Below are 144,179 nucleotides of genomic sequence, written 5' to 3'. Positions count from 1 at the left end.
AGTGACAAAGCCAGGAAACATGTTAATAAAACTGTTTCTGCATTCCACAGAGACCATCGCATGGGCTGTATCTATAGCAACACTCTGCATTTTGATATTCATGGAATTTATAGAAATTATGGAGTGCACTTTACAGATGACGGCAGAAGAGTGTTTCTAAGTAACTTGAAACCCTGCATCCTGTCTTATGTATAGCAGCCATTTACACACAACCAACTTGACAGTGCCATCCTAGTACTCGAAATATTGTAAAGTATTTTTCCAAAGATTTTTTTTCCTTTAGGTTTTGGGGAATCTCTGTGATGACATCACGGACCCCGAGGACACGTTGTGAAAATGGAAAACAAAAGCAGACATTCAATGGCCACCAACGCATTCCAAAATAATATGTAAAAAAATCCATTCTGAACATTACACTACACATATGTTTAAACTCATATTTCTGTACTACGTTTCTTCAAAAACCATCTTTCAGACTTATTTTCTGTTTTTGCAGTTATTCAGGACATTGCGATGACGTAGTTAACCGCGACGACTGTGCCTTGTCCATAAAGACTAAAATATATACATACACACAATACAGTAATTTACACACTTGGGGTTTCCTACAGTATTCTCTAAAGTCATGTTTTTCTTGAGAGTTTCTATAAAAATAATCTCTAAAATCTAAATTATCTTTTTGTGGTCACTCCAGAGATCATGAAGGCGTCGGTAATCGCAATACATCGCGAGAACAGAAAATAAAAACTGAAATTCAATAGCCACCACCACATGAAAAAATGATAACTATATAATTAATTCAAACCATCACAATAGATAATTCATCATATAAATAACTCTATAAAACATTTATCAGAATCTCAATATCTCTATAATAATGCGTATCAATGATTCACTGATTTTTAAAAATATTTTCACCACTATTGGCGACGATGTAGATAGTCCGATATACCCTTAATGATACATGGGGGGGCCGTGCAGGCAGTAGCGGTGTCATCATGAATATCGCAAGCGATTCAAAAAATATATTTTGGACACATAACATGTGTCACTAACATCCCCATTTCTCAACCATGGGAGCAGAGTATCTCTACCCTGACTCCTTATGTGGGCTTTCACACAAATTTTCAGTCTCGGGAACCATTCCCGATAGATAAAATGGCAGACGCACCTTTCTGTTCATGTTGTGTCCAGCCAATCAGAGCATTCCAATTGGTGCTTGCATTCATGAGTAATCTTGAAAACGTCGCAAAATATCCAAAGCTAGACATATCTCTACAACTTTCTGCTTACATTTCTCAAAAACTACTGAACAGATTAAAACCAAATAGGTTCCTTGAACCAACATCTACCTCCCTGCCAAATTTGGTGTAAGTCCGTTCAGTGATTCGAGCTGTAGGTGTGGCTAAAGTTTCCTATGGGAATTACCATTAGAAACACACCCTTATTTGGAGCCCCAAATACTCAGTTCGGACTTCATGGATTACCCCCAAACATTCCATGCCAACCTGAACTTACCTTGACACTTTTTTGGGGAAAATCTGATGAAGATTGGTCAAATAACGGCAAAGTTATAAACAAGTCCCAACATTTTTTTCCTATGGAATTTTTTTCCCATATAACTAGGATATATAACTACATATGTATATATATATATATTACCTGGGGGGTGGAGCCTGCTATCCAGCCACAGGATCAGGAAGGACTTTTAAATCGTAACAGACACCTGAGCCCTGAACATACCCCTGGTGCTGGGGAAGGCTACATAGATGCCGAAATGCATTCGCCAAACAACGAGGGTCATTCTGATGAAATAAAGATGTCTCCATCAGTTTCCCCGCTTGTGGCCTCATTTCTTCGTTTGAAGGATTGGATTTGCATATATATATATTCACTGAAAAAACCATAGGTTTCACACCAGTTATAGTTACCTGGAAATTTTACTGACATAAAACCATTGAAATTCCCACGTTATAGTTAGTTGGACTCACTATAACTTGCACACCTGCAATGCACTGCTAATGACGTCACATATTACATCACTCATGAAATGGTCAGTGACATCACTCATGACATCACTGATGACACCATCCAGTGAATGTGTGTCTTTCTGAAAAATAAATATGGTTTATATATGTATATGTAAAGGTCGTTGGAAGAATAAATGTTTAAATAAGTGTTTAAATGGATGTTTTTAAAAAAAAAAAAGTTGATTGGTTAACTGGCTTATTAAATGTATCTTAGTGAATACATATATTAGCGAGTAATGTTTAAATATTTAAATATATGTATCAGTGTTTCACTTTGTGTATAAGTGGCTGCATGGGTTGGTGAGTAGATACATGTGTGTGTATAGGGGTTATTAGATGTTTTTTTAGTATCAGTATGAGTGTCTGTATGGTTTGGTGGGGGTATTACTTAGCACATAGATGCATCAATGTTTGTATGTGTTTTGAAGACAGCATATGTGCAGGACTGTATGGGTGGATGAGTGTGTATATGTGTGTGTTATTGAGTGAATGACTGTGTCACTAGTGTCTTTATCAGTAACGACATATGTTTTAATCTAGTATATGTGAGTATTGATGTATATAAGTGAGTATATGTGAGAGTGAGAGATTGTAAGAGTTCCTGTTTAATTAAGTATGTGTTTCTATAAGTGATTGTTTAAGAGAGTAGGTATGTGTAAGTTCCCTTAGAAGTAAGGTGGTAGTGTGTGTATAGTTGTATATGCAAATAAATGGATGTTCAATAGTTTATTTGCATGTGTGAGTATGTGTGTGAATAACTTTTGGATGACTATCGGTGTGTAACAGGATGTATAGGTGTATCACTACATATGATGAGTGAGTATATGTATGAGTGACTATATAGAACTGTTTGTGAATGAGTGGATGTGTATATAGATGGTGGAATTACTGAATTGTTTGTTGTAACTGGTATGGGTATCTCCACTTTTTTGAAAATGTTAAATACTATTTTTGAATATGTGTTTCAAGGCTTATATTACACTGAAAGGAGGTCTGTCACTCTGTCACAAGGATGGTGTCATCAGTGATGTCATGAGTGATGTCACTGACCATGTCATGAGTGATGTAATATGTGACGTCATCAGCAGTGCATTGCAGGCGCGCAAGTTATAGTGAGTCCAACTAACTATAACGTGGGAATTTCAATGGTTTTATGTCAGTAAAATTTCCAGGTAACTATAACTGGTGTGAAACCTATGGTTTTTTCAGTGAATTTAATAGGTTTTTTAAATGCTAATTCCTAACTATAACTGGTGTGAAACCTATGGTTTTTTCAGTGAATTTAATAGGTTTTTAAATGCTAATTCCTAACTATAACTGGTGTGAAACCGATGTTTTTTTCAGTGAATTTCATAGGTTTTTTAAATGCTAATTCCTTTCTATATCGAGTTTCTAACCTTTTTTTTTCAATTTGCTGTTTTGTGTAAGTATTCATTTTTGATTTTTTTTTATATAATTTTTTTTTTTTGCGCTCTGGGTGCGCGCTCCGGTAAGCTCTCCGGTAAGCTCATCGGTAAGCTCTCCGGAAAGCGCGAAAAGAAATATGAATGAAAAGTTAATAATAATGCAAAACATTTCGTATCATACAAATAAAATCAGTTTTTTTATAAGGAAAATGATTATGCATTTCGTAAAAGTTTGATGACGTCACTTCGGCGCGCAACGTAAGCTCCCTCGGAAGCGCCTACGTTCGCCCCACGTATGCGCCCCGGAAGCTCCCACATTCGCACGGCGTGGGCGCATCCGGAAGGGCTCCGGAGCACGCAGCGTAAGCGCCTCGGGTCATTGTGACCTTAAAATAACACTTTTCATTGGTTGCTAACAGTTTTTTTTTACAAAGAATGAAATCCCCACCCATTTCCTTCACTTCTTCTTTCACTTTTGTGACTGCAAGACCTGCCTTTTTGCTCCTTGGTTTTAGAATGGCTGCCAGACAATCCAGCAGTGAGGATGACCCAGAATTCATTAATGAAGATCCTCCTCAACGAAAAGTTAAGGAACATTTTATTTGGAAATTTTTTGAAATCCCACCCAGACAAAAAAAGGTAAATGCTCCAAAAGTGCAGTGCAGGATCTGCAAAGAAGAGCTGTCATGAGGTAACCCTTTGAAAAAGTACTCTTTTGGGAACTTCACAATGATCCGGCATGTGCAGAGGAAGCACCCCCAAAATTTTGCCCGGGAAAGTGTCAGGGCTCTGGCACAAGAGGTTCCCAGTGATGGGGCCTCTACATCCACGGGAGGAGCAACTTCACTGGGAGGGGGCAATCACAGGAGCAGGTGCCAAACATTCAACCTGCATTTAACCATGGTGTCCTCAGATGCAGATACTGCAATCAACTCCTCACCTATGGGGAGCAAAGTGTCCAGCTCATGGTTCGAGCATTGGGGAACCATCACTGCCCTTCCCACCCCTATTTTTTTTTGTTTTTTTTGCTCCTGTTGAGCAATTTCCATTCCCTGTTTTTGTTCCTGTTTAGATAAAAGAAGAAACACAAAAGTTCTTTTCAGAACTACCTCCAATTCCCTATCAAAGAGCTATATTCTTAAAAAAATGAAAAAGAGTAAGTGAAATAGAGTGCATTGATAATGGAAAGGAGAATGAGTAAGAAAGAACAGAAAGGTATGAGAGGAAAAAGGAAGTGAAGTAGGAGGACTGAAAGAAGGTGAGTGTTAGGAAGGAAAGTAAGGAGAAGAAGAGTGAATATGGGGAATGTTGATATTCAATGAAAATGTTGAAAAGGAACAGGAGTGTTGAAGGATAAGAAAAGATGCATTGCTGGAGTTGAAGGTAGAAGGCCTCATTTATGAAGCCATGCGTCACTTTAACGCCACCAAAGCATCACTTTTTGTGACACAACAGTCCAATAAAAAATGCACCTTATTTATTCATATTTACAAAGTGGCGTTTCTAGGTAAATACATCACTTTGTAAACCCCTGTGCCACATTATTCCTACGTCAGGTGTAATGTATGCAAAAGGGACGTATTGATGCAAGAAAGGGTCGTAGAGGTGACACAGTGAATAAACTGGAGGCCTCATTTCTGAAAAGTGACGCATCGCTACGTGAAAACAGAGATGCGTCACTTTTCTGTGCGCACTTCTTACAACATTCCAGATGTGTCGTATGACGAATCATGTTGCAAGGAGTTACAGATATGTCAGTATTTCTGACGTAACTGTAAACACAAAAGTGACGCATTGCTGGAGTGCGTCACAAAAGTGACGCAACTCCATTAATGCGTCCTTTCACATGGGGAAAGCACCATGTGAAAGGTCTTGCGTCAGTCTTACACCTGCTGTGAGGCAGGCGCAAGATTTTGACGCAACAGCATCCTAAAAGTGACGCAGTGAAATCTCATATATTTCACTGCGTCGCTATTACCAAGCTTGTTGCGGGGGAACGCCCCCTCTGCATACATTATACCTGACGCAGGTATAATGTGGCGCAGGGTTTTAAAAAGTGACCCATCTACCTAGATGCGTCACTTTTTAAATATAGCGTAACAAGGCGCATTTTTTTACACCGCTGGTGCGATGCGTCACTTTTCTGTGCGCACTCCTTACAACATTCCAGATGTGTCATATTTAATGTATGACGAATCATGTCGCAAGGAGTTACAGATACGTCAGTATTTCTGACGTATCTGTAAACACAAAAGTGACGCATTGCTGGAGTGCATCACAAAACTGACGCAACTCCAGTAATGCGTCCTTTCACATGGGGAAAGCACCATGTGAAAGGTCTTGCGTCAGTCTTACACCTGCTGTGAGGCAGGCGCAAGATTTTGACGCAACAGCATCCTAAAAGTGACGCAGTGAAATCTCATAGATTTCACTGCGTCGCTATTACCAAGCTTTTTGCGGGGGAACGCCCACTCTGCATACATTATGCCTGACGCAGGTATAATGTGGCGCAGGGTTTTAAAAAGTGACCCATCTACCTAGATGCGTCACTTTTTAAATATAGCGCAATGAGGCGCATTTTTTTACACCGCTGGTGCGTCACAAAAAGTGACGCACAGGCGGCACAAAACTGTCAGCGCAAGGCCTTCATAAATATGGTCCTGGATTTTCCCCTTACTTCGCTCCCCGGTGAGCTTCCCGGTGCGCGTACCGGGCGCTCCCCCCCGTGCAAATAAAAAAAAAATCTTTTTTTTAAATGCCCCGTGGGACCCTATTTTAGCCCCCACATTAAACCTAGGGGGTTAGGAGGGGGTCTACCCTGCCCCCTTATGGTCAATTCCCCCCTTTGTTTTTGCCACCTCTTGTGTCTTGATTTTACCGAGACACAAGATGGCGGCCGCTCCAGACTGTTTAGAATGTTTACAGACAACCAAGAGCCAATCAGCTTTCTGCGCGCAAGTCACGTGGCGCGCCCGGTGCGCTCCCCGGTGCGCGTACCGGGGAGCGCCTATAGATATATATATTTTTTTGAACCTAAATTACTCAAAATCCACTGGAGCACATATCTTGAGACATAGAAAAGGCACATCGGGCTACCAGTCCCTACAATTTTGCCAAGTTTGGTGTAAATCCATTCAGCCGTTCGAGCTAAAAGTGAAATCGACTGCCCTATGGAAATTAACATGGGGAAAACGTGTTTTGGGACCCCCCTTTTATCTCGAACCCGGCTTGACGAATCGCCCCAAACTTTCAGGGAAGGACCGGGGCGCCGCAAGGCCATTTTGAGGAAATTTTCAGGCAGACTCGTCAACCGGCGCCAAAGTTATTCCAAATAGAATTTTGAGATTTAACATTGAAAAAACTATAACTACCTACTGGCGACCGCCAGTAGGTAATATATATATATATATATATATATATATATATATATATATATATATATATATATATATATATATATATTTATATATATATATATATATATATATATATATATATATATTCACTGAAAAAACCATAGGTTATAGACCATATATAGTTAGGAATTAGCATTTACAAAACCATATTTTACTCACACAAAACCATTGAAATTTCATATATAGTTAGTTGCCCTAACTATATATCGCGCACCCGCAATCCACTGCTGATGATGTCACATATTACATCATTCATGACATGGTCAGTGACATCACTGATGACATCACTGATGACATCTCAAATGACATCACTGATGACATAACTGATGACAACACCCAGTGACTGTATGTTTCTGTAAAGTTAAAATATGTCTTACATATTGAAGAATGAGTGGATGTATAAGTGTTTCGATGAAGGATTTAGTAGGTGCATGACTGACTGTATGAGAGAATGATTAAATGTGTGTCACTGAGTGCATGGGTTAGTGACTAAACTGTCTTATTTTGTGCATCATTATATATGTTGTTCTGTAAACTGCTGCATGTGTTGATCAGTAGCTATAAGAGTAACTATATGGGTTATTGATTGTTTGCCCAAGTATTTGTATGGGAGACTGAGTATGTGTGTGAGTTGATGGAAGGTGTATGACTCTGTGCATAGATGTGTGAGCAGTTGATTCACTATATGTATGGGTTCAAAAGTGCATGTGGAAACAGCTGCATGGGCAGTTGACTGTGTGCATGAGTGTATTGCTGAGTGAATGGATATCTCAGTGCTACATGTCAAAGTAAGTACATATGTAAAACACAGTACATGTCAGAGTAGACATATATAAATAACTGTGCAGAAAAGCCAGTGAATGTGTGAGTGGCTGCATGGATCATTGAAAACTTGTATCAGTGATTGTATAAGAGAGTAAAAATATGTTAGAATATGTTTGAATTAGTATGGTGTGTATAACTGTATAGTTGAGGAAATGGAGGTGTGATTGATTCTTTGCATGACTGAGTAGGTGCATGAGTAACTCCATGGATGAGTGACAATCTGTGAGTGTCTGTTTACACTAAGTGTATCTAAGGTTATATTAGAGTCTGTAGAGGTTCATCGTATTAACACATGAATGATGTCATCAGTGATGTCATCAGTGATGTCATTTGAGATGTCATCAGTGATGTCATCAGTGATGTCACTGACCATGTCATGAATGATGTAATATGTGACATCATCAGCAGTGGATTGCGGGTGCGCGATATATAGTTAGGGCAACTAACTATATATGAAATTTCAATGGTTTTGTGTGAGTAAAATATGGTTTTGTAAATGCTAATTCCTAACTATATATGGTCTATAACCTATGGTTTTTTCAGTGAATTTTCAAGGTTTTGTAAATGCAAATTCCTAACTATATATGGTCTATAACCTATGGTTTTTTCAGTGAATTTCATTGGTTTTTTAAAAGCTAATATCTATAGCTGTAAAATATATTCTTTATTACGTGACGTATCACATAGCCCATGAGACGCCTCATGACACATCGCATAACCGTGACGTATCGTCTCTGCAACGCAAACCAAACCTGTAACGTAAGCGCGCCGGAGCACGCTTACAGATATATATATATTTTTTTTAACCTTAATTAGAGAAAATCCACACATGCACATATCTTGAGGCCTTGCAAAGGCACATCAAACAAACAGTCCCTACAATTTTGCCAAGTTTGGTGGAAATCTACTCCTTTAAATTTTATTTTACTGTTTCTCTTGATTTTCCCCTTGTTACGCTTACCGGAACGCTACCCGGTATGCAAACAAATGCTCCAAAAACACAAGATGTCAAACTCCCGTTACGCTGCCGGTTAGCTGCCCGTTTTTTTTGCCCCGCGGGGAACTTTAATAGCCCCCTCATCAATTCTAGGGGTTCAGGAGGGGTCTACCTTGCCCCCTTTCCTTCATTTCCCCCTTCGTTTTTCACCACCTCTTGTCTCTCGATCCTACAGAGAGACAAGATGGCAGCCGCTCCGGACTGTTTACAATGTTGACAGCCAATCAGCTACTCAGGAGGGGTCTACCATACCCCTTTCCTTCATTTACACCTTTTTTTTTCCACCTCTTGTCTCTCGATCCCACCGAGAGACAAGATGGCGGCCGCTCCGGACTGTTTACAATGTTAACAGCCAATCAGCTTCTCCTCAGACTCCCGTTACGCTGCCGGTTAGCTGCCCAGTTAGCTGCCCGGTTCGCGTACCGGGACGGGCCTCTACGGCGAAAAATCGCATTTTTTTTTTTTTTTGCCCCGCGGGGCACTTTAATATCCCCCTCATCAATCCTAGGGGGTCAGGAGGGGTCTACCTTGCCCCCTTTCCTTCATTTCCCCCTTCGTTTTTCACCACCTCTTGTCTCTCGATCCTACAAAGAGACAAGATGGCAGCCGCTCCGGACTGTTTACAATGTTGACAGCCAATCAGCTACTCCTCAGACTCCCGTTACGCTGCCGGTTAGCTGCCCGGTTAGCTGCCCGGTTAGCTGCCCGGTTCGCGTACCAAGACGCGTCTCTACGGCGAAAAAATCGGATTTTTTTTTTTTGCCCCGTGTGGCTCTATAATATCCCCCTCATCAATCCTAGGGGGTCAGAAGGGGTCTACCTTGCCCCCTTTCCTTCATTTCCCCCTTTGTTTTGGCCTCCTCTTGTCGAGAGACAAGATGGCGGCCGCTCCGGACTGTTTAGAATGTTGACAGACACCGGAGAGCCAATCAGCTTCGCTTCGCAAAGCTCCGTTACGCGAAAAGTACGCGAACCGGAGCGCTGCCCGGAGCGCTGTTACAGATATATATCTTTTTTTGAACGTTAATTTCTCAAAATCCACTGGAGCACATATATTGAGACCTAGCAAAGGCACATCGGGCTAACAGTCCCTACAATTTTGCCAAGTTTCGTGCAAATCCATTCAGCCGTTCGAGCTAAAAGTGAGGCCAACCGCCCTATGGAAATTAACATGGGAAAAACGCGTTTATATATATATATATATATATATATATATATATATATATATATATATATCAGGTTTCGGGGGTGTTATAGTAAACTGGACATTTCACTCATACAAAGCTACAAAGCCATAGGAAAAAACAAAGATATATATATATATTTGTTTTTACAAATGCCGCTAGTTAAAAATGCACTAATTTTCTCCTCAATATTTATTGTTTTGACACTTGTCTTAACTTTATTGCTATATATATACTTTATGTGGTTTAATGAATAGTAATTGGCCAAGCTTGATATCTTGATGGTCCAAGTCTCATTCAACATTCTGTAGAATATTTGTAAGCAGTGTTTTTGGAAAGTCTCCCTTTCATTTTTTCACTTCATTCACTTTAGATGTGTGTTTATTTTTTGCCTACTTTTTGTGTTTACTATAAATTTGCAATACACTCTGGGGCACATCATGTGACCAAGCTCCTTCGTGGAGTGAAACACGTCATGGATTGGCACTAAGTCCCTATATTCTTTGTGAATAAATGTTCACTCTGCTCTTCACTTGAAAATTGCTTATCGTGTCCTGATTGCTGCGAGTGTGTGGAGCCGATTCTGAGGTCTTCACCTGATTTTCTCTCGCCGTGTGCTGGCGAACAGGAACATTGTACAATATATATATATATATATATATATATATATATATATATATATATATATATATATATATATATATATATCACCTCGGATCCCCTGGGCTCACGTAGTCACCACAGAAGTCACAGCAACACAACAGCTGAGTTAAGTTTAAAGTTTCTTTATTACACAAACACCACGTGCATTAAGCAACAGGACGGCCTACGGGTTTCGACTATACTTAGTCTTCAACTGGACCATAGAGTCCCTTGTGTCTAGACAATTTATGTTGTGCTCTGTGTTAAGTACCCTTGTTAGTTTCCATACCCTTTAAAAACAACTAGACTACCAATTCTGAGTGAGAGATCACGGCATATTGCGGTCGCCATTTTTTACACCTTGAGTCTATTCACCTCATAGTATTCAGTAAAGTACTGAAGTAAAAGTAAATTTACAAAAGTGTGATATATACAATGTAAAGTACTCAATTAAAGTTCTGCTTTCCATTCACATTGACATTTTACATAGACCAAGGTGTAATTCTAATACAATATCAAAGTGCATTTTAGGAGTTCTTTTTCCAAAAGTTCTTTTTTAGAGTTCATTTTGGGGAGTTCATTTCAAGCAGATAAGCGGTTCTCTCAGGCAAAAAATTTTGTAAAGTACAATCGTTGCAAAAGTTGCTACGGGACTGCAAGAGTTCATTCTAGGTTAAATCTATTAAAATTACAATGATCGATCAATCTCATATGTGCAAAAGAACAGAAAAGGCTTTCTATTGATATTTAGTTATCTTTTCTCTTTCTGATTTTCTTCTGTTTGTTATATTGTCTTTTTACATTCAAAGTTTATATTCTAAAGTAGATTATATATATTCACAGAAAAAAACATAGGTTTCAGGGGTGTTTTAGTATGCTGGACATTTCACTCATACAAAGCCATTGAAATTCCTCTGTTATAGTTAGTTCTGCTAACTATAACTTGCGCACCAGCAATGCACTGATGATGATGTCACATATTACATCATTCATGACGTGGTCAGTAACATCACTGATGACATCACCTATGACATTTTAAATGACATCACTGATGACATTGTGGGTGCCCCACTCCCGCAAAAACTTTTTATATTCTAAAATGATATGTATGTGTCTTTAATATACATATTAGGGCAAGAGATTATCTAAGAGATTCATAAAAATAATATATGTGTACTTATAATAAACGTATATTATTTTTAAATATATTTTTGCTATGCTGCGTTGGGTGGGTCCTTCGTGAGCCCAGATTGAGCAGATCTCATATGACTTAAAAAAAAGATTTAATTGGTTCAAAACATTTGTCACTGTAACTATTGAATGACCCCACCCCACCCATTTTAATCATTCTTGTTGGAGCATCTTTAGAGAGACATGTCTTTTCCTACAAGAACCCTTTTTGCTTGTTTTTTTGGGTGTTTTTCAAAAAATATCAAACAAAATGGCATCTGGACAGCAACTGCAGCAGGAGGGAGTATCTTCTGAAGATGAATTTTTGCAGGAGGCACCACGTCCTCAGAGGCCAAAATCTGTTGTGTGGAAATTCTTCACTTTTCCACCTGGAGAGAAGAAAGTAAACGCGAGAAAGGTGACGTGCAAAATGTGTGACCAAGCCAAGAGGCAGTGGCACTGCTTCTATGTACAAGCTTCTCTGGACCACACATCCTCTCATTCTTGCTCTGGCGGAAAGGAGGCGAGCTGCTTTGAACCCCTCACCTGCTGTGGCAAGTGCGTCTGGAGCATCCTCAGGAACACCTGCAATGGACATTAGGCCAGAATTCACCTTTCTCGAGCAACACTGCCAGAAGTGTAAGAAACTTATATACTTCGGTGAGCAGTCGGTAGATGCAGTTTGTGCTGCGCAACGCAAACATCATTTTTAATTTTGTTTTTTGGTTTTAGAATGATAAGTAATTCTAAAAGTTTCCTGTTTTATTCGTTCTTTTTTTTGTTCATTTTCTAAAAAAACACCCAAAAAAATAAAGCATAGTTAAAAAAAATAGAAAAAATACAAAAGAAAAAATAAGAAAAAAAGTTATTTTCAGAAATGCTTTATCTAGTTTAAGAAAGAACTATAATTGCATGGTAATGTGTGAAAGTTTGGTTGAATATTTGTATACAACATGATTGACTGAAAGAATGCTATAGTAGTGTATGGTGAATTCATAGGGGAAGATTTATGAGGAAGTGCTGCAGCGTGACACTGCAAGCTCTTTAGCTGCACTGCGCTGTGGCACTTCCGAAGCACAGGGATGTGACATATGTACATGAATATGTTGCAACTCTGTGCTTCCTTTTGCAGTGCTGCACAAACTGCAGCCATGCAGTGACTCAGGTACCCTTGCACCATGGTGCAAGGATGTCTGCGTTGTGCGGTGATTGTTTTTGTGCAGGAAGGGACACCTTTCTGCACAAAGACAATCAGTAAAGGCAATTTCCTCTTTCAATGTATGCTGTGGAATGCAGCACGCATTGAAAGAGGATCAAATGAGGAGAAATGAAAACAATTATCCTCGTTGCAGATTGCTACACCAACTCTAGTATGGTGCAGCATTCACACACATCTCCATATTTATGATTTCTCATAAATCTGGAGATGAGTGTCTTGTTCTATGGGTGTTGTGTGGGAACACCCACAGCAACACCTATGGAACACACCTTCAAAGTAAAGGTCTGTGTATGAAGGGGTTGTATTTACAAGGAGAGGAAATACCATGCAGTGTGGCTTTTCCTCTCCTTGTAAATATGAAGGAGTGCCTGGGGCCATCACTAGGTTACAAAAAGTGACATACAGGTGGTGCAGGGTGCTTGTAAATCCGCCCCATAAGTGCTTAGGTATTGGCAGAATTGCATGAGACTGACAGGAGGTATCCTACGCTGCATGGGTACTACTTCAGTATTTAATGGAGTGGACCAGTAGTATGTATCTGCTTAGCCATTTGTATGGATTATGCACAGAATTTTTTATGGGTACTTGTGTTGGTGCCTAGGTCACTTTATAAGAATACCACTAGTAACTAAAATGATGACAGTGCTGCAAAGAGAGTGAATACTTAATTTATAAGTGCTTATGTATTGGTGGAGTGATAGGATGAGTAGATAGTGGTAGATAAGTGATTAAAGAAGAGGGTGGGACAGACTGGACGATTCCTACACTGCATGAGTACTAACTGGGTATTTAGAAGAGTGTTTCCACAGTATGTAGCTAGTTAGAGGTCTGCTTGGATAGTGCACAACATTTTATAGCTGTTCTTGTGTTAGTAGCTAGGCCTTTCCATAAGTTCATGACTAGTAACTAGAATAATTACAGTATTACAAACAGAGTGTATAGTGAAATTATAAGTGCTTAGGTATTGGTGGAGCAATAGGATAAGTAGATAGTGCTGGATGGGTGATTGGAGAAATTCAACGGATAGACAGGAGGATTCCTACACTGCATAGGTACTAACTGGGTATTTAGAACAGTGTATCAATAGTTTGTAGCTGGTTAGAGGTGTGCATGCATAGTGTACATAATATTGTACCTGCACTTGTGTTAGTCACTACGCCATTCAATACGTATATGACTAATAATTGGAGTAATTTCAGTGTTGCAAAGAAAGTGTGTGCTGAATTTATAAGTGCTTAGGTATTGATGGAGTGAAAAGGATACATAGATAGTGCTGGATGGGTGAATGGAGAAGTGCATGGGACAGACAGACGGATTCCTAGACTGCATAGGTACTAACTGGGTATTTAGAAGAGCGTATCAATAGTATGTAGCTGGTTAGAGGTCTGCATGCATAGTGCACAGAATATTGTAGCTGTACTAGTATTGGTGTGTCTATGGTTTCGAGAATGGTAGTCTGTATTTTAGGGTGTGAGGAGCTGTATCAGATGATCATGTGGATGATGTCTGATAACTTGGTAGCAACCCCACTGTTATGGGGTGTCTCCCCAGGCACAGGTTGGCGTGCTGTAAACAACAGCTTACTTATCAATAAACAATTATTTTTCAAACTTTCTTGTTGTATTGTTTCTTTCTTTAATGTGTTAGTTCCAAACATCTGTTTCATTACATTTAACAATGGTACTTCATGTCCCAAAATGCTTTGTTTATATCTCAAATATTTATAAATCCTCACTTCTCCCTATGCATTTTGGCAAGATGCCTTCTTCAGGGGAGTGTATCCACCACCTGATTGATGTTGGGTTAGTAAACCTGTAGTGTAACTTGTCCGCTATCTCACATATTTTAAATAATGAGCATATGTTGAGGCGTGGCGTTCGTGTTATACGGCTATTTCAGCATAGTGTTAGACCTTGTGTGCCGGTTTCACGTTAAATATGCACAAATTAAGCTAAAGGCTTTATCATCTTAAAGGAGTAGTGTTATACGGTCAAGCTAGTTAAAAAGTGAAGTGCGTGCTAGATTTAAATGCATTAAACACTTATGGCGCGTTAAGCAACATAATCTTTCAGAAATTTAAGGTCGTGTTTAAACACGAATTCAGTACGTGCTTATCGCTTGCCAAGCCCTAGTCGGCTTTATTTTGCCGAGGAACGACGCTTACCGCTGTTGCTAGCGTGAGGTGCTTTCATGCTTGATGGTTCTCGTGCGAGTGCCAGAGCTAGTCAGGGACGTTAATAGAATGTACGTACGCCTCTACGTCTGATCATGTGATCGGAACAGGGGGTGAGTGTTAGTACTACGCACTGTCAATAAGGATTAAAAAAATAACGCTAGTTGCAGTTAAAGGATGTTACATAGATAAATCACATGATGTTCCTTCAAAGATAACAAATAAGTCCATAAGATATGATGAAAAAGAGCGACATAATCAAATTTTTAGGGCAACCCAACTAAAATATGATTAAGAAATAAAAATATTCTGATGCTTATGAAGTTCATTGCTAGCAGTCCGATGGGTACCAATGTTCAGAGAAAGGTCATAAAAAATATATGATCAAAAAAACGGTCCCGATTAAAGATAACATTGGAATTCCAGTCTCTCATTCATTCCATTGGGTTTAAGAGTGTTCAAATAGTAAATCCAGTGATTCTCTCTCATGAGTAAAGTGTTCCTGTTGTCTTTTCCTTTACTCTTTTCTAGTATGCATGATTTCAGTTGGCTAACATGGTGTTGAGACTCAATAAAATGGGATGCCACTGTGGATTTTATGGCTTTAGTCCTTATATTGCTTTTGTGTTCGTTCATGCGTATTTTTAGTTTTCTTTGCGACTGGCCTATATAGGCTTTCCCACATGGACATTTTAACATGTAGATAATATTAGACGTGTTGCATGTAGTGTTGACTTTTAGATGCACTCTATACCCTTTCATAGGGTGGGTGATATATCCTCCTCAAATAATATTATGGCAATTGTTGCAATTCCAACATGGGGTAGTGCCATTGTATAATTTTTTATCAACTGTTTTACGGTGATGCCGTATGATTTCTCCAATGTTCTTGGCTCTTGTATATGCAAACAAAGGTTCTTGCTCAAAGATAATATTGAAATCTTGTTCTATTTTCAATAGAATCTAGTGTTTCTTTATTATTTTCTTGTAGTGTTGGCTCATGGTGGAGTATTTGCTGACGCATGTAACTCTTTCATCCTGAATCTTGGGTTGTGCGTTAAACAATTCACTTTTGATTTTATTCTTTGTTCGATTGGATGCTAGTTCAAGTACTTCCTCTGGATATATTTTCTGTTTAAACTGTTGTATCATATAGTTGGTCTGTTCTTTTTCTTTGTCGGGGTCTGAGATGATCCTTTTGATTCTCAGCAGCTGTAAGTATGGTAGGTGTTGTTTTATTGGGCACCAATGAAAACCATCATATCTCAAGGTGTTGTTTCTATGTGTGGGCTTTCTTTAAAGGTTTGTTGCGAAGGCTGTTGGAGTTTTATGAATCTGTACATCCAGAAAGTTAATGAACTGTTCAGGTATTTCAAAAGTAAACTGTATTTTCTCATCTATAGCGTTCAATTTAGTTATTTGTGTTGTTAAGGTGTCTGTTGGTCCTCTTTATATGATAAAGATATCATCAATGTAGCAAAGATATAATTGTATATGTTCCTTCCATGGTGGTGTATAAAGAATGTGCTCTTCCTCGTAATTATTCATGAATATTTTGTATATGTTGGTGTTGCGCAATTTCCCATGGATAGACCACTCTTTTGCAAATACCAGTTGTTGTCCCACTTAAAATAGCTATGCAATAGTGTCAATTCCAATAGTTCCATTAGGAACACCTTCATGTCGTCTTCATATTCAATATGCAGTAGAGCCTTTTCTACCGCTTCTATACCTTGCGGAATGCACGTATATAAGGATTTTACATTGATTGTCCATAGTACTGTGGGTTCTTCAATGTTTAATGTGATGTTTTCAAGTTTCTTGAAAAAATCTGTGGTATCCTTAAGGAAAGATCTCATTTTTGTTACACATGACTGTAAATAGAGGTCCAGTAACTTTACCACTAGTTCATGTAGGCTTCCTCTCGTAGATACGATGGGGCGGCATGGAGGTTTTTTAGGATCCTTATGGATTTTTGGCACCATGTAGAAACTGGGGCTTTTAGGATTATTTTGAATCAAGTACCTTTTAATCTTCTCATTGATGACGCCATTGTCTAGTTCCTTCTGTATGATGTTGAATAAAGTTGCTTGAATTCCTGCTGTTGGATTGAATTTGAGTTTCATATAGATATTTTCATCCTGTAAGTGACTATGTATTTGTTCCAAATAGTATGCAGTATTTAATAACACTAGTGCTCCACCCTTATCAGCTTTCTGGCAAATTACTGCTCGGTTGTTTGATATTGAGCGTAAAATTCCAAATTCTTTTGCTGACATATATGTGTTTTTAATTTTCTTCTGAAAATTTAGTTTTGACAAATCTTGTTTCACCATCTGTTCAAACAAATCAAGGGTCTTATGGCTCACCGGAGTCATGTATGTGCTAGTTGGTCTCAATCCTTTTAAGAGGTCTTCTCCCTCTATGTTATGTTCAGTTACCACGTTTTAAAAAAAATGGCGTAGTCTCAGTTTTCTCATAAGTTTAACAAAACTGATGTTTATTTCCAGCGAGTTCGCATGGGCTGTCGGTAGTTGACTTTGGTGCAGTTCTCGATGAGTCGGTAGTTTCATTGTCTGATGAAGAAGTATCTGTATTTGGGGTATAAGGCCTACCGTGCCTCTTTTTTGCGTAGATGTCAGCCCACATGTATAATTCCCCTAATTTATAATTGATGGTGTCTCTTCTGTATTTTCACATTTTCCTTTTGTTCACCTCACGGGTGTGTTTCTGTAGTTGATTGTTAATGTCTTCCAATATCTTGGTTAGTTCCTCTGTGGTCATTGCTTTCTCGAGGTCCATTTTTACTAATCTGATTTCTTTCCTGAGTTCCTCCAGTATATTGGATAGTTCTTCTATTATTATTGAAATGAGGTCTAAGGAGCAATTATTCAATATTGCGTACCATCTTTCAGTGAATTTTTGTGTGTTTTAACATAAAGATGGCTTCAAGGATATTCTCAGACCTCTAGGAATTCTTTGCGCCTTGTCATCGTGCTGGCGTGCAGACGTTGGTTTATTTCTTTCCTGGACAAATAAAGTAATTATCTGATGTGCTGTTCTTTGGTGAGAGTGGTGGTATATTCAGTGGATTCCTCCTGTATTAGTGTGTATATTCACGTAATTTACTCATTTGCGAAAGCAAAGGTTTCCACCCTGTAATCCATTAGGTTGGTAATTTCTTCCTATTGTATTTTTAAGGATGCGTGCTACACTCGTGGAGCAGGGTCAATATGTACACTATGGTTAATTTGATTGTACACTGCTTGCCGTTTGTCTTTGGGGTAATCAAAGATACAGTGCACCTGGGAATCACTCCCTGCCCAGGAGTGTAATATTCTGATAACTTGGTATCAACCCCACTGTTATCGGGTGTCTCCCCGGGCACAGGTTGGCGTGCTGTAAATAACAGCTATATTATCAATAAACAGTTATTTTTCAAATGTTCTTGTTGTTTTGTTTCTTACTTTAATGTGTTAGTTTCATACATCTGTTTTGTTGCATTTACCAATGGTACTTCATGTCCCAAAATGCTTTGTTTATATCGCAAATATTTATAAATCCTCACTTCTCCCTATGGATTTCGGCAAAATGCCTTCGTCAGGGGATTGTCTGTGGAAGATGAAGGAATGATATGCATTTTAAACACTGGGCTTGCCTCCCGAATAAGTGTATCCACCACGTGATTAATGTTGGGTTAGTAAACAGTAGTGTACCGTGTCCACTATCTCACTTATTTTAAATAATGGGCATCGGTTGAGGCGTGGCGCTCGTGTTAAACGGCTATTCCAGCATGGTGTTAGACCTTGTGTGCCGCTTTCACGTTAAATGTGCACGGATAAAGCTAAATGCTTTAGCATCTTAAAGGTGTAGTGTTATATGGCCAAGCTAGTTAAAAAGTGAAGTACGCGCTTGATCTACATGCATTAAAAACCTATGGCGCATTAAGCAACATAATCTTTTATAAATTTCAGGTCGTGTTTTAACACAAATTCAGTACTCGCTTATCGCTTGCCAAGCCCTAGTCAGCTTTATTTTGCAGAGGAACAACGCTTACCGCTGTTGCGAGCATGAGGTGTTTCCATGCTTGATGGTTCTCATGCAAGTGCCAGAGCTAGTCAGGGATGTTAAGAGAATGTACGTACGTCTCTACGTCTGATCCTGTGATCGGAACAGGGGGTGAGTGTTAGTACTACGCGCTGTCAATAAAGATTAAAAAACGAACGCTGGTTGCAGGTAAAGGATGTTACATAGATAAATCACATGATGTTCTTTCAAAAGTTAACAAATAAGTCCATAAGATATGATGAAAAAGAGAGACATAATCAAATTTTCAGAGCAACCCAACTAAAAAATGATTAAGAAATAAAAATATTCTGATGCTAATGAAGTTCATTGCTAGCAGTCTGATGGGTACCAATGTTCAAAGAAAGGTCATAAAAAATATATGATCAAAAAAAGGTCTCGATTAAAAATAACATTGGAATTTCAGTCTCTCATTCATTCCATTCAAATAGTAAGTCCAGTGATTGTCTCTCAAGAGTAAAATGTTCCTGTTGTCTTTTCCTTCACTCTTTTCTACTACTTCTAGTAGGCATGCTTTCAGGTGGCTAACATGGTGTTGAGCCTCAATAAAATGGGATGATCCTGTGCATTTTACGGCTTTAGTCCTAATATTGCTTCTGTGTTCGTTCATGCGTATTTTTAGTTTTCTTTCTGACTGGCCTATACAGGCTTTCCCACATGGACATTTTAACATGTAGATAATATTGGACATGTCGCATGTAGCGTTGACTTTTAGATGCACTTTATACCCTTTCATCGGGTGGGTGATATATCCTCCTCGAATAATATTATGGCAATTGTTGCAATTCCAACATGGGGCTCTGCCACTGTATAGTTTTTATCAACTGTTTTAGGTGGATGCCATATTATTTCTCCTATGGCACTACCCCATGTTGGAATTGCAACAATTGCCATAATATTATTCGAGGAGGATTTCAGCGTATCTTGCCCCGTGACCACCATACCTGTATGTTTGTCAATGTGACTTATTCATAATAAACATACTTATTATTGCAAACATCAACATAAACAATGGACTACACATTACTTTAAAGTGAAAGGCTATCAGCCATATTAATTTGGGTATGTTGCATATTATAATGGTTCTTACACAAAAGAAAAGAAATAAAGGGGTGTTAATACACACACTATCCCTAAATACATTTCTAGCTATTATAGTTCCATTCCATTCACAGCTCATTTGAAATGTCATGAGTGATGTCATGAGTGATGTAACTGACCATGTCATGAATGATGTAATGTCTGAGGGCATTAGCAGTACATTGAGGGGGTGTAAGCTATAGTTAGCTCAGGTAACTGTAGCTGCTGAATTTCACTGGTTGTGTATGAGTGAAATCTGAGTCTAACTATACCGTCTCTGTAATCTTTGTTTTTTCAGCAAATTTCTAGGTTTTTTAACGTTAAGTAAGATGCATATCACAATGGATGGTGGGGTGTTGGAAGCAGGGCCTGGCATTGTGCTGCCCCCACCCAAGCTTGCTGCTCCTGCCTTTCCTCCTCTTAGCCATCCATTGTCCAAGTCCATTCCCCTGCTACCTTCTTACAGCCCTCTGTGGCCGTTGGTCTGCCACTGGCCTTCACACCTTCTCTGAACAGTTATCTTGCTGCGCCATCCACCTCTTCCCTATCCTCATTTGTCTGAATACATGAATTAGCCTCCTCCCTCATGCCATGCATGGTCTGATGTGCTGCAATGCCCTCCATTTAGCATGATGTAACAGTCCACTCCTCCTGCCCTCCATTGCCCAATGCTATGCCCCATCATTGACTTCCTGCTTAGCCTCTGTGCTTAGCTTGCTGCCCCTATTCTCCTTCCCCCTGCCCTCTGATTCTGTGTGTATGCCCCTGCTCCATCCTTTATGCCCACCTGTTCCATGGACCTGCCACTCCTATTTACTCTGAGTGTTCTGTTGAGCTGCCACTCCCCTCCCACCTTCCTAACATTGTCAGATGACTGTAACCTATCCCTGCCATCTCCACCCGCCTGTCCACATTCCATGCCCATATCCCCTTCCTCTAATCCCCCATGGTCCATTTTACTGTTACATCCTTCTGCCCGACCTGGTCTGTTGTGCTGCAACTGATTCTCCTGCCTGCTCTGCATGGTCTGTTATGAGGCCTCTTCCCCTGAACTTTATTGTCTGTGCCCAGGTCCTGACCCTCCCTTCTATCCTCCATGGTCCTTTGTGCATGCCCCTGCACCCTCCTTCTTGCCCATCATAGCCAGAGTGCTGCCACTAACCCTGCCGCTTGCCATGCATGGTCTTCTGTGCTGCCACAGCCCCTCCTACCTTCCCTGTGTGGTCTGCTGGCTGCCCCTGACCCCCTCCCACCTTTTCTCCATGGTATGTGTGTATGCTATTATAGTCTCACTGTTGTTCTCCATGGTGTGTCTTGCTTCTAGGGCCCACCCTGCCTGACCTCCATGGTCATCTTGCTGCTCCTGCCCTGCCCCCTTGCCCCCAGCCCTTTGTTTCCATGTGAAGACCCCTTTTCACTCCCTCCTGGCTTTTCTAATCCATTGTAATGCCCCATTTCCAGCCCTCATGCCCTTTATGGCCCGTTATGCTGCTGCTTTCTCTCCTGCCTGTCCAGGATACTCTCGCGCCAGGATACTCTCAAGTAACGGAGCGCGCTACAAAATAGTTTATACATACATACATTATGGTCAGCTAGCTACCATTGCCTCTTTCTACTCTGTTCTCTGTTGTCCATGTGCAGGGTCCTGTCCCCTCCCTATTGCTTTCAATGGATTGCTGTGCTGCACTCCCTTCCCGCATGCCCTGTGTGGTGTATTGTGCTGCTGCAAACCCTGATGCCTGCCCTGTAGGGTCAGTTTGGTGCACCTCTCCATGTCCCTCCTGTCCTCTGTTATCTGAGTCCATGTCCCTACCCCAAATCCTCCTGCCTTCCATGATCCAATGTACCATACTTGCTAACATATTGAACTTGGTAAGAGGGAGATTTAAAAAAAAAACTGGGGTATTGATTTTCCCCTTTGACTTCATTGAAAAAGAAGAACTTGTAGACAGGAGACAGATCAAATAAAGCCAAAGGCATGTATGGTTCTGCTACCACTGCCTCTTCCTTCTGCCCCTAATGGTCTATTATATTGCCACAGCCTCTCTTGCCAGTCCAGTAATGTAGGTTTGTTGCCCCTGCCCCATTTCCACTGCTCTCCATAGTCTGTTGTGCTGCCACTGCCCTTCCTGCCTGCCCAGTGTGGTCAATTTGTTGCCTCTGCACCCTCCTATCTGCCTTCAATTTTCAGAGTCCGTGCCTCTGGCCTCTGCCTCTCAACAGTATCCTAATAAACAACTAGATTGCTAACATTCTATATTTAATACAAAAGTGTGGAATGCCTGGCGCCATCTTGATGTAATCAAAACTGTAATACCTAGAGCATTTACTTAGGAAATTACATATATGAGAGGGTCTTATGTGCACTAAAATTATGGTTAGTGCTCTAAAAAACTAAAATGAGGACATATTTTCTGAGTTTTCAAATAGCGACAAAGCACTTTTAAATTATTTGTTATTTTTATGTTTTTGTAACCAGTTGACCACTTGATTAAATGTTGCACTTAGGGGAGAGGATGTGGTGTTACTTCCAGAGCTGCAGACTTTGCAACTGGGGAACCAGGTTGGAGTTTCTGCTTCAGCTCGACATTCTGTGATTATGGTCAAATCACTTAATCTCCCTAGGTCTAAAACCAAAATGAATTTGTTCTTGTGTGATGTAACCAATGCTCATGTAAAGCACTCCAACACCTGACAAGTCTACACTATATAAAACTGCCAAAACACAAAAAATACAACGTGATTTTGCACACTTGTCATTGGGCTACATGTGGGCTACATCTGGGTGATATTTGTGCTACATTTGGGCTCTTTTGTCTATGGTGGCCATCTTATGGAGATTTATGTATTATGAAGTTCCCTAATTTCCTCATTTACTGCAGTCTCCTCAGTAGGAAATGCTTTCAGTTTTTTACTTTGATTCCATCAAGAAAGTATTCAGATATGTCACACATTTGCCAGAAATTCTGAATGTTAGCACTCTAGTTGCTCATTAGATCACTGTAGTAAAGCTACTGCTCACCACGGACGTCTGCTGCTGGTATTAAAAGTGCATGTTTCAGTCTGCATGTCAGAATTATTTAATGAATTAGAAGAGGATTTGAGAAGTCACTCAAAATGTGCCCTAATTTTTCTTTCTTCAACACTAATCATAATTTCTATGGCAAAATCAACCCCCTCATTGTGTTCCTTTTTAAATTAAATGTTTTAAGTGTTACCAGTTTATTCCAATCAAGATGGCTTCAGGTGTGCCATACTTTTGTCATATGTAAGACAGTAAGCGCTCTAGTTGTTCTTAAGAACACTCTGGGACATTCTGTCATTGAGCTATAGTGGGCTACATCTGGATGATATTTGAGCTACATTTGGGCTCTTTTGTCTCTGGTGGCCATCTTGGGAGACTTATATGTTAAGAGGTTTAGCAATTTCATCATTACTGTAGTCTCCTCAGTAGGAAATACTTTACGTTTTTTAGTTTGGTTTCATCAAGAAGGCATTCAGATGTGTCACACATTTACCATGAATTCTGAATGTTAGCACTCTAGTTGCTCATTAGCCCAACGTAGTAAAGCTACTGTTCACCAGGGAAGCCTGCTGCTGGTATTCAAAGTGCATGTTTCAGTCTGCATGTCAGAATTATTGAATGAAATAGAAGAGAATTTGAGAAGTCACTCAAAATGTGCCCTAATTTTTCTTTCTGCAGCACTAATCATACTTTCTATGGCAAAATGAACCCCCTCATTTTGTTCCTTTTTAAATTAAATGTTTTAAGAATTACCACTTTATTCCAATCAAGATGTCTTCAGGTTATACGTTTGTCATAAGTAGGACTGTTAGCGCTCTAGTTGTTCTTTAAAACACTCTTGGAAGCTGCAGTAGAACACAAAGGAATCAACTGACAGTCTCTGCCCTTTTTGGATGTACATGTTTTACTGAGAATATCAGACTTTATTCTCACATGACTGAGAAAGATAATGTGAATTTACCGAAGATATGCTCTCAGTTTACCTTATAGATCACCTTCAAAACCTCTGTGGGAAAAGCATGATATCCCAGCAAAAGGTTTTTTCACATGGTAAAATCACCTTTCCACAATTCCTAAAATGAGTATGGTACCATCAATAAATGATTTATAATGTAGGTAAAGTCTTAAAACCTTCTATTAACTGCAATGCTTTTTAATGAGGTGCTATCATGTATATTGGTCCCAAGATGGCTGGCAACACTTCATTGATGAAGTGCTGACAGCCAATCAGATCTCACGATGAGATGTGTTGTTAGGCTCCGCCCAGATATATATATTTCTTTTTCCATTAATATTTTAAAAAACTACTGGATGGTTTTACACCCTTTAACAAAAAGGGCTCGTTCTAGGCCAACGGCTAGCTTTCTGCCAAATTTGGTGTAATTCCATTCAGCAGTGCGGGCTGTAGCCGTGTCTAAAGTTTCCTATGAAAATTTGCATGGAGAAAACATGTTTTAGGACCCCCTTTTTTCTCATTCCCCGCTTACTGAATCACTCTGAAACTTTCAAGATATGAGCAAACCAAATGGGGCCATAGGTTTTGAAAATTTCGTGAATATTCGTCAATTGGAGCCAAAGTTATTGGGAATAGAATGTTGCAATTTTTCTATGGTAACTAGGTTCTAACTATACCTACTTACTGGCGACCGCCAGTAGGTACTATATCTTTGTATCCTGCTCAGGCTTGGGATGGTTATTTTTGAAAAGCACTCGACCAACACCGGGGTGTTCCAAGCCTCACACTTTTATTCACGGATAAGGACAGTATCCACCTGCTGCTTTCACAGTTCACGCCACATACACCGACACGTTTCGAGGTAATCCTCTTCCTCAGGGCTGATGGCATGGAAATGCACCTGCTGTCACTTCGTGCATCTAAAAGCACAACATGGCCCGCCCTCTGACCGGCTGCCACGTCTGCATTCAGCAAAGCATTATGGATGATGTAGTGCCGGTTTGTATAAATGTGCAGTTCTCTGCTGAACGGAGCCCCCAAATGAGCCCCGACAGATCGACATTTTCCGCAATTCCTTGTTGCTGGTCCCCAAATAGATGCTGGCAAATGTCAACCCCTGGGGCCCCCAGGTTCTCTGGGTGGTGCTTCTCGACGGCACTACTGTCGCCTATGTATCCTGCTCGGGCTTGGGATTGTGTTATTTGAAAAGCACTCGACCAACACCAGAGTGTTCCAAGCATCACACTTTTATTCACGGATAAGGACAGTATACACCTACTGCTTTCACAGTTCACGAAGCATACACAAATGCGTTTCGAGGTAATCTTCTTCCTCATGGCTGGTAACGTGAAAATACAGCTCCGGTCACTTCCTGCACCTAAAAGCAGAACGTGGCCCACCCCCTGACCGGCTGCCACGTGTGCATGCAGCAAAGCATTATGGATGATGTAGTGCCGGTTTGTATAAACATGCAGTTCTCTGCTGAACGAAGCCCCCAAATGAGCCCCGGCTGATCGACATTGTCCACAATTCCTCGTTGCTGGTCCCCAAATAGAAGCTGGCAAATGTCAACCCCTGGAGCCCCCATATATTTTCGGGGTGGTACTTCTCGGTGACACGAATGCCGCCTATGTATGCTGCTCAGGCTTGGGATCATTTAATTTGAAAAGCACTCGACCAACACCAGAGTGTTCCAAGCATCACATTTTATTCACAGAGCCTTCCTGGAGCACTCGAGGGCCCGCTACCCCCGGGGCTACAAAAAAATGATTGGGGGCTGTGAGGTGTCCAAAGCCCCGGGGAGCACCACTCCCTGGGGCATTATGTATTGTGGTTGTGGGGGGGCCAGCTCCTGCAGTGTCCAGGGGGGCCCATCCCGCCCTCCCATAGCAAGGAAATCTGTTCTCTCTTTTAATATCTAAATGACATTTATTTTCTACATGTAGAACTACATGTTAGTAGCTCCCTATGTGGAAAAGCAATGGTGGCTGCCAAACGCTTAGTAGTTGTGCACCATAAGCGGCTGGATCCATCACCCTACAGGAGGAACAGTTCTATGATATGCGAGGCCCTGGGCTAAAAGTGTTTGCACGAGGACCCTTTTATATATTTAAGGGAATGCGCGAAGCCACTCTAATTTAGTGAAGTGAGCCCTTGAAAAGTATTTAGAGACACCGCAGGAGGCCCATTGTACAGGATTTTAGCGCCCCTATAATTTTAACTGTCAGGCCACAAGCAATTCTCACACCTCCAGCCTGATAGGTGTAAGAATTGCTTGTGGGCTGAGAGCGCTAAAATTCTGTACAATGGACCTCCCGCAGTGTCTCTGAATGGGTCTCCTTGCAATTGAGACTAGGGGAAGCGTCTCCCTCCCCTAGGCCTCCAGACACCATCTCTGAGAGGCCCAGGGTGGCGGGGGGTTCCCTGGACCCTAATTGCATGGAGACAGGGAAACAACAGGGCACACGATCGGTTTGGGGCCCCATGCTGGTGGGCTGCGCGCTAGGCCCTGGGAAACTGCCCACGCTGCCCATGCCATCGATGGTCCTGCCCTATAGATTATGAGTCGTACATGCAGCACGTGCACACCAGGGGATGCACTGCCGGGGCAAAAATAAAATGGTTGTTGCCGGGGGCTGCAAGGGGTCCAAAGCCCCGAGACCATCACTCCCGGGGCTTTATTTATTGTGGGAGGGCCGGTTCCTGCAGTGTTATGGGGTGTCTATCCCGCCCTCCCATAGCAAGGAAAACTTTTCTCTTTCAAAATGTAAATGAGATTGCTACTCTACTTGGCGAGCTGCATGTTAGTAGGTCTCCATGTGGAAAAGCAATGCCGACTCTTAAACGCATAGAAGTTGTGCACCAAAGGCACTGAAGTCGTGCACCCTACAGATTATGAGTCGTGCATCCAGCGCATGCACACCAGGGGGCCGCATTGAGCTGGGTGCGCAACTTTTAATTTTACCATAAAAGAATAGCTCCTATCAGTAATTTTTAATATCCCCCGGATCCTATAAAAAATGGTGGGGACCGTGGGGGGAGCCACAATGCCCCCATGGTCCCGCCGGCTTCCCGCATTCTTCGGGAGCAAGCATTGCTATTCCCCTTGGGGAGATGCAATCTTGCATGTGCAAAAACAATCTGGTTTGGATTTTGAAAGTGAGAACAGATTTCACAGTTGTGTCTTTCAAAATGCAAACTAAGTTTGCTATGGGAGGGCGGAAGGCGCGAGACTCACGCCCTCTCATAGCAAACAGCAGATTCCCGGGGAGGCACCCTGGGATACTGCAGGAGCCGGCCCTGGGGCGTGGCGGTTTCTAGGGCCTTCGTGGGCTCTAGGCATAGGGTCACGCAGTCTGCGTTGCACAATACACTAAATCCCGGGGGTGGTGGTTCCCAGGGTTTGAGGGTGGTCATTGAGGTCCCCACACTTTTAATTTTGAAGGGGGAGCGATGGAGCCCCCCACAAACATTTGTTTCATTGCCTCAAGTGGTGGCTCTCAATCTTGTATAGGAAACAGCAATGTTGAGAAAATCTTCAGGTAAGATAACAAAGGATTTGGAAGTCCATTTTCAGTGTTTTTTTTGTACTTTGCAGGTGTTAAAGCAACGACAATTTTAACTCTGTCTTTGTAAATATGCCGCTAAATTTTGTAATGTCAACAATCTCATCTTCCATTTAAATAGGCACAAAGTATTTATTGAAGTTCATTGTGAATCGTGAAACAACACTGTCTAATTGTGTTCGATAAAGAATTGAATGAGCTGTGTACTTGTTTTGCTTGTAATGTGCATAGGGGTAGATTTACAAGTTCATTGTGTTACTATTGCATAGCTTTTAAGATGGGAAAAGTGTCTCAAAAGTGGTGCAAGGGTGTTATAAAATCTGGTTTGGATTTTGAAATTGAGAGTAGAGTGCATCAGTAGGGTGAGTGCAGGTTAGTTTAGCGGTCACAATAACTATTCTAACACCAGGGGGGTGCATCTGTACGGAATGCGCTGGATAGTGTATCACAAAAAAAAATATATTCCAACCCCAATGTGGTGTATCTGTATTGTATGTGCTGGATAGTGTATGAGTAACAATTACTATTGCAAATCCAGGGGGTTGCATCTGTGGGGTATATGTAGGATAGTGTATGAGTAATATTTACTATGAAAAAGAAAGGAGTTCAAGGAGAATGAGACACCCACTTTCACGGTGAACGTGGAAGAAGAGAAAGTGACGAGAGATGATTTGTGATATGTTTAGGCTTGAGAGCCTGGATAATCATTAAATGGGGTCTGGCAGTGAAGTGCGTACTTAATCTGAAGAAGTCTTTCGGGGTCTTGCGAAAGCAAGTCATCTTTAATAATTGCCTCTCGCTGCGTGTAATTGCAAGGTTATCTGATTTGCTCGTATGTTAAAAACAAAAACTTTCTACACTTATTTTTGATTGGTTGTGAAGCATTGTAAGAAGACGTATTAGCGACCAATCCCTTTCCCTGCTCAGATCTTGAAAAACATTTGATTGGCTGTTGTGTGGTTAAGTCTACCTTCCTGATCCTAATGTTGTTTTTTTCTATGTAACGTTACGATACACTCACCATGTACCTAGCCCATTTTGTGACGCACTTTATTTTACTATGCGTTTCAAAAACTAGTTGTGGTATGGTGTTTTTAACTTAAACTGTGTACTGTGCTTATGAGTTTGTTGACTGTAAAGGTTTTTAAAATAATACTATATTTTCTATTCTATCATATTTGTGCTGACTTATCTCCTCCAGCGTGGAATATTATGTTCTTTTATTAAATGTGTAATTCTTCAAACCATCCTTGAAAGAAAAATGCTTATGTTTTCACATATTTTAATGAGTCTTTTATATTCATCATATGGGTGAAATGCAAATAGTTTTTTTCATTCGTTGGTATCACGCATTGGACCACATTTATTTTATTTTATCATAAGCAATCACTCCTTATGTTAACATTATATAAGTGTTGCACCATCATCATTTTATAAATGTTTGGGCTTTCTTTACTTTCAGATAAAGTAGAATAGAAGTGATACGACAAACACTCCCTTACTACTTCATCTTTCTTTTATATGTACATTTCATGTCAATATTACTTTTAACAATCATTTTTAATAATGGAAAAAATTATTAACATTTGTATCCACAATTATATTACTTTTTTTCCAAAAAAGTGCTTGCGAAGATAATCCTCCTGTTATTCACAAGTGAAAATTGGGAAAAGCACTACTCAATATAACTACTTGTAGCCCATTTTCACTCTAGAAGATAAATAGTATTCTTTTTTATTCCAAAGGATTTTGTTGTTTCGTCGACCGTTTATTTATAGTAAATTTTTCAATCATTAAGAAATACTTGCATATTAAAAAAATATTATTTATTAATGTATGAAATTCTCGGTTGTAAGCCATGCAACTCCAGTTGAAGGATCATAAAGTTATATATAAATAAAAATATACATTAACAAAATGATCCCTCTGTGGAAATGAAAGATAAATTGAAGATTATGACATTGCTCCTAATCATTACTTTGCACGTAGTAATGGTTCTATATAAGTATGGGCGAAATTTGCGAATTCGCGGTCTGCGAATTCACGCGAAATCAAACTCGCAATCTGCAAAGTCCGCGAATTCGTGCGAATTTGCGGATTTTGGGGTTTTTTGCGCGTTCGTGAGGGTTTTTGCCAGTTCGCAAGCATTTTTTACAAGTTTGGGAACGCAAACTTACTTGTATGGTCGCAACTGTCGCAACCATGTTGTTTCTACTTGTCCAGCCTGTTTGCGACCCTGTGGTTCATCGTGGCCATCCTCTGGTTCATCACTGCCACCCTCTGGTTCACCACTGCCACCCTCTGGTTCACCACTGTCACCCTCTGGTTCACCACTGCCACCCACTGGTACATCACAGCACCCTCTGGTTCACCACTGTCACCCTCTGGCTCACCACTGTCACCCTCTGGTTCACCACTGTCACCCTCTGGCTCACCACTATCACCCTCTAGTTCACCACTGCCACCCTCAGGTTCACCACTGCCACCCTCAGGTTCACCACTGTCACCCTCTGGTTCACCACTGCCACCCTCTGGTACATCACAGCACCCTCTGGTTCACCACTGTCACCCTCTGGCTCACCACTGTCACCCTCTGGTTCACCACTGCCACCCTCTTGTTAATCACAGCACCCTCTGGTTCACCACTGTCACCCTCTGGTTCACCCCGGTCACCCTCTGGTTCAGCACTGTCATCCTCTGGTTCACCACTGCCACCCTGTGGTTCACCACTGCCACTCTCCGGTTCACCACTGTCACCCTCTGGTTCACCACTACCCCCCTCTGGTTCACGACTGCCAACCTCTGGTTCATCACAGCACCCTCTGGTTCACCACTGTCACCCTCTGGTTCACCCCTGACACTCTCTGGTTCATCACAGCACCCTCTGGTTCACCACTGCCACCCTCTGGTTCACCCCTGCCACCCTCTGGTTCATCACTGCCACCCTCTGGTTCATCACTGCCCCTCTGTGGTTCACCACTGCCACTCTCTGGTTCACCACTGTCACTCTCTGGTTCACCACTGTCACCCTCTGGTTCACCACTACCACCATCTGGTTCACCACTGCCACCCTCTGGTTCATCACAGCACCCTCTGGTTCATCACTGCCACCCTCTGGTTCATCACTGCCACCCTCTGGTTCATCACAGCACCCTCTGGTTCACCATTGTAGATTATGGGAGGAAAGCACACCTGCCCAGCTTCAACTGAGATTAATTAATTTGGGGCTGGTTAATGTGTCACTGAATTTGATCTTCAAGTCTGGCACCTGCTTCCTTAGCTGTAAGTGCTTCCTGTTTCAGTTTATTTTTTTTTACAAGAGCATTGTGCCATACTTGTAACTATTCTCTTACCCTGCTTTGAGGATCAGAGCAGGGTCCGAGAATAGTTGCAAGTAGGCAAGTGAACTCTGAGGGGCCCCTCAGGAATGACTACAGGGAATGCTTACAAATTATCTTGAACTTTTGCATCTGCTAAGTGCTTTCAGTTTTGCAAAATTAGTTTTTCTGCAATTACGCGAGATTCGTTGGGCGCGAATTCACGCGAAATCGAACTCGCAAACCGTGAATTCGTGCCAATTTGCGGATTGTTTTTTTTTGCGTGTTCGTGGGTTTTTTTGCGTCTTCGCGGGCCGCTTGCAGCGCAACGACCGCAAAGTTACCCATGCAGTCGTACATGGGCACGGCCATCTTGTGCGTGTTGCGTATTTCCGGTTCCGGGTGCTAGGTGCATGCTCGCGTTATGCGTGTGGCGTGTTTACGGGTTCGCAGGCGTTTTTGCGTGCTTGCTGGGGAAATATCGCGCAAACTTACCCACGCGGTCCTATATGGGCTTGGCCATCTTGTTTTTCATTCATTGCTATAGTTTATGGGCATGCTACCTTTCTATCCATCCTACATATTTGTAATCCTAAGTTTTTCTGAACTTTTTTTTGCTTTTTTTGCTTATTATCTATCTCTACAATTTCCAACATCTATATTTTGTGTTTTTTTCACTTTTTGTTACTTTATTACCTACTTTATTTCTTTCGCTCTCTCTCTTATTTTTTTCACACCTATTCTTCTTTCCTTCTTTTTGTGCCCAGGACCATGGCTACGGGAGCTGACAAGGGCAAGGGGAAGGGCCCAGCACCCCGTACCTGGCTCCCTTGTGGGCGTTTGAGGGGGGAGGAAGTCAAGGCCAGGGAGATCTTCTCTGGGGAGGAGATGGCCGCCTTGATGGTTTTTGTTCAAGTCCACCTCCCTAAGACCGTGGCAGCAGGTGGGCAGATTGCTTCCAGTTACGGCCTCCGGGAGCGCCGCCAGCTGTGGGAGAAGTTGTGCTGGGGCATGAGTAAGGAATCTGGGGTCCAGTACACTTACCAGCAAGTGACGCAACGGTGGACTGACATCCTGAACCGGGAGCATGACATGCTCGACCTGCTAGGATTTGAGATCACTGGCCTTGGTAAGTAGGTATTTAATAACTACTTTTGTTTCTTCTGCTCTGTTATATTGCTAATCTATTTTTTTCCTGAAGAGTATGAATGCTGCTGATTCGATTACATTGCAGGTAAATTAATCTTTAAATAGCTTCTGTCATTACAGGTGCTCGCCTGGTTATTGGCGTTGCTACTATGCTTACTTGTTTGCAACTTTTTACTAATTTGAGAGCATTACTGCGTAATGCTAGCGACAGTAGACTCAAGTCTAGTCCTTCTTTGTACTCCTGCTGCTGCCACTTTGAACAGATAGTGGTGCATTGATACCTTGAGTATATTATTTATTACTTGTTATAGGACATTTGTTAGTGGTCTGCAATCATGATGACGGACTGTGTCTCTCACGCGACGTCTCGTGCTGCTGAGTGATGGCAGTCGTAGTAGAACCTTTTTGTTGTTGGTGTAGTTAGTGAATTATATAACTTTCCTATTAGACGGTCTGCGAATCCTGCAATACTGTACTACTATATTCCTAGTTGACCAGATCAGATGCAATTGTTGGTAATTTGTTTCCCCAACATACATTTAGATTGTGTTCAAAGAAATCAAATATTTCCAAAAAAACAATCATCCATGTTGTGTTTCTTTATTTCATGCTCACCAGCACCTCCCAGGCGCAAGGCGCCAGCGGCGACTGAGACTCCGGTGGCAGAAGGTGGACAGGATCAGTCCCTTGCAGGCTCTTCTGCTGTCCCCCGTATGTTGTTCAATTGTTATAACAATACTTATACTTCCCTAACTTTTACAGCTCCTATTCATTACAAACTGTTTCCTAATAATTCTATGTTTTTCAAAATAGTCTTTGATCTTCTTCTAATGTAGACTACTTTCTACATTCTTATCCTGCCTCTACCATCACTCTCTGTGCTACTAATATTTACGATTGTGAGTCGGTCTGTGTACGTAGCTAAGCTTGCCCAGTCGGCAAACGGTGTGAAACAAAACTCTGATCCAGCAATAGCTCTAGGCACTGAGTGCAGTCCTCTGGATTGCCCTTGCTGTGTATTCCAGTCTTCTTAATGCAAGTGCTTTGACAAATTCCAACAACAAAATGTCATTGTTTACACCAAGTAAAAGTTAGCAGTTGCCTTTTTGATTTGAGAGGAGCACATCCAATACTGCTAGTGTTTCAGGGACTATTCTGCACGCGAAGAAGTATGGACAAGAGAAATAGGACATTGTTGATGATAGGTGCAGTTCGACTTTCGACATAGCTCAGTCCAAACAGAAGTTGAACCCCCAATTCCCTGACCAACTATCTAGTGTGTCTGACCAATGATTTTACGACCCAGAAGAACAGAAGAAGTCTACCGCCGAGTCCCGGCCTATCTGAGTCACTGAAACATGACTGCCAAGTGCAGTAGTTCAAACCCTTCCGCTCACTCACTCGTGAACAAAAACCACACATTGTTTGTTAGTTTTAAAGTTTTATTTTCAATTAAGAAATGAAAACAATATTTCTTTATTTTTAATAGCGTAGTATTCGGAGCGAGCAATGGTGATGGATGAAGATGACGTTAAAGTTTAAACAACATTCCCATGAATGAAATTAGTATGACTCAAACTTAAAAATAGTTAACAGACACATGAAATTATTAGAATAACTGTGCGGGAGCCCCCACCTTCTTCAAAGTACTTAAAGTACTGCTGGTGATGACTTGCTAGTAGTTGGTGAATCGTTTGGCAGAAGGGCAATGGAATCTTCTTTATGTAATGAGAAAAATGGTACACGTTAAGCAAGCATTCGTCAGTTGTCATAAGAAGAAGTGTAGCATTTAATGGAATAAGCATATAAAAGGTAAACACTTCCTCCCCAAAACCGTTACTTTTTTCAATCCCAGTAATAAAACATTTGTTATGTAAAATTTTCTTCCATTATGAGGCAAAATAGGGGGTTGTGTATGGCATCTGAAAATATGACATGTTTTTCCTAGACGTCACAACATCTGCTGCGGCACAGATGACCACCTGTGCTAGGGCCAGCAGTGCGGAGGGGTCCACTCTGGATGCGGAGGCGCCAACATGAGGAGCTGGGGGGGAAGACTCAGCGTCGGCGGAGGACTGTGGTAAGTTATTATACTCCTTACTCATTGAAATGTTTTTGAGTAGGCTCGCAAAGGAGTGTATGATGTACTGTACAGTAGTACACAGTACACTAGTGTGAGTAGACTGTACTGTTAAGAACAGTTACTAATTTAGAACTACTTTTTGGGCTATCACGGAGAAGACAGTCAACCTTGACTTGTAATAGCATTAGCGGCAGTACTTCTCGGGTAACCAATGGCCCCTTCTATTTCACTTCAACTCAGCTGGCAAATTTTTATTGTGAAGCCAAGTTTTATCAGATGTAGTTTAGGTATGTGAAGAACAAAAAGTTAAAGAAGGGTGAAACAAAGGACGAGCGTCTTAATATTTATGACTGTAAAGAATGGTTTTGTTGAATGCAATTCAAGATAAGAAGACGGCGGTTTCCAAAATATAATGAAACGGGTGTTAGTTGGTTGTTGACAAAAAGAAATGTTGGTACATTTGAGACATTAAGAAGAATCATAGATGTACTTTGGAGGCCTGGATGTTATCTTCTTTTTCCTCATCGATAGCAGACGTGTATGATGTAGTAGAGCAGACGCTGAGTGGATGAAGTATGGCCAGTGGCAGTGCCACCTCTATAGAAAAGTAAGACATTCCTACACCTGCTTAAAGTACTGCGAGTCTGCATCATCATGGCCTGTGTCTGTATTTCTTGGGTGAAAGCTGAGTGAGCTGCAATTATGGAGGCTACCATAAGTTCACGTACCAGTAATTTATAGTGGAATTCCTGAAACTCCCAGTAATGTCACAGGCTTACAAAGACGGCGGAAAGATATATGCCAAAATGTTATACTGTGTTTGCTACTTGCTGGTGTTACTAAGTGTCAACTTTCCATTGAATTATTTTGACTTTATGTTAAAGACTATTGGCTACAGTATTTTTCTTTCTTTCTTCATAGATGCTACTCCGAAAAAGCTCACTCGCAAGGAGATGGCTGTCCCGGCCAGGGCCCGTAAGCTGGAGGCGATTTGGGCCGAGTATCGGTGGTTGTGGTCCCGGGAGCATGAGGAGACATCAACCACTACATCCTCCTCCACCAGCCAGAAGCCTCCAGCCAAATGGAGCCGTGGCCTGACAGCCTCCCGCCTCCGCCGCACAGCAGCAACAAAATCAGCGCCCCCCCCAGATCCTGGATGGTTCGTGTGCGACGGCTACGTACAAGAGTGGACTACCTGGAGCGGTTGGCGAAAAACATCTGCGCCAGCTCCAGGACCTCCGCAAAGAGCTGCGGGACATGCAGCACCAGCTGTCCGAACTACACCACCGGAGGAAGTGACTGTCCCTTGCCCCTTTTTTAAAGACTGTTGGGGGGTGGGAATTGGGTGTTGGGGAAAGGGGACTTTTGGACATTGGTTGGGTTAGGGAGGGGGGTAAGTTGGGGTAATTTATTTCATTTTTGTGCTGACAACAACATGAATATATATTTCTTAATAATTATTTTTCTTACTAAAACACAGTGTACGCATTCCTATATTATTTTGTTTGGGGGTTGGCGGTGGTTACTGGCCGTTTGTTTTCTGAAAACATACCAGCATGAATGAAACATCTAGTCCTGAAATGTACCAAAATGCAAGTAACCGAGTTAGTCAATTCAGTAGCCCTACTACTGTACTTTACTAGTAGTACTGTCAGTCTCTGCTCTCCTCCCAACTTAGTCCTAGCCCATTATTTTACTACCTCTCCAAAATGCTTATCTTACCTGTGATTTGTGTTTGGGAATCGGAGTAGCCCCAGGGCTGCCTGCTATGCAAATAGTGATTAAGGTTGGTTGTTGTCTTAAATCCTCGACGGATGCAATATCATTGTTGTGCTGGTAGCAGTAGTGGTACACACTGGCGGTATCACCTTATGAAAAAAAAGGAAATGAAACATTGAGTGGCCTGAGCGTGGCATTAGAAACAGTACAATAGATAGTACGGTAGAGCACAGTGCCCTAAATTGTAGCCTAAGCAGTGCCAAATTAATGTAAATATAAGTAGTAGTTGCGTGGAGTTTGACTGCTATAGGAAATTAAGGCAAAGGACACGTCATCAACGTAATGTAAGCATTAAGCATTTGATTGTTCACGTCGTGTAGGAGGAGGATGTTCTTATCAATCCACGATGGCGCACATGAACTTCTGATTGTAATGATTTTGGTTGCTTTGACCTTAACCTCCACAGCAAGTGTGGGGAATTTATTGTTGTTGTCAGTCACACCTCAATGAAATACCACACAGCCCGGGGGAAGAGGGTTAGGGTTTGAAAATTGGATGGGAATGGGGGTTTCTTGGAAAGTTTGGTAGAGAGGAAAACAACAAATGAAGAGAAACAAATCTTTGGATTTGAAGATATTGATGAATCATTTAAGGGACATAAAGGAAGTGCACTACTGCATGCTAGAAGTTGTTTACTAAATGGATGGTTAGGATACTGAAAAGTGGTACTACTACTTACTGCAACTTACTAGTAACTACGAAGAAACAAGTTGACAGTACAGGGCTGCAGTCATTACGCAATTTCACTTGCCTCTCTGCCCCCAGAGAGAATAAACACTTAGAACATTAAATTACTGTTAAACATAGCAAAGACGTATCAAATAGCTGGAGGGATGAATTTGAAGCAGAGATCAAACAAACGCAAAGAGTCACACTCGTAGAAGTAAGTTCAACTTCACAACAATATCATTTAAAAGATAACGAGAATTTTGGATACTGTAACTGTTTTTTGTAGTTGTCCCGTTGAATTTGTGAAGTTGATGCATCCAGCCATTCCTCTTATTTGCGGTACTCCTTCATTCCCTCGGATGCTCCGTCGATCAATCTTGGTGACCAGACACACTGTCCACTGCCTGCCTGATGCTGAATTGCGGATCGCTAATTATAAGCCTGAGTAGTACATCGATGGCACAGGGTAAAAGCCTGCCTGTAATTGTTGATGGAAAAACACAACAGTAAGTGATAAATACACCTCGGAGAAAAAAAATATAAGGTACGCTGTGTAGTGCAAAAATTACACTTTCAGAGATAACAATCCCCAAAATCTAGAACACCCCACATTACCCTCCCAAAAACGTGCAGAATACGGCTGCTACCTCGCAGAGGCCTAATTTCAAATCGTGCCAAAACGAACTCAGAAAGTATGTCCAAAACCCCCCTTTCCCGCCACAGATTTTCTTCAAACCACTTGCAATCAAAACTAGACATTCCCACAAGTGTTCCAAGACCCCACCCAGTCGTAAAAATGTAGAACACCCCCAAACACATGCAATACAATACTGCTAACCCTAACGAGCCCTAAGTTAAGAATAGTGCCAAACGCTTTCTGCAACTAGGCCAAATCCCCCTTTCCCCACCATGGATTTTCTTCAAACCACTTGCAACCAAAATTACACATTCCCACGAGTGCTCTAAGACCCCAGATCCCAGTTGCAAAAATCTAGAACACCCCAAACACATGCAATACTGCTAACCCTAACGAGCCCAAAGTTAAAAATAGTGGCAAAACGCTTTTCACCTCCGATTTTCTCCAAACCACTTTTATCCGGTATTAGACCTTCCCAGCAATGCCCCCAGATTCGTCAACGGAGGCGAAAACAAGTTTAACACCCCCAAACAGCCAAAAAGCAAAACCACAAAAAGTGACACTTAGAAAAATTAAGGCCTCATTTCGAAATCACTCCATGCGCGCTCTGCAGGTAGGCCCTAACTCCCCTTTCCCACCATGGATTTTCTCCAAACCACTTGCAATTAAAACTATCCATACCCAGAGTTCTCGAAGACCCCCCAACCCCTCCCAAACACCAGGAACCCCTCAAGCAGACCCCCGAAAACATGAAAGTGAGCGAAAACTCTGGAAAGTGAAAAACCTTTTCACCTCTGATTGTCTCCAAAACACTTTTATCCGGTATTAGACCTTCCCGCATATGCCCCCAGACCTATCAACCCATGCCGAAACAAGTTTAACACCCCAAACAGCCAAAAAGCAAAACCGGAAAAAAGTGAGACAGAATAATTTTGCCCTCAATCCCAAATCATTCTGTGCGCGCTCTGCAGCTAGGCCCTAACTCCCCTTTGCCACCATGGATTTTCTCCAAACCACTTGCAATCAAAACTATCCATACCCAGCATTGCTCCAAGACAGACCCTAAACCCCCCCCACAAACACCAGGAACCCCCCAAACAGCCCCCCGAAAACGCTAAAGTGAGCGAAATGTCTGAAAATGGAAAAAAAATTCACCTCCGATTTCCTCCAAAACACTTTTATCCGGTATTAAACCTTCCCAGCAATACCCCCAGACCCCTGCAGCCACCCGCAAAAAAGCAGAACACCCCCAAACAGGCAAAAAGCAAGAATGGGCCTACCTTCAATTCAGTCCAAATATGCTCTGCAGCAAGGCCCTAACTCCCCTTTTCCACCATGGATTTTCTCAAAAACAAATGCAATCAAAATTAGACTGTGCCAGCAGTGCTCTCAGACCCCAAAACCCACCCCCAATAACCTAGAAGCCCCCCATACAGAACCCCAAAAACAGGCAAGTGAGCAAAAACGGAAAAACTTTTTCACCATGGATTTGGTCCAAAACACTTGATTCCGATATTAGGCCTTCCGAGCTATGCCCCCAGATCCCTGCAGCCACCAGCAAAAACCAGAACACCCCTAAAGAAGCAAAAATGCAAAAATTCATACTTCGAAAATTTTCAGCCAACCAGTCAACATCGGTCCAAACACGCTCTGCAGTTAGGCCCTAACTCCTCTTTCCCACCAAGGATTTTGTTCAAATCACTTGCAATCAAAATTATGCTATCCCAGCAGTGCTCCCAGACCCCCAGACCCTCCCCCACAAATCTAGAAGACCCCCAAACAGTCCCCTAAAAACATGCAATACTGGTATATTCAAAACATGGCAAATTGCGCTGTTCACAAAACATTGCTGTTTTCAGCACTTCCAATACTTCGATCTTCTTGAAACTTACCTGGACAGTCACTTGTTCCAGCGATTCACAAGAATATCAGCAAGGCAGAACAAAATCGAACCACTGCGCTCTTTGAAGAAGAAGAAGGTCTACGACTAGTTTTCACTTATTTTTCACCCAAACACACGTGCCGGCAAAACACCCAAAAAGGCCACAATTCGGCCAATTCTGGACCAAAGAACACCAAACCCCCTAAAACCTTGCCAACATCATTATGAACGAGCCTGCATCGGGCCCGAGCCCTAGAATCAGCGTGAACCATACCAACTTAAACCCAAAAACCCTAGTAAATCGCACTGAACCCTAAACCCTAGATATGCTTTGTCTGTCTGTTTCAAAGAGCCTAGGTATGCTACATCAGGAGGATGCTTCACTCAGTGGGGCCTGCCTTGACCGTCTGCATGGCCCTGCCGCAAGCATGGGCCAAAAATCTGTTCCGCTCAAGAATTTGTGATTTTTCAGTAATTTCGCGAGATTTGCGAAATACCAAAAAACAGCATCTTTTGCAAACAAAACGCATGTTTGGCCCAAGCTTGAGGCAGTGCCATGCAGAGGGTCAACTGTATCAAATAAGGGGTTTTGTCCTACGGGCCAGGCTGGACTATATACGTTTTTAAACAATACAAATGTGCCTGGTCTCGGGTTTGAAGCTGTTTTTTATTTTACAGCAAATCACAAGCTTCTGTCTACTCTTAAAGCTTCTAAGATTTATTTAGTTTTTTCACAATGTTTTTTGTTGAACAGATACGAGTTTTAAACACAAACTTTAACAGAAAATGTTTCTAGCATTCAGTGAAAAACAATTATACACAAATTGAACAACATTTCTAATGCAACGTAAACAAAATGCATATTTTAAACAATGTAAAGGAAAACAAGTTGATGGGGTACACCAGAATGATCTATCACAGTCATATTGGCTGAATTTCTTTTGGCTATTTAGGACTGGGGTCACCATAGGCTTTTTATTTATTGAACTCAAGTCCCACAGCCTGGGACAAATGTTTAACGCCTTTGGCGAGAAGAAGTGATGAATCCTTTGGGAAAGCCGACGCGTTTCCAAACCCGGTCCGTGAGTTTGCGGGTTTTTCCTCAGGGCTACCTGGGTACCTAATGGTGTGAATAATAAAGAAAGCTTCTTTTAGTTCCTACTCCTGTTTAGTTAAAACTGAGCTTAGCACCATAATGGACATGGGAGTACCTTTGTGTTCTAGCGCTTCGGTTTCTTCAATTTTCAGGGGAGAATGGTTTTCAAATCTGTATTAAAAAGAGAACTGTTTGATCTTTTTTCTGAACGGGGGGCATTTCTTGATATTCCCTAAGTGGGAGACTCACTACTTACTTTACAGTGGGCTTGTGATGCAGTTCGATTTCACTGAATCATCTGTCTCGGATTTGGCACCGCCTGTCAAAAGGAGGCAGGTTTTACCTTATATGTAAATTGTATGTTTTGAGAAATACAGGGTTGATTTGAAATGGACAACACTGCTTACTTTCTAAGACGCCGTCTTGTTAATGGCGGTGCATCTCCATTGTCTGAATCGGCAACCTCGGGACTTTTATCCTGCTGGGTTAATAGACAAACCTTTGTTTAGGCTTATTGCTTGTTAAGTTTACTGGGACTAAAAATTATTTTAGTCTATAACTTCTCACCTTAAAGCAATTTCGTGTTTTCTGCTACGCTTTCTGCTGGTGCTGTTCGGTGCGTGTTTCCACTGTGTTTGGATCAATCACGGAAGTATTCCGTTTGATCACATGGTTTTATGTGGAATTGAGGATTCTGGGACTTGCAGTTTGATAGTGAAATCGAACTGCATGTAGGTCAACAATCAGTTTTGTTTGTTTCCCTGCTAATATGATTTCTGACTAGCAGGGGGTAAGGGACTGTCGGTGGTGTGCAATGAGGTCAGTGAATGTTTCTCTGTAATTCGGACAATTCGTTCATTCCATCATTCACCATATCGTTACGCTCTTCTATGCGGTGTTTTGGGCTTACCTTGGCCTGAACAAAACCTATGTCAAAGTGATCTACGACTCTTTTTCGAACTACCAATATTTCCAAATGAGAAAAGACACGTTTATAAATGTTATCTACACTGGACATTAAACATGCATCATATGTGAACCTGATAACAAAACGTCCTATTCAGCCCTGAAGAAGTCCGGTAACGGACGAAACGCGTTGGCTATTTGGCTATCAGCGATTTTTAATAAAAATTAAAAACTGAATAAAGGACAGAAAACTGAAGATACAGAGTCTCTTGTTTGCGTATTTGTTGGGAAAACCATCGTGATACTGTCACACGTGATTGAATAAATGTTGAGATATTATATTTGTTATCTATCTTAAATTGTGTAATTATTTCTGAAGGGTGCTGTCCAATTCCGAAGTATTGTATGTCAAGGAAGTAGGGTTTTCTTACTTTCTTTGTTAGGTATGTATAGGGATTACGTTCCTGGTTCTAGCACCTTCCACTTGGAAATAGACACAGTACTTAAATAGTGGTGCAAACTATTTGCCTTAATCCCTATAAAATTTGTTTTTCTTGCTTAGAGTTATCCGCATGGTTAAATCCCCTTGTCCTAAATACTCGGTTCTATGAGACGTGTCTATTTTCTTGAGGTTCTTGGAAGCCTGACCTTCTAACAAATACTTATTAAGAAACCAGATTTCTGCCAATTGACCTTGTTACTATGCCTGGTTTCATGCAAAAGGGTCTCTGATATCTGAGCTTTGGATCTAGCGTAGATTCTCGCCAGAAGGAGTCACATTTGTTATCTCAAAACGCATTAAATGCAATACTTCTTTGGTATCTTTTCTGGCTTTTCCGGACAACCCTAAGCTGTGTGTTGTTCAATGTGTAAAAGCGTATGAGGAAAGTAGTGTTGAATTTCGTTTAGATATGAAGGTTCAATTACTGATTGCATTGCAACAGCCCTGTCGCCCAGTGACCCCAGCCACCTTGTCAAGATAGGTGCATTGGCTCATGGCGAAGCAAGCATTGATGTATCGAAATTTGGTGCCCACAGTTCGATGGGTTATAGCATCCAAGTCTTTCTCTTTAGGAGTCAGTCTTTCGAATATTATGAATGCAGCTGATTGTTCACCTGAGACCACTTTTAAGTCATTCTATTATAAACCTATTGTTGATGTAGCATCAGTGGTGGTGGCTAAGCTTTGAACAAGCATATTCAGATCCTCCGGTCCTGACATAGAATAAAAAATTTGCAAACATTTGTGACAAGAATTTTCAATTCTATTAAGGACACGAAGGAGAGGATTATCCCACCCAAACTATGTGTATTTATAAATTATTATTTGCATTGTATTTAATACTGCATACATGATTATGTTGCCCCCCCCCCTTTTTCCTGATTGTGATGATTATGAAATCAGATAGGGTTATCGGTATTATGAATTATCCTTTCTTTTTCAGGAGGGGATAGCAAATAAAGCGTGAAGAAGATCAATGCTGGATTATTTTGAAGTACCTGTTGAGGATGATCTATTGGCATAGTTGTCCAAGGGACTTTTTGCATCTCGTTGGGTTGAGTCCCAAATTCAAAGGTTCAGTCACGTTGAGCTTCAATATGCCTCTTTACATAGAGGATACCTTCATCACAAAGGATGGTTTTGCAAGATTTAGTTCTTACGTTCTCTGACTTAACTGTTCTATGATCATTCAAAGAAAGAGGACGAGGTTACCTCTGTGTGGGTTTATATAGGGATGCTCTCTATGGTTGCATGTGGCACTAAGGTGTTCATGGGTATTGTAGTTTTTTGGTTAAGTGTTTTGTATAGGCTTCTGTGAATAAACAGTGAAGAAATGAGAAGCATGATACTTGCCACCGTGTCCTTAATAGAATTGAAAATTATTTCATAAATGTTTGCAAATTTTTAATTGTCAGACTTCATTTGCACTTGACTGAGAAAGATAACGTGAATTTACAGAAAATATGCTCTCATTTTAGCTGCTGGAGCACCTTCCAAACCTCTATGGGAAAAGCATGAGAGAATAGTTTTCTATTAAACGTGATTCATGATAAGGAAATGGCCTAACGGCTAGGGTGGTTTACCTCGAATCTGGGAAACCGGGTTCCAGTCTCGGCAATGATGCTGAACATCCTGTGATTCTGGGCAAATCACTTAAGAAAAAGGAATGTGCGTCCTCATGTAACACAAATGGTGCTAGTTCAAGCTATGTTAAACTCTATAACAAAAAAAGAAGGCTTTTTCACAGGGTAAAATAACCTTAGAACACACCACAATTCCGAAAATTAGTATGGTACAATCAACGAATGATTTATAATGTAACTAAAGGCTATCACCCTCTATATGTTCTCCTATTGGTGACACTCAAAACCTTCCATTCACTACAATGCATTTTAATGGGGTGCTATCGTGTATTTTGGTGCCAAGATTGCTGCCAACTACTGAACGGATTTACACCATTTAAAGCAAAAAGTGCACTTTGGACCAAGAGCTACCTTTCTGCCAAATTTGGTGTAATTCCATTAGGCACTTCAAGCTGCAGCCGCGACAAAAGTTTCCTATGGAAATTAACATGGAGAAAACACATTTTAGGACCCCCTTTTTTTCTTGGCCCTCGCTTGATGAATCACCCCGAAACATTTAAGACAGGAGCTGACTGGAGCGCCCCATTAGTTTTGCAAATTTGCGTAGATTCGTCTAACAGCGCCAAAGAAATCGGCAAAAGAAAAAACGCTTTTTGAATAGAAGCAAGCTCTTAACTATACCTACCTAATGGTGATCTCCAGTAGGTAATATATATATATATATATATATATATATATATATATATATATATATATATTACCTACTGGCGGTCGCCAGTAGGTATATATAGTTAGGATTTTTTCTCTATGGGACTTTTGAAATTTCTATGTCTAATAACTTTGGCGTTTGTCGACGGAATCGGCTGAAATTTTCAGGAAAATGGCACATTTTGTTTCTGAGCAGCCCCTTAAAATTTGGGGGGTTTCATCAAGGGGGGGCTGAGAAAAAAGGGGGGTCCCAAAATGCGTTTTTTCCATTAATTTTTCCATGGGGCGGTTGGCCTCACTTTTAGCTCGAACGGCTGAATGGATTTGCACGAAACTTGGCAAAATTGTAGGGACTGTTAGCCCGATGTGCCTTTGCTAGGTCTCAATATATGTGCTCCAGTGGATTTTGAGAAATTAACGTTTTAAAAAACAGATATATCTGTGACAGCGTCCCGGGTAGCGCTCCGGTTCGCGTACTTTTCGCGTAACGGAACTTTACGAAACGAAGCTGATTGGCTCTCCGGTGTCTGTCAACATTTTAAACAGTCCGGAACGGCCGCCATCTTGTCTCTCGGTAGGATTGAGAGACTAGAGGAGGAGAAAAACGAAAGGGGGAATTTAATGAAAGGGGGCAAGGTAGACCCCTCTTGACCCCCTAGGAATGATGTTGGGGTTATTAACCCCTTCGATGCGGCCGCTTTTTTTCCCATGTGCGGCCGCCGGCCGAACACGGGGGGGCCATGACGAACCCCAGCCGTCATCAGCACACGAGCACCGTAGTGCATGACGGCTGGGGTTCGTCACCAGCATGGAAGGGGTTAAAGGGTCCCGTGGGGCAAATTAAAAAAATTTGATTTTTCGCGGTAGAAGCGCTTCCCGGTTCGCGAACAGGTAGCGAAACGGGAATTCGCCATTTTGTGTTTCGTTTCAATTAAATTACAAGATGGAGGAAAAACAATGTGGGAAATGGGCGTGAGCGGATTTTTTTGTTTTGCTGCGTGACGTCTGTTAACGTTCGATTCGAAGGAAATCAGGAAGTGTTGACCGCCATTTTGTCACTGCGAGTAAATATATTGTTAAAAATAATTGTTATAAATTAATCCGTACTGATAAACATTGTCTGCGCCATCTCGCCTTTTTTCCAATGCCACACTTTTGTCGTGCACGGCAGCCATTTTAGATGCCTTGACCAGACCCACTCTCTGCACGCCACCGATCCTCAGCATGGCTCTCCACCCTCGCGAGCATCTCCCCCACGCACTGGTCACCCACGCTCTCTCTCTCATGCATGGGCCATAAACCTCCCCCCATCTGCGCTGCTCTTCCCTGAGAATCACAGCCCGTGCTCGCCCTTTCACCCTATTCACTACCGCACCCTCTGACACTCCTCTTCCGCTGTGTCCGATTGTCCAGGCCGGTCCCAGGCTATCACCTAGCCCTGCAGATGTAGTTTATGGTCCCAACTGTAAAGAATCACCCCTCTTTAAAGGAGTTACAGTAGATCAAGGCCCCCACTCCATGAGATCCGTCACACCACACGCGTTCCTACTATCTGATAACGATCCTGTATTGTGATTGGGGAGGGGATTCTCACTGTAAGGGTGTGTGGGACCGAGCCTGAAGGGATGCCTTTCTGTACATCTGAGATGCATTCCCTTGTGTTTCGGCAATGGTAGTCTGTTCATTACATAGATCGCCCGAGGGCGGTAGTACAGACTGCGCGTAGGAAAGGGTCAAAAGCCAGGGGTATAGGAGTATGTAACAAGCGAGCCATTTAATTGAAAAAACTAAACGTGACAAACGGTTGCAGGATCAGTGAAGGTTGATTTTTTAATTGAAAGTATAACAGGATCAGTTACAATAAAATCGTCCATACGCACACCATGGGCGAGTATCATGGGTAACATTACTTCGAAGCTTTATTCATACAATAAACAATAATGAAAAATCGACATCAATGAGGTTGTCCGTATTCCCAGTCAGTACCCTTCCCCGCCTGCCATGTGCACAAAGACCGCATACATCCCCCATAACGTCAAGGCTAAGTAAATAGAATGTCATAAGGAGTTGCAAGTCGCTCCCATACTGCCGCCATTTTGGTCGAGGCCAGGCAGGTCCAGAGTATAGTTCAATGTCTCCAATAAGTAGCGGCAAGACCAGAATCCCTTTCAGCAGTTCTGGCTTTGTCATTACGAGCACTAGAAAACAAGACATTCTGGGCAATACCACCCTTGACGCAGCCCTTTATTCTACAAGATAGTGTCTTTCAAAAGCCAGGGGTATAGGAGTATGTAACAAGCGAGCCATTTAATTGAAAAAACTAAACGTGACAAACGGTTGCAGGATCAGTGAAGGTTGATTTTTTAATTGAAAGTATAACAGGATCAGTTACAATAAAATTGTCCATACGCACACCATGGGCGAGTATCATGGGTAACATTATTTCGAAGCTTTATTCATACAATAAACAATAATGAAAAATCAACATCAATAGGGTTGTCCGTATTCCCAGTCAGTACCCTTCCCCACCTGCCATGTGCACAAAGACCGCATACATCCCCCATAACGTCAAGGCTAAGTAAATAGAACGTCATAAGGAGTTGCAAGTCGCTCCCATACTGCCGCCATTTTGGTCGAGGCCAGGCAGGTCCAGAGGATAGTTCAATGTCTCCAATAAGTAGTGGCAAGACCAGAATCCCTTTCAGCAGTTCTGGCTTTGTCATTACGAGCACTAGAAAACAAGACATTCTGGGCAATACCACCCTTGACGCAGCCCTTTATTCTACAAGATAGTGTCTTTCAAAAGCCAGGGGTATAGGAGTATGTAACAAGCGAGCCATTTAATTGAAAAAACTAAATGTGACAAACGGTTGCAGGATCAGTGAAGGTTGATTTTTTAATTGAAAGTATAACAGGATCAGTTACAATAAAATTGTCCATACACACACCATGGGCGAGTATCATGGGTAACATTATTTCGAAGCTTTATTAATACAATAATCAATAATGAAAAATCGACATCAATAGGGTTGTCCGTATTCCCAGTCAGTACCCTTCCCCGCCCGCCAGGTGCACAAAGACCGCATACATCCCCCATAACGTCAAGGCTAAGTAACTAGAACGTCATAAGGAGTTGCAAGTAGCTCCCATACTGATGCCATTTTGGTCGAGGCCAGGCAGGTCCAGAGTATAGTTCAATGTCTCAAATAAGTAGCGGCAGGACCAGAATCCCTTTCGGCAGTTCTAGCTTCGTCATTACGAGCACTAGAAAACAAGACATTCTGGGCAATACCACCCTTGACGCACCTCTTTATGCTACAAGATGGTGTCTTCCATTCAGAAAATATTGTTGGTAGCATTTTGAAAGGAAAGATAAACGGACGTTCTCCTAGTGAGTCTCACATTGTTACATTTATGAAGAATGTTGAAGAGTAGTATGTTGAAAATCTGAAGCCATTGTTCTACAAACTCTCAACCAGCCTTGGATGGAAAAATCCTGAAGAATGTACAAACTGAAAACTAGTTTTTGTCTGCATAGCATCAGCAGCAACACTTGAGTCAGCTTTGTGTGAAGCCGCTATCTTGATTCAATCATTAGCGTCCCCCTGCACACATTCACGGACCTGGTCGTGTCTTCAGGTCAAACGGATTGTGGGACAAGATGCAGGAAGGAAGAGGAAAAAAGTTCCGCTGTACCCCGGGAGCCGGCCGCCTATGTCGGGGCGATCTTAGGCCACACCAGGGCAACAAGACTTGGGGAGGGGGCAGGACCCAAGCGCCCCCTCCCAGTCCGCGTCACCACACCGTATGTTGAAAATCTGAAGCCATCGTTCTACAAACTCTCAACCAGCCTTGGATGGAAAAATTCTGAAGAATGTACAAACTGAAAACCAGTTTTTGTCTGCATAGCATCAGCAGCAACCCTTGAGTCAGCTTTGTGTGAAGCCGCCATCTTGATTCAATCAATACCGTCCCCTTGCACACATTCAGGGACCAGGCCGCAGGACGTGTCTTCAGGTCAAACGGATTGTGGGACAAGGTCCAGAATGAAAGAGTCACCAAAAGGCAAAAAGTTCCGCCGGACCACGGGAGCCGGCCGCCTATGTCGGGGGCGATCTTGTTCTACAAAATTCAACCAGCCTTGGATGGAAAAATCCTGAAGAATGTACAAACTGAAAACCAGTTTTTGTCTGCATAGCATCAGCAACAACACTTGAGTCAGCTTTGTGTGAAGCCGCCATCTTGATTCAATCATTAGCTTCCCCCTGCACACATTCAGGGACCTGGTCGTGTCTTCAGGTCAAACGGATTGTGGGACAAGATGCAGAAAGGAAGAGGAAAAAAGTTCCGCCGGACCCCGGGAGCCGGCCGCCTATGCCGGGGGCGATCTTAGGCCACACCAGGGCAACAAGACTTGGGGAGGGGGCAGGAGCCAAGTGCCCCCTCCCAGTCCGCGTCACCACACCGTATGTTGAAAATCTGAAGCCATCGTTCTACAAACTCTCAACCAGCCTTGGATGGAAAAATTCAGAAGAATGTACAAACTGAAAACCAGTTTTTGTCTGCATAGCATCAGCAGCAACACTTGAGTCAGCTTTGTGTGAAGCCGCCATCTTGATTCAATCAATACCGTCCCCTTGCACACATTCAGGGACCAGGCCGCATGACGTGTCTTCAGGTCAAACGGATTGTGGGACAAGGTCCAGAATGAAAGAGTCACCAAAAGGCAAAAAGTTCCGCCGGACCCCAGGAGCCGGCCGCCTATGTCGGGCGATCTTAGGCCACACCAGGGCAACAAGACTTGGGGAGGGGGCAGAAGCCAAGTGCCCCCTCCCAGTCCGCGTCACCACACCGTATGTTGAAAATCTGAAGCCATCGTTCTACAAACTCTCAACCAGCCTTGGATAGAAAAATTCAGAAGAATGTACAAACTGAAAACCAGTTTTTGTCTGCATAGCATCAGCAGCAACACTTGAGTCAGCTTTGTGTGAAGCCGCCATCTTAATTCAATCAATACCATCCCCTTGCACACATTCAGGGACCAGGCCGCATGACGTGTCTTCAGGTCAAACGGATTGTGGGACAAGGTCCAGAATGGAAGAGTCACCAAAAGGCAAAAAGTTCCGCCGGACCCCAGGAGCCGGCCGCCTATGTCGGGGTGATCTCAGGCCACACTAGGGCAACAAGACTTGGGGAGGGGGCAGGAGCCAAGCGCCCCCTCCCAGTCCGCGCCACCACACCGCCTCTCGGGGGCCTCTGTCAAGCTCTTCAGGGAGGCACTGCAGGCAGCGGTTCTTCAGATCAGTGGCTCTCACCGGCAAGGCTCCCCTCCGTCAGCAGCAATCGTTGGCGCTGTGGTTGCGGCCGGAGGCTCCGCCTAGTCAACGCCCCGGCCTCTCCATGTTGTAGGCCGCAAGAGTGGGCACAACTCAGCTGGCCGAGCGAGACTTGGGGAGGGGGCAGGAGCCAAGCGCCCCCTCCCAGTCACTTTCTTTGCCAAGGGACCTCCTTGGCTGTTCAGGTAAAAACCTCCCTGTCCCTTGCTCCTCTTCCTCTTCTTCCTCCTCTTGTTGTAGGATGATCTAAGGAGGCGGTCCTCTCTTCCTAGGAGGAGGTGGTGGTGGTGGGGATGCTCCAGTTGAAGCTACAACACTTGCTATTGCTAAGTGATGAAAAAAGGTCTTCTTCTCACAAAGATGAAAGTCAGAGTGATGAAATAAGGAGTTGTTTTCATCATTTGGGAAAAAAAATAGTTCTAAACCAATGAAAAGTGTTATTTTTAGGTCACATGCCCTAGCCTTACATAATTAGGAACCCAAAAGTGAAATGAACCAATGAAAAGTTTTATGAATAAGTCACATGACCTGTTATGCTTACGTTACGCGCGCCGCGCCGCGCCCCGGATCGCTTCTGGGAAGCTGCGCTTCGCGCCTCGCGCACCGGAGCACTTCCGGGTGCGCTAACGCGGCGCGTCATATGACGCATTACGCGACAACGTAGGTCCAGAATATAGTCAAAATGTCTCCACCAACCAGCGGTCGGAACACAACCCCTTTCAGCAGTCCAAAAAGTTCTGTTCAATGACAATAGAAGGGACAGGCAACAAGAACCATCTGTCAAAGAGGGGAGGGCAAGTTCTTCTCTACCGGGTCACGTTGGGGCTCCACCGGAACTGATCGAATTGGTAGTCTACAGTGTTTCTGGATGTTTCAGACTGAAGCTGGCGTCAGCATGAGAGCACCCCGTGGCTACGTTGTGGCCATTCCACGAGCAATCATGGCAGTCGCTCCCCACCGGAAGTCTGCGGGAGTCGGGGGCCCCGGTGACTTTTGTAGAATCTTCAAGGCTGAGGGGACGCTTTTGGGAATGGGGCCCATGCCCTAGCAGTCAAGCGTCCGAGTTCCAGCGTTGCCCAGAGCCATCCTTGCAGGCCAGGCCCAAGTCTGTGGAGCCGACCGCCATTTCATGAGCTCCGTGGCAGCCACCTGTCGCTGTACTGCAAGATTGGGTGCAATTCCGTTGGATGGCGGGTGAGACGCTGTAATAGCAAGAGCAGGCGCAATTCAGCTGGCCGAGCGAGGCACTGTGTCGCAAGAGCGGGCGCAAGTCAGCTGGTCGAGTTAAGCGCTGGGATGTAGCTGAGAAACCTCCACCTGGGGAGAAGGGGGAGGCTCGTTCGTGCCGCCTCTCCCTTCTAGTGCACCCCACGCCGTCTCCTGGCGCAGGTATATGTGATGGTCGGATCACGGTACCGCAGGACGTGTCTTCAGGTCAAACGGATTGTGGGACAAGGTGTGGAGCAGGCGCAATTCAGCTGGCCGAGGGAGGCACTGTTCCGCAAGAGCGGGCGCAAGTCAGCTGGTTGTGTGAAGCGCTGGGGTGTAGCTGAGAAACCTCCACCTGGGGAGGTGGGGGAGGCTCGTTCGCGCTGCCTCTCCCTTATAGTGCACCCCACGCCGTCTCCTGGCGCAGGAATATGTAATGGTCGGACTAGGGCACCGCAGGACGTGTCTTCAGGTCGAACGGATTGTGGGACAAGGTCCAGAATGGAAGAGTCACCAAAAGGCAAAAAGTTCCGCTTGACCCCGGGAGCCGGCCGCCTATGTCAGGGGCGATCTTAGGCCACACCAGGGCAACAAGACTTGGGGAGGGGGCAGGAGCCAAGCGCCCCCCTCCCAGTCCGCGTCACCACACCGTATGTTGAAAATCTGAAGCCATCGTAATAGTTATTTAATAAAACGTTTTACCCTGTTACTTGTTGATTTTGAGCCCCAAATACAAAGGCTTGTTTGGATCGATGTTGCAGCCGGCTGCCATGTAAATAGTTATTTAATAAAACGTTTTACCCTGTTACTTTGCTGGTGTGTTGTATATATTTATAATATTTGCATAGGGTTTGTCGTTATTTTGGGTGGTGTGGGCGGCGGAGCCGAGCTGTCTTGCAGCCATCCTGGTCTCTAGCTCAGTTCCTCTCACTAGTTTAGTATTTCTCATGAGGGGTTGTTCATAATGTTTCTATTTTAGCGAGGTCAAAAAGAGATCCCATTAGTGGCCTACTGATTTTGCTTGATTCCTTTTGTTGTTTCTAACGATTTTTCACTATCTGCAAAGACTAAACAGAGTATTGCGACTCAGTGCTTGTTTGTAAATAGAGAATGAACCAAAGAGAACCAATTCCAAAACAGTAAATGCTTGGATAACAATCAATCAAATGGAGAGGGAAGCAGGCACGACGGATTACAACGGGGGCAAAGGCCTGCGTTACCTACCCTTCACTATCTGCAAAGAGAGAATACTCCTAAAAGAAAAGAGGGGGGGAGGGGGCAGCGTTCAAAGCACATCAGCGTGCATAGACACGAAAATGTTTTTACCTACCACGTACTTGACATTTTAAAGCTTTTGATATTTGCTATTAAAAAAACATTGAAATTCACTGAAAAAAACATAGGTTATAGACCATATATAGTTAGGAATTAGCATTTACAAAACCTTGAAAATTCACTGAAAAAACCACGAGTTATAGACCATATATAGTTAGGAATTAGCATTTACAAAACCTTATTTTACTCACACAAAACCATTGAAATTCGCATATATAGTTAGTTGCACTAACTATGTATCGCGCAACCGCAATCCACTGCTGATGATGTCACATATTACATCATTCATGACATGGTCAGTGACATCACTGATGACATCACTGATGACAACTCAAATGACATCACTGACAACATCACTGATAATATCATTCATGTGATAATACGATGAACCTCTTCAGACTCTAATATAACCTTAGATATAGTCAGTGTAAACAGACACTCACAGATTGTCACTCATCCATGGAGTTACTCATACATCTAGTCAGTCATGCAAAGAATCAATCACACCTCCATTTCCTCAACTATACAGTTATACACACCTTACTAATTCAAACATATTCTAACACATATTTACTAGGGGTGGGCGGCCAGCTACGCTCCGTGCACGGAGTGTGCGTAGTGCCGCCTACTCCGCATTTTGCGGAGCTGGCGTAGCCAGGCGGCACTACGCACGCTCCGCAGACGGAGCGTAGCTGGCCGCCACCCGCCTCCCTCCCGCCCTCCCTAAATACTTTCAAATAAAGGAATCAAATAATTTAAAAAGCACTTACCTTGCCCGCCGCTGCCCGCCGCGTCCCCGGGGCTCGCTATCTTCGGTCTACCGTCTTCTTTAGTAATGCGCATGCGCGGGCGGCCGCATTTTCACGCATTTTCAAGTGCCTCCTCTTCTGTCACCGAATTGTCTGGGGCAGGTCGCCCGCCTACCTTAGGGACTTAGTCAGCCGTTACGAACCAACAAGGACCCTCCGGTCGGAGGGTTCCGGGCTGCTGACAGTTCCCAGGACAAGGAAGGCCAGAATGGGTGGACGATCTTTGGCGTTCCAAGCAGCTCAACACTGGAACAAACTTCCTCCTGCTCTGAGACTGGAGAGCAGTGAAGCGCTGTTCAGGGCTAAGCTCAAAACACAACTATACACTGTGTAGGGTCATTGGCTCTTATGGTGATCGTTAGTGGCTCTTAGCGCGGGGACACGCCGAGATGGCGTTACTGAGCGCTCTATAAGCTCTTTATTATTATTATATATACATATATATATTACTTATTTATAGGTAGGATTTTTTTCAATGCAAAATCTCAAAATTCTATTTGGAATAACTTTGGCGCTGTTTGACGAATCTGCCTGAAAATTTCCTCAAATTTGCCTCGCGGAGCTCCGGTCCTTCCTTGAAAGTTTGGGGGGGATTCGCCAAGCGGGGGTCGAGATATAAGGGGGTTCCCAATATGTGTTTTCCCCATGTTAATTTCCATAGGGCGGTCGAACTCACTTTTAGCCCGAACGGCTGAATGGATTTCCACCAAACTTGGAAAAATGGTAGGGACTGGTAGCCCGATGTGCCTTTCCTATGTCTCAAGATATGTGCTCCAGTGGATTTTGAGTAATTTAGGTTAAAAAATATGTATATACCTATGCCCGCGCCCCGGTACGCGCACTGGGGAGCGCAGCGGGCGCGACACGCGAGGTGCGCATTGAAAGCTGATTGGCTCTCGGGTGTCTGTAAACATTCGAAACAGCCCGGACCGGCCACCATCTTGTGTCTTGGTAGGATAGAGACACAAGAAGTGGAAAAAAAGGGGGAAATGACCATAAGGGGGCAGGGTAGACCCCCCTGACACCCTAGGTTTGATGTGGGGGCTATAAAAGGGCCCGCGGTGCAAAATATATATATATATTTTTTTTTGGCACGGGGGGGAGCGCCCGGTAAGCGCACCGGGGAGCGGACCGGGAAGCGGCCCATGGGGAAAGAAAAATGACAGTTATTAAAAAATTTAGCCTTTTTTTAAAATTGGAGGTAGTTCTTAAAAGAACTGTTTTTTTTCTTCTTTTTGTTGTTTTATAATTTTTGTGTGTTTTTGGAACATTTTGTACTTTTTTTGGCTTTTATTAACTATTTTATATTTTTTTGGGTATTTTTATGGGGATAAACGAAAAAACAGGGAATTGAAAATGGCTCAACTGGAGCAGAAAAAAAATAAGAAAAAATTAGGGTTTTTTGGGGCATTTGTGGTTGTCCCCAGCAAGGACGATGAGCTTTATGCTCAGTTCACCATAGGAGATGGTCTTACCACAATGTATACATGTTATACGGAAATCCGCAAACCGTGGCTGAATGCAAGGGATCGTCTCCCTTGCCTCTGGTCCCGTTGGAGTGGGTTCATTTCTTTGGGAGGTGGAGCTTGAAGATTGGGGAAGGTTACTAGCCAGTTCCCTCATCTCTGCAGCAGAATAGTTGATTGGATGCCTGCACTGCATGTGGTGAATCATGGTTTTGTTTCCGAAAGAGTATTTCTTATTAGGGTTTCCCCTGGAAAGTTTCACGCCACAGATTAGGCAAGTCACCTTGGCCGCATTTACTTTTTTCTTACCCTCTGGGATTGAAAAAAACTCCCTTACAATGTGTGGTTTTGGCTGGTATGGGGTATTGTGTTCTTGCAGCCATCTTATCCTCCCCTCCTCCTCCTCCTCCTCCTCCTCCTCCTCTTTTTGACCACCAATGTAATCTTGTGGTGGTCCTCTTGGTGGTTGTGGTGGTGGTGGTGGTGGTGCAGATGCTCCAGCTGCTGCTGCTATTGAAGCCATTTGAAAGTACAAAATATATCTGACAGATTGCCAAACAGGTCTTCCTAAGCCAAAGGACAAAGTCAGAATAAGGAAAAAAGGTGGGGTCTTTCGTCATTTGGGAAAAAAATAAGGCCTGAACAAATGAGAAATGTTATTTTCAGGTCACAAGACCAGTGATTTTATCATTATGAAACCAAAACTGTTCTGAACCAATAAAAAGTGTTATTTTCAGGTCACATGACCGACGAGCTTACGCGGTGCGCCCCCGGGCGCGTCGCGTAAGAGCGTCACAAGTTTACGTTGCACGATCGTATTTGCTCGAGTGCTTCCGGGCGCGCTTACGCCGTGCGTATCACGTGGATGCGGCTACGCGATACGTCACAATGATGTTTTCGTTCGCGGCAATAGCGCTAACGGGACGCTCTCAGGAGCGCGCCCTGGGGTGCTTAAAAAGACTACGCTTTCCGGGGCGCTCACCGGGGCGCGACCCGGGAGCGCTCCAGGGTAAAAAAAATATATATATATACATTAAAAAAATAGTTTTCAATACAAATAAAATATAGGATTCATTCTTTTTCAAAAATATTAAATTTTATAGCTATAGACATTTGCTATTAACAACATTTTGAAATTCAAAGAAAAAATATAGGTTGGGGGCCTTATATATAGTTAGGAATTAGCATTTAAAAAACCTATGAAATTCACTGAAAAAACCATAGGTTTCACATCCGTTATAGTTAGGAATTAGCATTTAAAAAACCTATGAAATTCACTGAAAAAACCATAGGCTTCACACCAGTTATAGTTAGGAATTAGCATTTAAAAAACCTATTAAATTCACTGAAAAAAACATAGGTTTCACACCAGTTATAGTTAGCTTGAAATTTTACTGACATAAAACCATTGAAATTCCACGTTATAGTTAGTTGGACTCACTATAACTTGCGCGTGTAATGCACTGCTGATGACGTCATATATTACATCACTCATGGTCTGTAATGTGCACTCCATCAGTTCTGTAGATACCCTCCTTATTAAAACATAAATTGTTGTTATGTATGGAGCCCATCCTATGGTCTATAAGGAAAGCAGAAACGGCTTTCTTGACATTTTTATTAGATTTCTCAATCTGTGGACAGAATTGATTTGACCAGTTCCATTTCTGTCTTTGGCATATGTTAGAGTATACAAAGACACTACTACAAAGACAGTTTGTGGGAAAAGTAACATCAATTGTGTAAAGGTGTCCAGTCAATGTGCCTAAGTCATTGCCACCACAGTGCCCAATCATGAGGTCAGGGTTTGGAGATATAAAAAGGTTTTAACCAAAGGCATCACTTGGTGCCACTTTAATCCTCTTTGTCAATACCTCTGAGTTTAGCATACCGTTTGCACCAGAAAATATAGCTGGTCCAACAAGCCACACTGTAAGCATCTTGAAGGGAAGTATGGAAGAGATGAAAAGATGTTGGTAGTTGAGGTAGTCAGTCGGTAGAATAAGAGGTATCTAAAATGGTGGACAAGATCCAATTTAAAAAAAAGAAGAGAATTGTTTGGCTGTTTAAGAACATTGTTCACTCAAAAATAGGGTGCATCTTTCTGTTTTTGAGAAGCATGTTTTTACTTGTTAGTAAACAATTAGTGAAAGGTATAGTAGATTGGATAAGCTGATATATTAGAAAGTCAACCACACCTGGTAGTTGCATTTGCAACATTAGGTGGTGCACTTAACAAAAATATGGTGAACCAGTGACTTGTCAGTTAACTTGAATTTTCCATGAACTGTTAGCATGGAAACTGACATTAAGTAGAATGGGGGAAGGGTTGAGGCCTAATTGTGTACTTAGAGTATGACATTTAAGGCATCTTTGCCATTACTGGTTTTGCTTTGCTGAGAGAGGAGTGCATTACATTGATTGTGTGCATAATAATTGTTTTAAAGACATTCTGATATTTTAAATTCAACAAATCAATTAGGAAGGTGAGTTTGTATAGTATTATGTGTATATTGGAGTATGGATTAGTCATTATGAAAGTTTGTTTTAATGTGCAGATGTGTACATTTGTAGTATACTGCATAGTTCTAGCTTTTGGAATAAATTAGGAGGTGGAGTCTGTCAACAAGTTTTAAGGTGTTCAGGGATTTCGGTTCTAGGTATGTTTTTACTTGTATATGTATTTCTATATATTTTATCTATTTTAAGGTGCATGATGTATAACAAAGAGCTAATGTTGCTTTGTGTGTGGTAGGATCAAGAGTGTGAGTACTAGTAGAATGGTGCTGATGCAGGACACATGTTTGCTTTAAAAGATGGTCATGTAAGGTGTTATTAATTTGCTATCTGTTTAGTAGTGTTTGGAAATGTATAGTTGAACGATGCCATCTTGGGCCAGATGTAGGTAAATTATTTTTACTGACTCTAAAATATCGAATTTTACCGACTCAGTATTTTAGAAATCGAAAATGGTATGTAGGTAAAAAATACCGAATCGGTAAAATTCGGTATCTCTGATTCGGTATTTACCGAATCGATAAATACCGATTCAGTATTTACCGATTCGGTAATTCCCATTCATTCCTATGGGAATCCAGGCCCATAGGGATGAATGGGAATTACCGCACCCAGCTGTTTGGAAGACATTCTCTGCATTTAGCAGAGGCTGTGAAGAGGAATACCTGGCTGGGGATCCAGGCTAAGGTGAATGCCATAGGGGTGACAACCAGAGAAGTGGATTATTTAAAGAAAAGATGGTATGATCTAGGGATCATTACTTTATAGGCACTAGGCACTAGGTATACGTCCACCTGTGGAGTCCCGCAGGGGTCGTCATTATCCCCCTTATTATTTAATCTTTATCTCCGCCCTCTTCTTTATTCCCTTAAGAAGTTTAAAGTCACGGTGTTCAACTACGCTAACTAACTATTTACAGCTATTATTTCATCTGAACATCCCTGATGCTGTGTCCGAATTTCAGAACACCATGAAACACATCCAATGCTGGATGAACGAAAACCATCTAAAACTCAACCCGGGCAAAACAGAACTACTTTTGCCCGGGAACAGTTTATCCAGCTGGAGTGTTAACTTCTGGCCAGCAGACCTGGGCATCCCCCCTGTAAGGTCCACTGCTGTAAAGAGCCTAGGTATCACGCTCCACACGGACCTGTCCTTAAAAACCCAGGTGGCGCCGTGGTCTCAGCAAGCTTTTTCCAAATGAGGAAAATAAAAAAAATTGCTCACCTCCTCACCCAGTCTGCCTTAATCCAGGTTAATATTGCCTTGGTCATGTCCCGCCTGGACTATTCCAACAGCGTCTATCTGGGACTTCCAGTGGGCCTGTCGAAGAGACTTCAACTAGTCCAGAATCAGGCGGCTAGACTCATTTTACAACAGCCAAAATGGTCTTCTATTAAACCAGGACTAGAAAAGCTACACTGGCTTCCGATTTCCCAGCGCATAGCCTTTAAAGCAGGTTGTATCACCTTCAAGGCCACACAAGATAAAGGCCCTGCCTTTATTCGCAGTCTGGTTTCTAAATATATTCCCACCAGAAGCCTGCGCTCTGCTCAAAAATCCCTACTGGAGGTGTCTCGCTTTAAAAGGAAGCGACAGGAGGCTGCTGCTTTCGCCATCTAGCAGCCTCACTTTGGAACTCCATCCCCTTACCGATTAGGCAGAGTAAGGACTTACTCACCTTTCGTAAGGGACTGAAAACCTGGCTGTTCTCCCAAGCCTACCATTAGCCATTGTTAGCTCAGTATTGTGTTGGACGGATTCTTCACTTTCCCTATAGCGCCATGAAGCCCACGGGCATACGAGCGCTTTACAAATTGATTTTAACATAACATAACATAACTAAAAAGAAATTGGCGTTACAGAGAAAAGAGGCCAATGCTACAGGCGGAGGAAAGAACAGGGCACCTGCTCTTACAGATCTGGAACAACTTGTGGAGTCCACCCTGGAGCCAGAGAGCATATTTGGGATTGGTGATGCTGACAGCTCAGCCCGAGCTGCATCAAAGAAAGGTAAGGGACATGTACATAATTCCTCCTCCCTTTCCTGTCTCCCTCCCCCAATGTGGCTGTGTGTCTCAAAACTTCAGTACAGGCTTTAGTACCCACCAGCAATGCATTATGGGAGTGGTAGTCATTTCAACTTACATCAGTGCAGTCATCATGAAAGAATGTCAGACATGCCACACAATACAATTAGAGGCAGTTGAGGACCATGAAATAGTGTGACTGATTTGTGATTTAATATAGAAATACACGGTGAAAGCACCACTAAGCCACTGTCCATATCTGTCCACAGGAGAGACTTCGCGCAAGAATATGCAGGAGAGGGAGAAGAGGGAACCACAAAGGGAGAGGAGTGAGGTAGGATCCAGGAATGCAGGGCCCAGCACTGCAAGACCTCCAGCACCCAGTACACATGCAGCTGCCACACCAGAGGCAGGCACCATGCAACAGCCATCATCACCTCTGCTCTATGACTCTCCACAACAGGACCCACAAATACATTCCCCATCAGCAGCCTCAGAGGTGTCGGAAATCTTCAGGCCCAGGAGGCATGATGTTCCCCGCTACAAATACTTCAAACATCCTCTGATGAGGAAAGGGAGGGTGAGATTCAAAATGAGCCAGTGGAGGCAAACATAGCTTGTCTTCCGTCCACTCCTGTTTCTGTGCACAGAGACACAAGACGCCGTAGGGTCCGGAAGGGAAGCACAAGTGGCCATGGTGTCGGTGTCTTCTGTGGGCTGGAAACCACAATGGTGAAGGTGCAGCGCCTGCAGGCAAAAGCAATTACTGCAGTACAACGACAAATGCGCCACCTGAATAGCAACATGGAGAACATGAACCGGGGATCACCTCAATGGCAGATAGCATGAGGGACATGGCAGATGGGGTGAGGGACATGTCTCAGTGTGTGATGTCACTTTGTGACGAACTGCATGAAGACCGCACACAGAGGCGCAGGGAGGGGCAGTGCATGCAACAGCAGACAAAGGCCATGATCCGTCTCGCAACAGCAACTTCACTGTTATGTCGCCGATCTGTTGCAATGCAGGAGGGACTGGTGCACTGCTGCACAGATCTTACCAGGGGGATGGGGTGAGTTACAACAGCGATGGAAGTGCTGCTGACAAACCAGTCAGCCACCGCAGGAGATGAAGGTGTAGGGGACATGGATAACACCAGTAGCAGGAGCAGCACCCCTACACCAGACATTAGGAGGAGCAGCATACACCAAAGTAAAGGCTCTGGATCAACAGACAATGTTCAAACCCAACCACAGGCATCCCGCAGTGTTGTGAGTGGGTGCAGACAGTAATGCTGCCAAAATTCCAGTGGACATATGAGGGTGAGGTAACCCGTGTCCACCCAGTTAGGCTAGGCACACTTCGGATTTCACAGATGTGTCTTTTGACATTTACTGTAGTGCCCATTAAACTACATCTATAACATTGAACCCCTTGCTGTGTCTCTTTACTTACTTAAAAGTAGTTGTGTGTGATCTCTGCCCGTCTGTGTCTGCCATCTGTTGGTGTTGCACCTCCTACTGTTTTGGGTTCAGGCAGTGCATGTTCATCATCATGGTCTTCATAGTCGCTCAATTCCACCTCGGTGCCCTTCTTAGTAGGAAGGTTGTGCCACATTGCTCAAGTTGCAATAATCTTACAGCAGATGATTGGTCAGTACTGCCGTGCCCCTCCACTTTTGTTCAGGCAGCGGAACCTGCTCTTTAACAGGCCAAAGGTGCGTTCCCCGCTACAAATACTTCAAACATCCTCTGATGAGGAAAGGGAGGGTGAGAATCAAAATGAGCCAGTGGAGGCAAACATAGCTTGTCTTCCGTCCACTCCTGTTTCTGTGCACAGAGACACAAGACGCCGTAGGGTCCGGAAGGGAAGCACAAGTGGCCATGGTGTCGGTGTCTTCTGTGGGCTGGAAACCACAATGGTGAAGGTGCAGCGCCTGCAGGCAAAAGCAATTACTGCAGTAAAACGACAAATGCGCCACCTGAATAGCAACATGGAGAACATGAACCGGGGGATCACCTCAGTGGCAGATAGCATGAGGGACATGGCAGATGGGGTGAGGGACATGTCTCAGTGTGTGATGTCACTTTGTGACGAACTGCATGAAGACCGCACACAGAGGCGCAGGGAGAGGCAGTGCATGCAACAGCAGACAAAGGCCATGATCCTTCTAGCAACAGCAACTTCACTGTTATGTCGCCGATCTGTTGCAATGCAGGAGGGACTGGTGCACTGCTGCACAGATCTTACCAGGGGGATGGGGTGAGTTACAACAGCGATGGAAGTGCTGCAGACAAACCAGTCAGCCACCGCAGGAGATGAAGGTGTAGGGGACATGGATAACACCAGTAGCAGGAGCAGCACCCCTACACCGGACATTAGGAGGAGCAGCAGACACCAAAGTAAAGGCTCTGGATCAACAGACAATGTTCAAACCCAACCACAGGCATCCCGCAGTGTTGTGCGTGGGTGCAGACAGTAATGCTGCCAAAATTCCAGTGCACATATGAGGGTGAGGTAACCCGTGTCCACCCAGTTAGGCTAGGCACACTTCGGAATTCACAGATGTGTCTTTTGACATTTACTGTAGTGCCCATTAAACTACATCTATAACATTGAACCCCTTGCTGTGTCTCTTTACTTACTTAAAAGTAGTTGTGTGTGATCTCTGCCCGTCTGTGTCTGCCATCTGTTGGTGTTGCAACTCCTACTGTTTTGGGTTCAGGCAGTGCATGTTCATCATCATGGTCTTCATAGTCGCTCAATTCCACCTCGGTGCCCTTCTTAGTAGGAAGGTTGTGCCACATTGCTCAAGTTGCAATAATCTTACAGCAGATGATTGGTCAGTACTGCCGTGCCCCTCCACTTTTGTTCAGGCAGCGGAACCTGCTCTTTAACAGGCCAAAGGTGCGTTCCCCGCTACAAATACTTCAAACATCCTCTGATGAGGAAAGGGAGGGTGAGAATCAAAATGAGCCAGTGAAGGCAAACATAGCTTGTCTTCCGTCCACTCCTGTTTCTGTGCACAGAGACACAAGACGCCGTAGGGTCCGGAAGGGAAGCACAAGTGGCCATGGTGTCGGTGTCTTCTGTGGGCTGGAAACCACAATGGTGAAGGTGCAGCGCCTGCAGGCAAAAGCAATTACTGCAGTACAACGACAAATGCGCCACCTGAATAGCAACATGGAGAACATGAACCGGGGGATCACCTCAATGGCAGATAGCATGAGGGACATGGCAGATGGGGTGAGGGACATGTCTCAGTGTGTGATGTCACTTTGTGACGAACTGCATGAAGACCGCACACAGAGGCGCAGGGAGAGGGAGTGCATGCAACAGCAGACAAAGGCCATGATCCGTCTAGCAACAGCAACTTCACTGTTATGTCGCCGATCTGTTGCAATGCAGGAGGGACTGGTGCACTGCTGCACAGATCTTACCAGGGGGGATGGGGTGAGTTACAACAGCGATGGAAGTGCTGCTGACAAACCAGTCAGCCACCGCAGGAGATGAAGGTGGTGTAGGGGACATGGATAACACCAGTAGCAGGAGCAGACAAGAACCCTGACGATCTCTTCAGGTCGCAGGCTGCTCCCGCTACTGCTAGAAACTGTGTTGAACTGTGTTGAACTTTTTAAAAATTGTAATAACGCTGTGTAGAAATCGCAGCGCCTGCTGCTACTCTTGCTATATTTGCACTGGCACCTTTTAAAACGTTGATTAATAACGGACTGTTTTTTAAACGTGCACTAGCCTTTTAAACTGTCGCTCTTCACAGTTTGCTCTCACCTGTTGACTTGAGGTGCCCCCTGGTCCGCCGCGGCTTGTGCCGTTTGAGCGGAGGGGTCTACACCATCTTGGTAGCGGCATTCCTCCCTGGAACCAGCAGGGTCAGCGCTCCAAGCCTGTTAACGGCCCCGCCCACTGGCCCTACTAAACACAGCGCGCAGAGCGGACGCGCGCAGACAAGAACCCTGACGATCTCTTCAGGTCACAGGCTGCTCCCGCTACTGCTAGAAACTGTGTTGAACTGTGTTGAACTTTTTAAAAATTGTAATAACGCTGTGTAGAAATCGCAGCGCCTGCTGCTACTCTTGCTATATTTGCACTGGCACCTTTTAAAACGTTGATTAATAACGGACTGTTTTTTAAACGTGCACTAGCCTTTTAAACTGTCGCTCTTCACAGTTTGCTCTCACCTGTTGACTTGAGGTGCCCCCTGGTCCACCGCGGCTTGTGCCGTTTGAGCGGAGGGGTCTACACCATCTTGGTAGCGGCATTCCTCCCTGGAACCAGCAGGGTCAGCACTCCAAGCCTGTTAACGGCCCCGCCCACTGGCCCTACTAAACACAGCGCGCAGAGCGGACGCGCGCAGACAAGAACCCTGACGATCTCTTCAGGTCACAGGCTGCTCCCGCTACTGCTAGAAACTGTGTTGAACTGTGTTGAACTTTTTAAAAATTGTAATAACGCTGTGTAGAAATCGCAGCGCCTGCTGCTACTCTTGCTATATTTGCACTGGCACCTTTTAAAACGTTGATTAATAACGGACTGTTTTTTAAACGTGCACTAGCCTTTTAAACTGTCGCTCTTCACAGTTTGCTCTCACCTGTTGACTTGAGGTGCCCCCTGGTCCGCCGCGGCTTGTGCCGTTTGAGCGGAGGGGTCTACACCATCTTGGTAGCGGCATTCCCCCTGGAACCAGCAGGGTCAGCGCTCCAAGCCTGTTAACGGCCCCGCCCACTGGCCCTACTAAACACAGCGCGCAGAGCGGACGCGCGCAGTGGCGCGCCGGCGGCGCGCCGAAGGCAAGCCCGTCTGCGCCCGTCCGCTCCCGGCCGACTCCAGACGCCAGGGACCCTGCCCAAAACTTCACGACCCCCTGCACACGCTGTACTGAAGAAATGGGCATTATCAGGTATACTGCTACGGAACTTCGCAATCTCAACCCAGCCAAACCTTTGGTCCTAGACCCCCGCTCTTTTACCTCCCTGCCTAACTCTGCCCCTAATCCTGGCAAAACCATCTGCACTTTAAAGCCCCCACCTAAACTAGTATGCCTCTACTGCAACGCCAGGTCAATGGCCAAACACGCATTACAAATTTGGGCACTCTTAGACTCTGTGAAACCTGACATATTGTTTGTCACTGAAACTTGGCTCCAGGAATCGTCCACACCAGACATTGCCATAGCCCTACCCCCGGCCTATAAAATACATAGACTTGACCGCCCTGGAAACAAAAAAGGAGGAGGAACAGCAATAATCTATGATTCAGCCATAAAAATTCATATAAACGACTCTCATCTCGAATGCTGGGGAGAGCTGCTTATAGCCACGATAACAGTGAACAACAAAGAAGCATGGAAGGTGGCTCTCATTTACAGACCTCCCGGCTCTAAAACTAACTTCTCTGAGAAATTAGTAGAAGCCATAGCACCTTATGCTCTAACTACAAAGAATTTCATCCTTCTGGGAGACGTAAATTACCACCTTGAACTTACCACGGATCCTTGCACTATAGACCTAACCACCAATTTAGAAGCCCTACAACTCTGTCAACTCCCCACAGGTCCAACTCACATAGCTGGACACACTCTTGATCTCATTTGTACAAATTCCCCTAAAGTTACGATTACTCAAAGCGACTTAGTCTTTTGGACAGATCATTACATCATAAATTTCGCTATAAGCGGATCTCAGATTCCGATGACCCGCCCAACAAAAATGAAAAAAAACCAGGCCATGGAATAAAATCACCATACCTGCCTTTAGCGAATCCTTTTCCCCGCCCTCTACTGCCCAATGTACCAATCTTAGCCAAACCGCCGTGGAATTTGAATCAGCCATTACCACTGCACTTGATGAGATAGCGCCTATGCGCACTTCTAAACCTCCAAGAAATAATTCTCTATGGTTTACACCGGAACTCAAACAAAGAAAATGCGCTACTAGGCTGGCAGAGCGAAAATGGAGACAGACAAAAAGCGCTCAAGATAGACACTTATACAAAGCGGCTCATAGACAGTATATGCAGGACATTGCTGAGGCAAAAAAAGTCTATCTGGGAAACAGGATTGCCCTAGCAGCAAATTCGCAACGAGAACTATTTAATATTGTGAAGGAGTTTACCACACCCCCAGGTGCTCAACAGGCGCTTCCTGACTCCAAAACATGGGTCGATTCTGTGGCCTCCTACTTTCATGATAAAATAACCGAAATTCATGAACGATTTCCTAAGCAAACAACTGAGGTTGAGGCCAGCACTCCTCCCATTGAAAGGCAAACCTCTCATAACAGCCATGATAACACGTTGAAACTGTTCTCGCCCTTGACTGAGCAGGACGTAAATCACGCACTGCTGAAAATGAAATCTGGAGCACCGGGCGACCCTGCTTCGCCACAAGTCTTACATAAAATCTCCCCAGTTTTGATCCCTACCTTGACAAATATTTTTAATCAGTCAATACAACATTGTGCTGTCCCTGACCATTGGAAAAAAGCTATAATCAGGCCCATTCTGAAGAAACCAAACGCTGATCCTGATCAATTTACAAACTATAGGCCTATCTCCCTTCTGCCATTCTTTGGGAAAGTCATGGAGACTCTAATAAATAAACAACTTGTTGCCCACCTGGAATCAAATAAACTCCTTGATCCATCCCAATCCGGTTTCGGGGCATTCCACAGCACCGAAACAGCCCTGCTGGAGGTAGTGGATAATATCAGGCTATCTCTAGACTCAAAAAAATCAGCCATCCTGATATTACTGGATTTATCTGCGGCCTTCGACACCATCTCGCATCGCATACTGTTGGAGCGCCTTGTCGAGATTGGTGTCGAAGGAAACGCTCTTAAATGGATATCAAGCTATCTTGAAAATAGACGATCAAGGGTCCAAATCGGTGACCACACCTCTATTTCCTATAAAAATGATAAAGGAGTCCCACAGGGATCTATTTTAAGCCCGACCCTTTTCAATATTTATGTTTCCCCTCTGGCCAAGATCATTAGAGAATGCGGTTTTGGGACAATATCCTATGCTGACGATACCCAAATTCTCGTCACCATCAGCCAAAACTATGAAGATGCTAAATTTAGGTTCAAAAACTGTATGATTAATATACAAGAGTGGATGACTAGAAACTACCTAATGATGAACGCAGGGAAGACCGAAGTCATGCTCTTTGGCAAAGCTGACCAAATCTGGTCACCGGACTGGTGGCCTGACGCCCTGGGCATGTGCCCTGCCCCCAAACCATACGTCAGGAACCTGGGTGTAATCCTAGATAACAAGCTCACTATGTCTGAACACATAAAAAAAATAGTTGGAAGTAGCTATGGCCAGATACGTAGTCTGAGGAAGATCTTTAAATGGATCCCGCTCTCAGCACGCATGCCCCTAGTTCAAGGGCTGGTTATAAACAGGATGGACTATGGAAACGCACTGTTCTCAGCCATCAATCAGTCACTACTAAACCGACTTCAGGTTCTTCAAAACACGGCTGCAAGGCTAGTACTAGACCTTCCTCCGCGAACCCCGTCAGCAGCTTGTCTCAGAACGTTGCACTGGCTCCCCGTTAAAAAACGCATAAAATTCAAACTCTGCTGTCTGGTTCATTACGCAGTAAATGGACATGGACCAGTTTACCTAGAAAGGAAACTTAAGGCCCATATCCCACTTAGGACACTACGCTCCTCTACTAAAGCCCTCTTATCCGTTCCTAGAGTCCGAACGGTTAGGAACGGGGACCGAGCCTTCAGCAAAACCGCCCCAGAAGCATGGAACTCCCTCCCCACACCTTTGAGAGAAGAGCCAGATCACGTCAGATTTCGGAAACTGCTCAAAACCTGCCTCTTTAACCCTTAGTATCCCATCCCTCAAACTCCTCTGAATCTGCTGAATCCAAGGATCTTGTCTGCTCCTAGCGCTCTGAGACCTTCGGGTGAATTACGCGCTTTACAAGTGAAATAAATGTAAATGTAAATGTACAAGGGACATTAGGAGGAGCAGCAGACACCAAAGTAAAGGCTCTGGATCAACAGATAATGTTCAAACCCAACCACAGGCATCCCGCAGTGTTGTGCGTGGGTGCAGACAGTAATGCTGCCAAAATTCCAGTGGACATATGAGGGTGAGGTAACCCGTGTCCACCCAGTTAGGCTAGGCACACTTCGGATTTCACAGATGTGTCTTTTGACATTTACTGTAGTGCCCATTAAACTACATCTATAACATTGAACCCCTTGCTGTGTCTCTTTACTTACTTAAAAGTAGTTGTGTGTGATCTCTGCCCATCTGTGTCTGCCATCTGTTGGTGTTGCAACTCCTACTGTTTTGGGTTCAGGCAGTGCATGTTCATCATCATGGTCTTCATAGTCGCTCAATTCCACCTCGGTGCCCTTCTTAGTAGGAAGGTTGTGCCACATTGCTCAAGTTGCAATAATCTTACAGCAGATGATTGGTCAGTACTGCCGTGCCCCTCCAGTTTTGTGCAGGCAGCGGAACCTGCTCTTTAACAGGCCAAAGGTGCGCTCCACAATGTTCCTGTTTGATTTATGTGCTACATTCTATCATCTCTAGCTGGGGGTTAAAGGGTTGAGGTAGGGTGTCAGGATGAAAGAACGGACAGCATAGGCACTATCCCGTATTAGAAAATGAGAAAGCCATTACTCACAGGCACACACACACATACATCTGCATTATCTATCAAGGGAGTGTCACACAGTAATTTACCTAGCAGGTATCCTTCGCCAAATTCCCCCGCTGTCAGGCGTGTGTACATCCCACTGTTTTGGAAGATGTAGGAGTCGTGGTTATTTCCTGGGAACTTGTCCACTATGTCCGTGATAATGTACTTGGCATCACAGATTACCTGTACATTTATTGTGTGGGATGACCTCCTGTTTCTGAAAATGTACTCTGTGGCAGCTGGTGGGATTATTGGTATGTGGGTGCCATCAATACAGCCAATGACGTGTGGGAAATGTGAATTTTGGTAAAAGTCAGTCTTGGTCTTGAGCAGTTCCGCATGAGTTTTAGGGAAGGTGATGTAATGATGCATTCTCTGCATCATGGCCTCTAGGAACTTCCTGAAGAAACAGGACAGGCAGCTCTGGGACACTCCACCTATCGCAGCAATTACACTCTGGTAGCTCCCAGAGGCAAGCAGGTGTAGGCTACACAGCACCTGCACATGGGGTGGGATGGCCTGCGCCCTTGGGGTTGGGTGCTCCAAAAGTGGGTGCAGGTCCCTGATCAAGTCCAGGATGGTGTGGGGGGTTTAGCCTGTACCTTTGCAGGATTTCTGCCTCAGTGTTTTGGAATAGCGTGATCCTCTGACTGTAGACCTGCTCCTCCCTTCTCCAGACCCTCTCTCCTGCTGCCTGTAGCCGCAGCCGCCTTGCTGTCACGTAGAATGCTGCCATTCTGGTCACACTGTTGCATTTTGGGCCCTTTTTTATAGCCTGCACATGGTTACCACCTGCTTTCAATCCATGGTAAATATCGACTCTTAAATGCCGATTTTCATACAAATTCGGTATTTTAGAGGTCACCTACATCTCAAAAGTCTTTTTTTTCCATTTCTTATTTACTGAATCAGTATATTTACCGATTCGGTAAATTTACTGAATCGGAAAAGTTACAGATTCGGAAAATGTACCGATTTGGTAAATTTACCGATTCAGTAAAGTTACCCATTATATAATTTTACTGAATCAGTACATTTTTGGCTCCTACATCTCAATATCTAAATACCGGTCGGTAACGGCCGAAAATACCGATTTTTGGCTGTTACCGACCGGTATTTAGCTACCTACATCTTGCCCATAATCTTTAAAATAATGACGAAGATACAGCATACAAGGTTGCTTTTAAAAATGCTTATATAAAGTGTTATGAATTAGGTTTCCTTTTTCTAGTCTGTAGAGAAGTATAGTTGAATGATGCAGCAAAATTTTAAATAGAATTGTGAAGATTCAGCAGAAAAGTGTGCAGAAAAGTGTGCTTTGAAAGATGTTCAGATATAGTATTATTAATTAATCATCTTTTTTCTAGTCTGCTTAAAGGTATATGTGAATGATCCCAGATAATTATACATAGAAAGGTGAAGATTTTAATACAAAATGTCGGTGTGAAAGATGTTCTTATATTGTGTTGATAATTAGGCTTCTTTTTTCTAGTATGTAGAAAGGTCTGTTTGAATGATGCTGCATTATTTTAGGTAGAAAACTGAAGATGCAGCTGAGAAGTGTGTTTTCAAGGATGCTCATATAGGGAGTTGTTAATTAGGTATCTTTTTTTCTACTGTGTAGAAATGTATAGTTGAATGATCCTACATATTTTTAGAAACAATGGTGAGGATGTACATAAATATTATACAGCAGATATGTATTATTTATTTATTGAATTTATAAGGCGCAACAGCTACCCAAAAAGGTTTTCCGGTACCGGGGCAAATCAGAGACTGTGTAACAGCTTACAGGATTACTGGTTAAAAAGCCAAGTCTTCAATGATTTGCAAAATTGGGCATACATTGTTTCATTCTGAATAACAGTGGGAAGGGCAATCCAAAGTGAGGGACCGAGATATGCAAACGATGTACCACCCATCCGAGATAGTCTAATTCCGGGCACAGAGTCTGCAGATACTGAGGAGCAGCACCTATTTTGATTTTGAACATGTGGCTCAGGGCGTTGAACTTGATTCGGTTCTCCACCCTGAGCCAATGCAGGTCCCGTAGGTGGCCAGAGACAGAGGTGGCCCTAGGAACACTGCAAAGTAGTCTTGCGGCAGAGTTCTGAACCCTCTGCAGCCTACGAGTTACCTCCTTGTTGGATCCTTGGTAGAGAACATTACCATAGTCCAGTCTTGAGGTGATTAATGCCTGGACTACAGTTCTGTGGGTGGGCTCAGGTAGCATCCAGATGATCTTTTTTAACCACTTGAGGATGGTGAAGCATGTAGCGGCCAGTTTGAGAGCTTGATGATGCATAGTTAGTGAGTCATCGATGATAAAACCCAAGTTATGGACCTGGCAGGAGGGTAACGGAAGTGCACCCATCTTACTGGGCCAATGTTGTGGGTGGCAGAGATCCTTATTTGTACCTACTTACAAGATCTCGGTTTTCTCTTCATTGATCTTGAGACAATTTTATTCAAGCCCAGCTGAGGAGGGACAACCCAGCTGCCTTCTCTATAGAGAGAGAGAAGATAATCTGGGAGTCTTCCGCGTAAGAAAACTGGGACAACCCGGCATCTTCCACAACATCAGCTAGAGGTCTGACGTATAAATTGAAGAGTAAAGGGCTAAGAATGGAGCCCTGAGGTACACCATAGGGTGAAGAATGAATATCGGAGCTGGATGTTGGGAAAAAGACTTGGAAAGTGCGATTGGCAAGAAAAGAACCCCCACTTCACCAAAAGGCAGTTGGATAAAAGATCTAAGATAAAGAGCTCCTCTTTGAGGTGAGTCTGTTGGGCATTGCACCGCCTGCCCAACGAGGAGCATTGCCGATGATGAAGCATGACACTCGCAAGGGTGTGTGAGGCCATTATAACCAACAAATTGGATACCCAGGGGGGGTCCTCCAATTGAGCACTAGCCCCTTCCCTAGTGACCGTTCCCTCTCTTTCCTTCTTTCCCTTCTTCTAGGAACAGCCCAGTCACCTCTTTTGTTGTCTCCATACTTGGGGCTACGACTGTGGCCGGACCTTCCATTCTCCTTTCTGTGAATGGTAATCTAAGCCTTACTGGATCGCAATTGATCCCTATCTTCCCCTAGTTGTTGTTACACAAGAGAAGAAATTAGCCAGTTTAAAGCTGAGCCACAGATGCCTAAATCAGGTCAGTGTTGGCCTTTTTCTATGCTATTGCCCTTGCAGGCATTGAATCATGCAAGGTCTAGGTATGTACTTTTCCTATAGTCATGTAATCACCCGGGCTAGACTTATACAATAATGTAGGAACCTACACAGTACTTCTACAGTTGTCGAATCACCCATGCCTTTCTATTACATTCATCTATTTACCCAGGCATTACTGTTGCAGTGATGCAATCATTTAACCACTATCTATACAGTTATGGAATCAGTAAGGTATAGCTCATGTAGTCATATATCCTCCCACTACAGCTGCACTCCTTGAATCATGCAGGCCCTACCTTTCTTTTAATGTAATCACTCAGTCGGTAGTCATGCTGTTATGAAATCACCCAGTCACTACTTTTGCAGTCTTTTCTTTACTCAGGCTATATTTCAGAAGTATCTTGCTGTGTACTTTAGTAGCGTCCAGATATTACCCTTGTAGGTATGTAATCACCCAGGGTCTAGTCATGTACTATCCCTATAGTCATGCAATCACACAAGCTGGACCTATGCAGTCATATAATAACCTACCCAGTACCTTTGCAGTTCTCAAATCACCCATGCCTTTCTGATACATTCCTCTATTCACCTAGGCAGTGCTCAATCACTCATCGATCCCTTCAGCTGCTCAGCTGCTCTTTATACACTTATCCATGCTGTCAATGTGTATGTTGAAACTCTTGCAATTGGCTAGTCACTATTCACCTTCACCTGCAATTATCCAGTGACTACCCTTCCACTCATTCAATCACCCAAGCGCTACCCATGGAGTTTTGGAATCACTCAGATCTAGTACATGTCTCACTTTCGAGGTTTTGCTATATTTCAGAAATATTGCATACATATTTCTCATATTTGACACATGTAATAGTCTGCTGCTTTGTATTTGGCTAGGCCCAACTCTCATGCAGTTATAAAAACACCCAAGTATTTGTCAGGCATTCTTAAAATGATGCAGGCACTACATATGCAGTGCTGTAATCTTCCAGGCTTTACTGCTGCACTGCTGCAATCATTTAGGCTCTATCTATGTTCCTATGGAATTACTAAACTATAAATCATGAATTTATATAATCCCCTGGCCAGTACTGCTGAACTGCTTGAATTATGTAGTAGTGGGATCATTCAGACATTACTGCTGGATTTGTTTTTTCTGCACTTATTTTTTAGATCATGTGTAATTGTGACCATATTCCAAAAATGATATATATGCATTTTTTTGTAGATCTTAACAAGAAAGTGTTTCTGAAGTAATAGATAAGAATATTACAATATAATTAGTGTAATAATATTAAATAATTTGTTAATTTTGTTTTTCGAGATATTCTTCATTATTAATAAGAAAGATTTACCATGACAAAGAAACCAAAAAGAAAAAACAAGAAAAGAAAGACTACTATTTAAAGGAAAGACAACAGCAGGAATTAGATGCATTACAACATTGGGCAAAAAAAGAAAAAGTCCTGTGGTAAGAAAACTAAAGATTTTTCTAAAAGACTTTCGAGAAGTAGAAAAAAAAATCAAATCCTGAAAATAGAAAGGTTACTATTGCAACGAAGAAGAATAAAATTAAAAAAGGACAAATCAATGTAAATTCACAAAATTAGAAACCTAACAATGTTGTAAAAAGAATGAAAGAATATCATAATATTAGAAAACAAATATATAAAAGTAGAGTAGTACAAAGTGTATTAAGACATTTGAAGAAATATAAAAAAAATCGGCATTTCATAAAAACAAACAAGAGATTGAAAGTGTAGTCTAAAAGGCTTTTGAATTGAAAAGAAGATTGTTTATATTAGTTCTAAAAAGAATGTGAACTTTGGATAAACAAATTCATTCTATGAAGATCAAAGGTAAATGGAAAAGAATAATCAACAGAACACACTTTTGTAATTTGTTGGGGGTGAAAAGAAGCACACTTCCAGTTCAGAAGCTCTTTTATTGAAGAGAGCTATTTTCAAAACAATACATTAGTTCACACAGTTGATACCAGTGGTTGTGCTTATGAATTGAAACATGGTTGTGCAATTGAAAAAGAAAAGGATGTTTCCAGAAATGAGGAAGAAGTGATAGCTGAAGATGTTCAAGGGAGATGTACACAAGCTCCATTGCATACTTGGGATTGTAGTAGTAGTTGTACTCTACAACAGGAGTTTTACGAAATTGCTTATGAGAGTATACGAAAAAAAGTATTAAACAAAAGATTAAGATTTTGCAAAGACTAGATCCTTGTAAAGTGAGAAAAAATACTGATTTGCAAGGTCATTCTCTGGCTTGTCTTTCTAGAAAAGTGAGTCAAAGTGTTTTCCATCATTTGAAAATGTTAGCAGTACATCACTCTGCAATGCAGAAGCTAGTAAGAAGATTCTACTATGTAAAAAGTCTGGCATTATTTTTAAGGGAAAGAAACAGTGCTCTTTTGCATGGGGCAGTATCTGGTGTAAAAAATAGTCAGTCAGTCAGTCAGTCAAAAAACTTTATTCGGTAATTAAAACCATAAAAGCAATACATAGTACATGATACCAAATTAGAATACGATTAAACATATATGAAAAAATGATTGCTACTCCTTCATAAAAACACAGGAAAGGCTTTTTGTTAAAAATACAAATTTAAAAACAGTTGATAGATATGGGAAATACCTGTTTCAGCATATTTAGATGGTTTCCAACGAAGTTGTGCAAGTGTCAGATTTGGTAATTCATAGTAACAGCAGTTTTTAATTTATTTTGTCTGGCAGCTGCTACCAAGAAACAAGCTACACCATATGTGACCTGTACCGAGTTCAGCATCTGTAGGTATAATAATTCTGGCCATACCTGGACAAAGTTCAAATCTTTCAAAATAGGGACAAGAAATTTTTTGCGAGCCACCAAGTAGTGTTCACAGAGCATAACTAAATGAAGAGTGTCCTGTATGGAGAAACAATCACAGGTACAGGGGGGTAGATTTTCTGGTGAACCCCACTTTGAGTGCAAGCCGAGCACGAGGTGTATTAGGTTGAACCTGAACCTTATAAGCAAAAAGCGATGGTAAGGCTTGGTAACATATTTTAAATAAGGTTCCATGGCTGTAGTTGAGGAGAGTTGGAAAAGTGAACGTACCATTGGTTTACCAAGTTCAACCGTTTCCCTTTCACACTCCAACAGATTTCGAAAATGCAGTTTGACCCACTTTGCGTCCTCTTTTTTTAAATTATGTGGCAGAGAGTACATATCTGGACGCCCTAGCCTCGCGCATGCCGCTCTAACATACACCAGCCACGGTATGTTATCGGCTTTATCCAGAGACATACAATCTTTGAGGATACAATGATTTAAACTGGTGTAAAAAATAGAGTTTTGTTACTTTGAGACTACTGGAGAAGAGTGCACAGAAAGTGAGAGTTCAATAAGTGGAGGTGTTGAACAGAAGGTGGAAGAGAGTACTACTGAGAAGTTTGAAGAAGAAATTCAAAAGTTTAAGGTCATTTGTTCTGAAAAACTAAACTATGTTTGCATTTGTTGTCAACATACTCTCTATAGAAATCAAATTAGGAATGTTGATCTGTATTTAAAAAGTGAAAAGGAAAGGAATGATAAGTGGGAGGAATTTGGTATTATTTGTTGGTGGAAGGTGTTTTTGAGTTGGGTACTGATCAACATTTTTGTAAATATTGTTACAGCAAACTAGAAGAGAACAAAATGCCAGCTATAGCTGTACATAATAAATTAGAGTTGGTAGCTTTTACTCCTGAACTGGTAGATTTTAATATGTATGAGTCCATTCTGATTCAATCTGTGCACCCATTTCAGGCTATTGTTCATATGGACCCTAAAACAGGTAAGCTGCCTCCAACAGATTTACTCAAATGTTTAAAAGGAAGAGTTGCGTATTTACCTTTAGATTTAAAAAATGTGAAACTGTTGGTGTTGAGAGAGAGGAAATTGAACCTGTATTTATTCGAGTTATTGGAGTACCAACAAAGAGCAAAACAATATGGCAAGAGTTAGTAAATGTCATCACACTTCAGAAAGCAGCATTATATCTTTCAGAAAACAATCTTTTTTATAAAAAATATACATGTGAACGAAGAAGAAGTATGTTTAGAAGATGAGAGAGAAAATGGTACTGGTCAAATTGAAAAAGTGGATGTCTCCAGGAGTGAAGAAATGTATTAACATTACAGTATACATCCTTTACATTCTAAAGTGTTTGGATATACTATTGAATTATTCCAAATGAAGAAGGCAACGGGAACTCCTATGAGTGTTTGGAAAGAAGTTTAGAAGTCTGTTTTTTTCACAGCTCTCCCCTACTGGAAAAGGAGGACGATATGGTGAACGACCTGTGCAGATTCTAGCTTCAGAATATCGTACAACAAGATTGTACTCAGAAGATCCAAGATTTCGACAATGTATTCCTTATATATTTCTTCTTCTGTTTGAAAGTAACTTATCTGGACTTTCACATGCAGTCAACCACGTATCAAAAACAGGAGTTGATCTTACACATGATTCTGCTAATTAATTCATGGACAAAGTACAACAAAGAGACAATCATTTAGCATCTCAATTGATTAACTTGATGGCGTGTCAACGTTGTACTAATGAGTATTGGTATTGTCGTCATGGAGAACTTAAATGTTTGTTAAAGAACTTAGGAACCCCTACACTAAGCTGTGGTAAATGCGAATGGGAAAATTTGCTTGAATTACTTCGTGAAGCAAATTCAAATATTAAATACATTGAATTCAAGACAGCTGGAGAACTGTGTTCCGTGAATCCTCTAAATGTGTGCAGATATTTGAAACATAGATTTCAAGCTATGATGTCTTTTATCTGCAATAAAAATATTCCACCTCTTGGAGAAGTTATTTATTTCTTTTGGAGAAAGGAGTACCAAGTCAGAGGTACTCCACATATACATATGCAATTGTGGATCAAAGATGCACCTACATTCTGTACTGATACTCATGAGACTGTTTTGTCTCTCATTGAAAAACATGTTACGTGTACATACAAAAAGAAAAAGCAGAAAACAACTTGAGACAGAAAGAAAAAGCAGAAAACAACTTGAGACAGAAAGTTTTACAATTTCAAACTCATCGATGTGGAAAATTTTGGCGACGGAAATACAAGTCAAAGGAAAAATGTTATATAAAATATCGTTTTGGATTTCCTTGTCCAGTAATTTCCAAAGGAAGAGTCAACAGTTTCATGTCAGCAGTGAGGCATACTATCACTTGAAAATGACCAAAGAATACGTACAGTATAAAAAGACCAGAAGAATCAAAGTATATTAATGATTACAATCCAGTGATTTTGACGATGTGGAATACAAATATGGATATCCAGTATGTTGCAGATAATTTGATTGCTGTTGATCACTATGATACATCATACATAACAAAATATAAAAAGACAGAGTTGAAAGAAATGTGGGAAGAATGTTCACAAGAGAACACTCCAAGTAACAAATTATACAGCTTTAGTTTGAAGATGCTTTCCCATCGAGAGATTGGATCCTACGAATGTTCGGATCGGTTGACATCTGCAAGTTTATATTCAAAGTCACGAGGAATCATTTGGGTAGGTCTAGGTCTGGCTGCAACACAAAATTGATGATTAAAATCTGTACAAGAAATTGAATACTTAGCAATAAATGAACTGTAAAGTACAGACAATATAAAAACAAACATGTTGCATACGTTCTATTCTCAAAGAAGTCCATATCTGGAAAACCTATGTCTCTATGAAGTGCTGCAATATTACAGCTTTAAAAGAAATGTTATAGAAAATATAAATCAAGAAAAATATGCAGTAATTGGATATGATGGCTGTATGGTAAAACATACCAAAGGAAATCTTACTAATTACAGGAAACCCAGTTGTGATTCTGCAGATAAAAGTGAATATTTCTATTTAGCACTTCTGCAACTCTTCAAGCCTTGGCAAACTGAAATGGAATTACTTGGAGATTTTTAGTTGTATGAAGATTATTTTAATGCATGTAAATATAGCATTGAATGCACAGTTTTTCAAGATTATCTACAAATGTTGAATGAAGAGATTCAACAAGAAGCTATTATTGCAGCTGAGATTGCTAGAGACAGTTCTCAAAGTTCTGCTCCACTGAGTCAAGATTCACTAGGAGAATCAATTCTTGGAAATGAAGCAGCAATTGCTATGTCTGAAGTAGAAATGACAATGCAACAAGCACCACGGGATATTATGGAGTTGGGAAAGTTGGAAGATCAAATAAATATTGAACAGAAAGAAACATATCAGCAAGTTACAGAACAGATGCAGCATGGTTTCTGCATAAAAAAAGAATGCAACTGCACATAATTTAAACCGATTCAAACATATATCAGTGGTCAAGCTGGTATAGGAAAAACTTTCTTAATTACAGTTTTGACCAGTTATCCACAGAAAACTACAGAATCTCATGTATCTTGTGTTGTAACCGCTCCAACTGGATTAACAGCACCCAACATTAAAGGGATTACATTACATTGTTTACTGATGCCCCCAGTTGAACAGGAAAACTAGTTGGAATATCACAAGCTTTCTGGAGAAGCTTGTTATAAAGTTTCAAGAGCACTAAAAAATATGAAAATTCTGATAAATGATGATGTGAGCATGGTCTCAAACTTAATGCTTGCCTTTGTACATTTAAGAATACATCACAATTTACAGACAGATTATGATGTCTTATTTGGAGGAAAACATGTAATTGTATTCGGCGACCTACTGCAACTTACTCCTGTAAAACGGCAACCAGTTTTTCAAACACTTGTGCATGAAGACACCAGGAAATATTTGGGAAGTATTGGAAATGTCAACATTTGGTCTCATTTTGAATATAAAGAACTTATTAAGAATATGCGACACGCAAGTGATGAACATTTTGGAAGTATTCTTCAAGATATAAGAATTGGCATTTAAACTAAACCTGGTAAAGAAGCTTTAGAAAGTCAGCTACTTAGAAACTTGTTTCCAAATGAAAATATTACTCCTAAAATAATGTACCAAACAAACAAACAATTGGAGAAAAGATATCCATAATGTGCCTAATGCCAACACTGCAAGAGTGTTCAAGAACTTTTAAAGCTTTTTGAACTTTCGAAGTTGGAAAAACAACATATAATGAAAATGGAAGCCATTGATAAAATAGAACATGAAGGAATTACTAACACTCTGTCAGAAAAATTAAAATCAAAACTGGATTCTTTTGAAAAATCTATATCTAAGACTGCTGGTTTAAAAAGAATTATATGTATGTGAAAACTGTCGGGTAATTTTACTGCGTAATTTGGAAGTAGAAAAAGGTTTAGTAAATGGAGCAATGGGAAAAATTGTTGATTTTGTTAATTATCCAAATAGAGTTGGAATTACATTTTTGAAGATTAAATTTGATCAGATTGAAGAGGTAAAACTGATTGGTTGTTGTGCTGTTCATTGTTTGCTTGTTAAAGACTTGTATGTTCGTAGAAAACAGTTTCCTCTTTCTTTAGCATATGCAGTGACCATTCATAAATCTCATGGTTTAAGTGTAGACAGTGCTTTGGTAAACATCAGGAGCACAGTGTTTATTGAGGGCATGGCATATGTTGCATTGTCTCAGGTAAGAACTTTGTCTGGATTGTATTTAATTGATTTTGATGAGAGAAAGATTAGTGCAGATGGAAATTGTGTAAGAGAGTATAATCGGTTAAGAAGACTGTATGCTCCTAACTGAGTTGAAAATCCTGTGTATGAAAAGTGTGTAGCATGTCCAAAATGAAAATATGAAAAACACTCTAGTGAGGTTGGTAAGAAAAAATGATTGAAGAGAATGTTGAGGCTCCAAAGAAAATGAAAATAGACACTGTTGATGATATTGTAGGATATCAGTTAGAAAATAGTTCATGTATCAACTGCTATTCTGATGTAATTATGAACATTGTGTTTTTTCTAGAACATCTTCATTATCAAATCATGGAGAATCAAGAAAAAGGATTTTGTTCTTTGTTGCAGTATATTTTTGAAAAATTGACAACTAAGAAAACTAAAATCCAAACTGCTTTTGGCATTCAGCATCTTTTGGATATATGTTCTGGAACTTCACAATTTACACTTAATGTACAACAAGATGCTCAAGAATTTCTTTTGTTTATGCTTGCAGTATTGAATGATGAAGGAATACACATTGAAAATCTATTTGGAGTATGTTACGGATGGGAACATAAATGTGAAGACTGTTCATTTTCTTCTACTACTAAAATATGGAATGTACTCATGGCAAATCTGAAATGTCATCAACATTATTCATAGAAAGATTTGGACAATATGTAATTTTAATGCTACAACCTTGTAAAGCAGATGGCTAGTCAAGTATCAATTTCAGGAAGAATTTTTAAAGCAGTGGCTATGATTTTCCATGATGGACTTTTTATAACATCTGGACACTATACTGTGTATTTAAAGTAAAATAAAGTTTGGACTTATTGTAATGACACACATTTACAATTCAAATGTTGATTTCCTAATGAATTACCGAATTCATACCTGACATTTTTGGTGCCAAAGTTTTGAAAACATAATTCGGCCTATTTGGGAGATGTGAACATCAATTAAGATGTTGCTTTTGGATATATTTAATGGAAATGATTTCAGAAACATCATTGAGCCTATTGGTAAGATGTTGAGAATTAGGGTTTGAATTATATTTTCTGTTCTTTGATATTGCAATTGGAAAATTGTGTTCAAAAGAAACTGTTCATATATTTGATCTATGTATTATATGCAATATTAATGAGGGTGTTTAGTTTTTAAAATGTAAACAGATAATTGAGTTTGTTGTAGATATTTTGAAGACAAATTGTTTTTTTAACAATCTTATTGATTGAATTTATATTCCCGTGGTTATATGATTATCAACATTAAAATCACGGTATATGGTGAAATTCAGTTGAATCTGAAAACAGAAAAAAAGGCAAACTGAATATGTTATGTAATTCTAAAATTATGTTGTGTTCTTAATACTGCATTATATGCATTAACAGAATTGTTTCTTCCCTTTTACAGAAACTAATTCCAAAGTTTGAAAATATTTAAATTTAAAATAAAATAATAGAACTGAAAAAAAGTATGAATGAGTTTCATATCTTCTTCAGAAAGGAAGAGAGTGGACACTACTAGTTTATTGTATTGTATTGTATTGTAGGTGTACTTATATAGCGCGGTCCTGTCGCCCCAAGGGCATATTGGCGCTTGAAATCCGGTCAGCAACACTTCCACTGCTCAGACATCCCTAGGGAAGAGATGCGTTTTTAGGGCTTTCCTAAACGGGAAGTAGTCCCTTTGACTTCTCAAAGGGAGTGGCAGGGAGTTCCAGAGTTTGGCCGCAGCGACACTAAACGAGCGGCCAACCATCCTTACTCTCTGGAACCTCGGGACCACAAGCAATTGTGCTGAAGAAGTCAAAGGGACCGAGCAAACATATTCTGCAGTGGCACTGGGCCCTGTCGATGTACAGCCTTTAACACTAGGCACGCCGCTTTATACAATACACGCAAGTGCGCCGGCAACCAGTGTAGGTCCCTTAAGGCTAAGGTGGAGGAGGTAAGGTTAGGGCGAGAGAGAGCCAGCTTAGCGGCCATGTTCTGCACCCGTTGTAACTTCCCCAGCAGATTTTTTGGGGCCTCCAGAAGCAGCGCGTTGCAGTAGTCTAAACGACTCAGTATGGTCCCGCGCACTACTTCCGGCCTGGCCTGCTCAGGGAGAAGGGGCAAGACTTTACGCAGCATGCGTAACAGCATCATGCACATGGAGATGGTCTTATTAACATGCATGTCCAGCTGTAGATTTGGGCCGAAAATCACCCCCAAGTTACGAGCTGACTCCGCGGCCGACACTGTCTCTGGGAAAGTAGATGGCCAAAAGTTCTCCGGAAGTACCCGAGGAATCCGGTCCATGGAGCAGTGGAGCACCTCAGTCTTTGTGCTGTTGAATTGCAAGGAATTGGCCCGGAGCCAATCCACTGTAGCTGCCATGCAACCATGGAATGTCTCCAGTGGGACCGCATTATTTCCTTCCAGGGAGAAGACCAGCTGGGTATCATCAGCATAATTGAAAGCCGAGATACCAAAAGATTTTATAAGCTGGACCAGAGGGTGGAGGTAAAGATTGCCCTACTTTCCGCAACTCCGATCGAAAAGGAGGAAGCGCCACCATCTGCTGCCGGTTGTTGAGGTAGGATACCAGCCAGTCTCTTGCCCCCTCTGTGACCCCGCACTCCTCCAGCCTCCTGATGAGGGTCCGATGGCAAACCGTATCGAATGCGGCCGACATGTCGAGCAGCATCAGAAAGGCTGCCCGACCACTATCGACACGTGAATGAAGATTGTCAAGTACGGTTACCAGCGCGGATTCTGTCCCATGCGCTGGACGGAAACCAAACTGTGTCTCATCGAACCACCGGATTTCTTCCAAGAAGCCCGAAAGGGAGCGGGTCACCAACTTTTCCACGATCTTAATAGGAAAAGGGAGCAAAGAGATCGGCCTGTAGTTGGAAAGACAGGCGGGGTCCAACGTCGGTTTCTTAACCCCTTCCATGCTCATGACGAGCTGGGCTCGTCATGGTGTAGCCTCCTCGCACGCTCATGACGAGCCCAGCTCGTCATGTAACATGGGTTTTTTAAAATCTCAGCATACGGCCGTAATTACAATAGCGCCCATGAGGTTAAGCAGTGGTGACACGACTGCCAGCTTCCAGCACTCGGGAACCGTTGCCGAGTCCAAAGACTGGAGGCAGATGGAGTACAGAGGCTGGAAGAGTTCCACCTGAAATGTCTTCCAGAATTTGGGTGGCAATGGGTCAAGCGGAGAGCCCGATGACACCATTTGTGCCAGGCTGCAAAAACTCCTCAAAGGAGGGAGTGGGGAAGCGTCTTAGTTGGGGTCGACTGGACACAGCTTCCAGAGCTCCCAAGCTGGAGGCATGACCACTCAGCTGGAGTCGACTGGGCGAAGTGTCCGGGGCTGCCGGAGCTGCCTGGCTAGAGGCAAGCCTACTCAGCCGGGTTTGACCGGCCACAACGTCCGAAGCCTCCAAACTGAGGGCATGTCCACTCAGCAGGGGTCGACTGGAAGGAGTGTCCGGAGCTCCCAAACTAAGGACTGGGCCACTCAGCTGGGGTCGACTGGGTAACCTGTCCGGAGCTCCCAAGCCGAAGTCAGAGACATCCGGCCAGGGTCGACTGGACAGGCTGCCCGGAGCTCCCAAACCGAGAGCAGGAGGCACTGGGTTTTTTAAGCCTTCCATGATCTTAACGATCTTCTCCTCGAAGGCACTCGCCAGGGAGTCGCACAAGGCCTGTGACGCAGGGACAGTGTTGGCCGCACACACCGGGTGGGTCAAGTCCCTAACGATTTTAAACAAGGCTTGTGACTTGTTGGGCGCCTGGTTCAAGGTGGTTTCCAGAAAAGCCGCCTTGGCCAGCCTGATCTGCACCTTGTATTCCTGCAGTGCCAGCCTAAAGGAAGCCCTCGCTAGATCCGAGTACTGCTTCCTCCAGGCTCTCTTGGCAGGTTTGCAGCTCAACTTCAGCTGCCGCAGCTCCTCCGTATACCAGGGACAAGCCCGGCTCAATCTACCTCGAGACCTATGGAGAGGCGCAACCTTGTCCAAGGTATTCGAGATGGACCGGCACAAGGTGATATAACTTTCCTTCGCCGAATTACTCAGACAGAAATTATCTGGTAGTAAGGTAGGCAGCGGCGATGAGTTTAGAAGTCGAGACCAGGGTCTGCCCAATTTAGCCTGTCTGGCGCCGGCCTCCCCCGAGGAGTACTCCCCCAGACAGAGAGAGAAGGCAACCAGTGAGTGGTCAGTCCAGTATTGACACAGGATATCATTGACCACTACTAGTTGTACATCTGCGAAGACCAGGTCCAAGGCATGACCTCTCCTGTGAGTAGCTGACCGGACCAGTTGTTGCAGCTGAATGTCGCTGAAAGCTTGACAAAGTGTCGTAAACGCACTGTCCAGCGGGCCACCCGGCCACAGGTTGAAGTCCCCGAAGACCAGCAGCTTGGAGTGGGTATTAGAGAGGTCATATATCAGGTCGATGAAATCTGACAGGGAGGGTGCAGAGCCTGGCGGAGTTTACTCCTTTGATTACCTAGGCACTACCCATGCACTCCTCTAATCCCTCAATGACTAGCCATACACTTATCCAATCACTCTGGCAATACCCATGCACTTATGAAAACACCATGAAGTATCCTTGCAGTCTTCTAATAATCCAGGCAGTACTAATGCAATAATCCAGGCAGTAACCATGCACTGCTACAATCACCTGTGCACTACGCAGGCAGTCCTTTAATCACCTAAACTCGTTCACTCTTCCAATTACCCAGGATGTACCCATGCAGTCCAGCAATCACCCTGTCACTACCCATGTACTCCTCCAATCACCCAACCAGTACCATGTGCTTACCCAATCACTCCGCCAATACCTAAGAACTTATAAATTCACCATGCACTCTCCTTGCAGCACTCAAATCATCCAGTCAGTACCCATGTACTCATGCAATGACCCAGGCAGTAACTATACACTGCTAAAATCACCTGTGAACTACCCCTGCATTCCTCTAATCACCTAGACACTACTTGTTCACTCCTTCAATTATCCAGGTAGTACCCATGCAGTCCAGCAATGAAGTGCTGCAGTGCAAGCTTCCTTCATATTGAACAGATACAGCCGGGCTGCAACAGTGCACGCTTCCATCACCTAGAATAGGTACAGCCTGGCAGCAGTGCAAGCTTCTTTCACCTAGAACAGATACAGCCCAGCAGCAGCAGTGCAAGCTTCCTTCACCTAGAACAGGTACAGCCTGGCTGCAACAGTGCAAGTTTCCTTCACCTAGAACAGGTATAGCCTGGCAGCAAATGAGCAAGCTTTCTTCACTTAGAACAGGTACAGCCTGACAGCAGTGCAAGCTTCCTTCACCTAGAACAGACGCAGCCCAGCAGCGCAAGCTTCCTTCACCTAGAACAGGTACAGCCCAGCAGAAGTACAAGCTTCCTTCACATAGTACAGGTACAGCCTGGCTGCAACAGTGAACACCTCCTTCATCTAGACCAGGTGCAGCCTGGCAACAGATAAGCAAACTTTCTTTGTGTAGAACAGGTACAGCCTGGCAGCAGTGCTAGCTTCCTTCACCTAGAACATGTACAGCCTGGCAGCAGCAGTGCAAGCTTCCTTCACCTGAACAGGTACAGTGTGGCATCAGTGCAAGCTTCCTTCACCTAGAAAAAGTACAGCCCGGCAGTAGCAGTGCAAGATTCCTTCACCTAAAACAGGAACAATCCGGCAGAAGTGCAAGCTTCCTTTACATAGAACCGGAATAACGGTGTTTGGAGGCCACAGTCACCTTTCTTCACCACTCTGCAAATGTGACTGCTAAATTATAGTTAGAAATTAGCATTTAAAAAAACCATTGAATTCACTGTAAAAATGATAGGTTTCAGGGACGTTATAGATAGAAAATATCATCTAAAAAACATTTAAAATGCATTGAAAAAAACATAGGTTTCAGGGACTTTATAGTTATAAATTAGCATTAAAAAAACATTTGATATTCACTGAAAAAACATACGTTTTAGGGACGTTATAGTAAGAAATTAACATTTTAAAAACCTTAGAAATTCACTGAATAACCATAGGTTTCAGGGACGTTATAGTTAGTTGTACATTTCACGCGTTCTGCCATTATAGTTAGTTGACTAACTATAATTTATGCGCCCACAATGCACTGCTGATGCCATAGACACAGCAGTACCTGTTACTACATACCCATTTACTAATTCCTAGGTCTGTACACACATCCGCTCATTCAAACATACAGTCAGTCATACATGCAGTCACTTATCGATACAGAACTATTGCATGCACTCATACACCTAACATACACTCACACACCACCACTCATCCATAGAGTTACTCACAAACCTAGTTAGTCATGCAAAAAAACTATCACACACACTATTACTTGCCTAAACAGTCATACACACACCACCGCATTTTATACAGGTATTAACACATACTGATTCTCTTAAACAATCACTCATACAAACACACACTCAACTATACAGCTACTCTTGCAATCACTCACTCTTACATATTGCCATTTGTATACTCCAACACTCACATATACTGCTTTAAAACATACATACTTACTCACACATGCACCACTGAGACTTCCCTTCCCTCACCAACACACCCATACACACACTCAGCCACCTATACAGCCCTTCACAGATGCACTCTTGAACCCGTACACCCAGTGAATTACCCACTAACACATCTATGCACAAAGTCATACCTCCCTCCCACCCACACAGACACTCAAGCACCCATACAAATACTCAGACAACCAAATAGGTAACCCATACAAAGTCATGTAGCTACTCGTCAACCGATGCAGCCACATATATACCAATAGACAGACTGATACAGACATTTACACAGTTTACTCACTAACCCATGCATTCAGTAGATACACTTAATCAGTCACTTATACAATTAGTCATGCACCTAATTAGTCATCCATTCACACACTTATACACCCACTCGTTCTTCAATACACCTTGACATATATATATATATATATATATGTTCCCCCAAAGTGCCCTGTAGCATCGGGAAGGCACACTCTGTATTTTGGCTTCCAGCTTAAAACATGCAATCTTCCTTCTTGCTGCCGTTATTGTATCTTGCTGCCAACGCGTTTCAAGGCTCACAGCCTCCTCATCATGGGCACAGAAATTACTCTCCAACTCTGCGTCGTGTTTGCACTGTGTTTATTCACGAGCATGCCCCACCCTTTCATGACGTGTACATCCATACCTTCGTCACTGTTGCAAAAGTGCATTCTGAGGCAGGCAGTCAATTGTGCATGGTGATTTTCCTTTAAGTGAGTTGGAGTGCATATTTCATTATTTTCTAGTTCGTTTATTGCCTTAAGTAGACACGGTGCTGTCAGGATGATGAATTAGCATATAAAATACCGTGCCATTTTGTCACAAAACAGTTCAGGACACAGCATCAAACCAGCACGGGAGAGCTTGATCCCTAGCTGACGAAGGTGCTCTTCCCCGCGGCCAGGCTGCCGCGTGTGTAATGTTCCCCCAAAGTGCCCTGTAGCATCGGGAAGGCACACTCGGTATTTTGGCTTGCAGCTTAAAACATGCAATCTTCCTTCTTGCTGCCGCTATTGTATCTTGCTGCCAACGCGTTTCAAGGCTCACAGCCTCCTCATCATGGGCACAGAAATTACTCTCCAACTCTGCGTCGTGTTTGCAGTGTGTTTATTCACGAGCATGCCCCACCCTTTCATGACATGTACATCCATACCATCGTCACTGGTGCAAAAGTGCATTCTGGGGCAGGCAGTCAATTGTGCATGGTGGTTTTCCTTTAAGTGAGTTGGAGTGCATATTTCATTATTTTCTAGTTCGTTTATTGCCTTAAGTAGGCACGGTGCTTTCAGGATGATGAATTAGCATATAAAATACCGTGCTATTTTGTCACCAAACAGTTCAGGACACAGCATCAAACCAGCACGGGAGAGCTTGATCCCTAGCTGACGAAGGTGCTCTTCCCCGCGGCCAGGCTGACGCGTGTGTAATGTTCCCCCAAAGTGCCCTGTAGCATCGGAAAGGCACACTCGGTATTTTGGCTTCCAGCTTAAAACATGCAATCTTCCTTCTTGCTGCCGTTATTTTATCTTGCTGCCAACGCGTTTCAAGGCTCACAGCCTCCTCATCATGGGCACAGAAAATCCACTTCAACTATGCGTCGTGTATGTACTGTGTTTATTCATGTGCATGCCCACACTTTCATGACGTGTACATCCATACCTTCGTCACTGGTGCAAAAGTGCATTCTGGGGCAGGCAGTCAATTGTGCATGGTGGTTTTCCTTTTAAGTGAGTTGGAGTGCATATTTCATTATTTTCTAGTTCGTTTATTGCCTTAAGTAGGCACGGTGCTGTCAGGATGATGAATTAGCATATAAAATACTGTGCCATTTTGTCACCAAACAGTTCAGGACACAGCATCAAACCAGCACGGGGGAGCTTGATCCCTAACTGACGAAGGTGCTCTTCCCCGCGGCCAGGCTGCCGCGTGTGTAATGTTCCCCCAAAGTGCCCTGTAGCATCGGGAAGGCACACTCGGTATTTTGGCTTCCAGCTTAAAACATGCAATCTTCCTTCTTGCTGCCGTTATTGTATCTTGCTGCCAACGCGTTTCAAGGCTCACAGCCTCCTCATCATGGGCACAGAAATTACTCTCCAACTCAGCGTCGTGTTTGCACCGTGTTTATTCACGAGCATGCCCCACCCTTTCATGACGTGTACATCCATACCTTTGTCACTGGTGCAAAAGTGCATTCTGGGGCAGGCAATCAATTGTGCATTCCCGATGCTACAGGGCACTTTGGGGGAACATTACACACGCGGCAGCCTGGCCGCGGGGAAGAGCACCTTCGTCAGCTAGGGATCAAGCTCTCCCGTGCTGGTTTGATGCTGTGTCCTGAACTGTTTGGTGACAAAACGGCACGGTATTTTATATGCTAATTTATCATCCTGACAGCACCGTGCCTACTTAAGGCAATAAACAAATTAGAAAATAATGAAATATGCACTCCAACTCACTTAAAGGAAAGCCACCATGCACAATTGACTGCCTGCCCCAGAATGCACTTTTGCACTAGTGACGAAGGTATGGATGTACACGTCATGAAAGGGTGGGGCATGCTCGTGAATAAACACAGTGCAAACACGACGCAGAGTTGGAGAGTAATTTCTGTGCCCATGATGAGGAGGCTGTGAGCCTTGAAACGTGTTGGCAGCAAGATACAATAACGGCAGCAAGAAGGAAGATTGCATGTTTTAAGCTGGAAGCCAAAATACCGAGTGTGCCTTCCCGATGCTACAGTGCACTTTGGGGGAACATTACACACGCGGCAGCCTGGCCGCAGGGAAGAGCACCTTCGTCAGCTAGGGATCAAGCTCTCCCGTGCTGGTTTGATGCTATGTCCTGAACTGTTTGGTGACAAAACGGCACAGTATTTTATATGCTAATTCATCATCCTGACAGCACCGTGCCTACTTAAGGCAATAAACGAACTAGAAAATAATGAAATATGCACTCCAACTCACTTAAAGGAAAACCACCATGCACAATTGACTGCCTGCCCCAGAATGCACTTTTGCACCAGTGACGAAGGTATGGATGTACACATCATGAAAGGGTGGGGCATGCTCGTGAATAAACACAGTGCAAACACGACGCAGAGTTGGAGAGTAATTTCTGTGCCCATGATGAGGAGGCTGTGAGCCTTGAAACGCGTTGGAAGCAAGATACAATAACGGCAGCAAGAAGGAAGATTGCATGTTTTAAGCTGGAAGCCAAAATACCGAGTGTGCCTTCCCGATGCTACAGGGCACTTTGGGGGAACATTACACACGCGGCAGCCTGGCCGCGGGGAAGAGCACCTTCGTCAGCTAGGGATCAAGCTCTCCCGTGCTGGTTTGATGCTGTGTCCTGAACTGTTTGGTGACAAAACGGCACGGTATTTTATATGCTAATTCATCATCCTGACAGCACCGTGCCTACTTAAGGCAATAAACGAACTAGAAAATAATGAAATATGCACTCCAACTCACTTAAAGCAAAACCACCATGCACAATTGACTGCCTGCCCCAGAATGCACTTTTGCACCAGTGACGAAGGTATGGATGTACACGTCATGAAAGGGTGGGGCATGCTCGTAAATAAACACAGTGCAAACACGACACAGAGTTGGAGAGTAATTTCTGTGCCCATGATGAGGAGGCTGTGAGCCTTGAAACGTGTTGGCAGCAAGATACAATAACGGCAGCAAGAAGGAAGATTGCATGTTTTAAGCTGGAAGCCAAAATACCGAGTCTGCCTTCCCGATGCTACACATCATTTTGGGGGAACATATATATATATATATGTATATATAAATGCCAAGTACATCACAGTGACCAATCTATAAACCATTAACAGAAGCGCAAAAGCAATGGTTTATTATACACTCTACTATTTTCCTCATTCAATTTTAGAATTTTTTAATATCACCTAATTAGCACTAAATTTTTGCACTAACAACACTTAGCACTTTACACACTAGGGTTACTAAGATTCTCTAATAATTGAAAAGTAGTATGTCTGTCCCAGGAGCGGGATTGAACTAAATCTATAAAATTATCTAAGCACTAGCACTTTACTTTGTAATGACAGCGGTTGCACATACAATACCGCTGTAACATTTAGAATAAACCTCAGGGAGGTAGCAGCATTTGCACCATTGGCTCTGCATTCATGCAGGGAAACTACTTGCACAACTAAACTGCAACATTTGCACATAAACCCATGCTTAATTTGCACATGTAACATAGAACTATTTATTTGTATTTTACATAGGGTTTTTATAATAATTGATTTTAACATATTTATGCAATGTCAATATGTTATTTATGTCAAATGTTGTGTATATAAGGTGCCTCATCACAATGATCTAAAAAAAAATGTTTGCTGCTAGCCTATTTGCACATTTCAACACATTCATGCGGAAATAATGTACTACGTTACTGATAAACATAATTGTGGGTATGCTTTAATGTGCTTCAACTTATATTTGCTGTCACAAAAAAACACAAAAAACAGTGCTTTAACCCAGTTGATATATAGCACATTATTTTCCATAGTATTTTTTCACTGTTTATTATCAGGGTCACGTGGCGATTCCACTAATGAGAAAAGAGTGTTGTAATATTTAAAGGTGACCATTACTGCATGTCCGCTATGTGATCAAGGGCAGTTCCTGCCCGAAACGCGTCATGCCAAAGAAACCGTGTAAGGATAATAAAAACTTACCTGGTGACACTCGTAATGCTGCGTGGTGGTCGGTGATTCCTGTGGTCAAAACCGTTACAAGCAGAATATATATATATATATATATATTAGTTCCACATCCTTTGTAACGCCGGGACACCGTGACAGCGGTGCATAAAGGGGCAAAGGTCCCCCTTCGTTGTATGCAGGTCCACAAAACGTAGCAAAACTACGTAACATGCACTCCCCTTGAAAAGATCAGGAATCAAGCAGTTCTCAGCAAAGTGCGCTTTTCCAAAGGTTCATGTTTATTTAGGGTGCAGCATCGTGATAAGTCATGGAATCACAATTCCATGACATGTGATTCCATGACTTATCACGATGCTGCACCCTAAATAAACATGAACCTTTGGAAAAGCGCACTTTGCTGAGAACTGCTTGATTCCTGATCTTTTCAAGGGGAGTGCATGTTACGTAGTTTTGCTACGTTTTGTGGACCTGCATATATATATATATATATATATATATATATATATATATATATATATATATATATATATATATATATATATATATATATATATATATATATATATATAACCTACTGGCGGTCGCCAGTAGGTAGTTATAGTTAGGATTATTTTCAATGAAAAATCTCAACATTCTATTGGGAATAACTTTGGCGCCGGTTGACGAATCTGCCTGAAAATTTCCTCAAATATGCCTCGCAGCGCTCTGGTCCTTCCCTGAAAGTCTGAGGGGGCTTCGTCAAGCGGAGGCCGAGATAAAAGAGGGTCCCAAAATGTGTTTTCCCCATGTTAATTTCCATAGGGCGGTCAACCTCACTTTTAGCCCGAACGGCTGGATGGATTTCCACCAAACTTGGCAATATTGTAGGGACTGGTAGCCCGATGTGCCTTTGCTATGTCTCAAGATATGTGCTCCAGTGGATTTCGAGTAATTTAGGTTCAAAAAAATATATATATCTATAAGCGCGCCCCGGTACGCGCACCAGGGAGCGCACTGGGCGCGCTACGCGACTTGCGCGCGGAAAGCTGATTGGCTCTTGGGTGTCTGTAAACATTTGAAACAGTCCGGAGCGGCTGCCATCTTGTGTCTCGGTAAGATCGAGACACAAGAGGTGGCAAAAACAAAGGGTGAAATGACCATAAGGGGGCAGAGTAGACCCCCCCTGACCCCCTAGGTTTGATGTGGGGGCTATAAAAGGGCTCCGCGGGAGAAAAAAAAAATCGATTTTCGCGGGGGGAGCGCCCGGTACGCGCCCCGGGGAGTGTAGCGGGAGCGTACCATGGGGAAAAAAGAATGACAGTTTTTTAAAAAAGTCGCTGTTTTAAAAAAAAAATCTTTTTTTTATTTATTTTTTATTTAAGTACCTACATGTAGGTACCAATGTAGAGACTTAAATTTAATGTACACCGTTTCCTCTGTAGATATCTTGCATGTTGTTATAGAAGTTATTGTGGTATATAGAATCCATAAAATAGTCTGTCAGGAAAGCAGAAACAGATCCTTTAAGTACTCCCTGAGAAGTCCTAGGGGATCATGGGTAGTCTATCCTGCTCCCTTATGATGAAACAGAGATGTACAATACACATTGGAGATAATATAGTGGGAGAAAGGTAGTAACTATGAGTAAACTTACTATGTAACACAAAAAAGTTGCACAGTATACTATAAGTCTCATTTTATAATATAATCATTTTGGTACTACTTCATGAATTACATATAAAAATGAATAATGTCTCAAACTATTTTTAATTATTAAATATAAATGTATTTTTCTGATTCTTTGTCAAAATTTAATAAAACTTCTAACATACTATTGTCCGGAATTTCCTCATAATAATTAGTACATGATTCTATTTGTTCCAAACATTCTATTAACTGTTGGTCCAAAGATTCATCTATGAAATCAAGTTAATCTTTTTGTTCTTCTGGATTTTCCACCTTTATTTCGAAAGAAATAACAGTTGATTGTTTTTCTCCTTCCATTTTCTTTCTGAAAATTGCATAAAAATTAACTATATTAGTAGAGTTAGGGTACTGTTGGATTTAAGTTCAGACAGGTACTTCTGAGTTTTTAACAGTGAAGTAATTTTTGGGCAGTGTATGGTTTCAGGCAGGAAGTAGAACTATTAAAAAGTGCATGTGATGAAGCCTAAGTAAATTCATAATTATACCAGAGAAGCCTAACTCAATCCATAATTATAACAGAGAAGTCTATCTCAATCTCTAACTCTTACGGAGGGACAGTATATATCTATCAGAAAACGTTTTCCCAAATTAACTTAAAGTGCACAACATAGTTCCCCTTCCAAATTAACAACTTACCTTTTTCAAAGTAGTTGAAGTTTTCTGTCAAAATTCTTTCAAAATGTACCTCAGGTAGTATTAGTCAAAATGGCTGTGTTTCCCTTTCATTTTTCATATATATTCATGTACTTAACCAATCAAATGTCAGCACATAAAAGTACAAAATGTAAGTAACATTTTAATTGATTGTAAATTCCAACAGTTTCATATGTGTTTTTGTCATGTAATTTACCTCAGGATATTTAGACAGGGCTACAGCCTAAACGGCTCAATGGAATACCATAACATTTGGGAAAATAGTAGGGACTGCTATGTAGTAGGGCCTATTCCATATTTGGTGAAAGTGTGTCCTGTGGTTTTTATGTAAATTGAGTTCCCACATTTTTTTAGGGAGTGCTTACCGGTGCGCACTCCGGAACGCGCACCGGGAGCGCTACGGGAGTCCGCCATCTTGTGTTTCGGTACAATTCAGACACAAGATGGAGGACAAACAACGTTGGGAATGGGAAGAAGGGGGCACGGTAGACAGCCCCTGACCCCCTAGGTTTTTTGAGGGGCGTTTAGGAGGCCCATATAGGCCCAAAATTATTTTTTTTTTTTTATTTCGCGGGGGAGCACCCAGGACGCGTACTGGGGAGCGTACCGGGGAGCGTACTTTGGTGAAAAATAGTGAAAATAGTTAGAGTAAAATAATCATTTTGAGTGATCAGAGGTAGGGTAGCCCTGAAAGGAGCTTTTGGGTTCTGTGTCTGATTTAGGAACCTACAGGTAGGTTCCAATGCACAGTCTTAAATTCAGGAGGAATATTCTATTCCCCTCATCTGAGAAGTGCACACCATCTTCTCTGTAAATATCTTGCATGTTGTAACGCAAGTTATTGTTGTATATTGAACCCATTCCATAGTCTCTCATGTAAGCAGAAACAGATGTATTCACATGTTTCCGTGCTTTCTTCAATTGTGGACAAAATTGGTTGGACCAGGTCCATTTCTGTCTTTGACATATATTGGAATATACCAAGGCAGTTTGTGGAAAAAGTGTCATCAATTGACCAAAGGTGTTCTTTAAAAGCATTTCCAGACCTACCCCAGTCAAAGTGCCCAAGTAATTTCCACCACAGTGCACTATTAAGAGGTCAGGGTTTGGCAGATGCAAAATGGTTTTCACCAATGGTATCAATTGGTGACATCTCAATCCTCTCTGGCCAATCCACTTGATTTCCACATTTGATAAATCAAGGTTGTGAAAATTTCTGCTAGCTGCCTACCTTTGAGCCCTGTGGATGTAGCTATGTCCATTAATTCAGACAGAATACATGGTGAGAGATGGTTCTGGTGCAGTCAGATGAAGTGTTGGAATGAAATGGCAGTTGGAACAGTAGGAGTTTCCTTTCTTTTCTTTTTTGGTTCACTCAGTCCCTTTCTGTCACTCCTTCCTTTTCTCTCTCTGTCCTTTCTCTCTGTCACATCCCATGTCTTTCCTTTTCTCAGTTACTTCCTCTAACACCTTTTCTCTGTCTTACTATCTATTACACAGTCCCTCTGTGTTCCTCCCTCTAGCTCTCTTTCTCTTTACACCACTCTTTCTGTCCCCTTTCTTTATGCTCACTTCTTCATTATTTTAAAAAAAAATTTTTTTTTGGGTGCACTAACGGGACGCGCCCCGGTACGCGCACCGGGGCCCGCCGGAATACTGCGCTTACTGGTGCGCTCACCGGTACGCGCAACGGGAGCGCTCCAGGGCAAAAAAAAATAAATATATATGAATATACATAAAATAAATAGTATTACATAAATATACAATATAGGATTCATTTAAAAAAATATTATAACATTGGAATGTTGGGAGCTCCATTGAAAACAATGGAGTGCTCTGGGCTTATAATGGCTGGTATAAGCCTGGAGCTCCAACATTCCAATGTTTCTTTGTTCACAGCTCTGGCTGTGAACAAAGGCTTTAGGAAGCCTGAGGGGATTCCAATCCCCTCACGCTTCCAAACGGCTTTGTTTTTTTGTTAAAACATTCTATCCTCTAGTGACAGAATGTTCTAATAGCCTTATAGCCCTTCGTAGAAATTCACTGAAAAAACCATAGGTTTCAAACTAGTTATAGTTAGGAATTAGCTTTTAAAAAACCTATGAAATTCACTGAAAAAAACATAGGTTTCAGACCAGTTATAGTTAGGAATTAGCATTTAAAAACCCTATTAAATTCACTGAAAAAACCAGAGGTTTCACACCAGTTATAGTTAGCTGGAAATTTTACTGACATAAAACCATTGAAATTCCCACGTTATAGTTAGTTGGACTCACTATAACTTGCGCGCCTGCAATGCACTGCTGATGACGTCACATATTACATCACTCATGACATGGTCAGTGACATCACTCATGACATCACTGATGACACCATTCTTGTGACAGAGTGACAGACCTCCTTTCAGTGTAATGTAACCCTTGAAACACATATTCAAAAATAGAATCAAAAAAATGTTCAAAAAAATGGGGATACCCATACCAGTTACAACAACCAATTCAGTAATTCCACCATCTATATACACATCCACTCATTCACCAACAGTTCTATATAGTCACTCATACATATACTCACTCATCATATGTAGTGATACACATATGCATCCTGTTACACACCAACAGTCATCCAAAAGTTACTCACACACATACTCACACATGCAAATAAACTATTGAACATTCATTTATTTGCATATACAGCTATACACACACAACCACCTTACTTCTAAGGAAACTTACACATACTTACTCTCTTAAACAATCACTTATAGAAGCACAAACGTATTTAAACAGGAACTCTTACAATCTCTCACTCTCACATATACTCACTTATATACATCAATACTCCCATATACTAGATTAAAACATATGTAGTTACTGATAAATACACTAGTGAGACATTCATTCACTCACTAACACACACATATACACACTCATCCACCCATACAGTCCTGCACATATGCTGTCTTCAAAACACACCCAAACAGTGAGTCAGTCACTGATGCATCTATGCGCTAAGTAACACCCCCACCAAACCATGCAGACACTCATACTGATACTAAAAAAAACATCTAATAACCCATGTACACACACATTTAGCTACTCACCAACCCATGCAGCCACTTATACACAAAGTGAAACACTGATACATATATTTAAATATTTAAACATTACTCGCTAATATATGTATTCACTAAGATACACTTAATAAGCCAGTTAACCAATCAATTTTTTTTTTTAAAACATCCATTTAGACACTTATTTAAACATTTATTCTTCCATCGACCTTTACATATACATATATAAAACATATTTATTTTTCAGAAAGACAGACATTCACTGGATGGTGTCATCAGAGATGTCATGAGTGATGTCACTGACCATGTCATGAGTGATGTAATATGTGACGTCATCAGCAGTGCATTGCAGGCGCGCAAGTTATAGTGAGTCCAACTAACTATGACGTGGGAATTTCAATGATTTTATGTCAGTAAAATTTCCAGCTAACTATAACTGGTGTGAAACCTCTGTTTTTTTCAGTGAATTTAATAGGTTTTTTAAATGCTTTTCAGTGAATATATGTATATATATATATATATATATACATACATACATACATACATACATACATACATACATACATATATATATATATATATATATATATATATATATATATATATATATATTTATATATATATATATATATATTTATATATATATATATATATATATATATATATATATATATATATATATATATATATATATATAAACATTTAAACATTACAGAAACGCATTGACTGGATGATGTCATCAGTGATGTCATTATAGATGGCATCAGTGATGTCGTCAGTGATATCACTGACCATGTAATGAGTGATATAACATGTGACGTCATCAGCAGTGCATTGCTGGTGCGCAAGTTATAGTTAGTCAACTAACTATAATGGCTGAATTTCTCTGGTTTTGTACGAGTGAAATGTCCAACTAACCATAATGTCCTTGAAACCTATGTTTTTTTCAGTATATATATATATATATATATATATATATATATATATATATATATATATATATATATATAGAGAGAGAGAGAGAGAGAGAGCAAGAGAGAGAGAGAGAGCAAGAGAGACATGGAACCATGTATGTGTCTATATATGTATGTGTCTGTCTGTGTATATATATACATATATATATATATATATAATATAGAGATCGAGAGAGAGAGAAAGAGAAGGAGAGAGTGTGTGTGTGAAACAAAGACTAATAATTATTTTAAAAACACAATATGTATCTTATATATGCATTTATCATAAACATTGTACAATATTCTTCATCATACAATGTAATATAACAGTATTTCAACTAACTATTACAATACAGTTTATAATACTCAATAAGTAAAAAAAAACACATAAAAGCGCAAAAAATATACTGAAAAATAAAATCACAAGCATTTGTTAAAAAACAAAGATAAAAATAAATTAAAATAACATTTCATAGCTATAGCAGTGAAAGTGTTGAAATTTAGCAGTGTGAAATTTACTATTCTCATTACAATCTGGCGAGGATCTCTATACATTTTTATGAAAAACACATTTTATATGATTATGTTGTAAGGAAGTATCTTTTATAATATATGTACACACACACACACACACACACATATATATATATATACACATTGTCGGCACCAATGAGAATTTGTTAATAATTTAAATAATTTAAATAAATAAATTAATAAATATCAGCATAAATGCAACAAGTTATAAATATATAAATATATAAATACATATCTAAATACAATTACCAACATCATAGGAAAAACCATAACAATGATTTAAATAAAATTGTTTGGATTCCATGATAAAACACCTGCTAAAACAATACATAAACCGACTATTGAATAAAATCCTTCTCAGTTATATGTTCCTCAATGTAATAGCAGTGGGGTGTCATGAGCTGTTCTCTACATAGTGTAAATTGCAATAAAAATAGGTAAGTTCCCACCTTGCCAACGATGCCAAACTTTTGCCTCCATTCAGTGTTTAAACGTATGACAGAATATAATATGCTCAGTGCAAATGAATATAGAAAAAAAGAACAGATAAAAAGATGTTAGAATAAAAATTGTGTCATAAAATGTCAGGTTCAAACAGTATACTCATTGTATACTGATAAATACATGGAGGGAGGGGCAGTTCAATATGTATATAAATTTTTTAGTAACATATTCTAAAATATGGAATAAAATTGAAACTGCATCAGACAGGGAACACCCATAGTTCATATAGTAAAGGGATGCTAGAGGCAGGTAAAGCAATCTTCACTTGAGTTCAGCCCACATGGAGTCTTAGTGTCTAACCTTATAATGTACCTAGTTTCTAATGCACGTAGTATGGACTCGCGATTGCCTCCTCTACGTAGGGGGGCAACTTGATCCACCACAAAGTACCTCAGAGATTCACTCATATAATCGTGACAGTCCTTAAAGTGATGTGCAACTGGATATGTCTGGTCGCTGGTGTTGATTGCCCGAATGTGCTGGAGTATCCGTTTGTGAACCTGCAACTTGGTGCTACCAACATATTGCAGGCCACACGGACACTCCAGCACATAGATTGCGAATTCACTGCAACATATCAACTGTTTAGAGATGTGGCATGGTACATCACTAAAAGGTGTTGTGTACTGAGTCCTGTTAACCCCATGTTTGCAAGCCTTACAGGTTGCGCATTTCTTAAAGCCCTTGATGTTGTTTAACCTAGTTGTGTTGGTGCGTAGTTCTGGGCTTGATTTAACCAAAGCATCGCTAAGGGAAGGCGCTTTTCTAAATGCGACATCAGGCTTGCCTGGCATGAGGTGGCCAGTTACCGGGGCATTACACACCAGACTCCAGTTGTCGTTCAATATTTTGCAAAGTGACTGGTGTTGCCGACTATAAGTTGTAATCAGTCTGACTGGTTGAGAAGCTGGAACATTGGATACTTGGGATTTTCTGCTCAACAGTGTGTCATTCCTAGGAACATTGTTGGCTCTAGTGATAGCTGAATCAATTACTGTAGCTTTGTAACCTCGAGTCAGGATTCTATCTTTAATGGCATATTGGGCCAGAAGGCATTCAGTGTCAGAGCTGCACACACGTCTTATACGCAGCATTTCCCCATAGGGGATGCTACGTGTCAGGTGCCCCGGGTGGTGACTGGTGGCGTTTAAAAGCGTATTGCCAGCTGTGATTTTCCTGTGGAGTCTTGTCTCTACTATTTTGTCTTTGACATAGATCTCTACATCAAGAAAAAATGCCTCCTCCTGACTAATGTTGGATGTAAATGTGAGGTTGAGTGTGTTTGCATTCAATTTAGATATAAAATCTATTGCCTCTAGTTCAGTACCACGCCAAATTAAAAAGATATCGTCAATGAATCGATACCAGTCTACAACATGTTTGATGACCACATCATGGTGTATTCCATAAAGGACCTGCTCCTCCCAGCAACCCATGTGCAAACAGGCATAGCTGGTAGAGAAGCAGGCCCCCATGGCAACACCCCTCACCTGCTGGAAATATTGATTCAAAAACATAAACAGGTTGTTGATCTGACAGAAAGATATTAGGGAGATCAACATTTTGTTGTGCTCAGCCATCTCAATAGGCCGCCGTCGTAGATAGTGATTTATCGCTCTTAACCCATCCACATGATGGATGCTAGTGTATAGGAAAGAAACGTCTAAGGTGATGAACCAATAATCCTCCTCCCATGTGAGATCAAATATCTTTCTCAAAAAGTCACTAGTGTCTTGAAAATACAAGGCTAATGATTTAACATGTTCCTGTAAAAAGGCATCAATTTAAATTGTGGTATTCTCCAGTAAGCTCTTCCTTGCTGAAATAATTGGTCTCCCTGGAGGTTTATTTATATCCTTGTGGACCTTAGGGATGAAATAAATTACTGGGGTCACCAGAAAGTAATTTTTCATAAATTTAAACTCATCAAGACTGATTAGACCTGCACTCCTCCAAGCCATAAGAAGTGTATAGAATTCAACTTGAGTGGATTTGATTCTGGCAAGGTTGCAGTGTTTATAGCATTGATGATCATTAAGTTATGCATTTCCTCCTTTATAAGCTTGACGCACGATGATATTGTCATTGCTCTGTAATTTACTCACTAGCTGGGAGTAGCTGTTGTTGAATCCTGCGTGTTTGTTCCTGTCCCCCAAGGTTTTCATATGGAGTTTCTTTATTTCGATGATTGTTAGCTACTGAAACATATCAATGTTATCGTGTGTCATAAGGGGCATATATGTGGACTTAGGTTTAAAGTTAGTCCTGCCAGGAGCATTGTGTAAAGTGGGGCTTTGCACAATTCCTGATTCTTTGCCCAGCTGTTGTAGGTCTAGAAGGGTGCCCAGATCATCCACTGTCAACCCTTGAGTCTTGTCAGATGTGGCTCCTGGTATAATTCCATTTTTCTTGCCCATGAATGTCTTTTTGAGTTTCAATTTACGTGCAAATTTGTAGAGATCAATCCTGGTGCTCACATAGTTGAAATTACAGGATTTGTGTTTCCTTCACGCTTAATTCAGTGGTGGTGAGGTTGATAACAGTTAAATCAATGTCAGTGTTGTTATCTTTCATTGTTTGTTTCACCGTCTGTTGTTGTAATTCTTTCCTTTTTGTTTTTACTGCGGGCTGCTGCTTTTCTGCGCTTCCAGAGTTTTGGTTTCTTCTTTTCCGCTGGTTTGTTTTTTATTCCTGGGGTGTAAGGTATCCCGTCGGTCTTGGCGCATACACTCTACCTCCTGCCCCAGGGAGTACATTTTAAACCCCAACCTGCCCACTGCTTCTATTTTGCTCTGGGTCAGAGTTGCTCTCCGCAATTGAGCTCAATTCAGAAAATGAAGAGGCTGGTTGCTGTGCTGCCTCTGCATTGGCTGAGCCAGTGGGCTACTGGGGCTGCTTGTGTGAGGCTTTGAAGGCATCATATTTCCGGACAAATGTAAAGATACGACCTTGTTGGTAGTTGTTCTTATTTTGTTGAAATTTAAAAGCTTTCCATTTTTAATGATGTTTTCCTCTTTACTTAGCCTCATTAGCATGTCCTTTCTGAACTTAGCCCCTTCAGTAGTGTATGATGAGGTGTATCAGATTGTCACGTGGATGATGTCATCAGTGATGTCATTTGAGATGTCATCAGTGATGTCATCAGTGATATCACTGACCATGTCATGAATGATGTCATATGTGAAATCATCAGCTGTGGATTGCCGGCGCGTGAGTTATACTTAGTACAACTAGCTATAATGGAGGAATTTCAATGGTTTTGTATGAGTGAAATGTCCAGCTAACTATAACACCCCTGAAACCTATGGTTTTTTTCAGTGAATTTCTAACTTTTTTTAAATGCTAATTCCTAACTATACCCTGCTTGAAACCTATGGTTTTTCGTTGAATTTCTAAGGTTTTTTAAATGCTAAATTCTAACTATACAGGTAATCAAAGGAAGAGTGACCGTAAAGGTAAAGTATATAAAGTAAGGTGGTTGTCGCACGTGAAGTCTGGGGCCAGTTGTAAGTGGTCCGGTAGTAAGACCAATTTCAAGAAAAAATACACTGTTTTTTCAGGAAACCCTCACTCACCCTAGTGGTGACATGCTTCATCATCGGGTCCACCGGAAGAGATCGAATACCTCCCCGGTGTGCTGCGACGCCAGGAGACTGCGGAGCAGGTTTTTGTGTGGAGATGAAGTGTGAAAAAATATTGAGGTTTAAAAATGTCAAGGGTTGTACCAAAAAAACTTTATTCACTGGTCAACCTGACATATTAAAAACAAGATATGTGAAGGGAAACTAGCCAATTACTTTATACTGGTGTTTACCCTGTAGAGAAGGTCAACATGTTTCTGCCCGTTTCTATGTGTTACTTTACTGGGCTTTCATCAGGACCGGTAAGCGAGTGTGCCAATGACAGGAGGGGCGCGCTAAGGCCCGCCCTGCCAATGGTCGTGAAAGTTAAAAATAGCACTATGTGTAAAATGGTGCAAAAAGGAAAGAAAAACAAACTCATAAGTAGTGGGGTTTTACCTCATTTGCGAGGAACCTAGGAGTTTGTAAAGAAATAGATCCATGCCCCATAGAACACAGGAGGGGGGTGGGAGGGACAATGGCACACCGCCCGCTACGCTCAGCACCCGCTCGGCACCTAGCTGCACCCTCGCTGGATCTCGTGGAGCGAGGGTGCAGCTAGGTGCCGAGCGGGTGCTGAGCGTAGCGGGCGGTGTGCCATTGTCGCTCCCACCCCCCTCCTGTGTTCTATGGGGCGTGGATCTATTTCTTTACAAACTCCTAGGTTCCTCGCAAATGAGGTAAAACCCCACTACTTATGAGTTTGTTTTTCTTTCCTTTTTGCACCATTTTACACATAGTGCTATTTTTAACTTTCACGACCATTGGCAGGGCGGGCCTTAGCGCGCCCCTCCTGTCATTGGCACACTCGCTTACCGGTCCTGATGAAAGCCCAGTAAAGTAACACATAGAAACGGGCAGAAACATGTTGACCTTCTCTACAGGGTAAACACCAGTATAAAGTAATTGGCTAGTTTCCCTTCACATATCTTGTTTTTAATATGTCAGGTTGACCAGTGAATAACGTTTTTTTGGTACAACCCTTGACATTTTTAAACCTCAATATTTTTTCACACTTCATCTCCACACAAAAACCTGCTCCGCAGTCTCCTGGCGTCGCAGCACACCGGGGAGGTATTCGATCTCTCCCGGTGGACCCGATGATGAAGCATGTCAGCACTAGGGTGAGTGAGGGTTTCCTGAAAAAACTGTGTATTTTTTCTTGAAATTGGTCTTACTACCGGACCACTTACAACTGGCCCCAGACTTCACGTGCGACAACCACCTTACTTTATATACTTTACCTTTACGGTCACTCTTCCTTTGATTACCTGTTAATTGCTTGGGGACTAAGAGTGCCCTAAAATCCCTCTCTCTCCTTTTGTTGATACAAATTCTAACTATAACCTGCTTGAAACCTATGTTTTTTTCAGTGAATTTTTAAGGTTTTTTATATGCTAATTCCTAACTATAACCTGCTTGAAACCTATGGTTCTTTCAGTGAATTTCAAAAGTTTTTTAAATGATAATTCCAAAGTATAACCTGCCTGAAACCCAAGGTTTTTTTCAGTGATTTTGAAAGATTTATTCAATAACAATTATTCAATCTATTAATTGTTATATTTATTTATTTGATACTGATTTTCAATTTTTTTTCAAATATATTTTATTTTAGATATCTCTTTTTTTTAGTTTTTAGATTACATTACACATTTATATATATTTTTTTTTAAATGTAATATATTTTTTATATTTATTAAAATATTTTTATATTTTCCTTTTTTTAAAATAATTTTTTGAGCACTCCCACACCCATAGCACACCTCTCTGAATTGCTGCGCAGAACATAGCCAGCATTTAAAAATTGTTCTGTGGGATGCGCATAGGGTGTGCGATAAGTGCATATTTTCATGTGCGATTGTTATGCGACCCATAATTGACTTCAAGCACATACGCAACATATACGTATCACGGCACACCGCACGTGCGTGTTTCAGCATGACATCATGTATGTATTGAACGTGGTGGGCGCACGTCTTCCGTGAAATTTTTCTGTACAAACAAAAGATAGATAGAGATATATATATATATATACTTAATATAAATGATAAGGAGAAAAAAAACTAATATTCTTTTAGTTTTAATAAACTTATATTACTTTTAAATGCAATTTTGAGAAGTCATGCTAGATGTGTGCTGAGTGTATGTACCCAACTCCCATTCCATATGACCAAAAAAAAGAGATTTCATTGGTTTATAACACTTACTGTTCTAACTATTGAAGAACCCCACCCATTATAATCACACTTCCTAGACATTCCTTAAGAGAAGACCTGTTCTGAAAAAAAACTCACTTTTCATCATTGGAAACCTGAACTTCTTTTTTGGATTGAAAAATGGCTACTCCACTACAAGAATCATCTGATTCTGATGACTTTGTTACTGAACAATTTCTACCAGAACCTCACCCTCCCAAAAGGTACACATCCATTGTATGGCAATGTTTTACCTTTCCGGAGGGACAAAAGTAATGTAATGCCACCAAGGTGACATGCAAGATTTGCTAGGCAGTGCTGTCCAGAGGAGATCCAAACAAGACATACTCCTGTGGCACTGCTAGTATGTGCAAGCACCTCGAATCGCAGCATCCTGTGAACTATATAGCAATTTGGTAACTGTTAAAGTGAGAGCGCTCTGCAGGTAAAGGAAAGTACAATATGTATAGTCAGTTGCGGTGCTCAGACAAAATTAGGTCGGTTACCACGACCTATTTATGTGCTAAGAAAGTTAGCTCAATATCAATCAAATTATTTCATCGAGCACTCAAAAAGTCCAAACAGAAAAAGTGCTATCTTGCATCAACTTTTAATCTTGAGTCCTTCCAATTAACAGGTTTTCATTGGATACATCCTTTAACTTAGTACAATCTTCTTCCTATATGCAGCCACGTAATCTTGCAGCCAACACGTGTTTCGTCTGGTCTTGTAAGACCTAAAGACTTCCTCAGGGCTGTATTTCTTCAAATATATAGATATTGGCTATTAGTATTCTGTCATACATTCACCCCAGCACTTGGATGCCTGGCTTCACCTTGGGAGTTCCCAGGAGTGGACATCTCACAGGAAAGCCAGGAAAAGTTCCACAGCGGTATGAATACAGCGCTACGAGACTTCTGGGTAGAAGGCGCTATATAAATACAAACACATTTACATTTACATTTACTCCTAAGGAAAGACAAAGTCACGCAAAGTAACTTTTTCCCTCTTTGTAAATATGGAGGAGGCACCTGCGCAACAAGTATGTCACAAAAAGTGACATACTGGTAGTGCAGAGAGCTTGTAAATCTGCTGCAGAATTGTTTTCATTTCTGCTCATTTTTTTCTTCCAATATATGCTACAATGCACATCATAGATTGTAGGAGAAAAATGCCTTCACTGATTGTTTTTGTACAGGAATGTGTGTCTGACTGTCTTCCTGGACAAAAACAAGCTCTACATGACAATGATATTCTTGCAGCATGGTGCAAGGGTACCTGTATCACCACATGCCTGCCATTTAAGCAGCAGTGTAGAGGGAAGGACAGACTTACAACATATTTATGTACATATGTTGCATCTCTGTGTTTCGGAAGTAGCTTAGCACGCTGTAGCTAAAGAGCTTACAGTATCATGCTACAGCACTTCCTTATAGTTCTACAGTTATACATTCACTATATACTACAAATGCATTCTATAGTCAATTATGCAGTATGTATAGATTTATGTAAACTTTCACACACTAGCATATAAATGTAGCTCTTTCTTTAACCAGAGTAGTTTGTTCTGAAAATAACTTTTTTTTGTTTTATGCACTTTTATATTTTTGGAGGATTTTGAAAAAGTTTTTTTCTTTTTTATGGTTTTTTTAAAAAGAAAAAAAAAATTCAACAGGATGAACAAAACCATGAACTTTGAGGGAATTAAAAAACAAAACTAACATTGATGGTTATCAATTGCCTGCAAAATAGGTCTACTGATTGCTCCCCATAACAAATTAAACAAAAGCACTACACGCAGTGCATTCTAACTTTTACAAATTGGCGACGTATGTCTGGTGGTGATGTTAAAGTTGATGCCACAGAGGTACTTGTTATTGCCGGTGGTGGAGCTGTATTTTGGCGCAATTTTCTACATTCTTTGTGAGCATAGTTCACAGGATCAATCAAATTATTTCATCGAGCACTCAAAAAGTCCAAACAGAAAAAGTGCTATCTTGCATCAACTTTTAATCTTGAGTCCTTCCAATTAATAGGTTTTCATTGGATACATCCTTTAACTTAGTACAATCTTCTTCCTATATGCAGCCACGTAATCTTGCAGCCAACACGTGTTTCGTCTGGTCTTGTAAGACCTAAAGACTTCCTCAGGGCTGTATTTCTTCAAATATATAGATATTGGCTATTAGTCATATTCTGGTCAGGTAAGAATCTAATGGTAAACTTGAAGCATTTAGAAACACGGGTCAAAAATGGGTTCGTATCCAGGTGTCAGTGTTCTTCACCTCGCGTACAATGTTGTGTACCTCGGAGCGCGTCTCTCTGTATTGGCGTACGGGCTGAAGACGGCTGGAATGCCAGAACCGGTCCTCGGAAGCTTGTTTCCGGTCCAGGGAAGGCATGGCTTGGCAGTTCGGGCTGGATTGTTCCCATGAGGCACAGGGTCAGACTGATTTGCATACGGCCATGTCTAAACTGGGGTGGTGTGGAGTGCAAAAAAACAATGGATTTAGGCCCAGATCTCTGTACTGGGGTGAATGTATGACATTGTTCTGCATTCTGTCCATCAACTGTGGTTTTTGCATTTGTCACCCCGAGTGGGATGGGTTTGCTCAGAAGAGTCCCATGCTCTCCACACTACTAGATTCAAGCAAGCCGGGCTGAAGACGGCTGGAATGCCAGAAACCGTTCCTCGGAAGCTTGTTTACGGTCCAGGGATGTATGACATTGTTCTGCATTCTGTCCATCAACTGTGGTTTTTGCATTTGACCTTAATATGAGGCGCACTGACCATTACGCAATACTAAGACCACTAATGTTCTGGGTACGGTTATGGACCACACCTGCACTCCTTCACTATAGAGCAGCTCTAGAGGAGTTAAAAGACCTGGATATCTCCAACTGCATCACATGGTTTATACACATAGGAGTATGGTTTGAGAGGGTTGGACTGCTACATTTTTGGAAAAGCCCTACTGTACTAACCCCTGATTCGAGAAGGACATTAAAAATTATTTTTTGGGTCTATATTAATAAACATAGAACCAATGATATATCAAATGGCTCCCTAACTAGAGAATTTCTTCTGTTCAAAGTAGACCCTCAATATGAATCCTTCCTGAATTAAGTGAATCCACCGTTAGCCAAAACCCTATACCTTAAATGTAGGTATAGAATACTCTTGTTAAAAAGTGTTGCAAGGTGGAGCAAAAATAGTGACGATAAATGCACCATGTGTAGTGGAGGTGGGAGGAAGGACCTTAGGCACATTCTGTTCTTCTGTCCTGCCTATAAGGCCCAAAGGAAAAAGTGGATTAAACCTCTTTGTAAAAATCTAGGAGTGCGGAGGTTCAGAAAAGCAGAAAGAATCCTACTAATAGACACGCGTCAGGTTTTAGTTTTTGGCATTAGCAGGTATCTATTTGCAGTGTATTTCACAAGGAAAAAAGCGGGAGAAAAACTATGAATTTTTATAACTACTGAATATAGCTGGAATTGATTACGTCACTAGGAAATGTTTACATAGCGCTTTTATAATTTTAAAAAAATCATTCTTAAACTATGTTTTAATACCACGATTAATCTGACTATTCAGGTCATAATGTATCACCCGTATTAAGACTAGCACTGATGTATACAATGGTTTTATAATACTTTTTTAACTGTATTTTACTGTATTGCCTATGCACTTTTATGATACTTTGTGTCGAAATAAAGTTAATTGAATTGAATTGAAATTAAATGAATACTCGGATATTAATTAGAATACTCAAAGTTTAATAGAGAGTATGTCTTGCACGGGATGTAGGGAAAATAGGGGTTTAAGGTAATGACGAATATTAAAAATAGTTTTACTAAAAAACTGAAGTTACTAGAGAAATTAGTAAAAAAAAAGGGGAATGAATATTAAGACTTGTATTAAAAAAGTAACCTATAGAAATGCTTTAATAAGAAAAACAAGTTTAAATAAAGCATTTTAGAAATTATACGAAAGTTAAAAAGTATGGAAAGAGGCACATTTACATAAACATGTGATGCACTAAAACAGTGCAAATGAGAACACCTGTCAACTGAAAAATGTGACTTAAAAGTGGGAGGAGCAATTCAATGAACCATAGACTGTTAAGTAACCAAAAAGAATATAAACCACACCCATGGGAAAATTAGTTTTGTTTCAGAGAATCAATCCGGGCGAAGATTCTACGAGCAAGGTAATGATTCGGGACTGCGGAAGCATTTTGACAATATCTTTCATTTCCTCAGAGGGAACATATTGTTAATGTATATTTAAAATTACATAAAATATTATGTCCCCTCCAGAGGAGTTGAATGAATTTCGACGGAGGAAGGAAAGAATATCAAAGAGAGGTAAATTATCTTAATGGTATATGTTTTATATATTTAAAAAAGAAAGCAAAAATATTTAAAAGATTATAGAATGTGGTATGATTACATTTAAATAAATTATAATAAGGAGTTCACTAAAGGACCATTACAAGAAATATAGGTTATTTAAGGAATTGCTACTTGCAAAGTAATGATTAGGAGCGATGTCATAATCTTCAATTTATCTTTCATTTTCACAGAGAGATCATATTGTTAACGTATATTTTAATTTATATATAACTTAATAATCCTTCATCTGGAGTTTGATGACTTACAACCGAGAATTTCATACATTAATAAATGATAGTTTTTTAGTATGCAAGTATTTCTTAATGATTGAAAAAAAACTATAAATAAGCTGTCGACGAAATAATGAAATACTTTGGAATAAACAAAAATACTCTTTATCTTCTAGAGTGAGATGGGCGAAAAGTATTTATATTGAGTAGTGCTTTTCCCAATTTTCACTCATGAAGAACAGGAGGATTATTCTTCGCAAACACTTTTTTAAAGCAAAAAAGTAATAAAATTGTGGGCTTCAAATTTTAATAATTCTTTCCAACTTTAAAAATGATTGTTAAACATAATAATGACTTGAAATGTACATAAAAAAGAAAGATGAAGTAGTGAGGGAGTGTTTGTCGTAGCACTTCTATTCTACTTTATCTGAAAGTAAAAAAAGCTAAAACATTTATAAAAAGATGATGGGGCAGCACTTACATAATGTAAACATAAGGAATGAGTGCTTATGATAAAATAAAATAAATGTGGTCCAACTCGTGATACCAATGAATGAAAAAAAAATGCATTTAAACCATATGATGAATATAAAAGACTTAATAAAAATATTTTGAAAAAAATAGCATTTTTCTTTCAAGGATGGTTTGAAGAATTACACATTTAATAAAAGAACATAGTACTCCACGCTAAAGGAGAAAAGTCAGCACAATTATGATCGAACAGAAAATAGAATACTATTTTTAAATTCCTGTACAGTCAAAAAACTCATAAGCACAGTACACAGTTTAAGTTAAAAACACCCTACCACAACTAGTTTTTGAAACGCATAGTAAAATAAAGTGTGTCACAAAATGGACTACGTACATGATGAGTGTATTGTGAATTCACATAGAAAAAACAAGCCAATCAACATAAGGATCTGGAAGGTAGACTTACCACACAACAGCCAATCAAATCTTTTTCAAAATGTGAGCAAGGAAAGGGATTGGTCACTAATACGTCTTCTTACAATGATTCACAACCAATCAAAAAGACGTGTACAAAGTTTCTGTTTTTACCATACGAGCAAATCAGATAAACTTGCAAGTACACGCAGTGAGAGGCAATTATTAAAGATGACTTGCTTTCGCAAGACCCCAAAAGACTTCTTCCAGAATAAGTATGCACAGACCCCATTTAATGATTATCCAGGCTCTCAAGCCTAAACACCTCACAAATCATCTCTCATCACTTTCTCTTCTTCCATGTTCACTGTGAAAGTGCGTGTCTCCTACTCCTTTAACTCCTTTCTTTTTCATAGTAATTGTTACTCATACACTATCCTGCAAATACCCCACAGATGCAACCCCCTGGATTTACAATAGTAATTGTTACTCATACACTATCCAGCACACACCCTACAGATAAACCACCTTGGGGTTGGAATATTTTTTTTTAGTGATACACTATCCAGCACATTCCATACAGATGCACCCCCCTGGTTTTAGAATAGTAATTGTTACCGATACACTAACCTGCACATACACTACTGATGCACTCTACTCTCTGTTTCAAATCCAAACCAGATTTACAACACCGTTGCACCACTATCACGTCACTTTTCCCATTTTAAAAGTGATGCAAAAAGTAACGCAATGAAATTATAAATCTACCTCATGCACATTATTAGCAAAACAAGTACACGATTAATTCACTTCTTTATCGATCACAATTAGACAGTGTTGTTTCACGATTCACAATGAAATTCAATAAATACTTTGTGCCTATTCAAATGGAAGACACGATTGTCGACATTATAAAACTTAGTTGCATTTACAATGACAAAGTTAAAATTGTCGTCGCTTTATCGCCTGCAAAGTACAAAAAAAAACACCGAAAATGGACTTCAAAATCCTTTGTTATCTTACCGGAATATTTTCTCAAGATTGCTGGTTCCTATACAAGACTGAGAGCCACCACCCGAGGCAATAAAATAAATCGTTGTGGGGGGCTACATCGCCCCCCCTTCAAAATTAAAAGTGTGGGGACCTCAACAACCCCCCTCAATCCCCGGGAACCACCACCCCGGGATTTAGTATATTGTGTGAGGCAGACTTCGTGACCCTATGCCGAGAGCCCTCGGAGGCCCTGGAGACCGCCATGCCTCAGGGCCAACTTCTGCAGTGTCCCAAGGGTGCCTACCCCCTGGACACTGCTGTTTGCTATGAGAGGGCGTGAGTCTCGCGCCTTCCGCCCTCCCATAGCAAATTAAGTTTGCATTTTGAAAGACACAACAGTGAAATCTGTTCTCACTTTCAAAATCCAAACCAGATTGCTTTTCCACATTCAAGATAGCATCTCCCCATGTGGAAAATCAAGGCTGGCTCACGAAGAATGCGGGAAGCCGGCAGGACCGTGGGGGCATTGTTGCTCCCCCTACGGTCCTCAACATTTTTTATAAGACCCGGGGGATAGGGTCCCTGGAAATATTAAAAATTACTGATAGGGGCAATTTTTTTTATGGTAAAATTAAAAGTTGTGCACCCAGCTCAGTGCGGCCCCCTGTTGTGCACGCGCTAGATGCACAACTCATAATCTGTAGGGTGCGCAACTCCAGCGCCTTTGGTGCACAACTTCTACGCATTTGGAAGCCGGCATTGCTTTTCCCCTACTAACATGCAGCTCGCCATGTGGAAAAGCAATCTCATTTGCATTTTGAAAGAGAGAAAAGATTTCCTTGCTATGGGAGGGTTGGATAGACACCCCAGGTCACTGCAGGAACCGGCCCTCCCACAATACATAAAGCCCCGGGAGTGGTGGTCCCCGGGGCTTTGGACACCTTGCAGCCTCCACTCACAACCATTTTTTTTTAACCCCGACAGTGCGGCCCCCTGGTGTGCACGCGCTGCATATATGACTAATAATCTGTAGGGCAGGACCGGCGCTAGGCATGGGCAGCGTGGGCAGCTGCCCAGTGCCTCACGCTCAGCCCACCAACATGGGGCCCAAACCGAATGTTTGCCCTGTTGTTTCCCAGTCTCCTTGCAATTAGGGTCCAGGGGAGGCCCCCCTCCCTGGGCCTCTCAGGGATGGTGTCTGGAGACCTAGGGGAGGGAGACGCTTCCCCTAGTCCAAATTGCAAGGAGACCCATTCAGTGACACTACGGGGGCCCATCGTATAGGATTATAGCACCCACACAGTGTTAACTCTCAGCCCACAAGCAATTCTTACAACTATCAGGCTGGAGGTGTGAGAATTGCTTGTGGGCTGATAGTTAAAACTATAGGGTCGCTAAAATCCGGTACAATGGGCCTACTGCGGTGTCTCTGAATGCTTTGCAAGGGGTCACTTCAATAAATTAGAGGGGCCTCGCTCATTTCCTTAAGTAAATTAGAGGGGCCTGGTGCATTTTATGGCCCAGGGTCTCACACATCATAGTACCGTTCCTCCTGAAGGGTGCACGAATCCAGCGCCTATGGTGCACAACATCTATGCTTTTGGGAGCCACCATTGCTTTTCCACATAGGGAGCTACTAACATGCAGTTCTCCATGTAGAAAAACATTGTAATTTAGATATTGAAAGAGAGAACAGATTTCCTTGCTAAGGGAGGGTCGGATGGGTACACCTGGACACTGCAGGAGCCAGCCCTCCCCCAATACATAATGCCCCGGGGCAGCGACGGCTCGTGGAGGGAGTTACGGTGGGGCAGGAGGGCGGGGAGGGGGAGGGGCAGGGCGGAGGTTGCTAAAAACCGGCATATGGATAATTGCAGGTAAGTAAACAATTTAATTAATAAAACGAATTTCGTAGCTCGCACTGCATTGCATTTTGCGATGCAAGGCGCACTACGAAATTCGTTTTATTAATTAAATTGTTTACTTACCTGCAATTATCCATATGCCGGTTTTTAGCAACCTCCGCCCTGCCCCTCCCCCTCCCCGCCCTCCTGCCCCACCGTAACTCCCTCCACGAGCCGTCGCTGCCCCGGGGAGTGGTGCTCCGTGGGGCTTTGGAAACCTTACAGCCCCCAACCATTTTTTTTTGTAGCCCCAGGGGTAACAGTGCCCTCGAGTGATCCAGGAAGAGGGCCACACAGTCCCCCTCCCACATTACATAAAGTCCGGGGAGTGGTGGTCCCCGGGGCTTTGGAGACCTTACAGCCCCCCAACCATTTTTTTTGTAGCCCAGGGGGTGCTCTAGGAAGGGGGCCACGCAGTCCCCCTCCCACAATACATAAAGCCTCGGGGTAATAGTCCCCATGGCTTTGGGGACCTTGCACCCCTCCCCAACCATTTTTTTTCTTTTTAGCCCCAGGGGGTGGTGATCCCCGGGGCTGGAGGGCCCCTCTGGGCCCCCCATAAAATGTAATAATTTTGCTCCTGGTATGTAGCCCTCCCGAGGTCTAATTATAAGGGTTCCCCATAAAATATAATAATTTTACCCCCGGTATTTACCCCCCGGGTGCTAATTATATAAAAAAGCTCTGTTTTATTGTATTAGTTTTACGGTAGAGTCTGCCCACCCTACACGCACCTGCCATTTAAAAAAAAGAAAATGTGGGCCCTGGGGGTCCTTCTGGGACCCCCTAAGCAGGTCTAGAGGGTAACATTATTTCTACTCTGCCTCCTTTCTCCGTTTTGCCCACATATTCCACTGACTTCCTCAGCCTCACTTCTACTGAGGCACAAAATGGCTGCCAACAGTTCCTGGTTTTGAATGTTTACAACCGCTTGACAGCCAATTAGCACTGAGCGTGTGATCGGGACGGTGCGCTTATGCTACAATGCCAATAGTCGCACAATCCGTAGATCCACCGCACCCATAGATATATAAATGAATTTAACCATAATTTTCTCAGGAACTACTGAACAGATTGACACCATATTAGCAAAAGGCACAAGTCGGAACTGAGGTCTACCTCTCTGCAAAATTTGGTGTAAATCCGTTCAGCCATTCGGGCTGTAGCCGTGGCTAAAGGTCCTATGGGAAATTGCATGGGGAAAACACGTTTTAGGACCCTTTTTTTCTCGGCCTCCGCTTGACCAATCACCCCCAAACTTTCAGGAAAGGAGCGGAACTGAGCTGGCCAAATGTCTGGCTAAGGCTAAATCTCCACCACCGGCCAGAATCCCCACCTCCGGGCCGGAATCCCCACCTCCGGGCCGGAATCTCCGCCTCCGGGCTGGAATCTCCGGCCCGAGTGCAGACGTAAAGTTAGTAGTCGTAAATCCATTCTGTGAATTCCAAAAGTAGTAAGTGCATTCTGTGAATATAAAAAGTAGTACGTTTAGGATTTTGTCTTAAGTTAATTTTGTGAATCGGGCCCGAATTGCCACAATTCAAACTAGATGTAGGTAACTTTGAAGTGTGTAGCCTTACATCAGTTTCAGTTCTGCAAAGTACTATTGCATTTTTCAGAACAACACCCTCCAGTGGTGGTCTGTATTGTGGCTGAGCTGTAGGCCGGGCACACATGCACACACATTCTCACACTTACCCACCTGCATGCACACGCATTCACACTGATTCCTTCACAAACACATGCACACACACACCCACCAATTCATGGCATGCACTTGCAAATACACATGCTGCAGAGGCTGTGAAGACAGGTTTAGTGGGTAGTGAGGCAGAAGGCACCAGAAGGAGCTGGATGCTCATGGGCAGGGAAAACAAGAAAATCCACCGCCTCCTCTTATTGGCTGATATTGTCATGGGTCAGACAATGAGTACCTTTTCACATTCGTCACAGAGTGGGATTAGTCAATGAGACAATGATTGACAGTAAGCTCTGGGCACATAAGTGCTTCAAACTGGAGAGCCTAGGTCCAAATCTATCTGTGGGTAGCCCCCTCGTCATGAGGTTGAGGACTTCATGGGACTTTGCTTGGCTGAGGAGGTCACACACTGAGGGGCCGATTAGGATGGCGGACGGAAATGGGTACTGTCCGCCATGGTGGGGGAAATTTTACTCCCGGCTGCGCCGCGGAGATACCGCGATTGGGATTAGGATATTCATGTGACGAAACTCCGACCGCGGCGGACGGTTCACAACCAACACCGTCCGCGGCGGTCGGAACACAACCAAGTCCGTCCGCGGCGGACGGAGTTCAATGAACAACCACTGCCGCGGACGGAAATGACCGCGGAAAATAAAACATGTACCGCCATACCTGAGAATACTCCGTGGGCGCAATTAGGATAAATCCGCCCGTACCACGGAACGCACAGCCATCCACGTCCGCGGCGGAAACAATGCCACGAGAACCACAGCATCACCGCGGAAGGCCAACAGGCACAACATCCCTAGCGCCGAACAAATGTCAGAAACTGCACCGCAAGTCCTAAGCAAACATACGAACATTGACAAGCCCCCCCCCCCAACACCATTCACAAGCCACCATGACAAGTCCCAATCATCCAATAATGCACACACGTCAACACGCCCACCTACCACCTGACTCGCAACAACCATTGAGACACGACTACAAAATGACACCCACACACAACCACAATCCTTTGCACCACAGCATTGCTGCCAGCAAGAGGGCAAATCGAGAAACTGCTAACTCACATAAAATCACATAGAAGACACCCACCCACCACCCTACCACACCCACCACACAAACACCCACCACACAAATCCGACACATCACACACCACACACCTGCACCTCCCAACTCACACAACTCACACACTGAGCACCACACACCATGGCACCCAAAAAAAATCCTAAATTCTCAGAGACAGAGTTGAGGGTAATGGTAGACGAAATAATCCGTGTCGAGCCCCACATCTTCGGGGCCCAAGTCCAGCAGACGAGCGTGGCGCAAAAGAACCACATGTGGGACAGGATCGTCACTCGGGTGAATGCGTCGGGGACTGTGCCGAGGACGAAGCATGACATTCAGAGGCGGTGGCATGACCTGAAGACCAGGGTCAAGGGCATCCGAGCGAAAAACGTCACTAGAGCCAATCATACTGGCGGTGGCACACCCCCGGAGCCATTACCCTACACAGATTGGGAGGAGAAGGTGCTGGGGATACTGCACCGAGAGAGCCTAGACGGACTTGACGAAGGAGAAGAGACTGGTGAGTACAAACCAACACCACGATCAGCACGACATGGTCAGGCTCACACAACTGAGAAGAAACATCCCCTACGCCCCAAACCATGCACGTTCGACACCAACTCACTAACATGTCCATGGCTCCCAACAGGCCCCCATGTTCACGGGGAGGGTGGTGGTGGTGGTGGTGGTGGTGGTGGTGGTGGAGGGTGGGGTGTGTGAGAGGCCCAAACTACAACTCCCAACAGGCCCCCATGTTCACGGGGAGGGTGGTGGTGGTGGTGGTGGTGGTGGTGGTGGTGGTGGAGGGTGGGGTGTGTGAGAGGCCCAAACTACAACTCCCAACAGGCCCCCCATGTTCACGGGGAGGGTGGTGGTGGTGGTGGTGGTGGAGGGTGGGGTGTGTGAGAGGCCCAAACTACAACTCCCAACAGGCCCCCCATGTTCACGGGGAGGGTGGTGGTGGTGGTGGTGGTGGTGGAGGGTGGGGTGTGTGAGAGGCCCAAACTACAACTCCCAACAGGCCCCCATGTTCACGGGGAGGGTGGTGGTGGTGGTGGTGGTGGTGGTGGTGGTGGAGGGTGGGGTGTGTGAGAGGCCCAAACTACAACTCCCAACAGGCCCCCCATGTTCACGGGGAGGGTGGTGGTGGTGGTGGAGGGTGGGGTGTGTGAGAGGCCCAAACTACAACTCCCAACAGGCCCCCCATGTTCACGGGGAGGGTGGTGGTGGTGGTGGTGGAGGGTGGGGTGTGTGAGAGGCCCAAACTACAACTCCCAACAGGCCCCCCATGTTCACGGGGAGGGTGGTGGTGGTGGTGGTGGTGGAGGGTGGGGTGTGTGAGAGGCCCAAACTACAACTCCCAACAGGCCCCCCATGTTCACGGGGAGGGTGGTGGTGGTGGTGGTGGTGGAGGGTGGGGTGTGTGAGAGGCCCAAACTACAACTCCCAACAGGCCCCCCATGTTCACGGGGAGGGTGGTGGTGGTGGTGGTGGTGGTGGAGGGTGGGGTGTGTGAGAGGCCCAAACTACAACTCCCAACAGGCCCCCATGTTCACGGGGAGGGTGGTGGTGGTGGTGGAGGGTGGGGTGTGTGAGAGGCCCAAACTACAACTCCCAACAGGCCCCCCATGTTCACGGGGAGGGTGGTGGTGGTGGTGGTGGTGGTGGAGGGTGGGGTGTGTGAGAGGCCCAAACTACAACTCCCAACAGGCCCCCATGTTCACGGGGAGGGTGGTGGTGGTGGTGGAGGGTGGGGTGTGTGAGAGGCCCAAACTACAACTCCCAACAGGCCCCCATGTTCACGGGGAGGGTGGTGGTGGTGGTGGTGGTGGTGGAGGGTGGGGTGTGTTCGACAGGAAACCGAAATGGCTACAAATCCATATACCCATGTAATGTCCAAATAACTGACCAGCTCGATCTTGTCCCTCAGGTGATCGTCAACTGACTGCGGAAACCAGTACCCGGCCGCCAGCCTCGCCTCTCACATCTACAGGACTCTCTGGTGACGAGGACACAGTCAGCTCCGGGGCGGAGGATGGAGCGGGACCAAGCACGCAGCCAGGGCCATCTGGCTCACAGGGACTCCCTGGACAGACCAACGTCGCATGTGTGACTCCAGCAGCACCTGTCTCTGTGATCTGCACAGTCCCCACCACCACCAGTACCACCAGTACCACCAGTACCACCAGTACCACCAGCACCACGACTCCTGCCGCTGCCACCCAGCAGAACCCACCGCGCAACGCTGGTCCAACGGCCCCACACACAAGCAGGGTGAGTGGGCCACAAACACAGGCAACGGGACAACATCCAATCAGGCGAGCCACACACCGCCGTGCAGAGGAGGAACAGCTACCCCAGCCAGTGGCACAGTCCCTACAAGCTCTTGCCAGGTGCCAGGCGTCATACGACCGGTCCCAGGCAAACGCTGATCGTGCACACCAGGACTCAGTCGACAACACCAACACCCAGCGCCAAATCGCTGGCATCCTTGGCCAGATGTTGCTGATCATGGGGCAGCAGGCAACGATGTGGAGTGAATGGGTTGACCGGAACAACCCCCCCCCCCCTCCACCAAGTGTGGTAGCGCCACCGTCACCTCCGCCTCCCCCGCCACCTCCGCCTCCCCCGCCACCTCCGCCTCCGCCGCCACCTCCGCCTCCGCCTCCACCGCCGCCACCACCACCTGAGCCCCTGGCGACGGATGTGGCCCATCAACAACCTGCCCTCCCAGCTGACTCTGTTCCAGGTCAGAGACGGAGGGGCCGTCCGAGTAAGAAAGAGGCTGAGAGCAGTGTTGGAGCGCCAGGCACACGCTCCAAGAGGGGACGACCATGACAATGTCACTGCCTGTGCCAGACATTCACCCAGCTAAGTAGCCTGTCCCACAGACAATCATTCCCACTGGTCTGCTGGTCTACCCTGACACCCCCCAATGTGGCGTCAGCACGGACATTTCATCAGCCAATACCTTCAACTCCAACTCCCTCCACCCCACTGACTTGTAAATATTCACCAGCACAGAAGCACAACCTGTAAATAAATAGCATTAATTCACACAATGATGTTTTGCCTCCATGTTTATTCACATGATTGCCATCAGATACAGACGTGAACAGGTACAGGGATCATAGTCGTACATGATCATGGCGCTGCGGGAGTGACCTAGAGAAAACCAGAGACAGCAAACACACGTCAGTAAAGAGATTCACACACATCACAACACAATGCACAGCTACATTACACAAACGACAACCATCACACAAGCATGGGATGAGAGCACACACATCATGGACACTTCCATGTCCAAAGACATGAAGACACACATGTGCAACCATCACAAACAACACCCAGCTGATTAACCCCATACCCACACAACACCAGCAAACATACATGAGGCATTGTCAACCGCCACTACAGGTAGATACTCACATTCAAGGGAAGTAGCGATCTATGAGCTGGCGCCTCTGGTCCACACCTTCCTCCTCACCACTATCCTCATCAGTGGACATGGGTGGGATGGGAGGCCGAGGCACTCCTTCGTCTTCAGGGTCCAACAGCAGTTCAATGCCATTGCGTACTGCAATGTTGTGGAGCATGCAGCAGGCTATCACGATCTTGCATACTTTTCCTGGTGTGTAAGGCAGGGCCCCTCCGGTCTTATCGAGGCACCGAAACCTGGACTTTAGCAGTCCAAAGGTACGTTCGATGACTCTCCGTGTCCTTCCATGTGCCTCATTGTACCGCATGTCACCCGCCGTCCTCGGATTACGTAGGGGACTGAGGAGCCAGGGCCGGTTTGGGTAAGCCGAGTCGCCTATGTAGGGGGATGACAGAGACAAACATCTGAAATATATATGGTGGGTACCCCATGCAACACAGACATCACAAGAGTACCCACTGCACACTCACCAACAAGCCACGCTTGACCGGGTCGCAGATTTGCCATGAGTCGTGGGACATTGCTGCTCCGCATGATGTGGGCGTCATGTGCGGATCCAGGAAATCTGGCACACACATGGGAGATGATGTTGTTCGCCAGGCACACCACCTGCACGTTCAGCGAATGAAAGTGTTTGCGATTCCTGAACACTTGTTCGCGTGCCCGTGATGGAATCAGAGCGATGTGTGTGCCATCAATTGAGCCCACAACGTGAGGCATGTGGCCCAGTGCATAGAAAGCAGCTTTGACAGCTGGCAACTCTTCCGGCCGTGGAAAATGTATGTACTCATCCTTGTAGAGCATCATAGCTGTCAACACATCCCGAAGAACCGTGCTAAACATGGCCTGCGACATCCCCCCGGAAACTGCAACAGTGAACTGAAAAGTGCCAGTAGCGAAGAAATGTAGTACCGCCATGACCTTTGCAGTGGGTGTAATCGACCCAGGATACGTTCTACGTGGCTGCAGATGAGGAGACAATAGTGCCACAAGGTCCATCAACCGACGTCGATCCAGCCTGAATTTCCGAATGATGTCCTCGTCTACCATATCCTCCAGCACAGTGTATGGCCGAAGCACATTTGGAGCCCTCCTGTGTGGGACAGAGATGTAACTTTGGTCAACTTACAAACGACGCATACGTGTAGAACTCCATCACATGTGTACCTTACTGACAAAACTTCTGTCATCACCCTAATGTTTCGTAGACACATCACAGACACTCATGCTACTGCATGCACACAAACGATAAGTGTACACACGCCATGTCATCAAGCACAAATGCCACCACCAATAATGATGTGCATACGGAAATGAAATGCATGGTGACACAACGTACAAAACACATACACGGAATGCATGTGTACCACCACCACTGTAGTCACCTCGACACAACAAGAAACTGACAACAGATGCATTAATTGGCCACACAGCCGTGATGTACTGTGTAGTTGTGAAGATGTAACAACGTCTGTAGGGTCACACCCGACGTCAACAAGTATAAATGCACATCTTTTGGCCATAATGTGCCGACCGATTGCCATTGTATGGACACACATGCTATATTGTATGACATATGACCTTTCCCAATCACGCTCACATCCCTCATGACACAACTGCACACAACACATCACGGTGCAGCGTCTGACAAGATCACATAATTGGCGCCGCCATGGCGGTGCTCAACTTCCGCTACTTCCCAAAGGCCATATGCGGCCAGCGTCCCTCTCCCCATTGGCTGCATGTGCATGGACCGTCACGGGCAGACATCGGCGACCGCACGTGCAAGCCTCAGGCACGGATGCTTCCGTTGCAACAATGTACTGTCACTGGCGCCTCCATGGCGGTGCACGTACTCAGCGGGGGAGGTGCAGGCCCATACACCCTGTAGATGTAGTCAATGGACATGCCATTTCATGACCCCCCTTACAGTCACCTTGCATCATCCACCGTACACCGGCCGGAGCGGCCGGGCCTAGGACGACCGCCGTGCCCGGCCATGTTGAACCGCCGTGCCCGGCCATGAACAACCGCCGTGCCCGGCCATGAACAACCGCCGTGCCCGGCCATGAACAACCGCCGTGCCCGGCCATGAACAACCGCCGTGCCCGGCCATGAACAACCGCCGTGCACGGCCATGAACAACCGCCGTGCACGGCCATGAACAACCGCCGTGCCCGGCCATGAACAACCGCCGTGCCCGGCCATGAACAACCGCCGTGCCCGGCCATGAACAACCGCCGTGCACGGCCATGAACAACCGCCGTGCCCGGCCATGAACAACCGCCGTGCACGGCCATGAACAACCGCCGTGCACGGCCATGAACAACCGCCGTGCCCGGCCATGAACAACCGCCGTGCCCGGCCATGAACAACCGCCGTGCCCGGCCATGAACAACCGCCGTGCACGGCCATGAACAACCGCCGTGCCCGGCCATGAACAACCGCCGTGCACGGCCATGAACAACCGCCGTGCCCGGCCATGAACAACCGCCGTGCCCGGCCATGAACAACCGCCGTGCCCGGCCATGGCGCTTGTGTTCATGGCCGGGCACGGCGGTCGTCCTAGGCCCGGCCGCTCCGGCCGGTGTACGGTGGATGATGCAAGGTGACTGTAAGGGTGGTCATGAAATGGCATGTCCATTGACTACATCTACAGGGTGTATGGGCCTGCACCTCCCCCGCTGAGTACGTGCACCGCCATGGAGGCGCCAGTGATAGTACATTGTTGCAACGGAAGCATCCGTGCCTGAGGCTTGCACGTGCGGTCGCCAATGTCTGCCCGTGACGGTCCATGCACATGCAGCCAATGGGGAGAGGGACGCTGGCCGCATATGGCCAATCGCAAGTAGCGGAAGGTGTGTACCGCAACTATGGGCCAGTCATTGGCCCATTTCACGATCACGCTTCCAGGGCTGACCAATTGCTGGCGACGTATGCCACTGACACGTGCAGAGGGCCCTATATATGTGTGTTGGCCAAAACGACGCTACCTACCCTGGGGACCAGTGCTGCCTGTGACCATCACCTCGACCTACTGCTGCTGCTGAGCTGACCACCGACTGCTGCCTGTGACCATCACCTCGACCTACTGCTGCTGCTGAGCTGACCACCGACTGCTGCTCTAGTGCCATACTCCGTGATCTTGCCATGTCGAGAGGCAATGAGATCCGGTCTCGACCCTTCACCGCCGCGGAGCTTGATGTCCTCGTGGACGGTGTACTCCGCAACTATGGACGCCTCTACGGCGCACCAGGACGGGTGGTAAGTGCAGTGTGGGACATGTTGGTGTGCATGAGGGGGCTAAATGATCTTGCCAATTTCTATCTTAGCTGTGTAGTGTGGGCTACACATATGTTCCCGATTGTGCATGGCTGCTGACAGTTACGTCTTGCCCCTATGTGTGTCACAGGCCACCTGTCCACTGACTAAAACCCTTTTCTCTTTCATCATGGTAGGTCAAGCTGCACCTTCGCAAGGACCTGTGGAGGGGCATAGCACGGGAAGTACGGGCATTGGGGGTGTGCAACAGACGACATACACACTGCCACAAACGCTGGGACGACATTTCCAGGCTGAGCAAGAATGTAGCTGAAGTGACACTGGGCCTGATTCCAAGGACGCCCCGTCTGGCCCGACGCTCCATGACCCCTCTCATGCACCGTATAATTGCAGTGACGCATCCTGAACTGGCCGAACGTCTGAGTGCCGATCAACAGCAAACTAGCGGTGAGCATACTGTCTGTGTAGGAAACTTGTGAGTGCTATGCATGTATTGGTGCCCAGACACACTATTGAGTTCCGTGTTGCGTACGTATGCCTGTGCTGCCATTTTGGTCCCATTGGGTGGTACTCATTTGACAGCCAGGTCCGCCATGTTGACACGCCACTTGCTTAGTACTTGAGTGTTAATGCACATCCCCTAGTGGTCCATGGCCCCATTCCAGGAAATGTGAGGATGACTGGTAGGGGTGGGCCATGTGCAGGATGTTGGCTCCTAAACCTTTGTCTGCTATGTAATTTGGCTATCCTGTTCCATCTGTACGTCAGTCTGCCCATGACTCACACATCTTTTCTGTGCATTTCAGCTTTGACAGAGGACACTCTGCCACAGACGGTGGAGAGTAGCCGAGGAAATGAGTCCGGCTCAGACATCGCACACACGCAGACTGACACGGAGGAGGCCAGCGCCGGAGAGGGGGACAGGACCGTCCCTGAGGACTCGCATGTGGAGACACCATCGTCCTCCTCGTCGGACACTCTTGGTGAGCCTGCACTGTTGTCACAGACTGGGAGTGGGCACTCATCACCTTCTGTCGGAAGACAGCACACAGGGCCCACACTTCCACCAACTGCACCATGTACTGTTCGTGGCCGGAGGAGTAGGGGGAGCAGAGTGGCGTTCGGTGCAGGCACCGCTGCCCCTGCCACGGTGAGCCAAAATGCACTGTGTGCTGAGGCAGTTGATCTGCTGCGACAGCTGTGTGTGGGGCAGACCAATATGACGAATGCATTCCAGGAGCATGATAGGAAGTTGGGGCAGGTGGTGGCATTCATGGAAGGGATGCATGGCGATCTTTCAGGTCTACGCAGGGCAGTGCAGTCATTGGCAAGCAGTGTGTCGTCTGCAATAGTCCAGTCGAATGAACAGGGTCCTACTTCTGTTTCCCCATCTACACCGCTGGATGTCTCAGGGGGTAGTGATTATTGTGTGCAAGACTCAAATAAAGGTTATTGCACTAGAAGCAGCGTCAGACAGCACGTCAGGGCACGCAGGGCACAGACCACATCCCCTAGATCACCTACATCTGTTCACGTACACGACGTCAGATGCACTGGAGTACACACACAGGATCCACAAGTGTTGTTGGAGGACATGCCTTCAGGAGCTACACAGGCATTCAACACAAAAGGTACTCCCAAGGCATGGGATACTCACATGTCCATGGACTGTTCCTTGGACAAGGCCAGTGAGAAGACTAAGGCACCTACTAAGAGCAGGGAGACTCCCAAGAGCAGGCCCACAGCGGTCGATAGGAACACTCCCAAGGACAGTGAGAAGACTAAGGCACCTACTAAGTGCAGGGAGACTCCCAAGAGCAGGCCCACAGCAGAGGTAAGGGACACTCCCAAGGACAGTGAGAAGACTAAGGCACCTACTAAGTGCAGGGAGACTCCCAAGAGCAGGCCCACAGCAGAGGTAAGGGACACTCCCAAGGACAGTGAGAAGACTAAGGCACCTACTAAGTGCAGGGAGACTCCCAAGAGCAGGCCCACAGCAGAGGTAAGGGACACTCCCAAGGACAGTGAGAAGACTAAGGCACCTACTAAGAGCAGGGAGACTCCCAAGAGCAGGCCCACAGCGGTCGATAGGAAAACTCCCAAGGACAGTGAGAAGACTAAGGCACCTACTAAGTGCAGGGAGACTCCCAAGAGCAGGCCCACAGGAGAGGTAAGGGACACTCCCAAGGGCATGGACACACACAGAGAGCAGGTGTCTACTGGAGACAGGTGCACCACAGACGACAAGTCTGCTGGCAGGAACAGGGCGGCGAGCAGGGCACAGGCTACATCCAGAGACAACACTCCACCTAAGGATAAGGCACCTCCTACGGACAAGGCATCTAGCATGGACATTGGCGCAATCAAGGACAGGCATACTCCACCCCTGGCTGCACTGAGGCTGATGTTTACTACTGGACGCCAAACTAATGTCTCCGCAGCGGAGTCCCCCCATACCTCCACTCCCATCCAGGCCAGTCAGAAGCAGAGGTGGGTGTCCCCTGTTGTAGCATCCCCCATTACACATCATTCCGAGTCCAGGCGGCAGGCACAGAGCAAACGACAAGCAGGCTCCAGCACGTCCCCAGAAACCAGGTCCCCGGCAGCAGTTGCTCCACCTATGCTGGGTGGTGATTCTTTGGAGTCCCCGCCACTTGGCAGTCCAGTCCTGTCCAGGGTGCACTCACACCTCCATAAGAAACGCAGACACACACCATTGACACCTGCCACACCCGATTTGGCTCTAGATGACCTATCACCAGCTCCCAGGGCCACCCTGCCTCCTGGCCCATACAGCCCTGTGGCTCATCATTTCAGTTGTCCCAGTGGCGCTGGTGCAGTTGACTCTCATGTATCAGATGGTGGCACAGTGTCAGTTGTGCCCTCTCCTGTTGCACGTCCTGGCAGTGTATCTGGGTCTATGGCTCACGTGTCAGTTAGGAGATCTGTGGCTGTGTTGCACACTCCTGTTTCTGGTGCTGCCAGTGTGTCTGGGTCAGTGGCTCACGTGTCAGTGACTACATCTGTGGCTGTGTCTCACACTCCTGTTGCTGGTGCTGCCAGTGTGTCTGGGTCCGTGGCCCATGTGTGTGTGACTCGGGCTGTGGCTGTGGCTCACACTCCTGTTGCTGGTGCTGCCAGTGTGTCTGGGTCCGTGGCCCATGTGTGTGTGACTCGGGCTGTGGCTCACACTCCTGTTGCTGGTGCTGCCAGTGTGTCTGGGTCCGTGGCCCATGTGTGTGTGACTCGGGCTGTGGCTCACACTCCTGTTGCTGGTGCTGCCAGTGTGTCTGGGTCCGTGGCCCATGTGTGTGTGACTCGGGCTGTGACTGTGTCTCACACTCCTGTTGCTGGTGCTGCCAGTGTGTCCGAGGCAGGTGGTTCACGCAGTCCCCCTGAGTCTGTGATGTGAGGTGCTGTACACTTCACTGAAATGTTACTTCACATGGTGTGTCCATTGGGAACAGCGTGGCACTCTTGTGGTTCCTGTGACGGGTTGGTAGGGACACGTAGTTGTGCAGCCTCTGATGTACCTGCTGTGTACTGCACTGTGCCCTGTTGATGCTCTGATACTGCATAGTGCCCTCTCGTTACCTGCTATGATGTACCTGCTGTGTACTGCACTGTGCCCTGTTGATGCTCTGATACTGCATAGTGCCCTCTCGTTACCTGCTATGATGTACCTGCTGTGTACTGCACTGTGCCCTGTTGATGCTCTGATACTGCATACTGCCCTCTCGTTACCTGCTATGATGTACCTGCTGTGTACTGCACTGTGCCCTGTTGATGCTCTGATACTGCATAGTGCCCTCTCGTTACCTGCTATGATGTACCTGCTGTGTACTGCACTGTGCCCTGTTGATGCTCTGATACTGCATACTGCCCTCTCGTTACCTGCTATGATGTACCTGCTGTGTACTGCACTGTGCCCTGTTGATGCTCTGATACTGCATACTGCCCTCTCGTTACCTGCTATGATGTACCTGCTGTGTACTGCACTGTGCCCTGTTGATGCTCTGATACTGCATACTGCCCTCTCGTTACCTGCTATGATGTACCTGCTGTGTACTGCACTGTGCCCTGTTGATGCTCTGATACTGCATAGTGCCCTCTCGTTACCTGCTATGATGTACCTGCTGTGTACTGCACTGTGCCCTGTTGATGCTCTGATACTGCATACTGCCCCTCTCATGTGCTGCCTCTGATGGACCTGTTCTGTGCAATGGACTGTTGATTCTCTGTGCCCCTCTCATGTGCTGCCTCTGATGGACCTGTTCTTTGCAATGCCCTGTTCATGCACTTGGCCCCTCTCATGTGCTGCCTCTGATGGACCTGTTCTGTGCAATGGACTGTTGATGCTCTGTGCCCCTCTCATGTGCTGCCTCTGATGGACCTGTTCTTTGCAATGCCCTGTTCATGCACTTGGCCCCTCTCATGTGCTGCCTCTGATGGACCTGTTCTGTGCAATGGACTGTTGATGCTCTGTGCCCCTCTCATGTGCTGCCTCTGATGGACCTGTTCTGTGCAATGGACTGTTGATGCTCTGTGCCCCTCTCATGTGCTGCCTCTGATGGACCTGTTCTGTGCAATGGACTGTTCATGCACTTGGCCCCTCTCATGTGCTGCCTCTGATGGACCTGTTCTGTGCAATGGACTGTTCATGCACTTGGCCCCTCTCATGTGCTGCCTCTGATGGACCTGTTCTGTGCAATGGACTGTTCATGCACTTGGCCCCTCTCATGTGCTGCCTCTGATGGACCTGTTCTGTGCAATGGACTGTTGATGCTCTGTGCCCCTCTCATGTGCTGCCTCTGATGGACCTGTTCTTTGCAATGCCCTGTTGATGCTCTGATACTGCATACTGCCCCTCTCGTTACCTGCTATGATGTGCCTGCTGTGTACTGCACTGTGCCCTGTTGATGCTCTGATACTGCATACTGCCCTCTCGTTACCTGCTATGATGTACCTGCTGTGTACTGCACTGTGCCCTGTTGATGCTCTGATACTGCATACTGCCCTCCCGTTACCTGCTATGATGTGCCTGCTCTGGTGCCCACTTTGCCCATGCTCACGCATACACTGTGATTGAACCCCTATTTTGTGAAATAAAGGTGGTCTATCAAATCTCGTGGTTTTTCGTTGTCATTCCTGCTTGCGTACTACAATTGTGTATTCGTATTTGCTTCTCATCAGTGGTTACGGTGACATGACACTCCCCCTCCCTACGTCACGTCCCTTGCTGGTATTCACCTCCAGACAGCCAATGGTTTGTGCCTTACCTGCGTCGTCCATAGTAGGCCATGACGAGGACGTGGTGGATCGCGAAGAGCATCGGGAAGGCGTGTAGCGCAGGGTCCATGGTGGTGGTCAGCTTGCGGTGGGTATCTCGGCTATGTCACCTGTGTTCGCTGTGGGGATTCCGACGTGTTCAGACAGGTTGTTTTTCCGCTGCGGTTTTATGTGTGTTTTCCGCCATCTTGATTGGGGGGACGGTCTTCGTCGTCAGTACGTACGGCGGTGCGTCCGGATCTGTTACGTCCGCCGCGTGGTCGTGTGTAGTTGGCCGGCGGAGCGTGCTTTTCCGTCGCGGACGGAAATTTGACAAGTTTTCCTATCCTGATATGGCGGACGGAGTATCCGCGGCAGGCGGACACGGAAAAGGCTTTTTCCACCTACTCACGGGCCGCGGTGGCTCTTCCGTCCGCCATCCTAATCGACCCCTGAATGTTGTGAAATCTTGAGCCCAGCAGGTTTTGCTCCGGATAGCAGGCACATGCACATTTAGCACATGTAGAGCGCATGGCTGCCTCACCCGAATATGTGAGTGTCTTCCAGGCTGACCTTTTCTTAGAGAAGTTGAGAATGTTTAAACACTTTTTTAAATATATTAACCCCACTTTACAACTCAGAAAAAGTTATCTGACTCATTTAATGGGTTTAGGAAATAATTTGGTATTGCAGTTTGTAAAGGATGTTTTAAAGGCATTCCTTCCAAGTACTGATTCCTTATTATTGTTTTGCGACCGAAGTCCTGTCACAAAACATTAGTATTTTACCACAAAATCAAAGGAGGTGGTAAGCCATTCGCAAAAGAATACCCTCTCTGCTTTGTGATTGTTGACAAAAACTTTTTTCAGAGTAGGAGTTCATGAGACTACTGTCTACGTCTAAAAAACGTGGTTTGCCTAACTTTTCATTTTTTTTAAGCACATCTCGTTTTCCTTGACGGAAAACCAGCTGCATATGACAAAAAAGATTGCTTTATTTAACAGCTATCACTGACCTCAGCAGGCCACTAGGCCTATGAATGTGGCCAATTGTAGCTGGTTGCAATTTGCGACCTACTTCATGAAAACTTGATGACTTAGGTCGAATTGTGAACCACTACGATTCTGTATTTTGTAAACCGATCTATTAGCTCCAAATGAGAAATTGCGAATTGTGAATCTTTATTAGTCCTAATTTATGATTTCATATTTGGAATCTGTACATGAGGCCCTTGATTTGGTACCTTACAAATGCGGCAGGATTATGATTCCTTTTAAAACAGCAACATAAGAATTGCATGTTTGTTCATTCCTAACAAGAACGCCAAATCTAAAAGAAATCGGTCTTTCATGAAATGTTCAAACTTTTCTGAAAAGCTAGCACAGCTACTTTAGTCTAACAAACTAATCTCGCTGTCACCGTCAATCTAACTGTCATTTGTGCACCATCTAACCAAAATAAACAGTTATTCATGTAGCAAGCAATTGAGCGCATTCTGCCTCCAAGATATTTTTCTAAATAAAACAAAAGTTTATTATCAGGACTATAATCAGCAGCCTTTCTGTGGTTTATTTGAAAACAAGTGACGACATTAAATACTTTCTGACATATTCTGCTTAAGGTTGCTGGACAAAGTTCCAAGACACAGGTATAATTTTGGCTTTACCTTGTAAATCATTTAAAATAGCAAATATTTAATTAATGATGACAAATAGAACACAGCCATGTATCTCACTAAAAAAGGAATGTTGCACCATAAGCTTCAAACCTTTGATTAGCAAAACATGCGGTTCTGTACCACTTAGACATCTGAAAATGTGCTTATTTAAGAACTACTGTCCATCTCCTCAAAACAATCGATTGAAAACGACTTATCAGAGATCTGAAATTTTTAATGCTATTCATTTTTTAGAGATGGGTTCCTGCTCATATCCCCAGCCAATTCTTCTCAGTTTTGCTAAGTTTAAAAAACACAACTCTTTATTGACTTTTCAGTTTTGAATTACACAGTAGGGCCCTCACTTATGAGAACTGTCACATTTCTGCGGTAAGGCAGTGGTGTGTCAGAAAATGTTGTGCTGCAGTACAACAGCTTCAAACTCCATGGATTCATTGCATTTATGGTACTGCGCAAGGTTCTATAGTGCATAAAAAAATGACTTATTCATGGGATGACTGCCGCAGAGAAAAGTGATGCAATACAGTCAAATTAACATTAGGCTGCCTAGCATCACATTAGAGTGCACCTTGCATCAAAAATCCCTTAAAATGTGACGCTTTTGGCAGAAGAAATACCTGTAAAAATACCTGTACCTAGAAAGGGAGAGATGGAACTGGCATCATGCAGCAGTGGTCAGGGCAACAACCCGACACCAGACAGCATGTCCTGACAGAACGCCAGGTAAAGAGGAAGAGAACGTTTAGTGAGAAGGAGAATCACATTTTAGTACCAGAGGTGACAAAGCATGAACATCAACTCTTTGTTATGTCAGAATTGCCTTTAGGGAAGAAAGAGGCCACTTAGCAGTCCATAGTGGACACGACTAGGAGTGTAGGGCAAGCTAAAATGACAGTGCCATAGTGCAAGAAATGCTGGCATGGTTATAAGCGCAGGACAAAGGAGAAGCTGCCCAGCAATCTGTGATCAGCCATGCAGGCCAGAGGAGGAGACCTAAGGACCAAGAGGAGCTAGAGACCTTGGAGAAGCAGGTGGCATGAGTCATCTCAAGATGGTTGGTGGCAGGAGTTGCAGGACAGGACAGTGCTGTCTTTGAGGACCAACAAGGTCTACAGGGTAACTGATAATAAGGGACAATATGCCCAAAAATGTCATGCTGTGCAGAACAGCAACCTATGTTCCTGAGCTGCACTGCGCTGAGTGCAAGAGAAAGGGTTGGAATTTCTTGAATGTCTAGTCATACAGCATATAAATGTAAGTTTACTGCCCAGATATATGGTGCCCAGTCTAGCTCCGTCAAGTTTGGCCAGTCCATGTGAGGTGTGCAGCACCAGTCTAGAAAATAGAAACCTTCTCAGGGGTCCCACTGATACTTGGTCCTTTTAAACCAACTAAGAAGAAATTGGCACAGAATCTGAAATATAAAAGTAACATCTTTATTAACCTCAAATGAGTGAGACTACGTCACACAGAAGCCTTAGCAACTGAATGAGGCAGTCTGAGGAGTGCAGAAAACAGAGGCCTTATATATGCTTAGGGTTACATAGTCATCATAAGACCAACGGGGAGTCCTGGCACATATAAGCATGCAAAAATGACTAAGATGTGCATACAAGATCTTCTTGCTCAACAAAGTGGGAGGAGAGTTACTTCTCCATACAGCAGCAAAATTAGCCTGACAGTTATACTAGAGAAGCAGGTGCATTCTATTAGCTAGGCCCTTCTGGGCATGTGCGAAGGTGGAAGATGCTAAATATAGTTCGTTTCTAGGCAGATTACAAGAGCAGTCAACACTGAGGGAGGACAGAGCACAGCGAGCACGTGGCAGCACATGGCAAACAAAATGGCTGCCAGAAATACAAAATGGCTTTCAGCTCATGCTAACTAATCCCTCCAATATTTAACAAGTCCATGTTCACCTTTGTATACTGGAACTTGTGGTGTAATGTATAACATGAGTTACTAGGACTACAAGTCCCACATTACAATGCAAAAGAGCAGGACTGGAACCCTGCCCACCTTGACTATGAAAACGCAGGCCCCCTTGCACCATGAGGCTAGTGTGTCTGCCTTGGGGCCATTCGGTCAAATATGGACTGTAAAGCATTGGGTTGACAGAGGATTTACTCTTGACCTAAGAGTGGGTTCAGGTGTGGTGTATGTAAAGTGTCACCACATTCGAAAATGAAAAAAAAGTATAATCATTAGCAGGAAACTACATTTTACACAGCTGTGCCGATGTGGGGGGCAAGAGCACACAGGTGGTCCGCCATGGTAGAGACCACCCTACCTCCTGTCATGTACACATTTATACTGGGTATGGGGGTGAATACAAGTGATGCACACCAAGGGACCATGCCTGTTTGCTCAAAGAATAGATGGTGTGTGTCCTGTTGGGCCCATGGTAGTGTAATGCAATGTAGGTGTGGCTGAGCACATTGAACTGGTACTGTGTATGAACAGGGAGACACTGCATAACAAGGAGGTGTGAAGTGACGTGTGCACTGAAAGGTAGCCTAAAAAATACTCATGCACTGCTGTTTCTGATAGATTGACATTTGTAATGTAGCTGGGAAGAGATGCCATAGAAGAGGGCATTGGTATTATATTTTCTCTTTGAGATGTGATGAAGATGTAGCATGTGTCAGGTTGGATCTGGAAAGAGAAATGTCTGACTATGCCCCATATGTTAAAAAGCAGGAGGATGTTAATCAGGGAATCATGAAGTGACCAGATAAGATAGGTTTCCACGACGATGGACAGGTCTTAATAATGTTTGGAGGATGAGGTGTATAGGCCTCATTGTGTGGCCAACCTGGATAGGTGAATGTCACAGACTATCATTACTACTAGTAGCACATGGACCACAGCTTGAACCGTAGCCCTCAGATACAGGCAGTCATGTTGCTCAATTGCAAATGGTGACTCACATTGGTGGTGTTGGTGCCACATGAGAGTCAAAGTATGATTTGTGTGCCATCAAGGTGTGACAGAAAGTTGAATCCCTGGCTCCACTAGAAGAATGATAGAGGAGTTATGTACAGGTGCGAGTGAGCACGGCAAGTTGAGAGATGAGTGATACTTTACAGATAACCATATCTAGCAATGAAAAAATGGAGTAGCAACTTTCTTAGTTCGACTCGGTCTATCACCTCAGATTTGGTACAGAGTGCCTACAGTTTATAACTATGGAGACAAGTGTGTGTGCACTGAAAATACATAAGCAAACACAGTTAGGAAAACCATGGTAAGTAAATGCCCTTACAGGTACCTTCAGTGTAACAAGGTTGGTAGCTGTGTGTAGAGTTATGTGGATGTGTGTCAAATATGAGCCCTTTGCCACATGAATGCATATTGTGCATGCAAGACAGCACAACAAGAACGACTGTTGTGGTGCGCTGTGAAAAACAGACTGCAGGATCAAAAACAATACATGACCAATGTCACATCACTTTCCCAGGAGCTGTAAGCTGAGTAGTGGCCAGAGGAAATGCAGTCACGCTGGTGACTTGCTGCAATGTACACACTAGTGGTGTTAATAAGTGAAACTTCATTCAATATAGCCATCATGAAAAAGAAAGGCAGATGTGTACCGTATCCCAACGTTCCCTCCGCAGCAGGGCAGGCCAGCAAGCTGTGTAACTGTGTTGCAATGTGCAGTATGAAACAAAAAATCACTGACGCAAAGTAATATATATTAAAAAAAACAGGGCTTAGAAACGGCTCAGTAGTCATGACAACACAAAACACGGGAAGTCAGGCATTGAGAGTACTGGACATCGACTTCCGGCTGTGGAAATGGAGTGCCCATGAGCGGCAACTACAAATTACGTAATACTCCAATATGGCGTTACACGCCACAAGCCACATGCTACAGGAAACAAGAACAAGAATCATTCAAGAAGATGCAGCCCCAAGTCCGGTTCAGGTATGTGGAACTCGACGGTCAAATGAATTTTGATGCATGCGAAAACGTGTCTTGAAAGGCATGACATATGTTTGCTCTCCAGCACCGAGCACGGTAAACAGCTAGCATCTGTTTGCTAATTCATCGGGCTTCTCCAACCCTTCTATCACTTGAAAATTTCATCATGCCTCCCACACGTTTTGGAGCCGCTGAAAAAATATTACTCTCAGTGAGCATGAGACATTATCACAAAGTTGAGCACTAACGCTTCCTTTTTTCAAAGATGGAGTCTCCAAGTCTCTGAGTACAAAAAGGGAAAATCAAGCCTTACCTCACGGTTCTCTTACAATAGAGACAGTGTGATGATAAACCTAACACTCTCTCTAACATTCCCAAAACTTGCACAGCTAAGGACCTAATAATGCAGAACACATATGGTGAGTTTCATGTAATCGATAAACTCCTCATCCCTTACATTTCATCTACCTTTCTGATTCGGACCAAGTTGGACAGCTTGACTCAGTGACAGTAAACAGGAGCACTTCCACATTAAAATGTCTAGAGCCTAATTTTTATTTTAATTGATGAAAATCAGCTAACAGGGATCTAGTGGTTCACTAGAGTCTTAATTTAATTTCTTCTAACTATGCAGGTGCAAACTGTCCTACATGTCTGAAGCCTCAACCTGATGAAGACCTTTGTTTGAAATCGCTCTTCCTTGTCCAATTACCAGAAGGATGAAACGCGTCGGCTCTCTTATTGGAGAGGTTCAGAGGAACCGACCAGCAAGAAGTTTGCCATTTATCTAGTGTCCTTGAGCTGCAACTGGGATGCTCGGCATAAGAGTTCACAAATAATTCTCTGACCCCCCCTAGGACCTGCTAAATTAGATAATTGAGGACACAATAAGAGAAGGTCCCAATCAACACTGGAAAATAGTAGGACTTATCTATATCAATATTTAGTTTTTCCTAATAATCTTGATAAGTTTCATTGTTGCTTAATGTCAATCAATCAATCACAGACATTTATATAGCGCACTACTTACCCGGAGGGTCTCAAGGCGCTGGGGGGGGGAGTGCTGCTACATGTGCATATTTATGTTATACATGTCTGTGAATCTTTTTTTTGTCATGTGAAGACTACATGTTTTTTGAAGTTGTGTTAATTGTATATACAAGAATAATAGAAGAAGGGTATGTTCTAATGTGTACTGTGATGGGAATCATGATTTTGATAAAAAAATAATGAAGATAGTCTCCATAAATAAATTGGAGCCCGATGGCAATTGAAGGTACCATCGAGGTTTAAGTAAAACTGCATTGATGGTGTTAGAGGAACTTTGTTTTGTTAGCTAGTATATAGATTCCAACCTCTGTACTCCCATAACAGAATCACTCCCCATGTTTTGAATCACCATCAGTGTAGAGATAATGCCATCTGAAAGCCAACTACAGTGAATCTTAACCACAATTCCAATGAGTAACATATGTCATACACATCAATGTTTAACTGAAAGTCAATGAGAATAACATATGTATGTTAGCCAGAGTCTGCCACCTTTCCATAGAGCTGGAAGCATGCAGAGATCAGCGCCCTCCTGAAGAAACCCAACGCGGACCCCACGCACCTCAAGAACATCCGCGTCATCTCGCTCCTCCCTTTCCCCGCTAAAGTCATCGAGAAGATCATCAACAAACAACTAACCGCCTTCCTCGAGACAAACGGCACCCTCAACCCATCGCAGTCCGGCTTCCGAGCTAACCACAGCACGGAGACTGCCCTCATCACAGCCACCGACTACATCAGGTCCCTGCTCGACAACGGGGAAACTGCTGCCCTCATCCTCCTCGACCTATCGGCTGCATTCGACACAGTCTGCCATCGCACCCTAACAACCCGCCTCCCCTACGCCGGGATCCAAGGAAAAGCTCTGGAATGGATCACCTCCTTCCTCTCCGGCAGAACTCAGAGAGTCCGCCTCCCTCCTTTCCGCTCAGCGGCCACCAAGATCATCTGCAGCGTTCACCAAGGCTCCTCGCTCATCCCCACCCTCTTCAACGTCTACATGAGCCCCCTCGCAGCCATCGCATGCCAACACAACCTAAATATCATCTCCTACGCTGACGACACCCAGCTGATCCTCTCCCTCACCAACGACCCCGCCACTGCCAGAGCCAGCTCCAAGATGGTATGAAAGACGTCGCGGAATGGATGAAGCTCAGCCGTCTGAAGCTGAACTCGGACAAGTCGGAAGTACTCATCCTCGGTCCATCCCCCTCCGCCTGGGATGACTCCTGGTGGCCCCCTGCGCTGGGCACCACCATCATTCCCACGGACCACGCACGCAACCTGGGATTCATCCTGGACTCCGCCCTCACGATGACCAAGCAAGTCAACGCCGTTTCGTCATCATGTTTTAACACCCTGCGCATGCTCCGAAAGATCTTCTGGTGGATCCCCACCGACACCAGAAAGACGGTCACCCAGGCCCTAGTCACCAGCCAACTGGACTACAGGAATGCCCTCTATGCTGGAACCACAGCCAAACTACAAAAAAGACTCCAACGCATACAGAATGCTTCTCCACGACGCATCCTGGACACCCCCCATCACAGCCACTTATCCGCCCACCTGAGAGACCTGAACTGGCTCCCCACCTGCAAGAGGATCACTTTCTGGCTCCTCACCCACGCACACAAGGCTCTCCACGACATGGGCCCCAAATACCTCAACAACCGCCTCACATTTTACACGCCCACCCGCTGGCTCCGATCTGCCAGCCTCGCCCTCGTCACCGTCCCACGTATTCGCAGAACCACCACCGGAGGAAGATCTTTCTCCTACCTGGCGGCCAAGACATGGAACTACCTCCCCAACCACCTACGGCTCACCCAGGACCTACCTTCCTTTACTTTGTGCTTCCTCGGTGACCGTGTGGGACTGCGAGCTGCCGAGGCTCTTCTTGCTGCTGCTCGCGGAACCCGCTCTGCGGGTCCCGCTTCGTGTGGGGCGTGTTCTGCCTTGCTGCATCTTTCAGGACATTTGTGTTTGGAGGCAAGCACCCAACGCTTGTGGTGGTGTTTGTTTGTGGCCAACTACTTCTGCAGGGCTGCGAGCAGGGCAGGCACAGGACTACAAGTCCCAGGAGCGCCCGCCTGCCCCTATTGCTGACACCTGGGACGCTCTCCCTGCAGGCTCCTCCCCTCCTACATTGACTCCATTTATTCTATAGTATAGTCCCGCTGCGCGGGAGCGACCGGGAGAAGCCCGGGACAAGGGCGGGACCGTCTGCGGCCGTCAGAGGCCGAAGTAGGCTGGGCTGGGCCCCGTCTTTTGGAATTTTGTTATAATTATTTTTGTTTACTTCTCCCTATTTACTTCTCCAGGTCTCATACGGTGTATGTGTCCTGATAGGTTATTATTGTGTTATTGCTCTTTGAAAATTCTATAGTATGTTCCCTAGCTTACACATGACGGCAAAAAAACTCCGGTCTGGGCGCGTCTTAGTGGGGAGATCTGGTTCTAAAACTAAATCGAACCCTTTACATAATAAAATCACTTCCTCAATGCAATTGAAAGGCCAATGTCAGCTTTTTAATTTATGGGAGAAAGGGAAGGACAAGGCTTCAGAGACCCATTACCTCACGGAAGCTTTAGAGGAAAACGTGCCTGAGCTAGTTAACATCACTAACAAGGATATCTCTATCCTGGTTACGGTTCCTGTCCAGCTTCAGCTTGCATCTCCCTCTCCCGATACAGTGGGGGGTTTCCCTTTGGTGTCTACTGATTCGCAACGGAAAATAGAGCTTCCTCATGAGGCCTTGGGGTGTAATGTTAGTAATTCTGACCATACCATCTTCCCCCAATCTTCTCATTTGGTAGCACCTAAATCTACAGAGAATCCTATTACTTCTTCAGTTTTGCCTACTAATTCTGTTATTCCGGAGGGTGATTTTACATTACCAGATATTGACCTGATAGCTCATAAAGGTTTGTTGAGACTCCCCCAGGATAATGTCAGGGTTAACTCTAACATTGCTGAAGCTATTGCAATTTCTAGTCCCTGTCCTCTTAGTAGTACCCCTTCAAACAAATTAGATTTTTCTCTAGCTCAGTTAAATTTTACTTCTTGTTCTGGCCCCAATCTGAACAATTTGCCTGTGAGCCCTCCAAGTACTAACGATAAGCTAATCTCCAATTCCTTGTCTTCTTTGGAATCTTTATTATCTTCCATTCTGAGTTTACTAGAAAAATTTGTTGGAGGTTCGGATTGCATCCTTGATACTGTAACTCAAATCCTAAGAGTACTCTTACATAATAAGAGTGGGTCAGTTCTTGAATGCCTTTCATTGCCCGGTAATTCCTTGGAGATTCTTAATAAGAATTCACCGGATGAAATAGTAACATTAGACCCAGTTCAAACGCTGTCATATCCTGAAGGTCAGAAAATAAACATTCCAGTAGTCATATCAGTTGACCCTAAGGTTGACAAGGTGGTTTCAGCTGGAGCTAATTGCATAGTTACTCACAATGATGAGATAGATGTGTTACCTGTTTCCCCTGTCATTCAAAATCTAGAAACTCCCTCTCTTTTCCCTATATTCTCGCTACAGGCAAAAAAAGAGGATGAGGCTCTTATAGCTTCTCCAGGTAATGATGAAAAGATAGTTTCGTCAAAACAAAAAAAGAATAGAACAAAAAAGAGAAAACCCATCCGAAGATTTTCTAAAAAAAGACAGAGGAAACATTTGGAACCGATACTAGAAAATTCCGCTCGGACGGAGCACTCCTTTGCTACACAGGAAGATATAATTGTTTCTCCTAAAGTGGATTTAGTGACCCTAGGTTCTGGTCTTATAAGTTCCTCTAACCTTTCTCACCCTAATGTTCTATCATTCCCTGCTAATCCTCTCCCTCCCACTCTTAATCCCTTGGCTAGACCTTTTCAAGACTCATCCACAATTGCACTTATTCCCTCTGTGCCAACTAGGGTAAAATAAATGTAGATACTTTTTTTCTCCCTTATTTGATACTGATCTAATTTTAAATAGATCAGCCTTGCTCATTTGCTTTCAAGAGATTGAAAGCTTAAAATTAATTCAAACTTCGGACCTGGATGTGGTACTTCTTCTTAATTCTACAGTAGGGAGAACAGCAAGGGTGAAATTTCAGTCTAAAGTGGTGTTAAATCATATTTTACAGTGGGCTGAGGAACTACAAATCAGAGGGATTGATGTTACTCCATATTTTGTGGAAAAACGAAGTGAAAGTTTACCCACCAATTTGTCATCTACCTCTAATATTAATTTGAAGCCTTCAGATTGGTCTTCAGTTAGATCTGAGGACTTAAAAATATGTGTTTCTAAAAATGAAAGGCAAGTTCTTTATAAAAATCCCCCCCTTCCTAAACAAACTTTGAGGGAGGATAATTCAAAATGGAGTTGGTTACCGAGAGTTCTCTCTAGTAAATCTTCTTCTGGCCATAAACCGCATTCGAATTTTTAACAGAGATTTGAAGTTTATTTCATGGAATATTGCGGGTTTTAAAGATCATAAGGAAAAACTTTGTTTTGTACGTTCCCTAGAAGCGGACATAATTTGTATACAGGAAATGTGGGTGGAAGGTAAATTAATACTAGAAAAAGAGTACTTTGTCTTAGAAGGTAGTGCAATCCATTCTAGGAGAGGTCATGCGAAGGGTGGAATAGCATGCTTATTATCTAATAGAATTAATTGGAACTATTCTCACTATCTCGACCCGGATAAATTGTTTCAGGCAATAACTTTAAAAAACGTATTTAAGGATTACCCCAATAGATTGCTTGTTTTGATAAATACTTATATTCCCCCAAACTGCTGTTTCAATGATGGTTTAAAAATACTTTTCTCCTTCATAACTAAAATTATGGACACTGCCCCCTCCTCTTATATATTATTATTCGGGGACCTGAACTGTAACATATCTAATTGTGGGCTTGATTTGTTTAGAAATAAACTTAGGGAAGAATCTCTTATTATACCTCAGGCCTTGTTTCCATCTAATATTAAATCCAATAAAAGAGGTAAATTAGTTCTGGAAGGTCTTTATAAAGTGAATTGTCTAATAGTAAACGGGAGACTCCCTTCTGATATCCCGGCAGCTTTTACTCACAATTCAAAAAATGGAAATTCTATTATTGATTATGTAATTGCAGATTGTTCCTTTTTTTCTTTTTTGAAAGATCTTTCGATTATAGATACTAATCTCAGTGACCATAATGCGTTGTCGCTTACAGTTTCCCTCAGTCCACCTATGGCGGATTCCTGGAACATCGACACGGACATGGTGAATTTTGGCGCCAGTTCGGGGAAATGTTTTTGGAATCACCGTTCTTTTGAGTGCTTGCTGTCTCTTTTAACCTCTACTGTGGAGAATTTATTCAGCTGGGATGGGAGGGTACTATCAGGATTTGCAGATTTTTTAGAATTAGTAACTTCAATAGCCAAGAAGAGCCCCTTCGTTAAAAAATCCTTAGTAGTCCCCCAATCGCTTTGGTTATTAAACATAGAAATAAACAAAGTAATAAGGGGGCAATATTTATCATTTAGTCAGGAAGCCCACCAGAAATTAGCATTACTAAAAAGAAGGAGAGCAAGGCTTAAGGCCCGTTTAAAAAGAAATAAGGAGGATTCCGTATGGATTCAACTCAGGGAAGCCTCATATAACGGCCAAGCTAAGACATTTTGGTCATTAATTGGTAAAGGCTGCGGTACTAGAGTCAGTCCTACGCCAATTGCCATCGATGAGCAGATCTGGGTTCAGTATACTGAGAATTTGTACAGTAATAATAACCTTCAACCAAATAATGATGTAACTTACGTTGACTCTTGTGTGTATGATTCCCCATCTGAAAAGGAAATTGAATTTGCTATTAAGAGCATGCGCTCCTCCGGTGCAATGGGTCCCGACGAGGTTCCCATCTCGGTGCTAAAACAACAGAGTGAGCTTTGGAGCAAAATTATTTTTCCTGTGTTTAAATCTTGCTTTGCTAGTGGAATAGTCCCTCCATCCTGGAAAGGGAGTATCTGTGTTCCTTTATATAAAAAAGGGGCAAGAGACCTTCCTCAAAATTATCGTCAAATAGCTTTGCTTGACGCCATCAGCAAGGTTTTTGCAAAATGTATTCTCACCTTAATCAATGATTGTGTTACTGAGTTTAAAATTTTGCCTTTTGAACAAACTGGTTTCAGGCAAAAGCATGGAACGTTAGATAACTTGACTGCACTTCAGGCTATTATGGAAAAATATGTGAAAGTCCGTGGAGGGCATGTCTATGGTGCATTTATCGATTTCTCCACAGCATTCGATAAAGTGGATAGAACATTGCTGTGGAGAAAGCTATTTGATTTAGGGATGCCCCCCTTCCTTATTAAATTAATCCTTGCCCTCTATTCAGACACCTGGTGCAGAGTGCTGCTTGGCGGTAAAAGAGGTTTATCTAGAATAATACCCACATCCAACGGGTTAAAGCAAGGTTGCCTATTGGCTCCGTTACTTTTTTCGCTTTATACAGTCGATTTACCTCTGGCTCTCTCAGCATGTTCAGGTATTGCCCCGACTCTGGGGGGCGCTCCGATTGTATGCCTCATGTATGCTGATGATATTTTGATTCTCGATCTCACTCCCAAGGGCCTGAATAATCGCCTGCAGGCTCTATATGAATATGCTGGAAATCACTATTTGTTGATAAATACTGCAAAAAGCAAAGTGATGTGCATGTCCGGAAGGAAGAAACCTAAATTTTCTAACTTTCCATGGGCAGTAGGGGGTCAAAAATTGGAAACCGTGAAATCTTATGCCTTCCTTGGTAAAATTGTTGTGAGTAATTTAAGTGAGAAAGCTCATATGGCCAACAATTCCCGGAAAGCCATTTCACAGGGAAAGAGTTTGGTATCCTTGTATAAGGCTACAGGTAGAAGGCATTTTTCTATATTACTGGATGTATTTAGAGCAAAAGTTCCTGTCTCCCTACTCTACGGAATAGAGTTAATCGATTTAAAAAATTGGAGCTTTTTAAATTCCGCGGAAGGTAAAATTTTACGTAGTCTATTATCCGTCAGCTCAGCTAATTCAACTGCTGCCCTAAGACTGGAACTTGGCTTACGTAGTAGCTGGGTCCAAGGCCTTGCAGGAATCGTACGCTGGGTTGTTAGCCTTGCAAGGAGTGAGCCCAATACCCTAAGACATCTTATAAAAAATGAGTTGTTGGGAAACTTTAATGACTATTCATTGATCGTAAAACATTTCAGATATGCTGTGGGTCAATTACAACTGGATAAAGATGTTTTATTTTCCTTATCATCTTATCAATTAAAAACCCTTTTGAAGTCCTCCACGTGGGAATTAGGGTTCAGACTGGATAGAGATTTCCGGATGTTGAAAAAAGGTTGCACTCCTGTTATTGATTCCTGCTTATTGAGGAAAGCTCAACCATATACTCAATGGAACATTCCTCATGGCGTTAGACGCCTATTGTTTTTGGTAAGACAGGATTTGCTCCAGTTGAAATCTCTTTATTCCAGATGGTATGGCCATTCAGCGGTCTGTGATTCCTGTCAGATGCACGAGCAAGATTTGTCTCATGTCATTTTCGTTTGTCCAGCCCTGATGTCTCTCAGGCGAAGATGGTTAAGACCAATCTGCCTTCAACTGAACATTTTGTCTGCCACTGCTTTCAGTGCGGCTATGATTAACCCTCCAAATGAAATGTTTTGATTTAAACTGTACACATTTTTCACATGTTTTTTGGATCTGTATTAAGTTGGTAATTTTTAGGTTGTTGTGTATTTTGATGCTATGGTCCTGTTTGACATTTTACGTTTAATGCTTCCTCTGTACGTATATTTAATGTCTTTTATGTGGACCTCGTAATGAGTTCCGATATCATAATAAACTAAACTTGAAACTTGAACCATCTCTCCTTCAGGAACCAACTCAAGTAGCAGCACCCCCCCACTCCCCCCCCAGCGCCTGGGGACCGTAGCGGGTGAGTAGTGTGCTTTATAAATGTGATTGATTGATTGATTGATTGAGTTACTTATGTCAACATCTAGCATAGATCACCATTACCATATTTCAATTTCATTGCGGAGCGAGAAACAACACCTCATGACAAGCAGATTGTCCTGGATGACTAATCTGTTGGTGATGGCAACCTGCCCCCATGAACAATGACACCTCTTAGCAACTCTTGGACTCCATTGGAACACCTTCTCTGGTCATGTTAAGGGTTACCAGCGTTGCTGGGTCTCCAGAGGATCCGCCTACCACAGAACATGCTCCATCTGCCAGCCAAAGCCCAAGCCTGGACTCTGAGGACCCCACATTGCCTTACAACGCCAATAGGTTGGAGTACAGCAGCAGATAGTACATGAGGTGTGGTTGGGGATGGAGACCATTGTGGACACCCTAGAAGGGGCCCATAGGTGTCTCAGTCCCAATAGAGACACCTCTGAGACAATCAAAGAGCCACCTACCCTTTGCTCTATAGAATGCAACAGTCTCTGGCTGACATTGTTGGTGTAATGAGGTAGAGGCAACAACAGCTGTGACAAGGTAATACCAGTGAAGTTGCCACCCAGTTGGGGGCCATCTGCACCATCTTACAGTCTATGGAGCGAAACCAGGACTCCTGTATTGCTACTATGTGTGCCTTCCACCACAACATTGTTGCCTTGCTGACGCGTCAATAGTCCCTTGTCAGTGCTGTGCGGATCTCCTTGCTGACACAGACAAATGCTGCTAGGGATGGGAGAGCCACATCCTCTGCCCCTGATGTGTGTGTGCTCAAGATGCCTCCTGCGCAAACACCACCACTCTCAAGGGAGGCACAACACTCATCAGAGGAGGAAGATTTGAACGTCACCACTTTCTAGCTGTGATCTACCCAGTAAGATTTGTCTATGCCTTATGGGCAGTTTTTGATTGTACCTGTGTTAATTATCATGCCATCACCTTTGTCAACTGGTGCTATCCCTTTTTTGTATTGCAACCTAATAATCTTATCCATTTGTTGAATGTTGATGAGGCCTACCTTCCCTAATTGAACTTTGGACCTTTTCCTCACTAGACTACTCCTCTTCTTGACATGTCACATGACTCTCAAACAATGTTGAGGTTGTTGCTGCAGGAACTGCTACTTGAAATGGCCTTCGTACACATCTGTACAAAAATGCACTACCATGAACCAGCATTTTGTATGTCTGTTGGCGATAGGACTAACAAAATTCTGCATCACAAGAAAATTCAGCAACTGTCACTATCACATGCTCTGATTGGGCATGGCTAATAATCATGTACCAACACTGCCATTGCATTATGTGAAAAATCTCATTGAACTATTGAACGTCATGATGTGACAATAAGCATCAGTAACTTTAGTGGCACACAGTGAAAAAGCCCGACTATTCACACAATTGCATACCTGCACAATTTGGGCCTTGTGAGGCATGTGAGCCACTAACACATTTTCACACATCCAAAGATATCTTGCTCAGTGATCATGACAATGTCATACTGCACCTATATCAGTCAGCCTCAATGCTTACATTGAAGATATCCTATAAGTACTATCATAATGCATGCACTGATGATTTGCGGAAACTAATGGCCAGACTCCTTCTGTTTAACATCATACCTATGCCACTCAATGATGTAGATGCTCAGTGATACACCTCGGATGTATTTTAGGATGAACTGCAGCTAATAAGTATTTGGGGTACTGTGTTGAATGATAAATGGTATAGCAAGTCACATGGGGATTCATAAGAACAATGTGTCCCTGTGCCCCTGGGAGTCATCACATACATCGAGTGTAACCACACATGACATCAATTGTAATATATACATATATAACAAATATTAGGAGTCAAGTCACAGATCTATGAACCAAGCTACACATTCTAAAGGGAAGAGGAAATGGTAGACTTTTGATTTACTAACTTAGCAAGGAGTTGAACAAACTCAAACGCATTAAGTCCCCCACTTAGCTGTTACTTATTACCAAGGGTGTTGACGTTTCTAGGCAGGTGTGGGCCACATCCACGCCAACTAACTAGCTAATAACTAAGGCCTACCAGTACAATGGTGCATGGGTGAGTGCATAAGTGGCAGGCGTCAGTGTGTGGCCCGGAACAGCCAGCAATGGGGACTCTGGAGTCACAGACGCTGTCCTACTATACATACAGATGTTTTTACACACACAGGTGACTATGTAAGCTTGTGCATCAATTTGCATAAAGAGGACCAATGATAGTGCCTAAAGAATTGTGCAGAGTCCTTAAGTGACTCAACTGTGAGGTAAATTGGCTATTGTCAACAGGCGTCCCACTAATTAACACATAGCTATAAACACTGCAGGCAATTGCTACCTGATGTATTCAACTCAACTAACTCCATGCTTACAAATCATATTTTAAAAATGATGATGACGTTGTGAAAGTAGAATTTTTTTAGATGTATTTATATAACAAATCCCTTCTAAATAGACCAATCTAACCTAAACTAACTACATTTTGCAACACATTACACTATACTAACCATATATAATGACCTACACCTAACTAACCTCTCCAACTAGCCTAAACTCTATCCCTACACTTTGCTAACTTATCCTAAATTAACTATAAACATAGATGCCCCCTTAAACATCTACCTCCACCCCATTAATGCACATACATCAACACAACACAGAAGACAACCACATCCTAAACATACACTACCCAAACATATAAACATTTGTTTTTTTTTCAAATAAAACAAATTATACATCAATCCCCAACCCACCAAAAACATACCCATCTATAAACACACCTAACAACTACTGCCTGTAGAAAATGGAGCTAACTTACACTACCCTACACTAGACCTATGCTAAAACCTTTTCTAAACTATGCTAAAAATGGTATCCCAATTAAACAACTATAAACAACTGGGCAAAGGGATAAGCTCAATCAAGAGTCATATCTGGGCAGCCGCTCGATTTCTTCCTGCAACTTGAGCATTATTGCCGGCAGGCTTGGGAGCTCACCCTAATAGCAGCTATCCTCAAATTTAGCTCCTGTAGGTCCTTCAGTGCCTGGGCCTTAAACACAGAGCCTATTGCAGGGGTAGTGGCCATGACTTTTGTTGATGGGCTCGGCTGGCCAGAGGATGTCCGGGAACGGGCTGTGGAACTCCGGTCATTTGTTCTTCAACCTCGTGGGGCCATATTAAACAAGGGGCACATTTTCCTGGATTGCGCTGGGCACACTTTCGATAGGTGCGCCCAGCCCAATCCAGGAAAAATGCTCTGCATTATGGTAAATGTGCTGCTACCAGGGCAGGGGGGCAGCTCATTCAGGGGAAAAATAGAGCAGCTGCTTTGAAGCCGCTCTGTGTTTTCACAGTGCATTCGGCAACCCACCTGCACTTTTGAAGGGGATTTGAGATCCCCTTGTAGGCGGGTGCAGTCAGTGGCATATGTAATACAGAGTGGGTGCAGAGGCAAAGGGATTACTTCATTTGCACGGGGCACGCCCCCACTCAAATGAGGGAACATCCCCTGAAGATGGAGCTGGCGTTTTATGTCCG

This window comes from Lissotriton vulgaris, chromosome 4_1 (assembly GCF_964263255.1).
Source record: "Lissotriton vulgaris chromosome 4_1, aLisVul1.2, whole genome shotgun sequence".
Lineage (NCBI taxonomy): Eukaryota > Metazoa > Chordata > Amphibia > Caudata > Salamandridae > Lissotriton > Lissotriton vulgaris.
Note: the sequence above shows the minus strand (reverse complement) of the source record.